This window comes from Leptodactylus fuscus, chromosome 5 (genome assembly GCF_031893055.1).
Source record: "Leptodactylus fuscus isolate aLepFus1 chromosome 5, aLepFus1.hap2, whole genome shotgun sequence".
NCBI classification, from domain to species: Eukaryota; Metazoa; Chordata; class Amphibia; order Anura; family Leptodactylidae; genus Leptodactylus; species Leptodactylus fuscus.
In genome coordinates this window covers 72,634,402-72,744,851 of record NC_134269.1, presented here as the reverse complement: position 1 = coordinate 72,744,851, position 110,450 = coordinate 72,634,402, and the positions used below count along the sequence as shown (strand labels likewise).

Here is a 110,450-nt window from a genome sequence, read left to right as displayed (position 1 = left end):
CCAGAGCCCTTGCTTTAGAGTAGACTCCTTGTAATCCCATTTTGTGTAATCTCTCCTTTCTTCCCATTGATATGCAGAACACTTCGTATCTGTATACATGCCTTTCAATGCACATACAAGTAAATTATATTTACCTTTCTGACTCATAATTGTATAATGTAATGCATGGGCAGCTTGCTATTTGTACCCTGCACTATTTGCAAACACCATCCCACTGCCAATACATAAATGGCACATTGTTCTAAATGCCAACTATTCTATTTGCACATTGTGAAGCAAGAGAATAATGGAGAGAAACTTAACCAGTAGGTTCATTTGTAACGTACTGAAAAGGACCGTCTCTCACGTTTTCTGATAAGGTTCTTTTCTATAGGAATGAAAGCCGGTTTACATGTAATGACTTATATACTTATAGATACTTTAAGTGACAAGTCTATATTCTCTGGTCAACTGAAATAGCTAATCATCCAATTTTTTTAATTTTTTTTGGGGGGAGGGGGGTCTATGACCATCTGCAATAGTAATGTATAGAATCTCCCATAAAATAGTGAAAAAAAAGAAGCTTTAAAAAAATATATAATAAAAAAAAAAAGTAAATAAAAGTTCTAGATCACTCCTTTCCCTAGAATACATATAAAAGTAGAAAATGACTGTGAAACACATACACATTAGGTATCCTGTGTCTGAAAGTGCCCGGTCTAGTGAATATAGGGGATCTGCAGTGCTCCTGTTCCATCGAGAAGGCGTTAATAGGAGCACTGCAGATACCCTATATTCAGCCAGGCTGAATTCCAAGTGGAGGGAAAAAACCCCAGTCCTCAAGCTCAGGGAAGGGGCAGACAGACAACCAAAACACCCCCTCCCCTTTCCCAGCACCCAGCAACTACTGCACCCAAAAACTCTGACCATTTTAATTTTTTAAATTTTCCAGTAGCTGCTGCATTTCCTCCATAGGCTTATACTCGAGTCAATAAGTTTTCCCAGTTTTTTGGGTAAAATTAGGGGCCTCGGCTTAGATTCGGGTCGGCTTATACTCGAGTATATACGGTACTTTTATTCTAGCTACACAACTGGAGAAAGATTGATGGTGGCAATTGGGTTCTAAGTATCTCCAGAAACTAAAGAACTTCCAAGGCTTTCCACATTACAGTCTAAGGCCCAATGTCGTGTAAATGCAGAGATTTTGTTGCAGATTTTGCTGCACTTTTTGAGTCAAAGTCAGGAGTGGATTTAACATAAGGGAAACGTCTAAGGGCCCCTTCACACGGAGGATACGCTGGCTGATTCTGAATGTGTAAACGTTCCAGATCAGCGGTGTTTAAAACATGTCTCATTGCTTTCTATGGGAGCCGGCATACGAGCGCTCCCCATAGAAATGAATGGAAAAAAGCCGCCCATTCATTTCTATGGGGAGCACACGTATGCCGGCTCCCATAGAAAGCAATGGGACCTGTTTTAAACGCCGCTGATTCGGAACATTTACACATTCAGAATCAGCCAGCGTATCCTCCGTGTGAAGGGGCCCTAAGAGCTTCCTTTATATTTTTCACTCCTTTTTAAGTCACTCCTGATTTTGGCTCCAAAAAGGCAGCAAAATCTGCAAAAAAAAAAAACCCGCTACATTTCCACAACATAGGAGCCTAAGCGCTTTTTTGCTGCGCCCACTACATGGGGCCTTAGCCTTGAGGTAGTGGCAATCTTTTGACTCCTGGAAAGCTATCATATGTACACGTGTTTTGTATACCCATCTGTTGGTATAAGGAAAATTATCTTTGTACCATGACCTTTGACACACTCCAAATGGGGTTAAACCAGTCACAGGGTTTTATGATGTTTTACAACAACTAGACACCACGTGACTGATCAAAGGAACCATAAACCCAGAGAACTTTCCTGTGAACTGATATATATGGTTTTTTGAACTGTCTATTTGCATATTCTGATTTCCATCTATTTTGTATGTAACACTCTATTTCTGTATAAATATGCCTGCCTTCAGATATTGTGTTATACCAGCCTAATGAAGGGACCATTCTAGTAGTTCCCAAAAGCTCGCAATATGTCATCATTTTTTTTAAGTTAGCCATTAATAAAGGTATCAACTACTGAAGACTTCTCCCAAAAATTTTTATTTCATCTGTTGGTAGTGACAACAAAACCTGCATGTGGTGTTGTAGATTATTGGGGTATAATTTATGCTAATTTTGCAACCTGAGTGAGTCAACCCTTGCAGGCATAGCTGACGATTTTTATGAACCCCTTCACATTCCAATGCCATCACGTCTACTAAAAGGGGTTACCAGGATTAGACCCCATGCACACAACTGAGTGCTGAGTGAGCTTCTGGTGTGAGGAGTTTTAGTGGAATGCAGTCGGATGATGCTCAGAATGACATCTTATGGGTGCATTCACACTACGTAACGCCGGGCGTGTATGAGAGCCGTACACGCCGGCATTACGGCAGACTGCCGAACACTTCCCATTCACTTCAATGGGAGCGCTTGTAACAGCGGCGTTTACGAGCGCTCCCATTGAAGTGAATGGGAAGTGTTCGGCAGTCTGCCGTAATGCCGGCGTGTACGGCTCTCATACACGCCCGGCGTTACGTAGTGTGCATGCACCCGATGATGAAGTCTTACCCTGCTCTGTGTCATTGGAACAGAACTTATTTGGAGTCACCAAAGACATGAATGCATCACAGAATGCACTTAGATGTCACTCCGAGTGTCATCCAACTACATTCCGCTGCAAACTCCTCACATCGGAAGCACACTCAGCACTCAGTTGTGTGCATGGGGTCTTTACAGTTAGATGAACACAAGAGACTGTAGCATGATAGGAAATCAAGGTCATCAGTCTTAAGAGCAAAGAAAATCCCTTTGAGTGTTAATCACTAAATCACCCTAGGATACTCTGAATACATACTACACCCTTTAAAACCCTCATCAACAGATATTTGATGCCACCAACTAAACTGCTATAGGACTCTATAACTGACAGTAATATAGTAACGACTAAACAAACACAGAGTCATAACAATCTGAGTCAGGATTCTCAGCTGGATATAGCCAGGGCTCCTCAGCACCATGACAGCAGTTGAGGAAAGCCTGATTCCCCAACTGCTATCTCTGCTATACACCTCCAGCAGTAGAGATAGGCTCTCATCTCTGCTGCCTATGGAAGTCACTGTACTGAGCTCTCCAGGCAGCAGAGGAGAGTGTCAGAAGTGTATTAGTATAGGAGACAGTAGTCATGTAATCAGGCTTTCCCAGCAGCTGTCATGAGGCTGGAGTGAGGACCTTTAAGTGGATAATCCTGCTAAAGGTTATTTAAGTTACTTGTAATTGATGACCCTCAGTATAGGTCAACAATAAGAGATCAGTAGGGGTCCAACCTCCGCACCTTTGCTGATCAGCTGTTTGAAGGGATCATGGCGCTTGTGCGAGTGTTGTGACTCTTTCACTATTTACATTGTATGCCATCTATTTTATAGCAACTACGCAATGTCATTTATTAGAACCCCACAGAATGGAGCTCCAGGAATTGGTTACATGAAAGACGGTGTACTGCTCATTCACCGTACTCCTGATAAGAGCAGTTGTGAGTACTATAGTTCTATAACTTTCAAGTCTGTGGGATACATCTACAGCACTCATAACCCATTAGGTGTGAGTAAACCATAAGCCTGGGTTCACACTGGGTTTTTTTGGCCTGGATTTTGACGTGGAATCCGTGTCAAAATCCAGCTCAAAATACCACCTCCCATTGAATTCAATGGGTTTCTTTTCCCGCAAGCGAAAAAAGAAGCCACATGCCCTTTCTTCAGACAGATTTCGTGGCTGATTCAGCCACGGACGTCCGCAGCATGACACTCCCTCCCAACTAGGCCCATTCATTTGGGCCTAATCCGGAGCAGAATGCCGCGACTGGATGCTGGTGCACTGTATGGACTGCACCGGCATCCAGTTGTGGCTAGCCGTTTTTTGGACCGGATTCTGAGATGGCCTCCACATCAAAATCCGGTCCAAAAAACCCACGTGTGAACCAGCCTTAGGGTTGAAATCAGTACAGTGACAAGCATGGGGAACACAGTGTTTGAGCGATTGCCGTGACCTGTGACTTTTTACAAGGTCACTTTTTAATACAGATGTAAGTTATATACCGTTGAAGTATAGACAATAAAAATAACTTAATAAGTTAGATTTATCCTAATATGATAACACTGAAAAGTACAACTCATCTTGCAAAAAAATAAACCCTCAAACTGCTACATCGACAGAAAATTTCAAAAGTTAAGTTTTTCAGAAAAAGACAAAGAAAGATAACAGTGTCATGATGGCCTAAACTGACTGCATTGTTATAGGATTAAATTACAGGTATATGCACAGGAGAGACTGCAGACTGATCGCTGTGCTCACGTCAACCACTGGTAGAGATGTTTGACATAACCTCACATCACCTACAGGAAGATACAGGCACAACAGCAGGGCATACAGGGCTTAGAAAATTAGTTGTTTCTTTGATTGTTGCCACACAAAGTCCATTGCAAATTTTCCTTGACATTTTATTCATATATGAGAAAAAGTGGGTAGTGATAGTTTTCCTTTAAGAGATCATCTCAGGTTCAGATAAGTGAGTTTGCAGTAAACCTATTTGTATATGATTAGGGAGAAGGAAGGGGGGGGGGGGTCTCTATACCTAAAATCATAAACTAATGTTTTGTTAGAATGAGCTTCTGATGGAACTAGAAATATTACTTGTTCCATTACTTCAGCTGTGTTTCAACATCTTCCCTGCAGAACAAGGAAGCACTTTCATTTAGTGAAGCACAATCCTGGTGATTGTTGAATTTCTTCCGGAGGCTGCAATAAAACTATTGTCTTTATCATAACTCACTTGTCTTGTACCAACCAGGATAGACTGGAATTTGTAGTTTAGGTATGAAAGATGTTCTCTTTTGTCTAGCAATTACATACTTGAATATCTCAGGGCCTAATTGAAACACAATGGAAGGTTATCCACGGCAGGCATGCGCAGTCGGCTGCCCGAGGCCTAGGAGTTTGAAGCCACCGCTGGAAGAAGACCCGTTCCTGAAGAAGATGGAGGTAGCGCTGGAGAGTTCTCTCGCAGCATTGGGGATGCCTCCAGTGCTGTTTGAGTGCTGGGGACCGTCCCCAGTGCTGCAAGAGAACTCATTTGCATACCGACGAAAACCGGATTATATACTGAACGTCGGTGCGGAGAAGACATCTAAAGGTAGGAGAAGAATAGCCTTTCTTTCTGTTCCTACGTGTTAGGCAGAAAAAAATGAGTTTTAATAATAGGATCCCTTTAAGAAGATTCCTGATTACTGAAGCTAAGCTCCCATTGAAGTAAACTTGGAACTGAGCTGCACTAACCTGGCATGGCCAGAACATGGTGGATGGAGCTGTCTGCTTACAGCTCTCTAAAATGTGTAGTTCTGGGGTGGTGGCTGCTGGTATCAGCTAAACTGTGTGGGTAATGGATAATAGGTCACAGATCTGATAGGTCTTCATATCTTTTGCTCAATAATTCCTTTTAATACAACGAGAATGACAGCTTCCTTTTAAAGTAGTTGTGCAGGACTCGAAAACATGGCTACTTTCATTTTCTCGGGAAGTGACATCATGCTCTTTGATCACATGGCAATGACACATCATTCCATTAAAATGAATGAGACTAAGCTGCAGCATGGCCATGTACCATGTCACTTCCTGAGAAGAAGAAGAGAAAATCCGGCACTCTCCCTTTATGGTCCTATTACATTGCTTAATTATTGGGTCAATCATCAAAAACTACCATTAGTAAAAACCATAGTTTCCCACATATAGTCTAATGATTGGACTGCGAGCAACCGCCAAACACTCATTTGTCTGGTGATCATACAGTATGTTTTATACAAATGGTGATGTTCTGCCAAATTCTTTCTTCATCTCCGCATAGTAATATGATGCTGCATGTAAATGCATCCAATAAGCAGGTAATCTTAGGACCTTTCATTCTCTATCATGTACGTGTTTACTGGCATATGTAAAAGGTGTAATAAGGCTTTAGAATACTAGAATGTTGCTTCATTAACAACTGTCAAAATACAACAAAGGTCAAACAAAGTTCTTATATAGCAATAATTCAATAAGATTGCGGATAACCAAGGGTATAGGTATATAGTGCAGAGGTCACAGTCACTACCAGGCCCTGGAGCCTGAGGGGACCCCAAAGGCCCCTCTGCCCCATAAAATATACCATCCTTCTAAACAGCACAAGGTAGGTAAGGTAGGTAGGGGCCTCATTACAGAATTTGCATTCTGGGCCCAGGAGCTTCTAGTTACATCTCTGTGGGTAATGGCTAGAAGCTGGAAGCAGAAGTGACTACTGACAATCCAGAAACACCAAAGTGTCAGGGCAATATACACTTGTTTCAGGGTTTATCTAAGGCTTCAGGGTACACAGGATACAGGCAGATTTGGAACCTGAGGAAAGAGGATCCACAAAGAGTAAAACAGCAAGGGGTGTCAAGGTCTCATATCAGGTCTCTGTACGACCTCTATTTGTCATTGCTACATTCTGGTACTTCACTCAACCACATCCTGCATCACCTAGCAGTCTTTAACCTTTTCAGCTCTGACTGCTGTATTTCACAACTTTTCCCATTGACTATTGCTGAATAAAGGAGGTGGTCCATACAATCAGCCATGAATCCAGCAGATTTGGGTCCTTTTTGGACACCTAAGCATCTAAGCATCGTGGCTTAGCTACTGATTGGCTGACAAGTTCATGTTCAGGTCAAAGGTCAGATTGACTGGGGACCCAAACTTACAAGATACCTTACCAAATGGATAGGTGACTATGCACAGTTTATTATTTTAAGCCTCCCTAGGGGTGCAACACCCCTTTAATCAACAATAATCTATGGGAAAATAGAAGTCAGACCTAGGAGTCAGAAAATTAAAGGTTAAGAACTTTTAGCTGATGCAAGAGATATGTTTGAGAAAAGTTAAGAGTACTTCTCATAACATAAGGAACTTACACCATGCAGTACCAAAAACTTAATTGGGCATGATAAACATTGTTCAAAAAGTAAGTCTACTTAAGGTTAAAGGGGTTGTCCCATCACAAGGATCCTATCTATACTGCTGGTTAATGTGGATGTAAGACTTTTCCTAAATACACTGCTTCAGCAAAACAGCTTTGTTTGTCCACTATCTTACTTTATTCAATTCTTTGTGGCCACAGCCCTGACTTAGCTGCTCATGAGTCAAGTGATGTATCTGCTGCTCTCAGGGGGGAGGAGGAGGGGCTAAGTGCACGGGAGCGAGCCTGTGTATCTAGCTAAATCCTGTGTCTACACCATGTGACCTAGCTTCCTGCACTCAGATAGAGGAGCTGCTTTCATTTCTTCTGTTCTCCCAGTTATCCGGCTAGCTAATTCAGCTGTGTTCATTATGGCAGAGACAGGCAGTCTCTGTATATAACACAGAATGGAGTTTCTGCTGCCTGTACTTCATAGTCCAATGTGGGTGGGCGGAGCTACATGCTAATTAGGGGGAGGAGCTAAACGGCAGGTTGCCTGTGAAACCCCGCCCACCAAATGATGCAAGAAACCAGGAAGAAAGAAGATTTTACAAGAGTGAAGACTGCTGAGTATGTGAGGTGGGAATACCCCTTTAAGGCTATGTTCACACCTGCACCTGCTCTCCGCTGGGGGATTCCATTCCCCCTCCACTTGAAAAATGTGGAGAGAAAAGTGCTGCAAGTAGCACTTTTCTCTCTGCATTTTTCACCCTTTTTGGGCAGAAACTGGGCGGAAACCCAGTGAACCCCATTATAGCCTATGGGGTCCAAGAGTTTCCATGGGCAGCTGTTTTTTTAACCAGATTAGGTTTCCGTTTGGAAGGTCCACAAGTGGATCCCCCAAACAGAAACCCAAACGCAGGTGTGAACCTAACGTAAGGTTCCACATTGCGCAATATGGGGCCTTAGCCTTCACACGGCGGATACGCTCACTGCTTTGGAGCGTGTAAACGTTCCGTAGCAGCGGCGTCTAAAGCAGTTCCCATTGTTTTCTATGGGAGCCGGCATACGTGCGCTCCCCATAGAAATGAATGGAAAAAGCAGCCCATTCATTTCTATGGCGAGCGCGCGTCTGCCGGCTCCCATAGAAAACAATGCGATCTGCTTTTAGACGCTGCTGCTACGGAACATTTACACGCTCCAAAGCAGTGAGCGTATCCGCCGTGTAAAGAGGCCCTAAGCTTAAAAGTTAAGGAAGGTCAATTGTAATAATAAGAGAACTGAAAAGGGTTAGTAAAGGAGAACCAAACAAAGTAACATAGGGAAAGAAAACACGAGGGAACAGCCAGAATTATTCAATGAATATAGGGAAGAACTGTACTTTTTTGGGCCTGTGTTTGCTTCCATAGTTACTGTAAAGGAATGTAGCTAAGAGAATTGGTGTTCCCAAGTTATAATCGTTTTGATGATATTAATTAACCAAAGATATTATTGATACGGTTTCTGTTTATTTTTTTTAACAAAAATCTATATTGGCGACACTTTCTTTATACTCTGCTGTCTTAATTACAATATTGTTTCCCATCAAGTAGAACTTCCTCACTTTCAACTTTAATATTGGTTACATCCTGCAGGATTTCATTGTCCTTGAAACAAGGGTCACAGAACAGAGACATAAAATGTAGAACTGGAGCACATCCTAAATAAACATGTGGCAATATAATTGCAGCGACTTTCCTATTGGCTCAGCACTATTATGTGTCTGATACAGGAAAAGGAAATGATTTTTCAGGGGGAATCACATCCTATCACTTACCTGGAACAGGATAGATGGTTGATAATATATATATATATATATATATATATATATATATATATATATGAGCAATTTACTGATGAATGAAATTAAGAAGTAGTTCAGTTTTTAACTATAATAATGCTGAACAAAGATAGTGACATCATATTGCAGTGCCTTTTATTATGAAGTCATACTTTATAGTTTAACCATACCTCTAGACACAGATGGAAGGTGATGTCAGCCCAGGCGTGAGTCACTTGATTTTCTTATGCATGTATCCAGCCACCTGGTCACATGTTTAATTATTGATGTAACTACTGCATCTAAAAGCCAAGAATAGAATAAACACTCAGAGGATTCACATAAATTCACTTCTTTATTGCATCCCTATAAAAGCAGCAAAGAACTACATAAAAAATAACTAGCTGGCCAAAATGAACACACGTTACTTGTATGTATCTACCGAATAAACATACCCCTGAGCAGAGCTGATCAAGTACATCAAAAACAATAATGACAGCTAAAAATGTTGACCATACTGTTATTCCATGTTTATTGTACACAACATGAAAAATAAACATATATAGATATACAATATCTCCCATTTGCATGCATTACAATGGTAATTGAAGAGTTAATACACTGACTTACAAAGTGTAGCACCATCTGGTGTTCAAAGTGTATAGCAATGTGAGCGTCCACCTACTGAGCTGACTGCTATAGGACACGTGCAATCATTCCTTCACTGCAGGATCCTCACTCCTATTCTTGGCATAGCCATCCTCTGTTCATTGAACAGTAGCCTGTACAAATTGCTTCTTCAGGAACAGAGCCTGTGTAGTAATATATAAGCAATATACAGTAAAGCTGAGAAGACTACTTCTGAGAATTGACTTGTAAGCACAACAGTAATATTTAATTCACTGCTCTAGACTCCATGGCACAGTTATTATCTATCTACATCTGGCTAATACTGTCGATTGACGCTCACTATGGACTGAAATTTTGTTCATTTCAAATTCCCTGTAAGGTGTGTTTTTATGTTTAGCTGCTGTTGTTAAAATCAAAACCAGGAGAGAGCTTTAAAGGGATCCTATCAGTCAGACACAATTTTTTTCTAGGTACCACGTCGGAATAGCCTTAAAGGGGTATTCCCACGTCACATACTCACCAGTCTTCACTGCTGTAAAATCTTTTTTTCTTCCTGGTTTCTTACATCATTTGGTGGGCGAGGTTTCACATGCAACATGCCGTTTAGCTCTGCCCCCAAATTAGTGTGTAGCTCCGCCCACTGCATAGCATGATCCTATGGGGCGGCTGAAGGGCCTGTGATGTCATCAAAGGTCCTTAAACACTATATGCACAATATTGGACTATGAAGTACAGGCAGGAGCAACTCCATTCTGTGTTATATACAGAGACTGCCTGTCTCTGCCATAATGAACACAATTGAATTAGCTAGCCTGATAACTGGGAGAACAGAAGAAATGAAAGCAGCTCCTCTCCCCTATCTGAGTGCAGGGAGCTAGGTCACGTGGTGTAGACACAGGAATATCTAGATACACAGGCTGGGTCCTGTGCACTTAGCCCCTCCTCCCTCCTCCTTAGAGCAGGCAGATACATCACTTGACTTTTGAGCAGATAAGCCCAAGGGCCGTGTCAACAATGAATTGAATAAAGTAAGATAGTGGACAAACAAAGCAGTTTTGCTGAAGCAGTGTATTTAGGAAAAGTCTTACATCCACATTAACAAGCAGTATAGATAGGATCCTTGTGATGGGACAACCCCTTTAAGAAAATCTATTTGTCTCGTACCTTTCGTCGTCTTCTCTGTGCCGCCATTTGCCTACAATCCTGATTCTTCTTGGTATGCAAATTAGAAAAAGAGGCTGAAGAGGATGCTGCTGACGAAGATGGAGGTGGCACTGGAGAGAGTTCTCTCGCAGCATTGGGGACACCCCAGTGCTGTCTGAGCACTGGGGCCCGCCCTCAGTGCTGCGAGAGAGCTAATTTGCATACCGAGAAGAACCGGGATTGTAGGCGAACGGCGGCGCAGAGAAGACGACGAAAGGTAGGAGACGAATAGCCTTTCTTTAGGTTATTCCGACATGGTACCTAGAAAAAATTGTGCCTGAGTGATAGGATCCCTTTAAAAAGGGCTTGTTCACACAGGGATTCTGTGTGTGCACTTTCCATCGCAGCTGCCATGATGGGATGCTGGTGCAGTGCACGGCATGCCGTTGCGGGTCTCCGCTCCGGATTAGGCCCAAATGAATGAGCCTAGTCCAGAGGGTGCTGTTGAGAGGTGGACGCCGCGGAATCCGCCTGAAGAAAGAGCAGCTCGCTTTTTTTTTCCGCTAGTGGGAACAAACCCCTAGAGGAAAAAAGAACCCTAGTGGTCTACATAGACCTCTATTGTGAGGGGGAGGATTTTCAGGAGGATTCCACGCCAAAATCCGCCCCCTCTTCCCTGTGTGAACTAGCCCTTATAGTAACATTTGTCCTCTGTACTTTCTCTCCCTTTATGGACCACACTTTTGTTTTGGATTCAAAAATTGCATCTAACAAAACCCCATGCTAACTTGTCTCCATTGCTACAATGTTCCCACCGTGGTCTGGTCCTGCTGCTACTGGGACTTGTTTCGGCAGAAGTCCTCACCTTATATGACTGAAAGTCCTCAGCAACTTAATGAAATGACATGGGACATCATAAGTGATGTATACAAGTGATGTCTTGTGTCCTTTCCTTAGGCTGTTGATTGGCCTCAGCAGTGCCGCGCTGTGAGTACTTCTGCCAAAACAAGACTCCTGAACAGCAAAACCAGACTGCGGTTGGAGACACCGGAGCACCAAGAACAGGTGAGTATATTTTTTTTTTTGTTTTTTTTTTACCTTCCATAGCCTCCTGGTAAAAAAAGTTATCCTGGACAACCCCTTTAAGTAAAACAAAAATTGTTTTCTCAAGTAAAAGTTCCAATCATTGTCCAGTGTAAACATGTGCAATGATAAGCAATAATAAGTAAATAATTAATAATAATAATAATAATAATAATAAATAATAATAATAAGCAAGAGTTGGAATAAAAATGAGCATTTGTTGGTGTTAATCAAATTTTATTAAACTTTTGCAAAGAAAACAAGACAATACAAAACGGAAGTAAAACTTGTACTAACAGATGATCAGCTGAGGCCCCCGGGGGAAGTGGGACATAAGGGGCCAGTCAAAATGTATCAGAGACTGGCAAACTAAGTAGAACAAAAGGTCCAAATGATGGAGGGACAAGGGGAAGGAAGGACCAGCCAAAAAGAAAAAGGAAAAACACAGGGGGGAGAACCGGACCATTTGTTGGTGTTATATCCCATTGTGTACACAGATACCTGCTAGTCATCAGGAAGAGAGAGGATGAAAGATACATGATATTAAAAGCAAGTATTTCAGATACTAAAACATACTTTATTGTTGAGTAGTTCTTGTTTAACAAATTAATCTTCATTTCTAAAAGGCCCCTTAGCTGTACTCTCACTGTCGTACAATAGAGGCAAATCTGGGTCAAAGCTCCATAAAAAAAACTCATGCTGGAAATCTAACTGGTAGGTCTCTCAAGATGTCCACAGTTACCCCTTTTGCTTCCTGGGATACTCAGATAGGGGTTGTATATGTACAACATTTACTAGATCTTCCTAACAAGCTAACTAAGTAAGGGTAGTGAAGGTTTCCCTGGGAAATAATTGCTTGTATTTGGAAACAGATGACCCTCTAGTTCTCAGCGGTTAAAAGGAGCAGGAAAATCCATATCAAACTAATGACAATACCTTGTAAGGCTGCTTCTACACTTTCCAAAGAGGCCTTTTTTATTCCACCTTGCAGGAGACGATCTGGCTTGAATTGTCTCGTTGATCTCAAAGACGTTTGATATGGTTGAGGTCAGGGTTCTAATTGGACCAGTCAAGTTCTTCCACATCAAACTTACCCAACCATAACTATATGGACTTTGCTCTGTGCAGTGAGGCACAGTCATGCTAGAACAAAAAAGGGCCTTCCCACCCTGTGTCTCACAAAGTTGTCCAAAATGTCCCAGTATGCTCAAGCATTAACAGGATCCAGTTTCTCTGATAAATGTTATTGTTTCTGAGATGAAAAGAGGAGTAAAAAAAGAAAAAAATGATATGGGGAACAGCCTTTTGCCCTTATAATTTGTGTCTTACTACAAATAGATCTATGAGAAAGTGTAAATCGCTTCTGCCTTTGTGCACGAGAGAGAGAGAGAGAGAGAGCCCCAAGACCTTGTTCCTATTATCTGATGTAATCCATGTCATTAACTTATAACTGATAGATAGACAAGGCTTGTTGTATTCTACATCCCCTATGACACACGTCCTTACTGACAGCCTACTGACTCACTGTTGCCTTAGACAACACCCTCTTATCTCTGAGAGCAAGATGACTGGTAACTAAATTGACTAAGGAGATGGGGCCCAGGAAGGAGGATATGTATGTAGTGCAGTGAGTATACTATGCTATAAAACACTATTGCATGGGTTGGAGGTATAGGTTCCCACTAAGCCCTCCTGGGTTAGGGGATTTACCTGATACCCTATGGGCCAGTCTGAGCCTGCATGTCATCAAATTTGGTCAGCTTTCTATTCAATATTCTCATAGGACCTACTGTAATCCCAAAAGGTAATATACCAACTGATTTGCTCTTACCCAAATCCCAGTGATGAAGGATCACATTATCTGTAGAATTTTCTCCTTTGTCATCCACTTCTGACCTGTCCTTAAAGTCTCGACCTCTGAAAATGGCATCATTCATCCTTTATGATGAAAATTGATAAAATGTTTATACAATTTTTCTGTATACTCTCTGTATCAATTCCTCATAGTTTTCTAGATCATTGTTTTCTTCCAGTAGATAAAAGATCAGTCCCTGGTCATCTGAAGAGGGGTTTACAGTGTGCATGTAACCTAAGTCTTATTGATTTAGTTCTACTTCCCTTCAAGGCTTTACCATATATCTGGTCCACATTCACCCCCTCCCTACCCCCCAGAAGCTATCCATCCCTTTAACCATTCCCTCAGTTTCCAGCACCCTACTTTTTCAACTGACTGCTTAACTGGTTAGGAACTTGTATGAAATATTGTATTTATTAGTAATGACCCTGTGCAGACCAATCTTTTATGGTGCTAGTTACTTTCTGATTCTTTTATGTCCTATACTTGAGATGTACTTCTCGATTCTTAATCTGCTTTGAGACTCTGTGATTCTCTTTGTACTATGTAAAAATTAAAAGGTAAAGTTTTGTTCTGGGCAGGATGCTCCAAAACATCTAGAGTGTATATTAAATGAAATAAAATACAGATTGTTAAACTATCAGAACATACAAGACAATAATTAAAGGATATTGGAATGTAGTCAAAAGCAACAGATTGATGTGTACTTTCCAAAATATTTGTAACCATAGAAACATTATTGTATTAAGTTGATTTTGAACATAATAATTCTGCAAATATATATAAGCCAGTAAAGCATACCGGATACAGGTAAGCAATATTTTACACATTAAAGGGGCTCTATCAGCAAAATCATGCTGATAGAGCCCCACATATGCGTGAATAGCCTTTAAAAAGGCTATTCAGGCACCGTAAATGTTATATTAAACTACCATTCCGTTTTAAAATAATAACCTAAAAAAGAATGTGCTCTACTTACGGATCGTGCACGCTGGGCGGGCATTCAGGGTGTGTCTTCATCTTCCTCCACGCCTCTTCTTCCTCCGATGTCCTCTGGTCCCGTCCTCCTCCGGCGCTCGCGAGCGGACACTGATATAAAAAAATAGCCTGGGCGCATGCGCAGTAGCATGCGGCTTCTACTACGGCTACTGCGCATGCGCCCAGGCTTTTTTTTTATATCAGTGTCCGCTCGCGAGCGCCGGAGGAGGACGGGACCGGAGGACATCGGAGGAAGAAGAGGCGTGGAGGAAGATGAAGACACACCCTGAATGCCCGCCCAGCGTGCACGTTCGGTAGGTAGAGCACATTCTTTTTTAGGTTATTATTTTAAAACGGGAGGGTAGTTGAAAGAGGACCTTTCACCATTTCGCCCATAGGCAGTTCTATATACTGCCGGAAAGCTGACAGTGCGCTGAGTTCAGCGCACTGTCGGCTTTCCCGATGTGGGCCCGGTGTGAAGAGCTTACGGTCCTGGTACCGTAGCTCTTCTATGGTCAGAAGGGCGTTTCTGACAGTTAGCCAGAGACGTCCTTCTTCACAGCACAGCCAATCGCGCTGTACTGTGGAGCGGGGAGGAACTCGTCTATGGACGAGTACTGCGAGCAGAGGGAGGGGGCGTTCCTCCCGGCTCTCACAGCACAGCGCGATTGGCTGTGCTGTGAAGAAGGACGTCTCTGGCTAACAGTCAGAAACGCCCTTCTGACCATAGAAGAGCTACGGTACCAGGACCGTAAGCTCTTCACACCGGGCCCACATCGGGAAAGCCGACAGTGCGCTGAACTCAGCGCACTGTCAGCTTTCCGGCAGTATATAGAACTGCCTATGGGCGAAATGGTGAAAGGTCCTCTTTAATATAACTTTTACGGTGCCTGAATAGCCTTTTTAAAGGCTGTTCACACATATGTGGGGCTCTAGCAGAATGATTTTGCTGATAGAGCCCCTTTATACTACCCCCCAGTTTTAAAATAAAACCGTAAAACAGAATGTGATAAACTTACCGAACGTGCACAGGGGGCGGGCATTCAGGGTGCGCCTTCTTCATCCACGTCTCCTCTTCCTGCGATGTCCTCGGGTCCCGTCTTCCTCCGGCGCTCGCGAACTGACATTTGCTAAAAAAATGGCCTGGGCGCATGAGCAGTAGCATGCTGCTTCTACTACGGCTACTGCGTATGCGCCCAGGCCATTTTTTTAAGCAAATGTCAGTTCGCGAGCGCCGGAAGAAGACGGGACCCGAGGACATCGCAGGAAGAGGAGGCGTGGATGAAGAAGAAGGCGCACCCTGAATGCCCGCCCCCCGTGCACGTTCAGTAAGTTTATCACATTCTGTTTTAGGGTTTTATGTTAACCCCTTAGCGACCCTTGACGTAACTGTACGTCATGGGTCGCATGGGGATGTATGGAGCGAGCTCACACGCTGAGCTCGCTCCATACACGGCAGATGCCGGCTGTATAATACAACCAGGACCTGCCAATAACAGCAGCGGTCGGTGCCCGAGCCGATCGCTGCTGTTAACCCTTTACACACTGCGGTCAAACGCGACCGCAGCGTGTAAACAGCGCAGGCGGCATGGGCGCCGCCATGTTTCCCCGATCGCCACCCTCCTGAACGTCACATGAGGGCGGTGATCGGTTGCTATGACAGCCGGAAGCCTATTAAAGGCTTCCAGGCTTGTCTCTGCCCGAGATCTATTAGACGATGCCAGAGGCATCGTCTAATAGAAGTGCTGGGATTCTGCTATTCACTGCAGTACTGTAGTATTGCAGTGAATAGTATGAGCGATCAGACTCCCTAGGTTTCAAGGTACCTAAGGGGTCTGATCATAAATGTAACAGAAGAAAAAAAAAAGTTTTTAAAAGTATTAAAAAAAAAAAAAAAATATAAAAGTTCAAATCACCCCCCTTTCCCTAGATTAGCTATAAAAGTAATTAAAGAACATTAAACATAAACATATTAGGTATCCCCGCGCTCCAAAATGCCCGAACTATTAGAATATTAAAACATTTATCCCGTACTGCGAACGGCGTAGCGGCAAAAAAAATAAAAACAGCCAAAAAGCGTTTTTTTCAACACTTTGCCTCCTATAAAAAATTGAATAAAAAGTGATCAAACCATCAGATCTTTCCCCAAATGGTATCAATAGAAACGTCATCTTGTCCCGCATAAAAAGACACCACAACCAGCTCCATACATGGAAATATGAAAAAGTTACAGGTGTTAGAACATGATGACACAAATTTTTTTTTCTATTTTGCAAAGTTTATCATTTTTTTAAAAGTATCAAAACATTTCAAATACTATATAAATTTGGTATCACCGCGTTCGTACTGACACGTAGAACACAGGTAACATGTCATTTGTACCAAACAGTGAACGCTGTAAAAATTAAACCCATAAGAAAATGGCGCAAATGCATTTTTTCTCCAATTGCACCTCATTCTGAATTTTTTTCCAGCTTCCCAGTACATTGCACAGCATATTGAATGATGCCATTACAAAGTACAATTTGTCCCGCAAACAATAAGCCATCATGTGACTCTGTGAACTGAAAAATGAAAAAGTTATGGCTCTTGAAATGTGAGGAGGGAAAAACGAAAATGCGAAACCAAAAAATGGCCTGGTCCTTAAGGGGTTAAAGGCTATTCACACATATGTGGGGCTCCATCAGCATGATTTTGCTGATAGAGCCCCTTTAAGGCCATGGCCCCACGTGGCGTAAACTCTACAGTTTGCATGCAACGGAAATGCCTTAGAAAAAAATGTGCTGTTTTACAGTCACTGTGTATTGGATGGGATTATATTGAGTTCCATCCACACATTGTGGGAAAATACGTAAACTGGACACGCCAATTATACCTATAGAAATGTTTCCCTATAGGTATAATTCAAGCAGAAAGTGCTGTAGGAAAAAACATGATGTGTTGCCATCGCAGTTTTTCCCGCTGCTCTTTCTTGCTGCGGAACAATACTGTATGTGATGCTTTACCCTAAGGCTGGGGACCCATGGGCCAGAAATGCCACGATTCGCCTGTGGTGTTTCCGCCATGGGAAAAATCTCAGCGTTGTATAGTAACAGCAAGGTGGATGGGATTCATGTGAATCCAATGCCCACTTTGCGTTAAAATCCACAGCGTGAACACACTGCGATTTCCAAAACCGGCGCAGTTTTGGAAATCGCAGCACATTATTTATATCTACCAAGTTCTGATTGTGCTCTAGAGCTTCTGCATCACACAGAGCACTGCTGAATTTTCCATGTAGCAGTCATCAGGTCTCATCCACATTAATGTAAGCCTGCATTATAAAAGCAAAAGCAAGGGGATGGCAAGTCCTTTGACTGGTGAGAGACTGTAAAACAAAAACCTAGATTAACCCCTTCCTAACAAGAGCCATACATGGAGCAGATGGGGAGAGGTTCAGAGAATCTGGGGAAAAGTTGCACCTTCCTTCCTGCAGCAACTGTGTTCGATGACAACGCAAATTGCGGATGTTTAACATTTAAGGGATATTTTGCTACTGTGGCAACCTCATCAGGTACCGCCATGAACAGGCATGATGATGTGTTTTTGTGGAGCGGTATTTGGCCACCATGTGGTCCCTATATGCAGTGTATTGGTGGCAGTGACATCTGTCCCTGGTCATGTGATTAGTTGTCTCACTTATGTTACACTTTTGTTTTAGTTTTTGTACTGATGTTGAGGTTTATATATTTAAAACATGACTAAACTTTTGGACAATGTTTTATTTTCTGACAGTATTTGTGTCATTATTAGATTATATAATATACTTCATTAACTTCACAGATGCAGGGAAGTTTATATGTTAATGCTCGGCATCTTTTTTCAGATTTTCCTGTCCCCATCTTCCAAAAAAATAAATAAATTACTTTTTTATTTTTCTGTGTGGGGGCTTATACTATGCATGACCAGTTGTACTTTCATTTTACTCCATTTTGGGATAAATATAATGTTTTGATTAGTTTTTATTAACGTTACATTTTCATCTTATGGTATTCAATCTGCATTAAAAATTCCATGGCGGTCACAACCAGGTCTGTCATTCCCTATCGCTGGAGGTCTGCTCCCCGCGCCCGTCCACAATGAATTGGCTACAAGAGATCTTGCATATCAGGGAGATAGAGGACCTAGTGGCGACGGCTCTCCAGAGAGATGACAGTACTCAGAGAGTGTGGTAGTTGTGGAATGTCTTCTTCTACTCTTCTGCTTACCAAACCTCATTTTATACCCCCCCCCCTGGAGTCTCTACCCTGCTTCCATGATCTGTCCTTATTTTTCTTTCATGCTCAATACTACAGTTCTATTGTTTTACTTTGAAAGATTCTTATACATTATGAACAGCCCTGCTGCGTCAGGAGAAAACCCTTCCCCCCCCCCCCCCGCATCTATCAAAACCATCCCCTTCCCCAGATTTTTTTTCCCCTCAGTGTATTTTGTTACTGTTTCTCTCCCTCCCCTTCCTTTTCATCTCCTCTCGTTTACCCTTCCTCCTTTTCTTTTTTTTCTTTTCTTTTTGGTAGAGTTGGAAGGGACCTCAAGGGCCATCGGGTCCAACCCCCTGCGAGTGCAGGTTTTCCTAAATCATCCCAGCTATATGTTTATCCAGATTCCGCTTGAAGATTTCCATTGATGGAGCGCCCACCACCTCCCGTGGCAGCCTATTCCACTCTCTCACTACCCTCACTGTCAGAAAGTTTTTCCTAATGTCTAATCTGCATCTCTTTCCCTTTAGTTTCATCCCATTGCTTCTTGTACTTCCTTGTGCTAATGAGAATAGGGTAGATCCCTCTGCACTGTGACTACCTTTCAGATATTTGTAGACTGCTATTAAATCTCCCCTCAGCCTTCTCTTCTGCAAACTAAACAATCCCAGTTCTTTTAGCCGCCCCTCATAGGACATGGTTTGCAGACCTTCTACCATTTTGGTTGCTCTTCTCTGGACTTGCTCCAATATATCGATGTCTTTCATGAATTGAGGCGCCCAGAACTGTACACAGTATTCCAGGTGTGGTCTGACCAGGGAAGAGTACAGCGGAATAATGACCTCTCTTGATCTAGATTCAATGCTTGTCTTAATACATCCCAGAATTTTATTAGCCTTTTTTGCAGCAGCACCGCACTGTTGGCTCATGTTGAATTTGTGATCTACTATTATGCCCAAGTCCTTTTCCCCTATGCTATCACTTAGTTCTGTTCCTCCAATACTATATATGTTTTTTACATTTCTGTTACCCAGATGTAGAACTTTGCATTTGTCCCTGTTAAATACTATTTTGTTCGCCTCCGCCCATTGTTCCAGTGTGTCTAAGTCCTTTTGAATACACTCTCTCTCCTCTCTAGTGTTGGCTATTCCTCCTATCTTCGTATCATCTGCAAATTTTATGAGTTCTCCAATAATTCCATCGTCCAGATCATTTATAAAGATGTTAAAAAGTACTGGGCCCAGAACAGAGCCCTGCGGCACCCCGCTTTTGACTTTCTTCCAGTTCGATGTGTATCCATTTAGTATTACTTGTTGTGCCCGATCATTAAGCCAGTTGTGAATCCACCTAACTGATTTTTTGTCAAAGCCATACTTAATCATTTTTTCAATAAGAAGGTTATGTGATACTTTATCAAATGCCTTACTGAAGTCAAGATATACTATGTCCACGGCATTCCCTTGGTCCAACCATTCAGTGATTTTGTTGTAGAAGGAAATCAGGTTAGTCTGACAAGATTTATTGGTCCTAAAGCCGTGCTGGCTCTGGTTAATTAATGACTTCCCATCCAGGTATCGAAGTAAATGTTCCTTGACAATTTGCTCAAAGATTTTTCCTGCTATCGAGGTCAGACTTACCGGCCTGTAATTTCCTGGATCGTCCCTTTTCCCCTTTTTGTAGATGGGGCCAACATTTGCCCTTTTCCAATCTAAAGGGACCACTCCTGTTTCCCATGACTTACTGAAGATTATAGAAAGGGGTTCTGTTATTTCCTCTGCTATCTCTTTCAGGACTCTAGGGTGTAAATCATCTGGTCCTGGGGACTTGGTTTCCTGTAACTTGGCTAAGTGCTCTCTTACCAGACTTTCGCTTATAGTCAGCTTGGAGTCCTCCTTCCCCTCATCTCCATCACCATTAATGTCGATATTTCCAGGCTGGTTATCTTTCTTCCATTGTTATATTGTGTTGTATTGTTTTCCGCTTTGTTGTTCAACCAAATAAAACTTTTACAAAAAAAAACATAACTTTTTGAAAATTAACGATTTCTTTGAGGTCACCATATTAAGACGCCTATTACTTTGTTTTTACTGTTTTGTTGACTGAGATGTGTCAGGGCTCTTTATTTGCTTGGCAAGTTGAAGTTTTTATTGGTACCAACTTTTATTGATATATTTGAGTGGAAGCGATGTGACCAAAATACGTTAATTTGCACATTGTGGTATTTTTTTTATTTTTGCCATTCACTGTACATGATGAATAAAGTTATTTTAGGATAGTGAATGAACATGGGGATACCTAAAATGTTTGTTTATTTTATGTGTTTTTTTAATTTATTTGCTTGTTTTCACACTTTATTTTTACAAGGAGACTTGAACCTGGGATCTCTGATCCCTGAAGCAATTTACTGCAATGGATTGTATTATAACACATTGCACATGTTCTGTTTTCCATCTATTTTGCATCTAACACTCCATTCCTGTATATATATGCCTACCTTCAGAAATTGTGTTATACAAACCTGATGAAGGGACCTTTATAGAGTTCCGAAAGCTCAAAATATGTCATCAAAATTTTTCTTTAAGTTAGCCATTGAAAAAGGTATCAACTACTGAGGACTTCTTTAAAAAAAAAAATTTCATTTCATATCCACTGGCTAACACGGTACAAGGATATTTTTTCTTATGCACATTGCACATAGGCTCCCTATGTCTCATAGGGAGCAGCAATCAGGAGTCCATTCAAGCCTTTTGGCTGCTATGACAAACCCTCAAACCTCTAGTTGAGGAACAGCAGGCAATTTTAACCCCAGATACCATGATCGCTAATTATCATGACAGCCGAGGAGTTAATCCGTTGGAGTTGGAATATTTTCCGTCTCTGATGGCTAGTCCTGTGCCTCGGCCGAGTGCTGGAAGTAATACAGTAGCATGAAAGTCTTGATTCTCCAACTGTTAGAACCATTTTCATAAAAAGTGGTGAGCTGGGTGCAGAAAGAGCAAAGTAGCGCGTCTCTAGTGTAAAAAGGGATGTGCCAAAGGTGTGCCACCTCTACACCAGTAAATTCCCCATTGTGTGCATGAATATTGTGATCCCACATCAACAGGCAGTATTACTATCATGTTGTCTCATTGAGTGCAATATTAACAAACGGTGACATCATTATGTATGCTGTGATGCGGCATCACGTGTAACATTATTACTGAGATGTGACATCATTATGTAACCTGTGATGACATCACTGTGTACATTATTACTGAGCTGTGACATCACTGTGTCCGTTATTAGTGAGCTGTGACATCACTATACATTATTAGTGAGCTGTGACATCACTGTACATTATTAGTGAGCTGTGACATCACTGTGTACATTATTACTGAGCTGTGACATCATTGTACATTATTACTGAGCTGTGACATCACTGTACGTCATTAGTGAGCTGTGACATCACTGTACATTATTAGTGAGCTGTGACATCACTGACAGTGATGTACGTTATTACTGAGCTGTGACATCACTGTACATCATTACTGAGCTGTGACATCACTGTGTACATTATTACTGAGCTGTGACATCACTGTACATTATTACTGAGCTGTGACATCACTGTACATTATTACTGAGCTGTGACATCACTGTACGTTATTACTGAGCTGTGACATCACTGTACGTCATTAGTGAGCTGTGACATCACTGTACATTATTAGTGAGCTGTGACATCACTGACAGTGATGTACGTTATTACTGAGCTGTGACATCACTGTACATCATTACTGAGCTGTGACATCACTGTGTACATTATTAGTGAGCTGTGACATCACTGTACATTATTACTGAGCTGTGACATCACTGTACATTATTAGTGAGCTGTGACATCACTGTGTACATTATTACTGAGCTGTGACATCATTGTACATTATTACTGAGCTGTGACATCACTGTACGTCATTAGTGAGCTGTGACATCACTGTACAATTATTAGTGAGCTGTGACATCACTGACAGTGATGTACGTTATTACTGAGCTGTGACATCACTGTACATCATTACTGAGCTGTGACATCACTGTGTACATTATTAGTGAGCTGTGACATCACTGTACATTATTACTGAGCTGTGACATCACTGTGTACATTATTAGTGAGCTGTGACATCACTGTACATTATTACTGAGCTGTGACATCACTGTACATTATTACTGAGCTGTGACATGACTGTACGTTATTACTGAGCTGTGACATCACTTTGTACGTTATTACTGAGCTGTGACATCACTGTACGTTATTACTGAGCTGTGACATCACTGTACATTATTACTGAGCTGTGACATCACTGTACATTATTACTGAGCTGTGACATCACTGTGTACATTATTAGTGAGCTGTGACATCACTGTACATTATTAGTGAGCTGTGACATCACTGTACATTATTACTGAGCTGTGACATCACTGTACATTATTACTGAGCTGTGACATCACTGTACATTATTAGTGAGCTGTGACATCACTGTACATTATTACTGAGCTGTGACATCACTGTACATTATTACTGAGCTGTGACATCACTGTGTACGTTATTAGTGAGCTGTAACATCACTGTGTACATTATTACTGAGCTGTGACATCACTGTGTACGTTATTACTGAGCTGTGACATGACTGTGCTCCTTGTCTTAGTGCACATACAACTATTTAGGCTCTCATCTTATCAGCTAAACACCCACATAAAGTTCACAGTTTGTCGTCTCTGAATTTCCCGCTCTCTTCTGGCCACGCCCACGCCCATCACGACTCCTCCTCTGGGGCGGGGCGACATTCCTCAGCGCTCGGCACCGCTCCTACTTTGTGATGTCCTCGCCGCACGCTGCGCGTTCCTTGGACGCCTGACGTCACGGTGACACGTGACTGATCTCCGAGAGCTCGCAGTCCTCCTCCTACTCCGTCAGTCCGGAGTGGTGGCTCCATTATGAAAGACTCATCCTCCGCTGGGTCCGGAGCGGAGACGGCTGCTGGGCGCACTCTTCGATCGGCTAAGGGAACCTTCCCCACACAAGACATCTCCGATAGATGGCTGAACGTCCCGGAGGAGGCCTGCCTGACACTTCACGGTGAAGAGAATGGTAGGCAGATGTGTGCAGGCCCCGGGGCCGGCCGGCGTGACACCGGTCTACAGTGTGGGACAGGGGAGGAGGGCGATGTGGCAGCCCTGCAATGAGGCAGCGGTGGGGAGACACGTTGTGTGCGGTGAGTTGCGCACAGTGCTGCGTTGTTCCCTGCCGGGACTGTTACTGCCTGTACTGATGGTGGTGATGCTCCGGGCATGTGCGCACTGATCGGCGTTAGGACTGGTACATTGTCACGGCACCTCCTCTGGACATGAGTGCAGGTGTTAGGGATGAAGGGCAGGCCTGTAGCGCTGACGGTCACCTGTCCCCACAGACACCACACCAGGTAGCACTGGGGGCTCAGCCTCTACTCCTGGGACTTGTGGTGCTTTACGTCTGAACTTGGAATTCACCTTTATAAAGGAGCTCTCGTGTCATGTCTGATGGAGGACGTGCTTCTGCTCCCCATAATATGGCAATTCTTATGATACATTGTTCCCTCCTGTTACTCCTCTGGGAAACGTGTGACTAAATTGACAAGTAGTTACCAGTTGGGTTGTGTCCATATACACTGACACTACCTAGTCAGTACTGAAGGTAACACCCAGTTGTCAATGCATTCATACATTCTTAGTAGTAATTATAGAGGTGCAGCACACAGTTATAAGGAATAATATATATGGGAATACTTTGTATGCTATTGCAGAAGACCCCTTTATTTGGCGTGGTCCATATAATATGTATTGTCCCACTAGGGACAAAGGACCTAAAGGGGACTGCCCACAGGTGCGATATGTTTGTGATGGTGTTCTCTACAAGACTGAGGGGTCGTGGCAGATATGTAGCGTTATACAGGCTAGTCCTTAGAACATGATTTACTGTGGTACACTTATGTGGTCTCCTGGTACTATTCGGATGCCCTTCAGTTATTGGCAAAGTCACAGCAGCTGATGTGTTGCTACATAGATGTAACCTGTTCCTGCACTTCGGCTGGTGGCATGTTAGATGGTGTAGTTCTGCAGCTGAAGACCACTGCTTGGACAGGATTGCATTCTAAGCAGTTTCCTAATACATGTCTTTGGCCTGATGCGCGCTCCTTGTACAAGCTGTCAGCATACAAGCCCTCTTTACTGTGCCTGTCAGTAAGGGGAGGAGGGGGCTGTCTATGGGCAGCACCTTGCAATCCTTCAGTTTCCATTCATAGTAGATGGCACCTATATTCTGCTGACGTGCCGTAAGATATTTGATGCCATACAGTGCCTCTCACTATGACCTGGTTGGCACCTGCTTTATTTAAAGGGGATGCTTGTCATATAAGACATTTGTAAGAAGTGTGAAGGAGCGTCTGTATAGTTGGAGCACCTTTTGTACAACCCATGGCACCACAGGTCACAGGCTCTGTACGCTCACTCAGTCCGGGGCTGTAGGAGTGGAGGAAATCCTGTCAGTCATCAGCTATTTTCCATTTGGTAGTGCTCTGGCCACAGGCTACAGCTCCCCCAAACTACCGACACTTCTATGTGTACTAATATAAGGAATACAAATTCTGAATTGCCTCTTCTATTTAGTGTTAAAAAAACAAAACAAAAACTTTCCCATATGATTCTTGGTTGCATCGACATCTGAATGAAAGCCAATATGGTTGCTATAATAGATCCTAATGGCCTCTCACATGCATCAGATCTGCTTAGTTATGCATGTACTGGAGCAGGCTAGGCAATCCTGAAGTACATGAGCCTGGGAAAGTTGGGTGATGACGGTTGTATTCAGATATAAAGGTAACATGACCAATTGATAACACATGACCTTATGTCGGTACCATACTGAGGTTGCTTTTCAGTGGCTTTTCTATTGTTTGTCCAGGTGATTTTGTCTATTTTCCAGAATATCTGTGTGGTCACTTAGTTCATTTAAAGTCCGCAGCAGTCTCCATATTTTTTTGCCACCACCTCATGTGACTCTACCCTAAGGCCTCTTGTACATAGCATTGTTGTGTGCTCAGATCCTGTATGCGTCTCAGGTAGGGTAGCCATGTTACATAGTATGCAGTACTAATCCTAAATACGTGTATGAGGCCTAGAGGACTGTCTTCTCTTACCGTTTGTATCTGCTGGATACTTTGAGAATTTGTGAATCACGCCGCAGCCTGTCACCGGTGAAGTGGCCTGGCTGCTTTGAAAGCAGTGGTTATATATAGAAGGTATGTGGTCCATTCAGAGTGGGGGTTAGCAATGCGTGCACCATGCAGTACCATACAAGAAGAGGCATGTTTGCCTACAGCAGGTCATTCCTGAAATCCTCCTGTGAACTCGGCTCTCTGTAACTGCAGACGGTTATGCTTGCAGTCTACTTGTCTACAAGGTATTGTTCATATGTGCTAGTCATGTTAGCTATAAAATAGTTTACTGCGGCAAGCGTAGGACATAAAGTCCACGAGTTTACAGCACATGTTCTCACGTTATTGGAAATTGCTTCCTGTAAGCAGCATTGCAACATCCACCACGGTATTATCTGGCGTGGCCAGTTGAATCTGCCTGACATTGTGAGCTAAGGGTTAAGGCACGTCACTTCACCTTTTGGGGTTGATGTTTTCCTTGGCAACTATAAAGCACCTGCGCTTAGAACAGGCTTTAGGGATTAAAAGTGACAAGTGCTTTATTGTCCTGTAATAGTCTTTGCTTCACATTACAAGGGCTCTTCTTTCTGTACAGACTAGGGGCACAGCGGAACATTAATACCAGGACTTGGGTCACTTATTTGCATTTAGATGAAATGCCCTCGACCTGTCATCTGGGAGGGATTGCCTTCTGGGTGTATTTCAGGTTGCTGGAGTATTGCTTAGATTGCAGTAAATGAAATGTATGTGTTGGCATGTTCTTATGTTTGCTATAGTCATGCTTGGATGTTAATGTTTTTCTGCTCTTCTGCTTAAGGTACCTAAAGGGTTTTTATAGTTTTGCTTGCTTCTGTCCTTGTCTCTAAAGTGATCTGATTTCCCTGGATTTGAGCTTCACAGGTGCTAGTCTTAAAAAAACAAGAACATTTCATTGCATTGGATAAGGACTGCTATAGTACATATTCTGTCATGGTATAGATGTATTGGTTATCTCTGGCTTTGACCAGCTATAAGCTGTAAAGTAAAGATGTGCCAAGTTGGTGGCCCCTTTAATGGCTGTAGCTGTCTCCTACACTGACACTAGAGCTTTCACTCAGAGGAGGAGTCGGGGAGTGTTCAATGCAGAGAGTTTAGGGTACTGCATGTAAAGGGGCTTTTTTGGTGACTGGTATTAAATTGTGCATCTCTTCTGTTGCATCTGCTTACACTGCACTCCCTATGCTCTATAATGCAATGTCAGCAGTTTCAAGGGTTAAAATTTCTGATAGACTCCCTGTAAGTTCACCTAACAATTTTACAATTAGCTTTAATAACATTACAATGACATTGTTGTAGACAACAGATTGTTGCCAGTGTGTTTTGCTTCCATAGAAAGCTGCAGTTTTCAGTTTGCTATGAACACTGTATCACAACAATGTAACATTGTCACACCGGCTTAAGGCTGGGACTAGACAATGTTAGGCGTGTGGTTCTTTGCTTAGGACAGTGCATGATAAATCCTTGGAGCCAGGTAGTCATCTGATATTTTAGTTTGAAGGTTTCAAAATGGACCACTAAAAAATAGAATTATCTTTGTAGTTGTCTAAATAGGTAACACTGTCTCTTTTGTTTCGTTCCATTGGATGATTCTCAGTTGGGCACTTGTATAAAGTGTCTTTTTGACAATAGTTTTTGTCTTGAATAATGGTGTAAATTTATTGGACATTTGTCAGATTCTGAAAATAATGTTCCTTTGTAATTTGCTTAAGGTTGGGTGCACATCTGCATCAGAGACCTTATTGGACACTCCATTGCACAGACCAACAGTAATCGGTGGATTAAAAAGTCCTACATGGAGGCCTTTCTCTCTCTGCCGTTTTTTCAGGAATGACTCAGCAGACTCCATTATAGTCAATGGGTCTACAAGTGGCCATGTGTAACCACTGTTGTTGCGGTCCTGCTCTCTGTCGTTCAGGTCCGTAGCGAGAGCCTGGCACTAGTGTAAACCTCTCTTTAGAGAAACCGTATAGCTTAGAGCTATGTGTTTTCCATAACTCCTATAGAAGTTAAAGTAGTCTCATTGTGGTCAGGGTAGTAGGGTCCGGAGGAGGGGGCTAAATTAAGAGGTAGGTCTCACAGTTGGAACCTACACCTATCAGACATTTGTCACATCCTGTGGTCATAAATTCACACGTTTTAGGGATACCCATACTGCCATCGTGAAAGTCCATTATTCTCATTATTTATGGGATGAGAGCAGTGGACACTTACAGGGATGGTGACGGCACAGACGGAGCCCCCTTCTGTGTCTGTTCCCAATGGCTGTAATATGAACGTGACGGAAGCTGTTATGTTTGCTTACTTCCGTTATTTAATATTGGAAGTGAATTCAGGCGCACACCAGATGGAGAGGGCATAGTCTGCATTCTATGATGTCTGTTGCTCTCATCCCATGACTGATGAGCGGAAGAAGAATAGTAATAATGGTAGTGTGAACCTACTCTTGGCTGCGGGTTTTTGAGCCAAAGCCAAGAGTATCTCCTATAGGAAATAAAGGAAGAGCTTATATTTTTCCCTTCTGCTAATTCCACTCCTTTAGGCTTTGGCTCAAAAAAACACAACTGCATTGGCACCAGCCTTTCTGCAGTGTGTGGCCTCACCCCTTAGGCTATGGCCCCATGTCACATAGCGAAATGCAGCAAAAACGCATGGTACTTTTTTCTGCATTGTTTTTCATTGAGTTTTTGCATCATTTAACTTTTCCCTATTAAATCTATAGGAAAGCACTTGTGATTCCACAGCTAAAATTGACATGCTGCGTTTTTCTGCTGATCCCTTTTTTTGTTAAAAAAAAAAAAAAAACAAAACAAAAAAACGAATCTTTCACTTTCCTGGTACTGTAAGGCTGGGGCCCTGAATGCTGCAATTTGCCTGCTGCGTTTTACAGTCAGGGCAATGTGCACGGTTTTGGAAATCGCAGCATATCAATTATACCTGTGGAAACCCTGGCTGTTTCCCCATAAGTATAATTGAAACAGCCCGCAGAGGAAACCTCCGCGAATTTTGTCTAAGGTGTTGTGGGAAGAACTGTGATACGTTGCCATCGCGGTTTTTCCCGCAGCGCTTTTTTGCTGCGGGACGCCACATGGGGTATAAGTTCAAAGCAGTGTGTTGTATATTTTTTCCCCAAAGTAGCAAATCCTATCCACACACAGCAGAAAAATCTGTGCAGTGGAAATGCTGTAGTTCCCACAACCATTGCGGTTTTGGAAATCACAGCATGTCAATTTCACCTACAGAAACTCTGGCGGTTTAGATATAGGAAAACTGCTGCCTGCTAAATGGGGCATTAGCCCAAAGGCCTTTTCTGGTCCCCAGGCCAGTTTTGATATTGATGACCTGTGCCTTGGATATCACCTATCCTTCCAGTGCTGGAGATTATACAAATACATAGGGCTGGAAGCAGAAGGCTGTGTCCCCTGTTGCACTTTATTACCCTCTCCCTGTTAAGAACCCATACTTGAGTTGAGCATGCGTGTACGATATGTAGAGGGTCAGGAGGGATATTTGTTCTACCCATGGCTATCTTAGGTACAAGGCTACCTTTACAGTGAAAGGTCTGCACCTGAGCTTTAAAGTAAAAGGCTCCACAAAGGTATTGTGCATGATAAATGGAAGTTTTTACTTTTCAATGTAGCTGTGCTATAAATCACACATAAAACTCATATTTAGGAGTCAGCACCCATTCTATGTGTGCAGTACCTGACATTTTACAAATTTACATGTTTTTTCACTCCTTAGGGGAAAAAAACTTAAAAATGTCACGGTGTCAACCGCTGGGGTAACATACTTTTCTAGTCTAATGACATGCCTTCCCTGGAGACTTTATATACTCAAGCAGCAATGTACTGGAGGGGTGATGAGCAGGTGGGTGGTGGAGAAAAATGATGAGAAACCAGTTTAGTAAATTTAATTTTTCCGGTTTTATATCTGAAACTCCCTGGAAAATGCCTTTAAGGCTGAGGCCCCACAATGCAGAAATGCTGCTTCTTTTGTTGCAGTTTTTGAGTTTTCTTAAGCCAAAGCCAGAAGTGAATTGTGCTAAAGGTAGCAGTATAAGAACTTCCTATATATTTCACTTTCCAGCTGTAGCTTATTGTCTTTGCCTCAAAAAAACGCAACAAAATCTGCAACAACAAAAAAAACTGTTTTCGCAACATGGGGTCTCCGCCTAATAATGCACACATGCCTTCTGATTTTATTCCAGTTAGATCATGTTCCGGTAATTTACTAATGCAAATATGAAGCGATAATGGTAGCATATGGGAAATAAATAACCCTCCTACTTATAAAGCCTCTGCATGGTGTTATTTCAGTATTGCCTGGCTGGAATAATTATAGGGATTTTACATTTATAATGTTCATATGCTATGTGGTGGTTTTCCTTCAGCAGTTTGTCTGCATGGTTTCAGGGTTTTTTTTTCCCCCCTCCTTTTAATGATTGTTTTTCTCCTTTACGCTTCTTGTTATGGTGTCTACATGTCTTCTAGTAACATTCAATTCGTGGGATCATTCACTTCTGACTTAAAGCTCCTCTGGTGTTGAACATTTGGGTTATTTACGAATGAAAACAAATCCGATTTCTTCTGGCGCGTTTTGCCCTAAAAAGTGTTGCATACACCTCACAATAGATTTATCAATAGTCTTACCCCTCGTTTACATCAGCATTTGGATTCCGTCTGGGGGAGTCGGCATGAGGTCCCTCCTCTTCCCCCTCATGGAATACCAAACACAAGCGCTGGTGCAGTAAAAGTACATGGACTATAGACTATAATCGGGTCTGTGTGCTTTCCGCCAGATCTCCACAGGGAACATCCGGATCGGAAAGTAGTTCACCATCTACTTTCTTGTCCACATGACTGGTGTGGACAGTGTGCGGCAAGCACACGGACTCCATTATAGTCTATTGGGTCCGTGTGCTTTTACTGCACCAGTGCTTGCAATTGTGTTTGTATTCCGTTAGGGGGGCCCCATGCGGACTCCCCTGGGGGGAATCCAAACGCTGAGGTGAACGAGGGCTTGGGCCACACTGTTTCAGTAAGCAGTTCTCCTATATCAGACCTGTTGCAAAATGTCTAAGGGTCAGTTCACACAGTTTTTTGGCAGGGATTTTGACAATAAGATCTGCTATTCTGTGCCCAAATTGCATAAACTAAGGCAAGAAATAGTCTGCATGAACTTCTAGAAGACAATCTCAAAAAAAACATGGCGATCTTATTGTCCAGTGTCAGCCACTGTGATAAACCTACTGCAGTTTTAACCTACTGTCTTATTTTAACTCTGTGCTGTCTAACTCTGCATTGGCAACCTGTAGCACTCCAGCTTTTGAGAAACTCCCAGGATCCATACTAACTCTGCTTTGTGCCATTTTATATATTTTTATGGCACATTTATATATTGTATCTAAACTCTATAAATCACAGACGCCAAAATAAAAGCACAATAGATTGACTTTGTAACCAACTGGTGCAATGGGATAAAGGGCTCTGCCCATAAGGACTTACAGGCTATAAGGAAAGGAGGATAGAAGCAATAGGTATTGGTAGAAGCTGTACGGATGGTGGTGTGGTGACAGCAGGCTTATTAAGGGTTGAAGGCTTTCTTGAAGAGTTGAGTCCTCTTGAAGATTGTGGGGGAAGAGTTCCACAATATGGAGGGTGCATGGGAGAAGTCTTGGATGAGGTTGTATGGTGGATAAAAGCAGGATGAAGAGAGGATTGGAGATTGTGTGGAGGTTGGAAATTAAGTCAGAGATGTATGGAGGAGATTATGGCAGCCTTGTATGTCAGAATTAACATTTTAAATTCTTTTCGCTGGGTGATGGCTAGCTAGTGAAGGAACTGGCAAAGGCGAGAGGCTGGTGCAGAATGAGGAAAGTGGAGGAGTAAATGACCAGCAGAGTTGAGGGTAAACTTGAGGGCAGTGAGAGCATTTGCTGGGAGGCCACAGAAAAGCATGTTGTAGTAATCCAAGTGGGAGATTGAGCATGGACTTTAGTAGTTTTAGGGGTGAGGAAAGAGTGTATATCAGTTGGAGGCGTTGAGGCCTTGGATGTGAGACTTGAAGGATGAGGCAGAATCAAAGGTTACCTCAAGAAAACAGGCTGGTTTTGCTATGAGTTAGCCTAGGCCAAGGGTTTTTGAACGGTATTGGCCCTCCTAAAGATAGAGGGGGAGGTGAGGAGTGTGCAGTGGGAGATGCTAAATGTACAGTTGATGAGGTATGGAGACAGTAAAGATCTAGGAGGTGAACTTCACCTCCATACCGGTTTTCTGACATGCATATATTAGTAAATTCCTGTGTGGTATTTTCCCATCATTTTTATTGCATTGTTTCATTGCTTACATGGATTTCATCTACAAGTTAAGAAAAAGTCCTCCAAACAATTGTATGAAAAATTGTTCTTTGGTTCGTTTGTAGGGCAATCCTGATTAATAAAAGACTGATATCTGTATTAATATCCTCTATACCTATCCCCAGTGTTCTTTAGTGACTGGTGGATATGTGAGGGATTTCTGTCTGGCTTTGTGTGTACATACATATATGTAGAAGCCATATGTTATCTTTATAGCGCATTCTGCTGTACTGTGATATCACATTCTTTGCAAACTGTTGTGTGGAGGAGAGATAATGGGTCTTGAGGCCTTATATGTGATGACTTGGACATGCTTAAACTGCTAGGTTTGTTGGAGCACATTCCTATTTCTTATCTCCCTTGGCTAGATCCCCTTCACAGTTGTAAATGTTGTGCCTTAAAGATGTTACTTGGAGGGCTTTGAAGAGGTTTGACTACACCTTGAAGGCACACATAATGAAGGGTAAAGCTGCCATGGTCCAGAGGTCATTCTGCCATACAAGCATTCTGACCGGTAAGGTTATGTTCACACAATGTTTTTGCAGGCAGATTTTTGACACGAAATCCACCTGCAAAAATGGCTCCCACTTCAATGGGAGCCGCTCATTTTGTTTATCTGGCAGCTAGTAGCAGAAAAAAAGAAGCGACATGACCCATCTTGCGACGGATTCCATGGCTGATTCAGCTGCAGCTCGACATGCGCTCCTGTTTAGGCCCATTCATTCGGACCTAATGAGGAGCGGGATGCCATGACGGAATGCCGATGCAGTGCATCGGCATCCCGTTGCAGCTAGCTGCACCAAAAAAACAGCACGGCAAAATTTTCCACCGTGTGAATTATCCCTAAAGGTCAAGAGGTTGTTTTGATGTAAAGATAAAGAATAAAAAAACAAAACAAATAAGTTTAAAAAAAAAAAAACCCTTTACATTAAAAAACACATAATGTAAATTAAAAAAAAAAAATGAATCAAGATGTTGGGCATCCCCTTGTGTGCATAATTCCCCACTATCCCAAAAATGGCGTTATTTCTCCCATACGGTGAATGCTATAAAATAAAGTATACTGCAATGTCCAAGTTAACGCATTTTGGTCGCCTCACTTTCACTAAAAAAAATAGCAATAAAAAGTAATGAAAGTCATGCATATCAAACATTGGTACCAATAAAAAGTACAACTTGCCCCGCAAATAGTCCATACATCTCATCAACAAAACTGAAAAAAAAAAAAAAGAAATAAAATAGTTATAGGCGCCAGAATATGGTGAACACAGGAAAAATGTTATTGAAGTTTTATTTGTAAAACAATTAAAACCAATATACCATATATACTCGAGCATAAGCTGAATTTTTCAGCACAGTTTTGGGCTGAAAAAGCTCCTCTCGACTTCTTATACTTGAGTCAGCAAAAAACAAAACAAAACACGTATCCCTGTGTCTGAAAGTGCGCAGTCTACTGAATATAGGATCTGCAGTGCTCCTCTTCCGTCAGGAAGGGGTTAATAGGAGCACTGCAGATACCCTATATTCAGCCAGGCTGAATTACAAGTGGGGGGAAAATTTTGGAAATTTTCCAGTAGCTGCTTTATTTCCCCCCCTAGGCTTATACTCGAGTCAATAAGTTTTCCCAGTTTTTTTTGTGGTAAAATTAGGGGCCTCGGCTTATATTTGGGTCGGCTTATACTCGAGTATATACGGTAAATATGGGTTTGCCGTAATTGTAAAGCACCCTGTCCGGAGATGACGTACTGCATTGGCTATAAGACCCAAAGGAACTTCAGTGCCAGATGTACAGTATATAAACTTAGACTGTGCTTCATGGTCAAAGTTCAGGTATTGATTGTAATGATGTGTGTGACATTTATGTGGTTATTACATAAGGTTTACTCATGTTTCAGTGTACTTGCCTTGTGAAAAATAGAGTATATGTTCTTGACAATTGAAAGGTTATTCAGATTATCCACTCAAACCTTATTTACTTGCAGACAGGACGAGAGAAGAAAATAGTGATCCTCATATACTGAATTCAAGGTTTTCAACTAATACTTGTCCTGGCTTAAGCTTGGTATGGCCTACCCCTGTTCTGTCACATCCCACTGACTTCAAAGGGAAGTGAGCTGCAGTGCCGGCATCTGGTAGGGCGTTCTGCTTCCAGCCCTGTCTAGTGTATAGGTACAGGACAGGTGCTGGAGCAGCTCTGTACAGATGGTCAGTGTGGGGGCCAGGTATTTATGGCATGTCCTCAGGCACTGTGGTTTCAGCAGACTTTGCATAACTGAATAGTACGCTTGATTTATAAGACGTATGGGAAAAATTGTCGGTACCCTTCTGTTAAAGAATAAAAAAACCTGAAATTGATAAAAGTTTAATAAAATGTTAATTTACTGAAAATCCACTAATGGAAATCATTCAGATGATAGGTCACCTCCTTAACTTTCCAGCATAGAGAGAGCAGAGCTATAAATGACAGGTTACACTGAACTCTTTCCCACGACAGATCCTCCTTTTCCTATTGCCTAGAGACTGCACAGCATTTTCCATGTGACAGGTTCCCTTTAAAGCTATATACATGCAGTTGTAACCTCCGTTTATGGAGCGTTCTGTACCGCTGCCCCAGACACCATCTAACCTCAATGTAGAGGTTAGATTATCAAACTAGTCTGAATCTCCCAACAGGCATCTAACCTCTGCCTCCAGCTTTATTGGCTTAGATTGTAGAGCCGCTGCTTTTGGCATGTTGATATAGCAGCATTTTCCATCGTGGGAGAAGTACCACTGAAATGGTCAGACAGTACCTGGCATAGTCAGTATAAATGTTCTTTTTATGGCTTTTCTGAATTTACAGTAAGTGGGACGCGGTATCGAGTTGTTGCAGTTGTGAGTCACAGAAAAAGCTGTGACTCATGGTCAGAAGAAATCTCTCCATGTTTTATAAATCCTTTTGGTGTGTCAGAAGATGATGCATATCTGTAGGTTCCTGGGTTTATATACTGATGCTGGAGAGGTCAGATTATTTTACGGAGTGCTGACAATTGTACCATCCTTGACTGTGTCATAATATTAGGCTGGCACCCCAAGCTCAGCCGTTAAGATGCCCATACATATCGGTGGTTTTTGGCCGACTGCTCATGCAGCTGACATCTGTCTTCCCAATAAACAAATGTGGCTTTCGTTTCTGTTCATGCCATGATTTTATCATAAATCCATCATATATTGTAAAAATACATTCTTTGGCTCTGCAGTGTATAGGAGGCTTTATGATGATATATAGTTGTCTACTTGTACGTTGCTTTCCTAAACTAGTGATCGGGCATTGCAGTAGAGCCTGTCAGATAGCACAGAACATGAACTGACGCCAAATGTAAATCTCTGCTGTCCCATATACGTGGGGGGGAATTCGGGCTAGAAAATCTCAACTCAAGCCCAGTCAGGTGGACAGGTCTTTGTATCATAGTGATCTCTACGGTCTGTAGTATATAAGATAAGATAATCCTTTAATAGTCCCACAGTGGGGAAATTTCAGTATGTTACAGCAGCATAGTAATACAGATACAGGATAAAACACAGTAATATATTACAGAAGTAGACACACACATGCTGAGAAGAGAAGATATACTAGGAGTCCATAGCAGCTAAGGAACAGAAGAGAAAGAAGGAAGACTTCATAGTCATGATCATTAGTTCTCTGTGCGGAGTGTCTTTGCTTGGTCGCGGTTGGAAGGAAGGACCTGTGATAGCGCTCCTTCTCACTCTTGGGGTGAAGCAGACGGTCACTTACAGTGCTGCCAAGTCCCATACACGGGGTGGGATTTGTTCTCCCGCATGGAGGTCACCACAGACAGTATCCTTCTCTCACCCACCACCTGTACTGGGTCCAGGGGGCTCCCCAGGACAGAGCTGGGCCTGATATACCTTAAATGATTTACGCCACATAGCTCTAAACCTGCTGTCTTGGTTACCAAAACGCTTCATATTTTCCAGATCCCTACTGCCAATAGATGGGATTTGTAAATGTTGGCTATGCACTCTTATTGACAATAAGAATGAAGATGGTAGTGGTTGTGTGAATAACTCTCTTGTCCTCTGGCTCAGTCCGCTTCTGGATAGCCACTGAGACATGGCAACAGCTGGGGAAGTGGAGATTTGGGTAAATCACATGACTCCATCTTTACAGGCATTGATCTTGGTGGTATTGTGTGTCTCTTTGTGTCTGTTATTAGTGTGGTTTTTTTTATACTTCCACACAGTATGTGACTAGCAACTGATAATATAGTCATGTGTCAACGCTCCTGCCCAAGCTGGCCTCTGCTGCCACCACTAGGGCACGCTGTATCCGACACTGAAGAACGTCCGGATGTAATGTAAACTCCTGACCATTCTTCAGCGTCATGACGCAATGTGCAGCGCTGACTAGAGGAGGCAGCGGAGACCGGCCTGGACAGGTATGCAAATTATTGGCCGCTATCTATTACAATAATGCAATACATAGCGGCCGATTTTTTTTTTTTTTTTTTTTTACAAAAAAAACAAAAACAAAACACCCCTAGTAAGTACAATGAAGCACCACCTGATGCTGTTGCTTCAGGTCGCCTCATTGCAGCCACGGTCCACAAAACACAAGGCTGTGGCCCAGATTTTGCCCACTGGATTTGTGTTTGACACTTGCGCTGTAGAACTTTACTTTTTATTTATTTATTTTTTGGGGTGGGGGGTAGGAAGCCATGAGATTCAGTTTGTCTGAATAATTTTTTATATAACATAAAAACTCTCAAACCAGTTTTAGAGTTTTTATGTTATATGCTGAGCAATGCTAAATCATATCTTGGACTCTTCTAGATGAACATTATTTTCAGTTAAGAAAGGCCGGCACATGAAACCTTGGCACAGGCCCACCGTGGCTAGATTGCAGAATTCAGAATGTTAATTCTGTAAATTCCTGAGGATAAAGATTATCTGCATATTGTTTTACTCCATCGCTCTTGGACTCCTGGGTTTTGTTTGATTTGCCTGCGGAAGCTGGCAGCTGAATTTGACAGTCTCATTCCGCGTGTTGCCTTAGTGATCCATGTAGTAGATATTTATGCTTTTTAATATCATTTTGTACAAATATTCTATATCCCGCTCATAGAATATCAATGCTGCTCCTTGTTTATAAGATTTCCAAAATGTGAAATACATGGTCATAGGAAGGCTATGAAATTAAAAAAAAACAAAACAAAAAAACAAAAAAAAAAAAAAACCTATACTAATTTGTCAAATTGCTTGCCACTCCACATGTCCTATGATCCTGTATCCTTGTGAACAATACCTAAGGCTTAAAGAGCGACTGTCATTTTAGAAAATGACCTGTGTGGATGCTGAGATCCCAACCAATTGTGGGATCAAAGACCAGTGCTGGGCCATCAATGGGCTTCTCAGTGATTCTGCGCCTTTGTTTCTGCAATCGGTAGGGATCTCCACACCCATACCTCCACGGATTAGAAGCACTGAGACAAGCCGTGTGTCCGTTTTGGCTCTGATCGGCTTACATTGACTTCTATAAGGTCATATATTTGCTGCGGCCCAAAGCTGATGAGATCCAAAGGGGCCGCGCACTTGTCTTTGTTTGTGCAATTGGAGGGGATCTTGGCACTTGCGTCCGTCTAAACTTTTGACATGTCACTATGAGATGTTAGAGATGATCTAAACGGAGTGCTAATGCTTAAGCCTTAGGTTTTGTTCAGGCAGTGTTACAGAAGCATAGTGCATGTGAAGTGGTGGGTAGTTTGACAGGTTCTTTCATCAAAACCTATGAAATGTCAGAGGTTTTCTATAAGAACATTTACTTTCTACAGTAAATATTTCCAGTATAGTATTGGTATGCACTTGGCATCCGGGAAACGTTAATGTCGGCACTTACATAGCGTTATGTTTTATCTGCTCATGAATGCTTCTTTGTCCTGCACGCTGGACCTCTGAAAACTAGGCACCTTGCACGGAAGAATGCCCAAAGTGTGCACGAGTTTCGCATATCAGGGGTATGAAGATGTAACCCCTCTAATGCCACAATCTCTAATCCCTAAAAAAACATTTTTTTTTTGTAATGACTTCTTCATGTAAATGTGATGCAAAAGGTTCCTTTTAGGTCATTGGAAAGCCAGTCTTGCACTACTGACAAATCTTTAGGAACAAGTCAAAAGAAAAAAAAAGAAATCTGCCTATGAATCTAGCTTAAAGGTCATATAAGCAGTAGTACGCCTTCAGCTATATTTTCAGAGTGGAGTTGTAATACTTTATTGCCACCAAGATAGATTAAGGCAGCGTGATACTCTACTACTAGTTATTACCAGTCCTGTCCTGTGGTGTGAGGGATGAGCATAACCTTGTCCTTATACTGTACTAGCTATGGACAATGACCAAGTTACTTGTGCTAACAATGTACTTCGTGACCACTAGAGCTACATTTTTTTTCATTTTAGGAAATCGCACAGATCTTCCTATAAGTGTACATACTCTTGAAAGTTTGGGTTTGTAATCTACGAGTTTGGCAGATTCATATTGAAAAGGGTACGTATCTTGCGTGTTTTTTACAGTGAAATGGCATGATTTTTCTATGCAGTTAATGACCACTTGGCTTTTCTCTCGTGAAACATATAAAATATTTTACCGCTCAAACCATGCGGTCAGGAATCACATTGCAAAATTGTGGCAATTCACTGTAAATTGTTAGACTTTCTTTGGCTCTTCAGAAACCCTTGACCTTTATTTCAGGTTGTACTTGGTTTGCTTCATACTGAAGCATTTGGAGAGCAAAGAAGCTCAATAATATCCAAATGCCATAATGCATATAGCCATGGGTTGCCTTCATGTTGAAAATGAAAAAATAGACTTCCTCCAGTAGAAACACAACTTTCCATCTTTGCATCGCCCTGCAATTCTTTTATTGTTTCCCAGAGCCCCTCCCCCTCTCTCGCTTTAAAAATATAACAGAAAACTCCATCTTGATATTTAGACCCCCCCTCCTTTCTCATTCTATGTTTTTTTTCAGTCCCTTTATATTTCAGCACAGCATCACATAGACAGCTAGAACCAGCATCATCTCTGCCTGCTGGGAAGACAGCGTCTTCCCATCTGTATGTTGCTAAATAAACCTGGACAGTAACACTCATATATACAGTCAGGGAAGCTGTGCTGTGTAACAGGAGCCTGTCTAACCATCAGCAGTAATAGTTATGGGAGTTTCTGCTCGCCTCTTACCTGCACTCCATATATTGCGGGTACAGTCATAAACATTGTTAGCATAATTTATTTTTAGTCCATGGCCTTATAAACTTTAAAGGGGTTATGTCACAAATAATATTTATTCTCTTTCCATAAGACTTAGGATAAAAGACTAATTGGTGGTGGTCTGACTGCTGAGACTTCCACTGATTCTAAGAAAGGGGTGGTTTTACTCCTATTGTAAATTCAGCCTGATTCAGCCACTCACTGAATGTAGGTGTGATTCTTTCTGGATGAGATGTACTCCGTTTCCATTCACTTCAATGGGAACAGCACTGATAGCTGAATGTGTTACGTCAACTATTTTCAATGCTCCCACTGAAGTGAATGGGGGCACTGCTGTGTCTCTTCCAGTAACAGGCAGGCTGAAATCATAAAGAAGGCAAAGCATCTCGTTGTCAGGGTTGTCAGCGGTCAGACACCACTGATCAGCTATTTATCCTCAATAAATATATTCTATTATTATAGCCACTTTTAAGACGTTTTTTTTCTCACAATATTGTTACTTTGTAGATATTATATTGAGTTCATAAGTTTCAAATTTGTTCCCAGAATTTGTCACTGCTCCATCTATTTGAAGACTAGTTTGGTTACAAATACATATTCTAACTTTTCATAAAACTGTATTTTATATCTATTTTTTTAATGATTTAATTACTTGTGTGGGCTATTTGTAGAATTTGTGAAAACTTTTTTTTTTTTACTTTTTATTCTACATTTTTAGTTTATTTGTAACCATTTTATAATACTACTAGCCTCTGCCCGCGACTTTGTCTGCATGTTGTTAGCATGTTGTTAGCGTCAATGATCCACCTATATTCAGCAAATTGCTGCCGTTGATGGTTCGCCTGCTCCGGCGGTTCGGCAGTTGTCAAGCTGACCTGCCACTGAACTCATTCCTCGCGCTGTGCCCGTGATTGTTTCGGCATCTCAGCAGCTCGCTGGGACGCCACATAATGAACGTGTTGTTGGCGTCGATAATCCGCCTGCTCTGGCGTTTCGACAGCTGTGAAGCTGACCTGCCGCTAAACTTGTGCCTTGCGCTGTGCCTGTGATTGTTCTGGCATCTCAGCAGCTTGCTGGGATGTGATATAATGAGTGTGTTGTTGGTGCCGATGATCCCCATCAGCTCCGCTTGAGGAGAACTCTGTTGACTTTTGGCTACCTTCATAGCTCTCGTTGTTTTAGAATTTTGCAACAAATTAGGTTTTCTTTTTCCCCGGCATGTTTAAAAGTAGCAAACTGGCAATTTGGATTAAAAGTGCTTTCCCATCCAGTGTTAGCACTGCTTGGAGACAATCAGATAATATGCAAATGTATGTACATAATGGACTGAGGGTTAGCTGAGTGTTTACACAGAGAGATAACAGACCTGGCTTTATTGGAAGCTGAGATAAGCTGCTGCAAGAGCAGTGTAATATAGTATGTGAACATGAATTCGTAACAGTCGTGAAGCCATGTCATTTACCGGGATAAAAAGTAGCTTATGTTTTAATCGAGGCTATCTGTGACAAATTTCATTCAAATCCGTTCAGCGGTTTTTGCGTGATTGAGGAACAAACATCCAAACACACAAACTTTCACATTTATAATATTTATAATAATAATAGATAAAACTTTCACATTAATATTTATTTTATATATATATATATATATATATATATATATTTATAATATTAGTAGGATAGGATTATAATATTAGTAGGATAATATTACTAGGATAGGATGGTTTTGTTATAGCTTGCTATGCTGGAAACTGAGTAGCCATTGGTTGTACTATATTTACTGGTAGTATGGGATATCTGTTCTATTCATTGTTTTAGAAGGCTAACAGAAACCTAACAAATCTGGCATCCGATCTCGGTGCTGTGCTTATGTGTGAATTTTCTTAACTCCCACTATTAGCAGCAGTGAATGGACGCCTGGAATGTGTGTTTTTCCTGGTTGGTTGTTGATTGATAAACTATTACAATTTCCACTGTGATGACTGTAAGATAAGACACTTGATAGCTTGGTATTTGTGCCTCTGAGCTATAGCAGTGCCGTGCTGATGCAGAGCACGAGCAGACCTGTGACTTGTCACATGTACTGCAAGTGGAAAAAATACAGGAACAGACTGGGACGCGTTCACACAGCAGGTGAAATTAACCCAGCCATTTATTTGCTTCACGTAATGGTAGCCATAAACACTGTGGGATTTATTTGTTACCTACTTGTGCACTGGGAGAGTTAGGGAGCCTTCACATGGAGTTTACGCTCCATTCATTCAGACACGTATACACGTGCCAAAGTGCCCGCTGTGAAACATAATCCCATAGACTTCAATGTGTGCCGGTCTTATGCGCGCTATACATTGAAATCAGTGGGAGGCTTTTAAACCCATTGATTTCAATGTGTAGCACGCGTAAGACCGGCACACATTGAAGTCTATGGGATTGTGTTGTACAGCGGGCACTTTGACACGTGTATACGTGTCTAAGCGGAGCGTAAACTCCGTGTGAAGGCTCCCGTAGGCTGAATTCAGAGTTGTTTTTTTGTTTTTTAACCAGGGTTTGATGCGGAGGCCACCTCAAAATCCGACTCCAAAAAATGCCTCCCGCGGCATTCCTCTTCGGACTAGGCCCAAATGAGTGTGTCTAGTTGAGAGGGAGTCTCACGCCGCGGTGGATTCAGCCGCTGCTTCTGCGTCAAGATAGGGCAGCTCGCTTCTTTTTTGTGCGAGTGGGGGAAAAAAAGCTAGCAGAAATAAGAAGTAAACGTCTCCCATTGAAATCAATGGGAGGCGTCTTTTGGAGCCGGATTCTGAGGTGGCCTCCGCGTCAAACTCCGGTACAAAAAAGTCAGTGTGAACTTAGCCATAGATGTGTGTGTGTACTGCACAGATCTAGTAGCAGAAGGATCCTTCTATGTAGTATTATGCTGATGAAAGGTTTTGCTGTAGGTTGGAGGTCACGTCTTTATTATACTTACATTTAAAACTTGTAATAAAGTTCATCTATGTATCTGCATGAAACCTAGACCATAAAGTAAATGGTTGGCCAGTGTTCAGCATGGTATAGGGACCCGTTATATAAAGCAGCAGCATGTGAGAAGAGCCGTTGATTTCCTGCACACGTGTGAACAGGTCCTGAGGTACCCCAAAAGGTGCTCTCATAGGTACACATTGTTTTTCTTACCTGGAGGTGCAGATGCTGGGGAAATGGTCCTGGTTGAGACCCACGTCCCTTTTTTTTTTTTTTTTTTTTTTTTTTTTTTTTTTTTTAATTCAGGGCAAGAGAAGCTTCTCCAGGCTGTCTGAACACCTGTCCTGCGGAGACTGGCAGGGAACAGACAAGTAGGCGTTCCAAGCAGGTTTGGGGTAGACTTCAGTAGTATGATGTCCATCGTACTACTCATCTGTCCATCATCTGGTTTCTGGCTGAAGGGTCAGAAGAGCCCTTTCCTCAGCAGATAATGGAGGGAATTAAAGTCGAGGAGCCGGTACCACCACTTTATATGCAAGTCTGCCTGCTGTTCAGGGACTTGTTGGGTTTGTGGTTCAACAACACAGATATTTTCCAGTCCATAATAATATTATATCTCTCATCAGAATGTAGTGGAATAAGCCAGACCACAAGGGGTTTATCCCCATGGAAGTCAAGCCCATTTGAGACTTTTGCTTCCTAAGGCTCTGTGACAAAAATTGTTGTGGTTATATCTAGAGCCTCAAAAAATAAACTAGCCACATCTCTTTGAAGATATGCCAAAACTTAAGAACCTGCTTGAAAAAAACCCCAAACAAACAAAAAAACCCATAACATAATGTCTCCCTGTACTGCCAGTACCCTTATGGCTTGGTTAGTTGAATTGGAGAATCCGTTAAGAGGTGGGCCCCTAGATAGCAAATTCTTTGAGCCCTCCATACCATCTGCAAAGCAGCTGATTTCCCAGTTAAAGGGGTATTCCCAGCTCGCATACTCACCAGTCTTCACGGCTGTAAAATCTTCTTTCTTCCTGGTTTCTGACATCATTTGGTGGGCGGGATTTCACATGCAACCTGCCATTTAGCTCCACCCCCAATTAGTGTGTAGCTCCGCCCACCCATATTGGACTATGAAGTACAGGCAGCAGCAACTCCATTCTGTGTTACATACAGAGACTGCCTGTCTCTGCCATAATGAACACAATTGAATTAGCTAGCCTGATAACTGGGAGAACAGAAGAAATGAAAGCAGCTCCTCTCCCCTATCTGAAAGCAGGGATCTAGGTCACATGGTGTAGACACAGGAATAGCTAGAAACACAGGCTCGTTCCCCTGCACTTAGCCTCTCCTCCCCCCTGAGAGCAGCAGATACATCACTTGACTTTTGAGCAGATAAGTCCAAGGGCTGTGTCAACATTGAATTGAATAAAGTAAGATGGTGGACAAACAAAGCAGTTTTGCTGAAGCAATGTATTTAGGAAAAGTCTTACATCCACATTAACCAGCAGTATAGATAGTGTTAGAGTTAACTACCATCTTGTGTCTTTAATCAGTTCTCCAGGCCTAAAAGAAAGATGGCTGCAGTCCATCTAGGCCTGTTAACTAATTATCTACTTAGGACCTCTACAACATACGGAGGGATCCCTATGTCCCTATAAATAGGATCCTTGTGATGGGACAACCCCTTTAACACATTAGTGAATGCTGTAAGACACTTAGCATTCTCCATGGCCTTGCTTAATTCTACCAGATGGGCCATGAGCAGGTGGATTCCCTAGTTCTTCCTCAGGCTGCCCACCTGGGTCCTTTAGGGCGATACAAAAGGGGGAAGGATTAGAGATCCAGAGAGAGGATAATTTGGTACAATGACTGCTACAGTCCACAATATTCTATGAAAGTCACTGGAAAAATGCATCAATCCTGTCCAAGATAAAAAGGAACCTATCATATGAAAATGTAGACTTCTCTGCAGGCAGCATGTCACAGAGCAGGCGAAGCGGAGTAGAGTGATATAATTATCCTCATCTGAAAAAGTGTCATTGCTTGTCCTGAGAAGTCAACCAAAAGCTTTCACAAGGGAAGGTACCTGGACATAAGCTATCCTTGCAGCTCATCATTGGGTAAAGTTGCTGACAGATAACAGGTCTGTGGTATTATCATTGTGGTGGTGGAGGGTGACGTGGTGCGCACATCATTGGTGCGGCCTTGTTGTAACCTGCATAGCACAAACTCTTATTATACCGTACTGTTCACAATATTTAGTGCACTTGTCTACACTCATGGACAGAAGAGACACTAAATATACAGCTACGGGTTATGCAGAGCAGGTAGGATATTTTTGTAAAATTTATTATACGGGTTTTGGGTGCAAAATATTTAGAACATTACATTATACTAGTGCCACCATATTTTGTAGTATTTTACAGATGATAAAGCTCCCTGCTGTCTTATTTGGGTTAGTCCTTTTCTGGGTTTATCAGTAACTGCTTGCATCTCCTTGCCTATTATATCTTCATCCGTGCTTGATCTATTTGAGACCGCAGTTTACAGGTTTTTCTTTTCCACAAGTGTCATCTAAGTGTAGGAAGCTTCCTAAGAAAGCACACAGGGAAATGTGTATACTCCTCTTCAAGTTGTCTCCCTTAGGTGTGTGTGTGTGTGTGTATATATATATATATATATATATATATATATATATATATATATATATATATATATATATATATATATATATATATATATATATATATATAATTTTTTTTTTAAATGTAGATTGTGAGCCCCACATAGAGCTCACAATGTACATTTTTCCCTATCAGTATGTCTTTTTGGAATATGGGATGGAAATCCACGCAAACACAGGGCGAACATACAAACTCCTTGCAGATGGTTTTTGCCTTTGGTGGGATTTGAACACCAGGACTTCTGCAGCCTTGCAGCGCTGAAGTCCTGGGTTTGAATCCCGCCAGGAACAACATCTGCAAGGAGTTTGTATGTTCTCCCCATGTTTGTTTGGATTTCCTCCCATTCTACAAAGACAGTGACAGGTAAAAAAAAAAAAAAATGTACGTGGGGCCACACGGTGGCTCAGTGGTTAGCACTGCAGCCTTGCAGCGCTGTGCTAAGTACGTGGGGCCACATGGTGGCTCAGTGTTTTGTTTTGTTTTTACCTGTCAGTATGTCTTTGTAGAATGGGAGGAAATCCAAACAAACATGGGGAGAACATACAAACTCCTTGCAGGTGTTGTTCCTGGTGGGATTCAAACCCAGGACTCCAGCGCTGCAAGGCTGCAGTGCTACCCACTGAGCCACCGTGTTGCCCCAGGTTTAGAGATGTTGCGCCTTACACAGCAGTCATCCAAACATTAGTGCAGCTGACAGCTATTCCTCATACATGTGCACACCATGTATACTGTTAGTAAGCTGCAGCCAGGCACCTCTTATCTCCTTTGAAGGGAATGTGCCACCAGAAAATAATTATATGTGTATGTATGTATTTTTTTTTTTTAAATTAAGTTTTATGTTTTTAAGAATTTTTGGTGATTTTTTTTTTCTTTTCCATGTGTTATCCATGATAGAAAAAATTCCTACAAATCCTGCAGTTTTGACGCTGGCCGCTAAGTCAAATAATATGCCGACACTTCCTTTTTTCTGTAGGAGATTTCTTTTGTAGCAGCCACCTTGCTTATCAGCGCACTGACAGCTATCATATATATGTGGAATCCGCCAGTCATAATAGGTGATGTCACATCTTATCTACTCTTCCTCTGTGTGATGACCTGTGCAGAGCTCAGAGAGCTTATCTAGAAAACTCTTCTATAGAAGCAATAGGGTCTGATGAGTTGTGTCTATGGTTCATCGTCCATCTCCAGGAAACAGAAAGTCACACATACTTTTTTTTTTTTTAAAGTTACATAAACGTTATTTAAACAATGTTATTTTGAGCCAAAGCCAAGAATGGCTTCAAGGGGAGTAAGTACATAGGATGCTCTTCTTCTTCTCAATCCACTCCTGACTAAAAAGAAAATGGCAAAATCTGCAACAAAAAGCAGTTTTTCTGAAAGATAGGTCCTCAGCCATATGATGGTTGGCCACTTTCAGACCAATATAGAGACAAATGTTAAAGGGGTTGTCCCATCACAAGGATCCTATCTATACTGCTTGTTAATGTGGATGTAAGACTTTTCCTAAATACACTGCTTCAGCAAAACTGCTTTGTTTGTCCACTATCTTACTTTATTCAATTCTTTGTGGCCACAGCCCTGACTTAGCTGCTCATGAGTCAAGTGATGTATCTGCTGCTCTCAGGGGGAGGGAGGAGGGGCTAAGTGCAGGGAGCCAGCCTGTGTATCTAGCTATTCCTGTGTCTACACCATGTGACCTAGGTTCCTGTTAGCAGATAGGGGAGAGGAGCTGCTTTCATTTCTTCTGTTCTCCCAGTTATCCGGCTAGCTAATTCAATTGTGTTCATTATGGCAGAGACAGGCAGTCTCTGTATGTAACACAGAATGGAGTTGCTGCTGCCTGTACTTCATAGTCCAATATGGGTGGGCGGAGCTACACATGAATTTGGGGCGGAGCTAAACGGCAGGTTGCATGTGAAATCCCGCCCACCAAATGATGCAAGAAACCAGGAAGAAAGAAGATTTTACAGCAGTAAAGACTGATGAGTATGTGAGGTGGGAATACCCCTTTAATGTTTATATAATAAAAGGTTGATACATAAAGCAAATTGGAAATTTGTCCAATTAATCGTCTTTTAAAGATCTCTGCTTGCTGTCATTCATTCTGCCTAGTTTTAGTGGATAAACTTTTGTCCAGGGTCGTGTGGTGTGCAGTCCAGGGTCGTGTGGTGTGCAGTCCAGGGTCGTGTGGTGTGCAGTCCAGTCCAGGGTCGTGTGGTGTGCAGTCCAGTCCAGGGTCGTGTGGTGTGCAGTCCAGTCCAGGGTCGTGTGGTGTGCAGTCCAGTCCAGGGTCGTGTGGTGTGCAGTCCAGTCCAGGGTCGTGTGGTGTGCAGTCCAGTCCAGGGTCGTGTGGTGTGCAGTCCAGTCCAGGGTCGTGTGGTGTGCAGTCCAGTCAAGGGTCGTGTGGTGTGCAGTCCAGTCCAGGGTCGTGTGGTGTGCAGTCCAGTCCAGGGTCGTGTGGTGTGCAGTCCAGTCCAGGGTCGTGTGGTGTGCAGTCCAGTCCAGGGTCGTGTGGTGTGCAGTCCAGTCCAGGGTCGTGTGGTGTGCAGTCCAGTCCAGGGTCGTGTGGTGTGCAGTCCAGTCCAGGGTCGTGTGGTGTGCAGTCCAGTCCAGGGTCGTGTGGTGTGCAGTCCAGTCCAGGGTCATGGTGCACTGCTCATTATAGTCACAGCACAGTAATCAGACATCTGCCTGGTAACTAGCAGCACCTGTATGTCCATCACATGACCACAGACCATAAATCACATGACCATGGACTGAGTTCTATCCACTAGAAGTAACATATTGAATGACAGCAAGCCGAGATCTAGAAAATAGAGTAGTCTTTTAAATCACTTTATTTCATAACCCTTTGTATTGATGATTGTGTGATCAGTGTTTGAGCGTGGTGGTGACCGTACAGCACAGGTAGATGTGTAGTATAGATAGAGACTATAGATAATGTCATCCTATTTACATCTTTAATGTCATGCTATTGGTGTCACATTCAGCGCTTTTCGTGAGGATTGCTGTTTAAGTACCCCGGCTCTTCCTAACACTTCATTTTCTTGTAAAGTACAGCCCTGTGGTGTAACATTAAGACATCGAACCTGTCATGAATGCTTAAACATTGTAATTTTCTGTAAATTCACAACAATTTTGTAATGATACAGATTTCCTAAAATTACACCTTATCGCTTATAGCCGCTTATTACTTAGCTAATGATTTCTGTTTGCAGGGATTTCTCTTTTCTTTTGCTGCCTCTGCATTCTTTCTGTATAACTCTATAGGGGATCATTTCCTAGGTCTTTACATGGCTGTATAGTTGAAATACCGTTTTTAAACCTGCAAATCACATACTGAAATAATAGGCATGCTATGTTAGTGGTCAGATAACATCCGTATAGTCCCTATGGATATTAATGGAGCTAAATGAAAAAATTAATATGCTACCTCGTTTTATAAGGCTGCATTTACACATTTTTATTTATTTTTTTCTTTTAAGGGACGAACTGCATGCAGTTGTTAATGGGTTTGCTATGCCAGTAAGGCTTGGTTCACACATCAGTATGCCATCTGTCCGTTTGAATTCAGTTTGAGACTTTAAAACGGACTGATGCACATACTGATTGTATACTGACACCTTTTTATGCTGATAGCAAACGCTGTCCGTCCCCTAGAGGACAGATAAGGGGATTAAAAGTAGAAAATTGTAAACTGAGTAGCGATAAGGACATTTATTATAATTGTATTGGACAGAAGGGAGAAGTATAAGGGATTCCTATATATTTGTATATGTGGTGTAGGCAGTCTAACCTAATACCACGTCCTACCACCAAGGACGTGGGAAGTGCAGTTTTCACTGCAGCTTTCATCTTTCCTTAGAAAAACCTCCTGATGAGCTAGAATATCAGCTAGTGAAATACGTATAGAGGGTATTAGGAAATAGTTTTCTCTCCATATAATAGTTCAGGGACTTACAATACATCTAAATTGAACCAGAGGATAGATAGGACTTCTGCTTAACCATTGTATACTGGCTATATCATTACCTGGTCAGACCTCTGAGCACTGTTGGGAGCTAATGCTGCATATTATCTCTTGCTCCTCCAAGTCCTGCTGAGCCAATGGAATACTTATCTATTTTTTCCTGCCGAATGGAAAGATAAAGGGGAGAGTTTCACTTTATCAAAGAGATAGAAGCCATATCTACCTAATCTCTTTATTGGTTAGTGAATCTCCCTATTGGAATATTTTATGCTATAATGGGCACAATTTTAATATATTAAAAAATGTTATGTTTTATTTCTACTCCCTCAGCTGTATATACAAAATATTTTGAGTAGAATACCAGTCAGTGAATTGAAAATGGATACCATGTGTGAACATTCTGCGCGGCTAGCTACGACGGAATGCCGATGTAGTGCACTCATCACTCATCACTCATCCTGTCTCAGCATACCGCTCTGGATTAGACCTGAAAGGGTCTGATAAGGAGGTAGTCTTGCTGAGTCAGCCACGGAATCCGCACCAAGATAGGTTACCTTGCTAATAGCTAGTGGAAAAAAGAATCGAGTGGCTCCCATTGAAGTCAATGGGAGCCATTTTGAGGCAGATTCCACATCAAAATCCGCTACCAAAATGAACATGCCCTAACCTTACTGCAGTTAAAGGGGCTCTATCACTAGGAAAAGTCATTTTTAACTAATCACATCCTTGCATAGCCTTTAGAAAGTCTATTCCACACCTACCTTTAGTATGTAGATTGCCTCAGTGGTTTCTGAATAAGTCAGTTTTTATTCATATGCTAATTAGACTGTTGCACGATGCATCGTGCACACCTCTCCTGTTGTTTTCTATGAGAGGCTGCTGATGATGATGATGATGACTCAGCTTCCTCTTTGCCTCACACACATAGAAGATGATAGAAGAGAGGAGGCTGCTGGGAACTTCCTGTGCCGGTTGGAAGCTCATTAGCATATGAATAAAAACGGACTTATTCAGAAACCACTGAGGCAATCTACATACTAAAGGTAGGTGTGGAATAGACTTTCTTTTTTTTTTTTTTAAATGTAGATTGTGAGCCCCACATAGAGCTCACAATGTACATTTTTCCCTATCTGTATGTCTTTGGAATATGGGATGGAAATCCATGCAAACACGGGGAGAACATACAAACTCCTTGCAGATGGTTTTCTGCCCTTGGCGGGATTTGAACACCAGGACTCCAGCGCTGCAAGGCTGCAGTGCTAACCACTGAGCCACCGTGTGGCCCCTGAAATAGACTTTCTAAAGGCTATGCAAGGTTGTGATTAGTTAAAAATGACTTTTCCCAGTGATAGAGCCCCTTTAAACACTGCATACAGGTCTTTAGTAACTAGAACTCTGTGTAAACACAGAGTATTCATAACCCTTGAACTTTTTCACATTTTGTCACCTGACAACCATAAACTTAAATGTGTATTGAGATTTTAGATGATAGACCAACACAAAGTAGCAAATAATTGTGAAGTGGAAGGTAAATGATTTTTTTTTTTTTTTTTTTTTTATATTCAAATAAAATCTGAACAGTGTGACCTGCAAAAGTATTCAGCCCTCTATATCAATACTTTGTAGAGCCACCTTTTGCCACATTTGCAGCTGCCAGTTTTTTGGGGTCTGTGTCTACCAGCTTTGCACATCTAAAGACTGAGATGTTTGCCCATTCTTCTTTGTAAAATATCTCAAGCTCAGTCATATTGGATGGAGAGCGTCTGTGATCAGCAATTGTCATGTCTTGCCACAGACGCCCAATGGGATTTAGGTCTGGACTTTGGGCCATTCTAACACATTAACCTAAACCTTTCCACTGCATACTGACTGTATATTTAGGGTCATTGTCTTGCTGGGCGGTGAATTTCTTTCCCAGTTTCAAGTCTTTTGCAGCCTACAACAGGTTTTCTTCCAGGATTGCGCTGTATTTAGCTCCATTCATTTTCCCATCAACTCTGACCAGCTTCCTTGTCCCTGCTGAATAAAAGTCTCCCCACAACCTGATTCTGCCACCACCATGTTTCACAGTGGTACTGTATGTCACAACGTGATTGCTCTATACAGAGCAGTTCCAAGTGTCCCACACAAGGAGAGGGACACTTGGTGTTGGGGTATTGCTAGATTACACCCTATAATAGGCATGGCTGTTCCTGAACTGGTGGTTCATTGCTATAAAAGGTTGCTGCCTTTGGTAATTCTGCAGTAAAGGTGCCGTATCTGAGGTGTTTTTTTTTTTTTGTTTTTTTTTTGTAAATGGTGCTGTAAATGGTTAAATCTAATTCCATGTCTTTTTATTCTGCATTTCAGTCCCAGAAATCTTGGATCGAAAATACTTTCACCAAGAGGGAATGTATCTATATAATTCCAAGTTCGAAGGACCCACACAGGTAATGGGTGACAGTTTTGTTCTTTTGTCTCCTTAATATTTTGTGGCCCTGACTTTTCAGGCATTCACCGTGTTATTTAACAATATTCAGACATACATGTATGAGATGTTTCAGTACAGCTCCTTGTGGCCCTAATAGAGTTAGTGTAGTATTCTGCACTGGGTGTGCCCAAACATTAAATACTGCACTAAACTTGTAAAGGTGGCCTTGCATGTTAGGGCTCCATTCAGATTACATTTCTTTTTACATCTGTTTTGCAGATCTGTTTAGCAAAGGCAGAAACTGATGACCATTCATTTACATAGAAATTAGTTTTTAAAAAAAATAAAAAATTTTTTTGGACAGACACAAAAATGCAGCATAGTATACTTTTGTATCCATGCAAAAAAATATTCAGAAACGGATGATTATGATTTTTTTTTTTTTAATAACAATGATCACTATGCAACTGCTTTTCTTTAGAAGCTCTTTTACACACTCTCACTTGACTTGTCTGGACCATGCATGTGCTCTGTGGGCAGAGGTGGCCAGCTTATCTTCTCTGAAGCCTGGTTCACATCTGCATTGGGCTTTTTGTTTGGGAAGTCTGATGGGGCTCCCCGAACGGAAACCTATACACATTAAAAAGCGGTTACCTAAAGAAACTACACGGACCCCATTGGCTATAATGGGGTTTGTGTGGTTTACACTTACCATATTTTTCGGACTATAAGATGCACTTTTTTCCCCCAAAATTTGGGGGGAAAAGAAGGGTGCGTCTTATAGTCCGAATGTGGCGCCTGGCATCTGCTGTAATAGAGAGGCGGATGTCGGCATGGGATAGACGCCGGGGCCTGAGACATCGCTGCGCTCCTCTGCCCTGCATGAAGCCAGCAGGGGCGATGCTATTCCGCTCCTCCGTCCCCCCCGCCGCTGGCTTCATGCAGGGCAGGGCAGCGATGTCTTGCCCCGGCACCTGTGCCAGCGTCTATCCCTCGCCGGCATCCGCCTCTCTAGTACAGCGGATGCCGGGTCTGTAGTCTGTATTGGCGGCCCCTTCTCCCCCGGGGCCGGTCCCCACCGGCCCCGTACCTGTGAAGTTGCAGGCCGGCTCCTGTGTGGCGATATCGCAAGAGCCGACCTGTTCGGGTGACAGCCGGGAGCCTAATGAGGCTTCCAGGCCTGTCACTGCTGTATTAGTATTGCGGCTGGGTCTATGACCAGCCGTAATACTAATATACAGAATGTTCCATAGACGGCAATACAGTTGTATTGCCGTCTATGGGACTTGCAATCAAGTGACCGTAGGTTCAAGCCCCCGGGGGGGGAATAAAATAGTTAAAAAAAAAAAGCTTTAAAAATATGAAATAAATAAAAGTTCTAAATCACCTCCTGTCCCTAGAATATATATAAAAGTAGAAAATCATATATCATAAACCACTGGGTTTTTTTTTTCAATACAAGGTGATCTAAGCAATAGATATTCCCCAAAATGGTATAACTAAAAAGTACATCTGGCCCCGCAAAAAAAAAAAACCACTATGCATTCCCGTACAGCTGCAGGGTCACCTGTCAATGTGGCCTTGCAGCTGTTGCAAAACTACAACTCCCATATATTAAATATTTTACCATTTTTTTGCTTCAAAATTTTTTTTCCCTATTTTCCTCCTCTAAAACCTAGGTGCGTCTTATAGTCCGAAAAATACGAGTTTCCGCACAAATCATGTGCAGAGAAAAGTGCTACTTGCAGGACTTTTCTCTCTGCATGTTTAATGCGGAAACCACACGGACCCCATTATAGTCAATGGGGTCTGCGGGTTTCCAGGTAACCGCTAGTGCATAGTTTTTCATTTGGGGGTCCGGAAAGCCGAACACAATGTGAACTGGGCCTGAGAACGAAGTGGAAGACATTTGTAAAAATGATGATTTTAGTTATATGCTTCACTTTGTGATGATTGCTAGTGGGCTAGTTAGAGGATAGTATAGTTGAAGAGCTGAGAAAATGCCACTGACTAGAACACACATCCCACAATTAGACCACTAAAAATCCAAAAATAAGCCTCTAATACCAATTAAGTATTTCCTGGGGCTCAGAATGTGTAGGGGTCAGGGTCACAAACTACACAGTGTGTACACACACACACACACACACACACACACACACACACACACACACACACACACACACACACACACACACTGGTCTACTGCAAATTCAGTATGTATGCATACATCATCGCTTCTCACACAATACATGTACATATACAGGCAGCCTGTAGTCCACACAATCAGCTCTGCTACTGCGTACACACAGCACTGCTCCACTTATTATATTTCTGCATCTTCATACAAACAGACTGCTCTACCATTCACACTGTAACATACACATTGTCTGCCATACATAAATACACAGCCTGCTATATGAAGGCTGTGTATTCACCACCCTATACATAAAAATTTGGTGATTCCCTCAAGGAGTCTGTCACATGAACAGCATAGTAACACAGCTGACTATATTGGGGTCACCTGAATGGGTTGGCTACTGATAACTTTACTTTCAGCTAGGCAGTCCTCTGCTGCACGGTGTCATGTCTGGCAGAGCACGACTGGCCACTTCACAGTACAGTAGCTGAAAGCATGGATATATTTGGAACCAGGCAAGCCACAGAAAAAATAACAGAAATGACTTCTGTACAGCTGAGCCAGTCTATGGGTGTACTTAAAAAGTCAGTGGACATGATGGATCCTCCCTGAGCCAGAACAGGATGTTTCTGTATTTTTGTCCCGGTCTGTGTTTAATGGAATAAATGCAGACATAGTGGGGGCTTTTTTTTTTTCAATGAGTGGTGAGAAAGGTGTGACGTTTTCTACAGAGAATTATTGAGTTGTAAAGTAGCTGTTTGGAAATTGTACAAAATATGAAAAGATCACTGATAAAATAGTCTTATTTTAAGACTTTAACTTGGAGACCCCTTTAAAAGTTCAGCTGCCTTAGTCTTGGCTTCCCTAGAAAAACACTGTTTCTTTCCCTAGGGTATGTAATGACCAGTTAGGCTTTTTCCTGGCAGCTGATGTTGCCGGATAAATGTAATGTTACATGAAGACCATTTATATGAACGTCTGTTCATGTAAGACAAGTGCAACTTGAGTCTGCCAGAAGCAAAGTCAATTGTTTAAAGGGGAAGTCTGATAGGGCATATGGGCAGGACTGTGTCGGAGCAGTGGGTTTACAATGAATAGGTCCTGGACTGTCACTATTTAAGCGGCAACCGTTTATTAAATCCAAATTTCTTTCTTTCCAGATGCCTTCCAGGATGCCAGATCTGCCAGCAGCTTGTGAGGTGTGTAGTACTGTCTGATGGGAGTTGCTTACACCAGCCTTTGAATTGTCTCTTGTGCATTTTGGTTAGGTATCTTCTGCATGTAGGAGACCTAGCTATTTAATATTCTCCTGATACAACACGTTGGCCAGTGATTTTGTAACATACAGGTATTTGTCAAACTGAAGTAATACGGAGACTTTGCAATTTGTTTGGAACTTTTTCAGGATTAGAAAATTGTTGCCCTCTGTACGGACAGCAGTGGTCTACGAATCAAGAGACTTTTCAGACTATATTCACACAGCTGATTTTATCATGTGTGAAAAAAAATATGCAGCTGATCCTCAGATTTGTCATGGATTTTTAGTCTGCTATACCATGAATCCACATGTGAATTAGTCCCATCCAGGGGCCTATATCGGTGTATGTGGCCGGGGCCTATATCGGTGTATGTGGCCGGGGCCTATATCGGTGTATGTGGCCGGGGCCTATATCGGTGTATGTGGCCGGGGCCTATATCGGTGTATGTGGCCGGGGCCTATATCGGTGTATGTGGCCGGGGCCTATATCGGTGTATGTGGCCGGGGCCTATATCGGTGTATGTGGCCGGGGCCTATATCGGTGTATGTGGCCGGGGCCTATATCGGTGTATGTGGCCGGGGCCTATATCAGTGTATGTGGCCGGGGCCTATATCGGTGTATGTGGCCAATTTGTAATGTAGAATACTTATGCCTTGTAGAGGTAAAACATTTTTTCACCCTCCCGTAGATGCTGCTGTGGCCGCCTGGTCAGACAACATGCTTGCTTCACCGCCAGTGTCGCTATGAAGTACTCCGATTTGAAACTAGGTGAAAATTTCACAGAGGAACTAGAAGAATGGGCTGTGGAAAAACACACAGAGGAGAGCCCAACAGATGCATATGGTGTTATCAATTTTCAAGGTGGATCACATTCCTACAGAGCAAAGGTACCCAGAATAAGTTACATTATAGTACACTCCATCACTATAACATGTTTGTCCTACCTTTAGAAACTTGAATGTACATACGTTGGTTTATTATAATATATATTAAAGGTACAGTACAAAATATTAAAATGTCCATAAATGTCTTAGTATGCCAGGTTGTCTTATGACACAAAGCCAGAAACCGTTCTGCAGCTGATGCTAAAAGAATGGCAGATGGAATTGCCAAAACTTGTCATCTCTGTGCATGGAGGGGTGCAGAAGTTTGAGCTTCATCCACGCATCAAACAACTAATTTGTAAAGGACTCATTAAAGCTGCTGTCACAACCGGAGCCTGGATTGTCACTGGGGGGGTAAATGCTGGTAAGTGGTGGCAGAGTATGTATGGCCAGTTTCCAAAGCTCCAATTCTTCATCTTCATTCTTTTCCTATTTCCTTTTATTCTACATCTTAATTCTTTTCCTTTTCCGACTTAGGTGTGGCAAAACATGTTGGGGATGCTCTTAAAGAGCACGCGTCAAGATCATCCCGGAAGATTTGCACTATTGGAATAGCACCATGGGGAGTCATTGAAAACCGTAACGATCTGGTTGGAAGAGATGTAAGTAATTTTGCCAGGAAAAAAACACGAGAATGTGGGTCTTGTGTACCCGTGAATGAAACGACATTTGTATGCTGCTATACTCTTAGTGGGACTGCTGAAGAGAAGTTATGTACAGAGATCAGCTGTTTTCTGCAGTCCAGTCACACATTCAAAGCAGCAGCGCACATTCAAACAGGGGGTACATGAGACCCATTTTGTCATTATTGGTGGGACCCTTAGCAATCACTTCTTTCCTATCATGTGGATTGATAGTAAGTTTTCTACATGAAAATGCACCTTTAATCCTAAATTGCTGCTTTATTTTACCTAGGTCATTGCACCATATCAAACTTTGCTGAATCCTCTGAGTAAACTCAATGTTCTCAACAATCTGCATTCTCATTTCATCTTGGTGGACGATGGTACTGTTGGAAAGCATGGTGCAGAAGTCAACTTACGGAGAGAGCTGGAGAAAACTATAAGCTTACAGCGCATTCATGCCCGTATGTTTTAGTTGACTTTTATAGTCGTCATTCTTTAGACAAATTTTATAGTTATTGGCAAGCACACTACATATTCCTCCATTCCGTTTATAGAATCCTCTTTGTAGTAGTGTAACTTTATGTTTCAGGCATTGGCCAAGGGGTTCCTGTAGTGGCCCTGATATTTGAAGGTGGTCCAAATGTGATCCTTACAGTGTTGGAATACCTGCAAGAAAACCCTCCTGTCCCAGTTGTTGTATGTGAAGGAACAGGCAGAGCTGCTGATGTATTGGCTTATGTGCACAAGCAAACTGAGGAAGGCGGGTATGACATTAATGATTCATGAGGGAGGTTAGAGATAAAAGTATTCGTTACACGGGAATAACTTTTTTGTTTTGTTTTTATCTTTTGTTTTTCTCTTTCTTAAAGGAATCTTCCTGAAGGAGCAGAGTCTGAAATCATTTCAACCATTAAAAAAACATTCAACTTCAGCCAGTCTGAGGCCGTCCATCTCTTCCAAATTGTTATGGAGTGTATGAAAAGCAAGGAACTTGTAAGTTGCAGGTTTTAATTTATACTTAAAGGGTTTGTCCAGTTGCAGACATATATTGAGGCAAATATTATTGTTTCTATAATAAAAAGTTACACAAATTTGCAATAAACTTCCTGTATCAATTTCTCAGGTTTCTAGATCTCTGCTTGCTGTCATTCATTCTGCTTACTGCCAGTGGATAAAAATCAGTTTTTGGTTGAGATGTACAGCCCATGGTCATGAGGAATTGATATAGAAAATGTATAACTTTATATTATACAAACCATAACACTTATCTCTCAATATTGGTCTGAAAGTGGCCAACCCATTACATTATCATGCATTTGGGTGTATGTATATAAAAAAAGTAGAAGGGAGAAAACAAAAGCTCTGGTCCATAGTAGGTCTGTTGCTGTTTTTGGAAGAAAGTAGGCATTCTAAGGGCTAGTTCACACGGGGCAAGAGGGGGCAGATTTTGGCACGGAATCCTCTTCAAAATCCGCCCCCTCACAATAGAGGTCTATGTAGACTGCTAGCGTTCTTTTTTCCACTAGTGGTTTGTTCCTGCTAGCGGAAAAAAGAAGCGAGCTGCCCTTTCTTCAGGCAGATTCCGCGGCTGACTCAGCCGCGGCGTCCGCCTCGTGACAGCACCGTCTGAACTAGGCCCATACATTTGGGCCTAATCCGGAGTGGAAAGCCGTGATGGGATGCCGTGCACTGCAACCCGTCGCGGCAGCCGTGACGTAATCTGCCCTTGCGAAATCACGGTGTGAACTAGCCCTTATTCTAGTGTATAAAATGACAGAAACCATTCACACCATCTAGAGACATTGCTGATGTAATTTTCCAATTTACATTGCAGAAATGAGAGCTTTAATCTGTAATCCGTTATTGTGGACATATTACATAATATGGGGTTATTCGGCCATCCCGAGGCTGTAAAACAATTTTCTGATTTGTTGCTTCAGTTAACAGTGCAAAGCTGTCATTTTCCTATATTATAGGAGGAGATGGAAAAATATATATATATAAATTTTTGGAAATATAAGAAAAAAAACAATGTTAGGTGGTTTCTGTGATTGGCAGCTTTTTTTTCCCCTCTGGTTAGCACTAAAGAGTAAAATTGCCTGCATCCTCCTCTATGGGAGCCTACTTTGTGCTGCCTCAGGTGGTAATTGCAGGTTGTTACAATTGCATAATATAACATGAGCTTATGCTCATCTGTCTGGATGTGGGAGACGAAGGTGGAATTTGCTGCTGTGTAGTTGTAAGATGGTATAGATATGTGTATCTCTATTGGTTCATTCAGATGTTTGGACTTTCCAAAGGCCAAGCTTTGAGGGGTGCTGAATGTTGGCGTCATGTAATGACTTGCGGCACTAAAGTGATTGTAATTCTCTCTTGAAACAGATTACTGTGTTTCACATGGGCTCAGATGAGCATCAGGACATTGACGTTGCAATACTTACAGCTCTATTAAAAGGTAATAAAGCTATTTTTTTTTTTTCTGATTTTCATTGAAAATGATAAAGTACCGGTATATAATAAAAGAAAAAAGAGGAATTATGTCCCAACAAGTGGCCCATTATATCAACAGTAGCTGAACAGATGTGGGAGTGCACATAAAAATTCAATAAGTAACACAGAGAATCTGGGGAAGTAATGAAGCTATTCTACAGATCACTGTAGTGTTCATTTTTATGAACTTAAATAATGTTATCTAAAAATAAAGAAAATTATGATTGTTTCCGGCCATATTTAAAGAGGGCCTTTCATTGTTTGGGGCACAGGCAGTTCTGTATACTGCTGGAAAGTCGACAGTGCGACACAACGCCCCCTCCCCTCCTGATAATACTAGTCTATGGACAAGTACTGTGAGCAGAGGGAGGGGGCGTTCCTCCCCGCTCACACAGTACAACGCTATTGGCGCTGCTTGTACAGAAGGACGGTCCTGACAGTGTGTCACACAAAATAAATAAGCTGCAGAATTTCCCTGCCTGAAATTCTTCAACATGTTCCTTTGCAAACATCATTGCAAGAACCATTCACTATTGTGTGGTTCTTGCAGCAGATTACCTACGCATATTTCTGTGGGTCCCCTGCACCTTGCCTAAATCCTTTACCTAGGACTGCTACTGTAGATTGCACTGGATTACCCACCAGCAAGTTCACGGCAGCTGTAATGGCTGTTTAACATGTGGTGTGTAGCCCTTGCCTTTAGTGGTTTGTTCCCCAAAATAAATCTATGCAGTATATAAGTGAATTTCTTGTGTGTTTATTTTATTTTTATTTTTTTAGTGGATTAATTCCTATCTTTTTCAGTAACCATATTTATCCACAGAGTAAGATTGTCTGTTTGATCTGACAGCAAGGGTTTCCAATGGTCATGAAAATGGGGGTCCCAAATTTACCTAGTGTGCACACTTAACTCCTGTTTTAGTCACTTAAGTAGGGCTGACCGTGATGGGTGAATATAGGGTTCTGTCAGTCTTGTAGACGTCTTACATACTCATTACATTGCATTGTTTTGTCCATTCTGATCAGTCATAAGACATTTTATTTGTTGGGAAAGAAATAAAAATAAAATAACACATTTTGATGGATGCAAATAGAAAGTAGTCAGTCTACATCTTTTATTCTGTCAACTTTTTGGTAGTTTCATCCTATGACTGATGAGAACAACAAACCGAAGAGCACCACTGTGAACATAGCTTAAATAGGAATTGCCCTTTAAGAAGAAATCCCTATGTAACTCTCAAGTCTGAGCACATGGCACACTTGCTTCAAGAATCTATTTGATAAGAATTTTTAAATGCTTACATACGAGAGCTTTAAACTGATCCATAGCTTGTCTGCTAGTTGTCTTACCAAAGTAGCCATAAAAATGTGTTCTAGATTCAGCTGATTGTGGGGCAAGAGAGACAAGTTCTTACCAGAAGTATCTAGTAACCGCCTATCAACTGGCAGAACATAGGAAAACCTAGCATGACTGATCTCAAGTCTCCTTTATCTTTTATCAGTTATGACTGTACATTGAATACAGTTGCTTAATCATATGTACTTTTTATACACAGGAACAAATGCGTCTGCGTTGGACCAACTGGTTTTAACACTGGCATGGGACAGAGTTGACATAGCCAAAAACCATGTATTTGTCTATGGACAGCAGTGGCTGGTAAGCAAGGAACATTCTGTTGGTCTCTTGTAAAACTATACATCAGGCAGAAAAGCAAAACTCGGAGAAGATTTTCACTAGTAAAATGTAGCGACCAGAGGCATCTAAACCTGAGTTACTAAAGGGGTTTTCTAGGACTTTATATTGATGGTGGGGACACACCCGGCTTCCCCGTCAGATTACAGTTCATAGAGCTGGATGAAGATGGCTCTGTACTGTGTAGTGATCGGGCTGAGGTACTGTCTCTCAGTTCTTACAAATGAATTTGGAGCGGAGCTACACGGAAACTACATAGTGTAAAGAGCATTCTTCTGATTCCTTACATGTGTTGAACCCTCAGTGATCTGATATGGTCTAAGGTAATTAATATTAAGTCTTGGTCAACTTTTTTGATTCTAATATTTGAGGGACAAGAGGTGGACATTTCCCTATTGCTCTCTGCATACGGTCCTACTTGATACCGTAGTTTACAGAATGATCACTGTCTGTGGCTTGCAGCTTCAGTGATGTCAGAGAAGGAGCGTGTAGACCAGTAATGTAGCTATTTTGTGTTATTCTTTGGTGTTAAATACTGATGGCATACAGTGCACCTTAGAGCCTTATTTGAGGAAACAATTGAAATAATTAATGGCCCTGGTACATTAAAGGGTTATACTACAATATTTATACTCCATCTATAGGATAGAACAGTGATGGCGAACCTTTTAGAGACAGAGTGCCCAAACTGCAACTCGAAACCCAATAATTTATCAAAAAGTGCCAACATGGCAATTTAATCTTAACACTGTGCGGATCCACAATTGTGGACAGTTACGGACAGTCTGTAATAATATCACTTGTTTGCTATAAAACAGATCCTATGTGATAAAAATAGTGAAGAGCCCCCACACAGTACAATCTGCTCCACAGTGGCCAATACACAATACAATTTGCTCCACAGTGAGCCCCACACACTGTAATCTGCTGCAAACTGACCCCACACAGTATAATCTGTTCTACAGTTGAGTGCCCACAGAGAGGGCTCTGAGTGCCACCACAGGCACCCGTGTCATAGGTTCGCCATCATGGGGATAGAAGGTATGTTGCTGATCTTTGGGGATTTTACCGCAGAAACACCCAGAAATCCTGCGTACCAGGTTTTTGGTGTGTGTGTTTTTGTTTACAACCGTTGTGAATTCAGCTATGGGAAAAGCTGTAGAACCCCTGGTTGTCACAGATGCACCCCCACCCCCTTTAGTGGGAATGCCAGAAATAGTCAAACTACTTTGCTTTCTCAGATTCTACCACTGAAGTGAATGGAGGTGGGGTTGTTTGCATCCAGAAGGGGTTTGGCTGCATTCACAATAGGGGTGAAACATACCACGTTCTCTGGATCGGTGGGGATTTCAGTGGTCCACAATTAGTTTGTGGTGTAAAGCCGTTTGAGTGTCCGTGTTATGTCCATTTTATAAATGATTAAAAAATGAACATTAAGTCTCTTTTAAAGATGTTCAATATGTAGCAATAGGTTTGTTTCCTTTTTTTTTCCCCTCTTATGCGAGTATATTAATTGTATTCAGATGATCTGTATCTCTCCATTATAATGAGTCCCTTTCTTCAGGTTGGTGCTCTGGAACAAGCCATGCTGGATGCACTTGTAATGGACAGGGTTGCGTTTGTAAAACTTCTTATAGAGAATGGAGTCAGCATGCATAAATTTCTAACAATCCCCAGGCTGGAAGAACTGTACAACACTGTAAGTTATGTTTTAGTGTGATGTGATTATGTGATGTCTCAACTAGTTGTGTGACTCTTAATTCTAATTTCCATCAATTGTGCTTTACCATGCCATCCATACATTTAAAGGGAAATGATCATACAAAGGTATCTATTTATTTTTACTTTTGTCTCTTTATTTTAAGTGTAAATGCAGACCCTGTTTTATAGATGTAGCAGAATGAAATTGTTATTGGAACTTTATTCTTGGTGGAATGTTTTAAGCCTTGCAGCTCATAGCTATGATGTAGTTGGAATGACATTTGTGTTGTATGTATAATTTTACCTTTTATTATTGATCAGTTCCCTTTTTATTCCACTTTCTGATTAGTGTTTTAGTTGGCACTTAAACTACTAGTTTTGTAATGTTCCATCTTAATTCCAGTTTATGATGTCAGTAAATATATGAACTATTGCCATATATTAACTGAAGTCATAATATTACTCACATGTATTTCTTTTCTCCGTTAAAGAAACAAGGTCCTACTAACCCAACTCTGTTTCATCTTGTCCGAGATGTTAAGCAGGTAAATCCCAGCATTGTCTCCTATTGTGTACTGTCATGTTCCAGTTCTTGTTCCATGTTAGGCACTAGTTAAAGCATGTTACCTTTTAAAATATTCCCATTTATCATGTTTCTTTTTTTACATTAATATTACACACAAATGTGTTAAACTTTGTTGTAGTACATCTTATTAAGGAGTCATCCTCGCCTTGCAGCGCCTTTTTCATAACCTGCATATTTTAAACCATCTTAGCCCTCCCCCCCAAACCCCCCCCAAAAAAAAAAAACAAAAAACATTATTTTTAGAATACTGTAAGAAAGTCAGTGGGCTGAAGGGATTGCAGATGAAGCTTTCCTGTCTGATATTAGATGCTGAGAGAGGGGAAGAAGTAGGAGTGAGGTGACACATGGTTGGCTCAGAACTTCAGGGAAAACAGTCAAATCTGTATGTAATAAGATGCTAATTTGTGTTGCATAACGTTTCTTTTTATTGTCCAAGACCTACAAGGTGGTACAGAGAATTGGTGAGCCATACGTTCAGATAGTCTGCTGCTGGTTCTTAAAATAGAACTGGTTAATAATCTTTTATAGACCAATAGACCACACATAGCAGATTGTGCTGCTTCTTTGAGGTGTTTTACCTTTATTAGGATTTATATACCTTTCAATGTACGACTAATAAGCTAGAATATCCAAGACAACTCTCTTCTTATTCAGACTAGTGAAAATAAGTATTTAGACACCGCTTTGAAATGGTGACTGGTGTCTTGTCTAGAAGATCTTGCCAAATGTTGCTTAGAAGTACAGCAGGCCTGTCCGTTGACTCTCTGGATCAGCGGTTCTCAACCTGTGGGTCGCGACCCCGGCGGGGGTTGAGCGACCACAACACTGGGGTCGCCTAAAGCATCCCTCCCAACCGTCCCGGTCGGTGGGAGGTATGACCCGGTTTCAACTCTTCGGCGCCCGGACTACTACGATGAGTTTAACAAACAAGCGATTAAAGCAGGAGGTGTCACAGCCAGCTCCTGCTTTAATGCTGCGCTGCGGCTCTTGCATGTGTAGCCGCGATGCGATGACGTCACATCGCGGCTACAACTATATGAGTGAGCAAGACTGCGGAGAGAGCGGCGGGGGAGCGTTGGAAGGTGAGTATAAGTGTTTTTTTGCTTTTACTTTTGGTTTAAACATTAAGGTGGAACATAATGAAGGGGCCCATGAAACTGGGGGCAGATGAAGGGGGGGAGTTGGGGGACGGCATGACACTGGGGCAGAAGAAACGGGGGGGGGACAGCATGACGCTGGGGACAGAGATGGAGGGACATGAAACTGGGGCAGATGAAGGGGGTGGTACGGCATGACACTGGCTGCAGAGATGGAGGGACGTGAAACTCTGGGCAGAGATGGGGGAACATGAAACTGGGGAATAGATGGGGGACATGAAACTGGGGGCAGAGATGGGGGAACATGAAACTGGGGGGCAGAGATGGAGGGGGGGACATGAAACTGGGGGCAGATGAAGGGGTTATATGAAACTGGGGGAGAGATGGCGTGGGGACATATAATTTACGGGTGACTGTAGGAGGACTATACTGTGTGGGGGCACATGAAAAATGAATGAGAATGGGTGGAGTTAACAGAGCGCGCCGCACATTGTCCCTCTTTCTGATCTTCAAAAGTTGGGAGGTATGCCTAAAGCCATCAGAAAATACATATTTCCGATGGCTTTAGCCACTGAGAAGCCGCGCTACTGTCTGCAGCAGCACTATTCAGCTGGAACGCACGCCATTATGGATGCGCGTTCCAAACTGAATGGGGTCACCGCAACATGAGGAACTGTATTGCGGGGTCACGGCATTAGAAAGGTTGAGAACCACTGCTCTGGATGCTAACAGGCACCAATTGTATGTATGTATGTATGTATGGATGTATGTATGGATGTATGTATGTATGGTGTTGGTGGGTTTTTCTATAAACCACTTTGTTTTTTACCGTTTTTTAAGCACTTGAGTTGAACTAGTTGCATTGATATTATTAATATGGTTTGTTCTAGGGTCATCTTCCACCTGGGTATAAAATCACCTTGATTGATGTTGGTCTGGTCATTGAGTATCTGATGGGTGGTACCTATAGATGCACATACACAAGGAAGCGCTTTCGAATAATTTACAACAATCTTCATGCTGGAAATCGGGTAGGTATAATATAGTATCTTTTGATATGAAATTGTTTTAGTCCAAAGTGGATTTCCAGTATTTGGGTATAGAAGAACTAGTGGGGATGACCTTAGGCTTTCACATCAGAGGTAGATTGTGTCAGAGATCTGAATCGCATAACCTTTTCTGCCCTGGCTCAAGACACATCTCCTTCATAGTACTGAGCCCAAATAACTTATCGGGCACCAAAACTAACTGCAGTGGTTTCTCATGAACTGTGAGTGCTAAAGAAGAAATTCCAACAGAACCAAAATCAGTGGAGCAGCTCTTATAGAACAAAATCCTATCACAGGCAACAAATGATGATTAGACAAATCCTGTGACAGATTTAACAAGATGACCTTGCAGCTTACCTGATTTGTATACTTATGGTCTCTTAAAGACTTATGGTCTCTATCAGCAGTAAACTGGTTATAAATAGAGATGAGCGAACACTAAAATGTTCGAGGTTCGAAATTCGAATCGAACAGCCGCTCACTGTTCGTGTGTTCGAACGGGTTTCGAACCCCATTATAGTCTATGGGGAACATATACTCGTTAAGGGGGAAACCCAAATCCGTGTCTGGAGGGTCACCAAGTCCACTATGACACCACAGGAAATGATGCCAACACCTCTGGAATGACACTGGGACAGCAGGGGAAGCATGTCTGGGGGCATCTAACACACCAAAGACCCTCTATTACCCCAACATCACAGCCTAACAACTACACACTTTACACACTCAATACCACCTCTCTGACAGTAGGAAAACACCTTGAAACATGTGTATTTGGCACTTGCAGTGAGGAGAGCTTGTCACCAGCAGTGAATTTGGCCCTTGTAGTAAATTGAGGTTGGCACCAACATTTGTTTTGAAAATCAGGGTGGATTGAGCCTCTAACCAGCAGAGTTTGGGCAAATTCATGGTGGAGGGAGCCTCTAAAAACCCCAGTTTGGACCAATTCATGGTGGAGGGAGCCTCTAAAAACCCCAGTTTGGACCAATTCATGGTGGAGGGAGCCTCTAAAAACCCCAGTTTGGACCAATTCATGGTGGAGGGAGCCTCTAAAAACCCCAGTTTGTACCAATTCATGGTGGAGGGAGCCTCTAAAAAACCCAGTTTGGACCAATTCATGGTGGAGGGAGCCTCTAAACAGCCCAGTTTGGACCAATTCATGGTGGAGGGAGCCTCTAAAAACCCCAATTTGGACCAATTCATGGTGGAGGGAGCCTCTAACCAGCCCAGTTTGGACCAATTCATGGTGGAGGGAGCCTCTAACCAGCCCAGTTTGGGCAAATTCATGGTGGAGGGAGCCTCTAAAAACCCCAATTTGGACCAATTCATGGTGGAGGGAGCCTCTAAAAACCCCAGTTTGGACCAATTCATGGTGGAGGGAGCCTCTAAACAGCCCAGTTTGGACCAATTCATGGTGGAGGGAGCCTCTAAAAACCCCAATTTGGACCAATTCATGGTGGAGGGAGCCTCTAACCAGCCCAGTTTGGACCAATTCATGGTGGAGGGAGCCTCTAACCAGCCCAGTTTTGGCAAATTCATGGTGGAGGGAGCCTCTAAAAACCCCAATTTGGACCAATTCATGGTGGAGGGAGCCTCTAAAAAACCCAGTTTGGACCAATTCATGGTGGAGGGAGCCTCTAACCAGCCCAGTTTGGACCAATTCATGGTGGAGGGAGCCTCTAAAAACCCCAGTTTGGACCAATTCATGGTGGAGGGAGCCTCTAAAAAACCCAGTTTGGGCAAATTCATGGTGGAGGGAGCCTCTAAAAACCCCAGTTTGGACCAATTCATGGTGGAGGGAGCCTCTAAAAAACCCAGTTTGGACCAATTCATGGTGGAGGGAGCCTCTAACCAGCCCGGTTTGGACCAATTCATGGTGGAGGGAGCCTCTAAAAACCCCAATTTGGACCAATTCATGGTGGAGGGAGCCTCTAACCAGCCCAGTTTGGACCAATTCATGGTGGAGGGAGCCTCTAACCAGCCCAGTTTTGGCAAATTCATGGTGGAGGGAGCCTCTAAAAACCCCAGTTTGGACCAATTCATGGTGGAGGGAGCCTCTAACCAGCCCAGTTTGGGCAAATTCATGGTGGAGGGAGCCTCTAACCAGCAGAGTTGGTGGAAATCAGGGTGGAGGGAGCCTCTAACCAGCAGAGTTGGTGGAAATCGGGGTGGAGGGAGCCTCTAACCAGCAGAGTTGGGGGAAATCATGTTGGAGGGAGCCTAGTATTAGCAGAATTGTGCAACGCTTATGGTGGATGAGTATGAGGATGCGGAGGAATTGGAGAGGTTGAGTACAGACATGGAGTTTCATGTTGGGGTGCTTTACACAGGTGGGCACAAAAATGAAGGCTCTATCCAGTGGTGGTTCATTTTTATCAAAGTGAGCCGGTCGGCACTCTCAGCTGACAGACGGGTGCGCTTGTCAGTGATGATGCCACCGGCTGCACTGAACACCCTCTCAGATAGGACGCTGGCGGCAGGACAGGACAGCACCTCCAAGGCATATAGGGCAAGTTCAAGCCACAGGTCCAACTTCGACACCCAATACGTGTAGGGTGCAGAGGGGTCGGAGAGGACAGGGCTGTGGTCGGAAAGGTATTCCCGCAACATGCGCCTATACTTCTCACGCCTGGTGACACTAGGACCCTCTGTGGCGGCACTTTGGCGAGGGGGTGCCATCAAGGTGTCCCAGACCTTAGACAGTGTGCCCCTCGTTTGTGTGGACCGGTGAGAACTTGGTCGCCTACTGGAGGAACTGTCCTCCCTGCCGCCAACGTCACATGCTGGAAACATCTCCATCATATTCTGCACCAATTGCCTGTGGCAAGCATTGATGCGATTGGCCCTCCCCTCTACCGGAATAAAAGACGAGATGTTGTTTTTATACCGGGGGTCAAGGATAGCAAAGATCCAGTACTGGTTCTCCTCCATGATTTTGACAATACGCTTGTCGGTTGTAAAGCACCCCAACATGAACTCAGCCATGTCTGCCACAGTGTTAGTTGGCATGACTCCTCTGGCCCCACCGGAAAGTTCAATCTCCATTTCCTCCTCATCCTCCATGTCTACCCATCTGCGCTGCAACAATGGGACGATTCGAAGTTGCCCGGAAGCCTCCTGTATCACCATCACATCATCGGACAACTCTTCTTCCTCCTCCTCCTCCTCCTCCTCCTCCTCCTCCTCCTCCATTAAACGCGATGAAGCGGACAGATGTGTGGGCCTACTCTCCAGCTGTGACGGATCGGATGCTATCCCTGACTCCTCTGTGTGATCTGAGTTATCCCTGATGTCAATCAGGGATTCTCTCAGAACACACAAGAGCGGGATTGTAAGGCTCACCATCGCATCCTCAGAGCTCACCCTCCTTGTGGACTCCTCAAACACCCGTAGGATGTCACAAAGGTCTCTCATCCATGGCCACTCATGGATGAGAAACTGAGGCAGCTGACTTTGTGGCACCCTAGGGTTTTGTAGCTGGTATTCCATCAAAGGTCTCTGCTGCTCAACCACTCTATTCAACATCTGAAACGTTGAGTTCCAGCGTGTGGGGACGTCGCACAAAAGCCGGTGTTGTGGCACATGCAGGCGTTGCTGGAGAGATTTTAAGCTAGCAGCGGCTACTGTCGACTTGCGAAAGTGGGCGCACATGCGCCGCACTTTCACCAGTAGCTCTGGAACATTGGGGTAGCTCTTTAGGAAACGTTGCACCACTAGGTTGAAGACGTGGGCCAGGCATGGAACATGTTGGAGTCCGGCAAGCTCCAGAGCTGCTACCAGGTTCCGGCCGTTATCACAAACGACCATGCCTGGGCCCAGGTGCAGCGGCTCAAACCATATTGCCGTCTCATCGAGGAGGGCATCCCTCACCTCGGAGGCAGTGTGCTGTCTGTCCCCCAAGCTGATCAGCTTCAGCACAGCCTGCTGACGTCTACCAACGCCAGTGCTGCAACGTTTCCAACTCGTAGCTGGGGTCAATCTAACAGCGGAGGAGGTGGCGGAGGAGGAGGCGGAGGAGGAGGCGGTAGAGGAGGAGGAGGAGGGGGGTGTTCTTCTCGTGTCCCTGCCAGGAATGTTAGGCGGGGAGACGAGGTACACCGGGCCAGTTTGGGAAGCAGTCCCAGCCTCAACTACATTCACCCAGTGTGCCGTCAGTGAAATGTAGCGTCCCTGTCCGCATGCACTTGTCCACGCGTCGGTGGTCAAGTGGACCTTTGTGCAAAGCGCGGAACTAAGGGCCCGCCTGATGTTGAGTGACACGTGCTGGTGCAAGGCGGGGACGGCACACCGGGAGAAGTAGTGACGGCTAGGGACGGCATAGCGAGGTGCCGCAGTTGCCATCAGGTCCAGGAAGGCGGGAGTTTCAACAAGCCGGAACGCCAACATCTCCTGGGCCAGCAGTTTAGCGATGTTGGCGTTCAAGGCTTGCGCGTGTGGGTGGTTAGCAGTGTATTTCTGCCGCCGCTCCAATGTCTGAGAGATGGTGGGTTGTTGTAAAGAAGCGCCTGATGGTGCCTTTGATGGTGCAGGAGAAGGAGATAAGACAGGAACAGGGGAGGATGAGGGAGAAGTCAACAAAGTGGCGGAGGCAGATGAAGTGGTGTCCTGGCTCGTCCTCTGGAGTGCATCGCCAGCACAGTCAGCAGTGGCAGAGGCAGTGGCAGTGGCGTGAACGGCAGGCGGCCTTTGTCCTGCCGTTGCTGCCTGCCACTGATTCCAGTGCTTGGATTCCAAATGACGGCGCATTGAAGTGGTGGACAGGTTGCTCTTCTCAGAGCCCCTAATCAATTTCGAGAGGCAAATTGTGCAGACAACACTATATCTGTCCTCGGCGCATTCCTTGAAAAAACTCCACACCTTCGAGAAACGTGCCCTCGAGGTGGGAGTTTTTCGGGGCTGGGTACGAACTGGAACATCTTGGGAGATTCCGGGTGTGGCCTGGCTTCGCCTAAGCTGCTGACCTCTGCCTCTGCCTCTAGCTACCCTTTTTGGTGCTGCACCTGCCTCAACATCCACACTACTTTCCCCGCTTGACATCCCCCCTGTCCAGGTCGGGTCAGTGTCCTCATCATCCACCACTTCCAACTCCTGTCTCATCTCCTCCTCCCGCACAATGCGCCGGTCAACTGGATGCCCTGACGGCAACTGCGTCACATCATCGTCGATGAGGATGGGTTGCTGGTCATCCACCACCAAATCGAACGGAGATGGAGGAGACTCTAGTGTTTGAGCATCTGGACACAGATGCTCCTCTGTTAGGTTCGTGGAATCGTGACGTGGAGAGGCAGGTTGAGGGACAATGAAAGGAGCGGAGAACAGCTCTGGGGAGCAGGAACAGTTGGGGTTATTGTTCTGTGAAGCTTGGGAATTTTGGGAGGAAGGAGGACAAGACTGTTGGGTAATAGGAGGAGAGGAGGCAGAGTCTGACTGGCTGCTGGACAATGTGCTGTAAGCGTTCTCTGACAGCCATTGCAAGACCTGTTCCTGGTTCTCGGGCCTACTAAGGTTTGTACCCTGCAGTTTAGTTAATGTGGCAAGCAACCCTGGCACTGTGGAGTGGCGCAATGCTTGCTGCCCCACAGGAGTAGGCACGGGACGCCCTGTGGCTTCACTGCTACCTTGCTCCCCAGAACCATTCCCCCGACCTTGCCCACGGCCTCGTCCACGTCCCTTTCCGGGAGCCTTGCGCATTTTGAATTCCCAGTTAGAAATTGGCACTATATACCAGTAGTAAAAATTGTGGGTGCACGTAACCCCAATATATTCTTTGAATTCCCAGTCAGACAATGGCACTATATACCAGTAGCAAGAAATGAGGGTATTTATAACCCCAATATATTCTTTGAATTCCCAGTCAGAAACTGGCACTGTATACCAGTAGTAAAAATTGTGGGTGCACGTAACCCCAATATATTCTTTGAATTCCCAGTCAGACAATGGCACTATATACCAGTAGCAAGAAATGAGGGTATTTATAACCCCAATATATTCTTTGAATTCCCAGTCAGACAATGGCACTGTATACCAGTAGTAAAAATTGTGGGTGCACGTAACCCCAATATATTCTTTGAATTACCAGTCAGAAACTGGCACTATATGGCAGTAGCAAGAAATGAGGGTATTTGTAACCCCAATATATTCTTTGAATTCCCAGTCAGAAACTGGCACTGTATACCAGTAGTAAAAATTGTGGGTGCACGTAACCCCAATATATTCTTTGAATTACCAGTCAGAAACTGGCACTATATGGCAGTAGCAAGAAATGAGGGTATTTGTAACCCCAATATATTCTTTGAATTCCCAGTCAGAAACTGGCACTGTATACCAGTAGTAAAAATTGTGGGTGCACGTAACCCCAATATATTCTTTGAATTCCCAGTCAGACAATGGCACTATATGGCAGTAGCAAAAATAGTGGGTGTATATAGCCCCAATTCTATTGCTAGGGGACTTGCAGGGTATTTCTGGGGTGAAGGTGGGGGGGCACACCGTTGGAACGGGTATCGGGGGTATATATCGGGTATACGGGAATACACTGACAGTGTATTCCATTCAGGATCCTGGGAAAGCTGGGTTGCGGCGATTGAGCCCGTCAGTGCCACGTTACACTGACAAGCTTCTCCCTGGAATTTAGCTCTTACAAGAGCTGTTGTGGTTGTCTTCTCCTTCCTATCCTAGCCTGTCCCTGCCTACCCAGAATCTAAGCCCTAGCTAGCTGGACGGAAACCTCCGTCCTCGGTGAATTGCAAGCTCAGAATGACGCGAACCTGGGCGGCGCTGTTCTTTTAAATTAGAGGTCACATGTTTTCGGCAGCCAATGGGTTTTGCCTACTTTTCTCAACGTCACCGGTGTCGTAGTTCCTGTCCCACCTACCCTGCGCTGTTATTGGAGCAAAAAAGGCGCCAGGGAAGGTGGGAGGGGAATCGAGTAATGGCGCACTTTACCACGCGGTGTTCGATTCGATTCGAACATGCCGAACAGCCTAATATCCGATCGAACATGAGTTCGATAGAACACTGTTCGCTCATCTCTAGTTATAAACCTACAGTCTGCGCTTTAGTCTTAGCGCTAGATTCCTGGACAAAGCCCTTTTCCCTTCATTTCCTGTAAAATGATGATTTACACGAAAATGAGGCTCCAAAAACTGAATAACGGAAGCATACTCGGAAACTGAAGAATTACCTCTACAAGGTACCGTGATTATGACAACTGATTTACTGCTGACAGACTCCTGGACCACAGCAGAGCAGAGGTGCACGGACCTCAGCAGTATAGAAAAGCAATTTATTCCAAAATGCCGCAGTTGCACGGACTTTATAGCTCTGAGTTGGTACCACCTATGGCTGCTCATGTGATTCTGTTCTGAGGAAAAATGGGATCTATTATAACGCAATAGAGAAATAAAAAATTAAAAAAACATGGTGCTTTATCAGAGTAGTAGAATAGCTGGTTTGCAGTTTTTTTTTTTTTTTGTTCAATTGCTGCTTTATTCATTTGGCCCTCTTTAAAGCTTAATCCACATGCTGGATATTTTATGTAGGTTTTGCCATGAACCTGCTGCATCAGTGTGGGTTCAACCCTTGGGTAAGATCACCATGAAGTGCTACAATAGCTTCTATGTCTTAATCAAGATATGTTCATAAGTATCAGCAGACCCTGAATTCCGAACAGATTGTGTTTGCTGCATGCGAATGCAGTTTTTAACCACTTCCCAACATCAATAGTAGTATGGTGGATATTGGGTTTCTTTACTGATTGCAGGCATTAACCCTCAAAGATGACTGAGACGGCACATGGACATTGCTGTTTGGTGGATCGCCTGCCCCTGGAATGAGATCTGGGGGTGGCAATCCATTACCATGATGGCCTATTGATCCGCTAGTTGGCCTGTAATAGAACTATAGCAACTTTACAATGAACAGCTATTCTGCAAATGTGTTAACAATTCATAAAACATAACTTTTAATAATTATGGTTTAAAACATATTTAAAAAAATCTGTGAATATACATATGATGCCCAAAAGTTGGTCAAGACTTCATATTTGGGAAGATTCTTTAACATCCATTCTCATTCACCAACCCCCCCCCCCCCCTTATTTTCCACTGCTCACTATAGCCAGACGTAAAGTATAGGGTGTTGAAAGAGGCTCTGAAATCAGGACAATCTTACCCAGATGCTTGGAAATAAGTGAGGTGTGGGTTTTGTCATAGAAAGGGTGAGGAACTAATGTTCTCTAACCGCACTGTAGAAACCTACATAACTCCCACCCTAATAAGGCCAGTCGTCAACAAAATCCTATTAAACACCTCCCTAAAGCAGTGCATTATGACTCCTGACAGGTTCCGTCCTTATAGTATAGGACCCCTACTGGGATAAATTAATTGGTCAATATATCCCTTTGGATGATATTATTTATATCAGTTTGTCTTTGGAGTGTGAGGAAACCAGAGTTCGTGGAGGAAACCCATGCAAACATGGGATAACATAGATGTCATTATTATTAATAATAATAATAATAATAATATTATTTTGTTAAGAGTGCTCCTCTATATATAACCTAAAATAAACTGGGGTTTTCAATTGACTAAATGATACAGTAAATCTTATATTGTATTAGACATCCTTAGAGACACAGTTCTGGACAATCTAGAAAGACCTATTTATATGGAAATGTATTTACAGCGTTCTGGCAGAAACACGTCAAGCAATACCCCTCAACTGCGCAAGACCCATGAGTCATTTGGAAGCAGAGCTGATAAAAAGGAGAAGATGAGGCACAATCACTTCATAAAAACTGCACAGCCTTATAAACCAAAGGTAAGGTTGATTCTTTATTCTGCTCTCCAGTATCTACCTATGTTCTTCCATTCCATTGAAAATCACATACGGGAGCTATTGCATGCAGAGTGAGATTTTTGTTTTCTGTGTGTTAAAGGGCATGTTTCAGCAGGATAATTGTGGGAGATGTCATTCAAGCAATTTGGGAGGGGGATGAGAGTCTGGGTGATTAGAGCAGAAGATGAAACACCTCCTAAAGCCCTTTAGCTAGTTTGTAAAGAACATATTTTCATGAAAATGGAGCTGCAATGCAGAATAAGAAAGGCATCTACGAAAAATGGTATCATACGAATAACCGTAATTTGTAGGGAAGCTTCTGTACTTGCTGACAGACTCTCTTCAATTTGGAACGCAGATACTAATATAGCATGGCTTAAAGGGGTTGTCCCATCTCAAAGATCCTATGTAGTTTATGTAAATTGAAGCCTTTTCCTAAATATATTGCTTTAGAAATTCTGTTTTGTTTTCCTGGTATGTGAATTTATTCCTCCCATTGTTTACACAGCGTTGCTATAAACAGGGAGTTTTATTGAATCTACTATGTCAGCTCTGCTTCATTAGTTGCTATGCTTGTTATATTTATTACTTCTATCATAGTTTTTTTTTATATTACATATGTATTACTAATGATTAGGACTTTATTGGGGCAGATTAGTAAATTGTCTAAAAGCAAATCTGTCTTTGCTGCCCATAGAAACCAGTCACAATGCAACTTTCATTTCGTATTCTGCTCCTGCCATTTTGCATGTTTTCTTCTTCCTGATTCCATATCTACTACTTACAGAAAATGCCTGCTTAACCCTTCACCGGCTGGGGCATCTCCCCACTGTGGCCAATGATTGACAACTAGGCATTGGTAGTAGAAACTAACAGGGATTTGGTACACATTGAAATGGCAGTATCAGGGAATGTACGAGGTTAGCAATGCTGTGTTTTTTGTGTTGTGTTTTTTTTTTTTTTAATCCACTTCACCCCTTTTATATTGCTTTAAACCTTTTCATGCACTTTAACTAAACTTTTTTTTTAATTTTCTATTGTGCAGCAAGATGCTTCCGCCGATGATGGGAAAAAGAAAAGGGTCAAAGATGAGATTGTGGACATTGATGATCCTGAGATGAAGCGTTTCCCTTACCCATTTAATGAGCTACTGGTTTGGGCAGTGCTTATGAAGAGACAGAAAATGGCTCTTTTCTTCTGGCAGCACGGTGAGGAGTCTATGGCCAAAGCTTTAGTTGCCTGCAAATTGTGCCGTTCTATGGCTTATGAAGCAAAACAGAGTGATGTTGTAGATGACACATCAGAAGAACTAAAGGAACATTCAAGGTATTTCTTAGCAGTACATGCTACAAACTAATATTTTTTTTTTCCATACTGTAGAGCCCTTTTGGAAATTTTTTGGCATTCAGACTGAGACTTCCGTTATTGGAATGAAGCTGCTAATGCAGATAGTCTATATCAGGGGTCTCAAACTCGCGGCCCTCGGGACAATAGTTTGCGGCCCCCACCTCAATACATAGCTCCCAACCGTCCCGCATGTAGCGGGAAAGTCCCACTTTTATACTCCTGTCTTGTGCAGCTCCCTGCATGTCCTGCTATGTCCCTTTAGTGTTGTACTTAACAAACTTCCTCCGTGATCGGTGGAAAGCTTGTACTACTGTAAACTGAAGGACCTGTGTGTGACGTCAGACATCACGTGACTAGGGAGGCATGTCTTAGTGTGCTGGCCGGAAGATGAAGGGATGTGCTGTCTAAAGGTACTGAGAGGGGAGGGGAATGTGAGATGCAGGGTGGAGTGTGTGTGTGTGTGTGTGTGTGTGTGTGTGTGTGTGTGTGTGTGTGTGTGTGTGTGTGTGTCTCTCAGTAACCTAGGGACGGAGTTGGAAGGGGAACATAAAACTGGGGGCAGAGATGGAGGGGGGGGCATGAAAATGGGGACAGATGGAGGGACGGCATAAAACTGGGGGTAGATGGAGGGACGACATGAAACTGGGGGCAGATAGAGGGGGACATGAAACTGGGGGCAGATGGAGGGACGGCATGAAACTGGGGGTAGATGGAGGGACGACATGAAACTGGGGGCAGATGGAGATATGAAAATAAAATGGGGCAGATGAAGGGGGAGATGAAACTGGGTGAGAAATGGTGGGGGGAGATGAACTGGGGGTATATGAAGGGGGCACTTAAATTGGGGGCAACTGGAGAGGGCATTAAACCATGGGAATAGCTGTAGGGGGACCCGTCTGCCTTTAGTTGCCCCCAGTTTAAGGTCACTGTCCAGCTACCCCTACGGTTTAATGTCTGCTTCTAGTTGCCCCAATTTAATATCCTCCTCTAGTTGCCCCCAGTTTAACGTCCCACTTCAACTGCCATTAATTTATTGCCCATCTCCAACTACCCCCACTGTTTAATGTCCCCCTCCAGCTGCCCCAGTTTCATGTCCCCTCTAGTTTCCCCCAGTTTAAACTGGAGCACCAGGAGAGGGACTTAATACTGTCGGGCAGTTGAACGGGAACATTATAATGTGGGGACATATAATATACGGGTGACTGTAGGAGGATTATACTTTGTGGGGGCTCATGAAAAATGAATGGGAATGGGCCGAGTCAACAAGTGCGTGGAGCAAAATTTGCTGCGGTGCGCATAGCTTGTGGAAAACCTGATGCGGCCCAGACTCTACCTCCAGCTCCCCTCCCCTGGGGTAAATTGAGTTTGAGACTCCTGCTCTATATACTGACTGTGGCAGCTTTGGCGCCTCACAGCGACTGTCAGCAGGCTACGATCAAGTCTTTTGGTGGGAAACAATCAGAAGCCTAAGCTGTTAGGGGGTCTGGCTAGTATCTTGGCTAAATGATGTAACCTCAGAACCCAACTCCACCACCATAGCTGAAAATTGTCCAATATATCCTATATTTTAGTTATTCATTTATTTTGTTAATGGTAAACCCTTTAAATATTATGTTCACATACTTTGGCTGTGTAACCTTGTTGCAGTTTTATAACCTGCCCTCCCACTGCCCTTCATAGTAACCTTATATTAAAACTGCTTTGCAGTGAATTTGGACAATTGGCGGTGGACATGCTAGATCAGTCTTTTAAACAAGATGAAACCATGGCAATGAAGCTTCTCACATATGAACTAAAAAATTGGAGCAATTCTACCTGCCTAAAGCTCGCTGTATCTTCACGACTTCGCAATTTTGTCGCACATACTTGTACTCAGATGTTGCTTTCTGACATGTGGATGGGAAGATTAAACATGAGAAAGAACTCCTGGTATAAGGTATGTTTTTCGCAATTATTTCCAGTTTTTGAGATGTTTGCCAATCATCCCATTAATATTTGTGCACGGCCTTCAGGGTCATCATTTTGAGGAAAATTTTGGCAATGGGCTATGTATTACGGAATACTGATTTGTTTTGATTTTTGTCCTGTAATTTTCTCCTTAATCATGTCCACCTGCTGTTCCTGTTAAGGTTTTACCTGTTTTTTTTTTGTTTTTTTTTGCTTTTATTTTTTGTTAGTGCTTTTCTAATGACTTGTATATTGATGACTTTTGTAAAGGACTTTCTAAAGGATATGGAGGTCTGAAGGTTTCTGCAAATACACCTTGTGTATTATGTGGTGGTGTGCATGCGTGCATAACTTGAGATATATATATTCTCACATACATGTATTTAAAAAAATTTTATGTAATGTTTTAGGTCATTTTGAGTATCTTAATCCCTCCTGCTATCCTCATGCTTGAATATAAAACAAAGGCTGAAATGTCCCATATACCACAATCCCAGGATGCCCATCAAATGGCAATGGATGACAGCGAAAATAACTTTCAGAATCCAGCAGAAAGCATTCCTATGGTATGTATGCAAGTATTGGGGTATGTTCACACATTCTGGATTGTCTGTGGATTGTGCTCTGCAGAATTGCATATGCAAAATGTGCATCTTATTGCAGTACCAGCAAAATTTCATCCGAATGCTATGGGTGAAAAAAAATCTGCATCCTAATAGTATGTTCACACTGTGGTCAAAGGATCACAATAACGAATTGAAAAGCCGACACATGTAGACGGGGCACCCTCCATCTTTATTCACTGTCATCTTTAACCCCTTCCCGACATGCGCCGTAATAGTACGGCGCGTGTCGGGTCTGTAACTATGGCGACCGCCCGGGAGCCGGGCGGCCGTCATAGCCGCCGGGTGTCTACTGCTTTAAGCAGTAGACAACCGGCTCTGATGCCTCCGATCGGTCCCCATGCTCCAGGGCCGACCCCCCCCCCCCCGTTGCCATGACAGCCGGGAGCCTTGTTAAAGGCTCCCAGCCGGTCTGCAAATTCTCTTTTGCAGGCTGGTGTATACAGCCTGCAAAAGAGATGATGATTTTGTGCAATGCAATGCATTAGCATTGTAATGCATTGCATTAGTGATCAGACCCCCTGGGGTTCAACACCCCTAGGGGGTCTAATAAATGCAAAAAAAAAAAAAAAAAAAAGTTAAAAAAAATATTAAAAAATATAAAAAGAATTAAAAGTTCAAATCACCCCCCCTTTCCCTAGAACACATATAAAAGTAGTTAAAAACTGTGAAACATATACATGTTAGGTATCCTCGCGTCCGAAATCGCCCGCTCTACAAATCTATAAAAATATTTTTCCTGTTTGGTAAACGCCGTAGCAGGAAAAATAGTCAAAAGTGCCAAACCGCCATTTTTTCACTGTTTTAATTCTGATAAAAATTTGAATAAAAAGTTATCAAAGCAATAACATTTCCCGAAAATGGTAGAACTAAAAAGTACACCCGGCCCCGCAAAAAAATACGCCCTATACATCCCCGTACACGCACGTATAAAAAAGTTACGGCCGTCGGAATATGGCGACTTTTAGAAAAAAATTTTTTTAACACCGTTTTGGAATTTTTTTTAGGGGTCAAAATGTAAATAAAACCATATAAATTTGGTATCCCTGGAACCGTACCGAAACACAGAATATAGGGGACATGTCATTTTGGCTGCACAGTGAACGCCGTAAAACCAAAGCCCGTAAGAAAGTCGCAGAAATGCATTTTTTCTTCAAATCCACCCCATTCTGAATTTTTTTCCTGCTTCCCAGTACATTATATAGAATAAATAATGGCGGCATCATGAAGAAAAAATTGTCCCGCAAAAATTAAGACCTCATATGACTCTGGGAAGAGAAAAAAAAAAGTTATGGGGTTTAGAAGGAGGGGAGTCAAAAACGAAAAACGAAAATCAAAAAATGCCATCGGCGGGAAGGGGTTAAAAACATTACAAAATTTCTTTTGTCAGTGTGTTTCTTTCATTGAGGGGAAAAAAAAGCTTCTACAGAACACAATGCAGAGATTAAAAAAAACATACCTTTATGTGCCTCTTTTGTAGATTTTGAGAAAAACTTTTCAAGTCTTATACAAATTAGGCAGTTGGTGCACTGGGGGCGGCCTTCAGATCCCTGGAGCACTCCTGGCTGTACCACCATGTGTAGTGGGAGTTGCTCCTCTTGTTGCTATGACTTCACCTGCCCTTCTTGGGCAGCAAAAGCAATGCTCCCTGGAGGCCTATCCCAAATGTGCCAACAGGCTCATTTGCTTAAGACTTGAAAAGTAGATTTTTTGAGATGTATAACAAAGATTTGATGCCTATCCCTGTAATATGCTCTATAGGTAGCTGTTGAACATGCTTGGGGGTGCTGGTAGACTCTCTAAGCTATTGCACATCTAAAATCACACTATTGAATCTTATGTTGCCACTGAAGATTTTTCTGCAGAAAATCCTCTTCTTCTAAGCTCAATCTTGACATACCCTTAAAGTGAGTTTTGATTTCTTTAGTAAGTTCACACTGTCTTGTCTGGGGACAGCATCAGCTAATGATATGGCTTTGCAGCTGAGTTGCTGCCAGTATACTATGCCACACAACTCCAGTCTCAGTACACATCTAGGGGAAAAATTAAACCTAAGTGAAACCATGAGATGACAATTGTTACAAGAAATTTTTTAAAAAATAAAACATTTTTAAATGCCCAAATAGCATTTAAAAAGTCACAATCCCATTTTTTTTTTTTCTTTTTTTATAAACATTGGGGAAATTTTTTTTTTATCTCCCTTTTATGAGAAAAAAGGGACATAGCAGCTTTGTTAACGTACTGAACTGTATTTTTTTTTTTTTTTTTTTAATCCTCAGCAGGTGTTTAAGGAGGTTCAGGATTTTGACAACACTGAAGTTAAGACTGAAATTGAAACTCAAACCAAAACCCGTCGGCTTCCCATTACCCAGAAGTTCTATGCTTTTTATCATGCTCCAATCGTGAAATTTTGGTTTAACACTGTGAGTAGGGACGTCATTTCTAAACGTATGGGCTTTGTCTGAATGTGAACTTTTACTGTTGTACATAAAGCCAGATACTAACTTTTGTTGTTCTGTGTATTTATAGATAGACTTAGTTCTAGTTGTGCATAGTAGTAGCCTGTAGTTCAGAGCTTTTAGTCGAGCTCTGTGTTAATGCAGACACGTGTCACGGGTATGATAAAATTATGGCACAGATATGAAAAATATACATTAAAAATGTTAACCTTTTTAAAAAGTGATATTAACAATGGGTTGTTTTTTTTTACTATATAGGTTTCCTTTAAAAAGGAATTCTCATAGCCTCTGAAATAGGAAATGTTATATACAGTTAAATTGAGTGTGCTGAATTCAGCGCACTGTCTGCTTTGCAACAGTGTATGACATGCCCTAGCTTCAAGGTAGTTTGTATAGTTACGCTAGGTGCACACCACCGTTCAACCTGGCGTTCCTTGAGTCTGCCTTTGGGATCCAAGAAACTAAACCTAATTTGCTTAAAAAGCGGTTACGCGTAGAAACCACAAACCCGCCGGGTTTCCGTTTGAAAAATGTGAAGAGAAAAGCCCTGCTTGCAGGATTTTTCTGTCTTCGTTTTTAAAGTGGAATAGTAAACAGAATCACCAAGTGCTCACAGAGTGCAGATGTGAACATACCCTTACATGTTACCCAATGGCAAAAGCAAGTAAATGCATAATAAAAACCCATAAATAAAACACAAACATAGCACCCCACGAGAGTTGAATGTAATAAACCTATATATAACAACTCTCAAGTAATAAGGCCCTCACTAACAAAAGCGTGTCCTACCATATAACAACAACAATACATAAGTCTGGAGAAAACAGGAAGGTAGTGCACTAAATATGGATAATATAAAGACAACATGAATGTCAATAAAAAATGCATAATTTTATTAAGTTACAAATTATTTAAAACATCCACAAAACACATAGGATAACCCATACTACTGTATACAGCGAGCAATGAGCTCAGAGATCCATACAGTAAGTACCACAGCAAACAGTCGTAAATCAAGGGTAAGTAAACAACTGATGTTAATAGACATATATATATATATATATATATATATATATATATATATATATATATATATTCGTATATTACATGTCTATTGACATAATCAGTTTACTTACCATTGATTTATGACTGTTTGCTGTGGTACTTACTGTATGGATCTCTGTTTGAGCGGATTGCTCGTTGTATACAGTAATATGGTTTATCTTATGTGTTTTGTGGGTGTTTTTAATAATTTGTAACTTAATAAAATTATGCATTTTTTATTGATATTCATGCTGTCTTTTTATATTACCCATGTTGAGTGCACTACCTTCCTGGTTTCTCCAGACTTGTGTATTATAATAAAAACCCGGTTGTGCACTGTTCCTGTTGACTTGAAAATTATGTCCAGTATACAGGCAACATGTTTTAGGGCAGAAGGAGCTGAGCAGATGTATCAGTTTGAGGGAAGAGATTCAGTACAACTTCTTTGAAAGTTTTTACCTTTCTATTATAAGAAATCAGGAGGTGGCCCTATCGGTGACGCTCTGCATGCAGGGTAATAGAGAGGGAGCTGTCAGTCACTCATAGGGACCCACTCCCTGATTCCGTGACATAGAAAGAGTAGCGATGTCAATGAAACTATGTAACAATCTGCTTAGCTACTCCTCTATGAACAAAGGGCTAGGGCTTATTTTCCAGGAAAGTCCTATTGTTCAGGCTTAAGAGCGAATTAGAATCTTTTCTAATTTACTCTGAACGAATCCTGTAAAATGGCTAGGGTTATGGTGATGCCATGTTACGTAACCTGTTGCTGACTGTAACACGGGTTTATTTTTGGAGTAGGGCTTATATTTCAAGTCTACTCCAAAAACCCTGCAAAATCAAGCTAGGGCTTATTTTGGAGAAGCGGGGTAATACTACTTCCATGTGACAAGTGCCCTTTAAACTTGTTCTATTGATGATGGGGACATTATTGGTCATTGCCATCTTTAACACTATTTATAAATTATGATAAGATAATCCTTTAATAGTCCCACAATGGGGAAATTTCAGTGATACAGTTTCATAGATGGTACAGTAGTATGTAACAAGAGAGAAAAACACATACAAGCTCATGGCAGATAGAGAAATCCTAGGCATCATAGCAACTAAAAAGAAAGAAACACAGATACACTGCAGGATCATTTAGTTCTCTGTGTGAAGTGATGTTAATAATACAGCCCGACCGTGGTTGGAGGACATGAGGAGGGGGGAGGGTTATTTATAAGTATTACAGGATACCCATGCTAGGATCTATTGTCTTTAAAAACTTTGGACAGGTACTATACCTTAAAGAGGCCATCATTTTGTTTTCATTGAGAGGCTTTAGTAACCCTCTTGAGATTATCTACAAATTTTAAAGTGGTTTTCCAAGCTGGGCAAAAAATATCCAATTATGAAAATGTAATTGATTAAAAGAACAATTATTTGCCCATTTATTCTCCCTACTGGTCTCTGCTTGACTGTAATGGCGACAGAGCTGTATACCCATGAGGTTGTGTCAGCCACACGCTAGCCTCCGCGATCTTATGCTGTGTACTGATGAAAACAGACTGTACAGTCATGTGAGAATATAGGCATGGCCCCGCAGCAGCCAAGTTAACAGAGACCAGTAAGTAAAACTGCAGCATTCTGTTTTTATCACATTGTTTTCACCTCCTGGAAGCCCATTTTTAAATAGCTGATATCCAGTCTCCTTTTATGGTTTTCCTCTTTACTTCCATTTCCTCGACTTTTTTGCTCTTTCCATAAATAATGTACTCCGATTTATCTCATGTATGAAAGGTTCCTAGTCTCCACTTACTGTAAAATCTCAAGTAGAGACATGACATTGCTGCTTTATAAAAGGATAATATTGTTGCACTATTTAGACAGTGTTTTGCATGTTATTTTCTCTGTTCACTGCAATGCTTGCATTCCTAGGAGGATGAGATTTCTTCTACACAACCTGGTATTGTTTATAAAGGGGGCTCTCTAGTCTCGTATGCATCTTATTGTACCAGTAACAAAATACTGGAACAGGTTTTTCTTCAGAATAAAGAGCAACTTATTGTGCTCATAAATAGATGATCTGAACTCCAGAATATGTGTCTCTTCACAGCCGTTCACTGAAGTAGGTTTGTAGGATACCTTACAAACCTGATAATGCAAGTGAGTTTAGTGTGAGGATTATTTTACCATTAGAACCTGTATTGTGGCTACAAATGCTCCATGTGTACACACTCTTACCAGAGCGCTTCTAAATATTGCCCTATTAGTGTACCCCTTATGTTTAGGGAGGGCACACTCTGAAGTATCAGATGCTTTGTTAACCCCTTCCCGCCAATGGCATTTCTTGATTTTCGTTTTTGACTCCCCTCCTTCTAAACCCCATAACTTTTTTTATTTCTCCGCTCCCAGAGCCATATGAGGTCTTAATCTTTGCGGGACAAATTTTTCTTCATGATGCCCCCATTAATTATTCTGTATAATGTACTGGGAAGCTGGAAAAAATTCAGAATGGGGTGGATTTGAAGAAAAAATGCATTTCTGCAACTTTCTTACGGGCTTCGGTTTTACGGCGTTCACTGTGCAGCCAAAATGACATGTCCTCTGTATTCTGTGATTCGGTATGATTCTGGGGATACCAAATTCTGACAGCCGTAACTTTTTTTTTTATACGTCCGTGTATGGGGGTTGCATAGGGCGTCTTTTTTTTGCGGCGGATGTCGGGAAAGGGTTAATGGCCAGAATTTGAGTGTCATCAGTTTGTTTTTGTTGTCTGTTTTGTAATTTTATTTAATGATATAGATGACTAACAAAATTATTGCATTTTATCTTCCAAGAAAAGTTGCCACAATTTCTAACTTTTTTTTATTATTATCTCTTATATTTCAGCTGTTCTATTTGGCATTTCTCATGCTCTTTACTTTTGTGGTTCTTGTGAAGATGGATCCATTGCCCTCTGCCCAAGAGTGGATTGTCATTGCCTACATTTTTACCTCTGCAATTGAGAAAATTCGAGAGGTTGGTTTACAAGTATTACAGAAATATCACTTAGACATTAGTTTAGGAATATTACAAGCTACTACCAAAAGAGCTAGTAATAGTCAAAATCTAAAGGGGCTGTGAAATAAATAGAACCAAAAATAATTCAAATAAAATGCATTTTTAATTTACTGTGTATACTCGAGTATAAGCCGAGGCCCCAAATTTTACCACAAACTGGAAAAACTTATTGACTCAAGTATAAGCCTAGGGAGGAAATCCACCATTGCAGATGAAAAGCCTGGTCATGTACATTACAGCTTAGTAACTCCATGGGGATCATAGTAATAGCAGTTAACCCCATCATTTCCCTCACATTAATCCCCTGTGTGCCTCACATAACAGTTACTGATATGTGGGGCATATGGAGGTAATAATTAGGTATTAGTACCCCCATGTGTCTCACATATTAGTAACCCTTATTTGGGGCACACAGGGGTTAATATGAGGGACATGATGGGGTTAACTGCTATTAATGTGAGGCACACGGAGTTACTGAAACTAAATTAATAACCCCAAATGCCTGACATTAATAAGCATAGTAATAGGCACAGCAGGTACCTTCACTTTACTGTAGCCTCCTCTCCTCGATACGACAGACATCTTCTATAAGACACAATGAATCCTGCACATAATGGCCACTGACTTATCTGCAGATGTTACATTCTAGTGGCTGCAGGACCTTTGATGACATCACAGTCACATACCTACGTGACAAGCCAATCAGTAGAACTAAAGGACCTCCCCTTTGTTTAATTTATGCAGGTCCTTGCAGGTCTCTGTGCTCCGTGGACCCTGACTCGAGTATAAGCAGAGGGGGGCTTTTTCAGCATAAAAATGGTGCTGAAAAATTTGGCTTATACGCTAGTATATACGGTAAATAAAATCTGAATTTTTGTTATTAATAAGGATGCATTTTATTTATGATTTATTATAGATTAGGTAGTAAACCAGCTTGTTAACAATCCATCTTGCCCGACGCAGTAGTTGACAAATGCAAGTTTTCTGCCTTTTTCTATAGTATGTTTTACCACTCTGTAATTGGCTGGAAAGAAACTATCCAAGGGCCCATTCACCATAATCAAATCCACTAACCTTCCAAACACCGTGCAAGTGAATGGGTTACTTTGTACCCTAGTCTAATGGTTGAAGCAAAAGAAAAAAAAATGCAGTTGTGTTTTTTTTTTTTTTTGTTGACAGCTGGAGGAAATCCTCATCAGTAGAAAAATATTCATGTTTATCTGTCTCTCTGATTCGGCATAGAAAAGGTGTGACCAGGCCCACACATATAAGCTCTATTTTATTAGGGCTATTCCTCATGTAGATTCTCCAGCACAGCAGCCATGCATCTGTGGCACAAGTGATCCGTGTGGACAACAACCGTAGTGGCAACCACCGTTATTGACACCCAGATTTTTCTATAAACAGATTTATCCAATTTTGAAACAAATAACTTCTTTATCTTAAGTTTAATGTCGAGATTTTTTATTTCAGATTTTTATGTCTGAAGCTGGGAAAATTAATCAGAAGATAAAGGTGTGGTTTGGCGACTATTTTAATATCACAGATACAATCGCTATCATTACTTTCTTCATCGGATGTGGACTGAGACTTGGGGCCTATAACTATACCTTAGAGACCCCGTTTGATGGTGATGATGATGAAGATGCTCCAAATTCTGTTTTTATTGCTGGAAGACTGACATACTGCCTCAATATCATTTTCTGGTATGTCCGATTATTGGATTTTTTGGCCGTCAATCAACAAGCTGGACCATATGTAATGATGATTGGCAAAATGGTACGTCATAAAGCTAGACACTCTAATTATGATGTGTTATGACCTTCAGTATGGTAAAATTTAACATTTTTTAATTTTTATTTTTTTTTAATTTTTTTTTTAATCCACAGGTTGCGAATATGTTTTATATTGTGGTCATTATGGCTATTGTACTCTTTAGTTTTGGTGTTCCAAGACAAGCAATTCTTTATCCATATGAAGGACCAAGCTGGACCCTTGCTAGGAATATTGTTTTCCAGCCTTATTGGATGATGTTTGGTGAAGTGTATGCTTATGAAATAGATGGTAATTATTATTATTTTTTTTTTTCAGTTATTGAGCGGAAATATAATAGACATTTAATGAAGAAAACGCTAGAGCAAACAGTTACTACTTGAATTTAATTTTTTAGAGGCCCTCTGTGTATAAAAATCATTGTGAGGATGAATTACTCCACTCTTACATAAAGTTTTAATGAAGCTCCCTTATGTTGCTTTATTTTATTTATTTTTTTTAGGCCAAGTAAATGCTAAGAAAAAATATGTTGCCATTTTAGTCCAACCACATGTCAGAACTTGGAAAGTTTGGCACCAACCCCTATCCGATCTGAGCTGTAGTTACAACTCTCCGCCACTACATGCAGAATGGAGCTGTGCTTTTGGGTCTATTCTCTGTTTTGGAGCCAATGGCCAGCAGATATTGATGGCTTGTTCCAAAGGAAATGTTAGCAATATTAACCGGGAAATCTATTTTAGTCTAAGGCCCCACGGGCCGTAATCGCAACGCTGCAGAAAGAACCGCAGCGTGAGCACACTGCGGTTCTTTCCGCAGCGCTTTCAACAGAAAGTTTGCAGAGTTTTCCTCTGCAGACTTTCTGGTACAATTATATCTATGGGAAAGCCGCCGGCGTTTCCGTAGATATAATTGACATGCTGCGATTTGCAAAGCCGCAACAGCTTTGCAAATCGCAGCATGTCCGCGCTACATTTTTTTCCACAAAGTGGGCATGGGATTCGCATGAATCCCATCCCCTTTGCTTGCACTGTAAAATGCCGCAATTTTACCCGCAGCGTCTCCGCTGCGGGCAAATTGCTGCGTTTAGGTCCCGTGGGGCCCTGGACTTAAGGCTGAGGCCTCATGTTGTGGAAACACAACTTTGTTTTTGTTGCAGATTTTGCTGTTTTTTTGTTTTTGGTTTTTTTTTTTGAGCCCACCAACTTGTAGATTACATAAAGTGAGAAAAAGACATCAGGCATAAGCTGCTGAGAGGAGGAGATAAGAATACACATTTAGGTTAAAGCCCCACATTGTGGAAACCTTTCTTTGTTTTTTGTTTTTTTGTTTTTTTTCTGTAGATTTTGCTGTGTTTTTTTGAGCCAAATCCAGCAATATACTGAGCAGAAGAATTCGTACTACTTATATATTTTCCATTCCTTTTGTAGTGTGCTTTGGCTCAAGAAACTGCAGAAAAATCTACAAAAAAAAACAACACAAAAAACTTAGTTTCTGCAATGTGGGGTCTTAGCCTTAAATGAATGGGAGCTGATATGGAGTAAAATGACTACACGGAATGGAGATGTCTGCTGCTTGCTTCATTCTGTGTGTCAACTGCTAAGAAATGCTGATGGGTTGGATACCCAACACCAACAAAATTTTTAGGCAAAAGCCTCTAAAACCCCTTGAAGCTAACCCCCCATTGTGAGTGCATTTTAAAAATATTGCTTTACATGAAATGTATAGTGTGTGTGTGTGTGTGTGTGTGTGTGTATAAATAATATGTATGTTCTTGTTTTTCTAGTTTGTGCCAATAACTCTGAGGTGAAAGATTTGTGTGCTGTTGGTACATGGCTGACTCCGTTTCTTCAAGCTGTCTACCTCTTTGTGCAATATATCATTATGGTGAATCTTCTCATAGCATTTTTCAAGTAAGTTTTTATTGCTTCTGTTTTAAAGCGAGTCTGTCACCAGAACCCAGCACATCAGCCCAACCCTGCATCTGAAATGAAAATTGCATTAACCCAAAAATCTTATACATAGCATAATATTTTATGATCTCTTTGGTGGAAAAAGGTTGTTGCTGCTTGAAGCAATGCCAACGCCCTCATTGCTCCCAAAGAGCATTTGTATACTGACGAAAAACTGCAATATCTTGGCAAAGATGGCACAGATATCACAAGGGCAAAACACAGCTTAATTTGGGTGACCCTAAGCCATCTGTCTCCAGGACTGTGGTTATAGGATGAGTTCTGGTAACGCCTCCCCTGGAGCGGAGTCTCCCACCAGGTGAAACATATTAAACCAGCAACAAAGATGGGTCAAGCATACCTTAATGTATTCCCCTTTTGCTATGAACATTTGTGCTTCTTGCCGACAAACCTCATTATAGTCAATGGTCCGCCTGTCTCCATATGTAACTGATAGTTTAGCGATCCCCCAACTGACCAGAACAATGGACAGTCAATGACCGTGTGAACTTGGTGTCATATTGTCAATGGATCCTGTGTTATCTGCCCAAGATTTATAATAAATGTGTTATGTTTCATTATAATATTGCCTCTGATAATAATGTGAATAATGAAGTGTTTTCTACAAGCCAAAAGTGTATATTGTGATGTGGTTCAGAATTTCAGTTTCTTCACAGCATTATCAATGTAAAACAATACCACCTTTCATATATATACACACATTATATATATATATATATATATATATATATATATATATATATATATATATATACTCTTGCAAATAATACATTTTGCTTTCTCTGTGTGTTCTTCATTTTAGCAATGTGTACATCCAAGTGAAGGCCATTTCAAACATAGTGTGGAAGTACCAGCGCTACCATTTCATTATGGCTTATCATGAGAGGCCTTTCTTGCCACCACCTCTGGTAATATTCAGTCATTTGTCTTCCCTTTTCTGCTTTGTATGCAAACAACGAAAGAAAGACAAACATTCGCATGGACCAAGTAAGTTTTTGCAAATCATTTCCTCGTATTTTATGCAGAAAATGCGCTCTTGCTGGTTGTATGCAAACTTGGTCTTGTATGTTACATGTGATCTGTAATGATACTCTTCCTCCTTCCCTTCTAGTACCAAAGTTGTTCATTCTCCCCATAAAAAAGTCTCTCTAAATTGGGGATGTTCAAGCCAAAACTGGCTGATTTATGTCATTTCTCTTATTTTTGTCTGACTGCTGGGATGAACTGTTGTTTTTTTTTTTTTTTTTATTTATAATGTAGATTGTGAGCCCCACATGGGGGGAAAAAATGTACATTGTGAGCCCTATCAGTATGTCTTTTTTGGAATATGGGATGGAAATCCATGCAAACAAGGGGAGAACATACAAACTCCTTGCAGATGGTTTTTTGCCCTTGGCGGGATTTGAACACCAGGACCCCAGTGCTGCAAGGCTGCAGTGCTAACCACTGAGCCACCGTGTGGCCCCAAACCGCTTGGTTTTCTACAAGTGCATGAAGAAAATATGAAACGTATTTCTAGCTAGCAGAAATCAGGGAAGCAAAAAGAAAGTACTTCAGCCCTATCCTGTAGATCAGTTCCCCAAGGAAGCCTCCTTCATTTAGGGCTAAACACAAAAGTTGCACAAGTACTCTTTGCAGATTTAGGGTTAGTTCACACAGGGCAAGAGGGGGCGGATTTTGAAGCAGAATCAGCCTCAAAACCCGCCCCCTCACAATGGTGGTATATGTAGACCGCTAATGTTCTTTTTTTCAGCGAGTGGTTTGTTCCTGCTTGCGGAAAAAAGCGAGCTGCCCTTTCTTCAGGCAGATTCCGAGGCTCATTCAGCTGTGGCATCTGCCTCACGACAGTACCCTCCAGGTTAGGCCCATTCATTTGGGCCTAATCTGGAGCAGAAAGCCCTGACTGAATTGGTTCACGCAGAACCCTGTGTGAACTAGCCCATACATTGAGTCTCTACAGCTAAACAGTTTACAGCTTGTGTGGTTCTGTGTTTTTGTTTTGTTTTTTTTTCTCTTTTTGTTCACCTTTTTTTAGACTTTGGTGTGCAGCATGTAGGTCAGTTTTTGGCACAAATAAAAGCCATAATTCTGGCACCTCAAGAGTAGTAAATCTGCCTCATTGACTTCAATTTTTATGGAGTAATAATTTTGGTAGTCCCTCTCTTTTATCACATTAAACTCTACATTTTTCTTTTTTAGAATTATTTCTAACTGAGGAAGACCAGAAGAAGCTTCATGACTTTGAGGAGCTGTGTGTCGAGATTTATTTCAATGAAAAAGATGATAAATTTCATTTGGGAAGTGAAGAGAGGATTCGTGTCACATCTGAAAGGTACATGTCATACCTTTTTTATAATAATAATAATAATAATAATAATTTATTATTATTTATTATATATATATATATTTTTTTTTTAAACCGTGTTAGCTATATTATTTCTAGAGATATCACTGGTTGTAAACCGTCGTTATTGAGATATTTATTTGATGTTTATTATGCAGCTGCACAATTTCACATTTCATATGACGCCAAAAGTAAATTTCTGTTTAATAACGCCAGAGATATAATTGTTCTGAAGTGAGCCCTCCCCTCATGTTCTCTACGTATTACACAGCCGGTACTCTAAACACAGTAACATTCAGTAAGAGACAAGTACAGATCTTAATACAGAAGCAAGGAAAGAATAAAGATATGCATAATTTCATAGAAAGAAGACAACATTTGTTAAGAGTATAAGCTAGAGAGCTATTTCCAGCTGTGCTGAAATTAGGGAAGGTAGGGCAAGTCCCAAACTCATGGGGACTTCTCCTGTTATCTTTGTGGCTAGCACATGGGTGGTGGTCAGTGGGTTGCCCTGCAACATTTCTTTGTATGCCAAAAAACCTTTAAAATTAATGTATCGCTGGATTGGCTGTATTAAATAATCATATTGTTTATGGTCACGACTGTTGGCAAACCATGGTACAGCTCAGTTAATTACTTTGTTTCTTGCGATGACTTGGCTCATGACCCTTTATTTGGAATCCCTATTATTGAGCCGTGCATGTATCTAAATTGCGTAGGCAGTTTATATGCAGTTTTGTTGGTCTTAATTTGTCCTTTTGGTTTTCTAGGGTTGAACAGATGTGTATACAAATCAAAGAAGTTGGAGATCGAGTTAACTATATAAAGCGTTCTTTACACTCTTTGGATTCACAGATTGGACACTTGCAGGACCTCTCTGCCCTTACTGTGGATACATTGAAAACTCTTACTGCACAAAAAGCATCTGAGGCCAACAAGGTTCACAATGAAATCACCCGTGAGCTTAGCATTTCAAAGCACTTGGGGCAGAATCTGGTTGACGATGGTCCTCTACGCTCCTCTATGAGGAAAAAGCATAGTGTTAATAACTTTTTTGGCTCATCATTTCCACAAGGAAGTCCCGAGGCCAACAGTAACTTTCTATTTAACATTTCTTTGAGAGATGAAAGAAATACTGTAGGAAAAAAGGTGGGTGACTTATTTCCACCACAGAGAGAAAAACTAAATATTCCAGGTGCTGGTCCATCTGGAAGTGCCTTAGTTTCTACTGATGATTGTCCTACAGAACTGCCAAACAGTGCACAGGTTGCTGTATCGCTCACTGAGAAACCGAATCCTGGCATCTCCACCAGTAGTATGCCAAGCTGTGCTTCACCTTCAGCTACCTTTTTTGTAAGCACGCCAAACCAGCCAAGCTTGAAAAATCAAATGGAAATGGCATCAAAGCTGGAAATGTCTCTCCAACCAAGACCCTCAAGGGCAGATAACACTGTGGAATTTGGTGCATTTGTTGGTATGTAGATTACTTACTTTTAGTTTCCTTTTGTGTGTCCTAATTTTGATTGGGGATTTTTTTTTTTTTTTTATAGCTTCTCGGTAACCATTATTGACCTATAAAGTAATTTATAGTACTTCCTTTTTCCTGAATTCCATAGGACAGAGACAGCAGAATGTCACATAAATTGTTCTCTAGAAAGCTGGCAGAGGAAATTGTTATGTAGATTCTTGACTGTGGGGTCTTGCGTTAAAACTGTTGTAGATGGGAGGTGTAGGTTAAAATGTCTTTCTCCTCAGTACTATTCCACTTCTAATCTCTAGATTGATTATAGTATAGTATATAAAAAAACAATTATTCCCTGTAACCAGGATAAGGGATCAAGGTCACGGTACTGGGGTTCTGACCACTAGGTTCCCAGCAATGAGGAGAGTGGGTCCAGTTTGAGATTGCAGTCCTGCAGACCCTGTGATCAACAGTCACATGGAGGAGGTATGGGGGATTTTTTTTTTAGTTCCCTTCCTCCTCTTCACTGGAAGACTTGAAGGTTGGAGCACCAGCAGTATGATGATTATCCTCTCTCCACAGGAGATAGGATAAATCTCTCCTATTAGGTTTAGTTCACACGGGCACCGAATAGCATATTTTGGTCCTGATTTTGACGCAGGAAGCCGCGTCAAAATCGGGACCAAAATACACCTGCCACAACTGTTAGTTGCGGCTTTCTGCTCTGGAGTAGGTCCAAAATGAATGGGCCCAGTGTGGAGGGTGCTGCCGCAAGGCAGATGCCGCAGCTCAATGAGCATCAGAATCCGCCAGAAGAAAGGGCAGCTCACTTCTTTTTTTCCCGTGAGTGGCAACATGCCGCTCACGGAAAGATCACTAGCGGTCTTTATAGACCGCCATTGTGAGGGAGCAGATTATGACATGGATTCCGCGTTGTAATCCGTCCCCTCTGTGCCCATCTCAACGAGCCCTTAATGGGAAAGCCCTTTTTAATCATTTTATTTTGCTGTTAGCTTTAACTTTTTTCCAATTCATCCAAAACAGGCCTTGATTCACTGACTTCACTGTCCTGGTTTTCAGGGCTAAAAATTTTGATGACCTATATCCTTAGAATGGAGTAGACGGCAGACAGTTCTTTACTTGGTTTATGCTTGGGATAGGTGATCAATGTTTTTAGCATGGAAACCCCCTTTAAACTCTGGGTAATAATATGGTCTGAAAGTTGTTTGTCAGTGAAAGGTTGCTATGACCCCTTCAAGTAAAACCAACATGGCAGGGGTACCCGGGAGCTTCACATTCACTTGCATTGCAGGTTCATTTTTGTTCCCCAGTTATGGTTCTCCTTATAAAGCTTAGATAACATTATACTGTGTAGTCCAGCAGTCAGACTTGGTCACTCATCTTTGATACAGGTACTAAAATGCGACTGTAATACTTTAGTTTGAAATGGCCCAAGTCAGACTTTCAGTCCCTTTCCATAAGATATGAGGTAATGTATAATTCTAATAAAATGACCTTTAATAATACAGTATTAGGATAATAATTTAGCATGATGCGGCTTACCACTAAGGGTACATTCACACATAGGAATCCATGTCACATTCCACTCCAAATCTGAAATTGAAAGTAATGGGAGGCAGCAATAGCAGCAGGACATTGACAAAAAAAATAAGCATCCCACTCAATCATGCAGGAATTCCTCTTCATTTCCGCCATGTGAACTTAGCCTAACATGCTCTAAATGCTCGTCTCGTCTTTGTTTTCTGTTTATAAGGTCACAGAGACACTATGGTTCTGCAGAAACATCTTAAAACTCCTGAGAACGAAGCTGAAGAAGACGTAAACCCTGAAGATTTGGTAAGAATTCAGTACATTTCTAATAAATTGGCTCCACACGTGGCAAAATCCACGCCTAATATCCTGAAATTGTAATTGTGTGTTCTGAAGAATGGGCATGTTTCCAATAGTCTAAGCAGATTAGAGTTTTTTTGTACTATATATGTACAGTAACCTTTATTGTTGTTAATGGGTTATACACTGTAATTTGCTTTACTTCTAATATCTCCAACATTTGACAAGACAATAGAAGTCTTTTTAATAAACAGCTTTTCTTTTCTTATAGATGGAATTACATCCTCATTCCACCTTGAAGCAAGTGAAGTCCTGTGCTGGGATTACAGAGTTCAGTAAAATCTCCCAGTCTTTGCGGCTAGATCAAAGTGAGTCAGGCCAATATATTGACACATCAGTACTTTACCATGTCATACAGACAAATATTTGAGATTTTTTAATAATGAAATAGTCAGTTGCCAGTATGACTAGAAAAATAAAATATAGGGTTTTTTTTTGTTTGTTTTTTTTTTCTTTTTACGCCACAACAGTGGAGTAATCCAGGGCAACTGAAGTCCTGGGTTCAAATCCCGCCAGGAACAACATCTGCAAGGAGTTTATATGTTCTCCCCGTGTTTGCATGGATTTCCTCCCATGCTACAAAGACATACGGATAGGGAGAAATGTACATTGTGAGCTGTATGTGGGGCTCACAATCTACATTTAACCCCTTCCCGCCGATGGCATTTTTGATTTTCGTTTTTGACTCCCCTCCTTCTAAACCTCATAACTTTTTTTTATTTCTCCGCTCCCAGAGCCATATGAGGTCTTAATCTTTGTGGAACAAATTTTTCTTCATGATGCCACCATTAATTATTCTGTATAATGCACTGGGAAGCTGGAAAAAAATTCAGAATGGGGTGGATTTGAAGAAAAAAATGCATTTCTGCGACTTTCTTACGGGCTTCGTGTTTGTTTGTTGTTTTTTGGGGGGTTTTTTTGCGTTTATTAGACCCCCTAGGGGTCTTGGACCCCAGGGGTTCTGATCACTAATGCTAATGCATTGCAATGCATTGCAAAATACCGGCACTTCTATTGGAAGCTATGTAGCATAGCCTGCAATAGAAGTAATGTAATGACAAGCCGGGGAGCCTTCACAAGGCTCCCGGCTGTCATAGTAACGCGACACTGGCCTCGGAGCTTACTCTGGGTGCCAGTGATCACCGGGAAAATGGCGCCTCGGTCAGCTTTGACCGAGGTGCCGGAAGAGTTAATGCCTCCGATCGGTCCGGGGACTGATCGGAGGCATTAGCGCCAGTTGTCTACTGCGTAAAAAAAAAAAACAAAACTGTGGAGTAAGCCAATAATAAAACTTACAAACCCAGGGCTTCTACCTATTTAAGTTGCAGTTGCAGAAAAAATAGCATCTAACATTTTTACAAAGAAATCTCCACATCCTGGAAAACGGCGCGTGGTGTGTAGGGTTTGGATCATTGGCTTTGCCAGATTTATCATTTGGTGTAAATGATGTCTGAGGTCTGTGCCAGGTATGAACTGGTCATTTCAATGCTGATTTAGGAGGAGATGATCGCCTTGTAATGAAGCTGTAGTCAAGACAAAGGGACATGAAATGCTGAAAAATGAGTTATCCTATTTAGTTATTAGTATGATATATATATATATATATATATATATATATATATATATATATATATATATATATATATATATATATTGGCATATGTTTTTGCGAAACTGAAAAAGCTTATCACAAGCTCTTTATTTTGTTTAGTGCATGCCAGTAGCCGACGAGCCTCACTAACAGAGGAGACAAATGTAGATGACGCCAAAGAAACCTTTCTAGCGGTTTGTACTTTTTCCTCTTTTGTTGTAGCGTTGTAATATGCAGTTGCCCTGGAGTATGGTCAGATAGCTGAGTGATAGCCTTGAGTGAATGTGTTGGTGCTTTATTTAACAGAGGCAGATCTTTGGAAGCTTGCGGGAAATAATCAGAATCAAGGGCAGTGTGTTACATGAGCAGTGTGAGAAAAGGTCATGACTGTGGACTGCGTAACAGAGTGCCCTAGTTTTGCTAACCCTTTTGTTGTCATAGTGCCCTCAAGTTGGCAGCCTTGCTCAGTTTAGCAATGCAAAGTCTATAGTGTGTGCAAACATTCACGTGTATTAGTATAGTACATATTAAACAATATCTGTTAGCAGAATATGCTGTCCTATGTAAGGGCAGCATATAACAAATAGCATATTGTATCTTTTAATATTCGGAACAAAACAATGGTAGAATACAGAAGTTGCCTATTTAAGAGCAGAACACTGCCCTGCCCCCATATGCACTGATTGACATATTTCTCAGTATATATGTATAGAAGGGAGAGTGGTGGAAATTCTGTCCATATGAACTTTGTGCACCCTTAACTAAGATTGTGCTGTATTATTTCATCATGCCGTTTTGACTCATATGGCCACAGCTTGTATCTGTAATATGCTGCCCTTTCGGGGAACAGTATATTCTGCTGATAGACCCACTTGCAGTAGCACCTTTCAGGCTGTTAAGTCCATTCTAGTCCCACACCTTTGCTTGCAAAGGAGAAACGGCTGCACCTAGAGGGTGCAATGACTACTTTACAGATACCTGGAAAGACATCTTACACACACTTTGAGTTCCGTCTCAGAAGTTTTTGTACCCATAAGACTGAGCTCACTTTCCACTTCAGACAAGAGGCTATTGGTGTGTCTGTACTAAAGTAAGGAGAAAAATTCTCAAAACCTATTTTTTGTGTACTTATTTTAGCTGTTTGGTGTGCTCTCACCTGTTTTTACCACCACTGGTACTTTGACAGACATCTTTTTTCCTCCCCATATAGCAACAGTGCTCCTATATTTACTAATGCGTACAAAAATAAAATACAAGGCATCCTGTTTCATGTCCCTCTTTCATAATTTACACCTCCAACTTACCCCATGACTTGTGTTGTCAGCATCTAGAGGGGTCCCAATACATAGATTAGTATCATTTAAATATATTTGGCAATCCATATCAATGTCATGAATGTGTAGTGAATAGTGAAAACTCTTTTTAGTGCTAAATTCCTAAGCCAAGAAAAAATGGATTTATGGCTGACTGTGTAATGTATGGATGACTTAGGCCTAACAGATATGCAGCTGCACATATGTACTGGTTTTGTTCTGGTTCATATTGAAGCCCCAAAAAGGGAATTTCCCTCTATGATGATGATGATGCGCCACAATAGGATAGAACAGATGTAGTATTCTGGGGTTTCCACATCTATGTGATAGCCATGCTACCTTACACACACTGTTCCGTGTCACATAGAACAGTACATGACCATACAAAACAGCAGTTTGTATGTAGTGAACACACAGAGCTTTGAACTCTATACAACACAGAATAAAGACAGCCACCTATTTTAGAAAAACTTGTATGCTATACTTTCCCTCTCCACGTTGTAACATTGCATGTATATTTCTTTTACAGGATTGGTTGCAGTCTCATTCATCATCTGCAAGTAAACCAAAGTAAGGCTCGACCCCTTCCCAGTCACATAGAATGAAATTATATAGAAATCTGTCTTAAGCTGTGTGCATTACTTACCTTACCATAAGGCTTCAGACATGTCATTTTTGATAGCTTTGTATGGCATATCATAAAAGACTTGTATCGCATAAATGAGTATGTGCTGCCTTTCAGAAAATACAAAACTATTCATGGCATGGCCATACTTTGTTGTCTTTTATCTTTTCTTACACATGAATTTTTATGCTTATGTCTTCTCCATACAGACCCCCAGCAGAGGAGGACGCCTTGAATGGTAAGTGTCTCCTGACAATACACAGAAGAATTCATATAATATAATAATTCTTTGTTACTAAACCTTAAACCTTTCTGTTGTAGGTATTGGCTCACCCTTCAAACCAATAGTGGACATCAATTATTGCTATTCAGGTTAGTTCCTTGTTGTAAGTACACACTATCAATGGTTCAAAGGATTTTTCTGAATTTACGTAATGATGATCCTATCCTCAAGATAAGTTATCAATATCTGATTGCTGGTGGGTCCAGTACCTGGGACCCTCACAGATCAGCTGTTCGGAGTGGCAGTGGGGCTCATGTGAGTGCTCTTCTGCTTCTCGGGCCAGTGATCATTTGGCGCTTGTTTGCAGCTCATTCCCCTTCACACAAATGGGCTGTAATACCAAGCACAGCATCTTCTTAATGTGCAGAGCTGTACCCGGTATTCAGTGAAAAGGCCACAGTGTTCACGCTGATCAGTCAGAGCCCCAGGTGTTAAACCCCGCAGTCTGTAAGGATGGATAATCAATACTTGTATCCCAGAAAACCTTCTCAATGTGAAATACTGATTTCCTAACAAATGTCATCTTACACAGCTGTTGAACGAAACAACCTAATGCGATTGGCCCAAAGTATTCCTTTCACCCCTGTTCCTCTCAAAGGTAAGATTTCATTGTTTGTTACTGCGACTTGTAAGGGCAACATATTTGCACATTTTGGTATCTTCTGACTAATGGACGGATTCGGAGATAGCAGTGGGCTTATAGTTATAAGCATAGCAGAGGGTTATTAGGAGAGTAGACTTGTACTTGTTAATAATAGTGGCCTTGCATAATAGACCTGCTTTACTCCTCATAGTGCAGACTGGGGTAGTTTTATCCAGTTTTACTTGCCACACTGCCATCTTGTGGCAGAATCCTGTTATAGAAATGTAGAAAAGTTTGAAGAGAAGTAAGCCAGACATGATGATGATTTTCTTAGTTTTGCATTACAACCTCTAACTTGTATATACACCACTACAATCTACATACACAAATAATGGTGATTTCAGACCTATAGAATTGCTATTGAATGTCTGTTACTTGAACCACTGCTGCTATTTTATGTCTTCCTGGAAATTATGTATTCTCTTATATGTAAATATTACAGGAGAGCTGGTCACGGTGTATCGCCTGGAGGAGAGTTCTCCTAGCATCCTAAATAACAGCATGTCCTCCTGGTCACAGAGGGGTCTGTGCGCCAAGATCGAGTTTCTGAGTAAGGAAGAAATGGGAGGAGGATTAAGAAGGGCTGTGAAAGTGGCATGTACTTGGTCAGAGAATGACATCCTGAAGGCTGGACATCTCTACATCATCAAGTCCTTCCTTCCTGAGGTGGTGAATACCTGGTCAGGGGTGTACAAGGAAGATACTGTTCTGCACCTCTGTCTTAAAGTAAGTACCGTATTTTTCGGACTATAAGACGCACCGGACCATAGGTTTTAGAGGAGGAAAATAGGGGAAAAAAAATTTTAAGCAAAAAAAATTGGTAAAATATTTAATAACCTAATATAATATTTCACCAATGTAAATAGAATCGGGGGTTTTCGGACACAGGGATACCAAATGTGTATGTGTTTCAACAGTAATGTTTTTGTTTTATATGTATTCTAGGGATATGGGGTGATTTGAACATATATATGTGTGTGTGTGTGTGTGTGTGTATAATATATCATGCACTTTGTGCACAGGTTTGGCATCCATGGTTGGAAAGAGACACCCTGCAGTGAAGCTATGCAAGAAGAGAAAAAGGGGCGGGCCAGACGGGTGAAGGAGGTGTGGTTTTCTAAGCAAACTTGAAAACACGCCTCTTTCACCCGTCTGGCTCGTCCCTCCTTCACTGCCTCTCAGATCTTGCTCCTACAATGAAGCCACACAGGCAGGGAAGTAGGGGCGGGCCAGACGGGTGAAGGAGGCGTGGTTTCAAGCTTGCCGAGAACCACGCCTCCTCCCGTTTGGCCCGCCCCTCCTTCCCTGTCTGTGTGGCTTCATTGCAGGAGCCAGATCTGAGAGGCAGTGAAGGAGGGGCGGGCCAGACGGGAGAAGGAGGCGGGGTTTTCTCGGCAAGCTTGAAACCACGCTTCCTTCACCTGTTGCGGCCCGCCCCTACTTCCCTGCCTCTCAGATCTCGCTCCTGCAATGATGCGACACAGACAGGGAAGGAGGGGCAGACCAGGCAGGCACCGTGCTGCTCTCCTTTTGATTTGCACAGGCGGGACACAGACGCTGCACACGCTGCATTCGGACTATAAGACGCACACACATTTTGCTCCCATATTGGGAGGAAAAAAAGTGCGTCTTATAGTCCGAAAAATACGGTATTTGAGTTCTAAAGTGGATTTTTGCTATTAATGACGCATTATTATGAATATCAGACCTGCAGGGGTCCAATGCCTGCACCTCCACCTATTAGCTTTTTTTCTGCTGCAGAACTCTAGGAAGTCCACAGCACAGCATACAGAGCCTTCTGCTTCCAGCTCTGTACACTGTATTCAGACTGTATACTGCCTACTGGTTCATTTTATTTAGACCATCTTTTGGCACATCCTAAGTATTCAGTTGGTCAAGGAAGGCACAAAAAAGTCTAAAATGCTCTTAAAGGGAGTCTGTCAATAGAATCCAGGATGTAGGTTAGGGTCACCTGAATCAGTGTTTTCCCATTGCCTCCACTGCCAAGATATTGCTGTTATTGTCTGTATGAAAATCTGCTTCTTCTATTTGGATGCACCGAGTTGAAGTTGTCAACTTTCGCTAATGCATGCTCTCTTTTAGGAAATACAACAGCAAAGGGCAGCACAGAAAATGACATTTGCCTTCAATGCAATGAAACCCAAGTCCATCCCATACTCTCCAAGGTACAGGGTCTCATCCCATTATAGTTGTCTCCACGTTACTGGGAAAGAAAGTCTTTCACTTTGACATCTGAATATAAAACTAAACTTCAAATCTTTGTATGCCGGTTACAGTAATTTTGAGATAAGTATCATTAGATTAGAATCTTATAATATGATTGATGACTGTTTAGTCCCATTTGTACAATAATGCGCAGTACGAAGTATAAGCCATCTGTATTAACACAGGGAAAGCCTGGCTTAATCTTCAGCTGTGGAATCCTGTTTCAGGGTCTGAGCTAAAGGGGTTTTCTGGTCTAAAAATATTGCTGAGCTATCCCAAGAGTATTTCAATTTGAGCTTTTTGTATGTTTTCCATCTGCAGGTTTTTGGAAGTGTTTTTGTTATATTGTCATTCGGCCGGGCAGTGGTTTGCAATCGAGGAGTGTATGAATGGAGAGTTCCGAAAATATAACAACAACAATGGAGATGAGCGTGTTCCAACCAATATGTTGGAGGAAACCATGTTGTCTTTCAGTCATTGGACCTTTGAATACACAAGAGGAGAACTTTTGGTTCTGGATTTGCAAGGTAAGACTAAGAATTTTTTTTTTTTTTTTTTTTTTTTTTAAATCTAGTATGGATTCATTTTTTTTTTTTTTTTTTTTTTTTTTTTTTTTTTTAAATTATGGATATCATAGTATGCACTTCAGAGTTGAATACATCAGATGTTCGATACAAATTTAGTAACTTTTTATCTATTTACAGGTGTTGGAGAAAACCTTACTGATCCTTCAGTTATAAAGTCTGGAGAGAAAAGGCAAGTTATTGACTAAAATATAACGTAGATTTACTATTATTTTGGAAACCTCTGGAATGTCTAGGTGTAAGGGATGTCATAGAAACATTCAGCACTAACATGGGTATATTTCTATAGGTCATCAGACATGATATTTGGACCAGCCAATTTAGGAGATGATGCCATTAAAAATTTCCGTGCTAAACACCATTGCAATTCCATCTGCAGAAAGCTTAAGCTTCCAGGTAAACTACATGTTACATTACTCACTAACTTATTTTGGAGACAGAAGGACAAATGTGGTACAAATGTGGTTGTAGTACTAGTCAATTCAGTGACATCTGCAGTATATCGTTTCTATATACACATTTCTAATACTAATAAATGTCCCGAAATTCTTGCAGTCTGATCTGTGTATAAGGCCTGTACAACTGCTATACACACGTCAGTTTACCCCCATATGACTAACTTGTCTGATATTCCTTATTGTTAGGAATTTGGTCAATAAAATTGAGTAAATTGCAAAATATCTATTGCATACTCAATCCTTGTGAAAAAATCTTTCCGAGATCTTCATTCAGTCTGCTAAGATTGGTGAAATAACTTTCTCTAACCAACTAGAACTAATGTTGGATCCGTACAAATGTAGTTATTGTAGTAATGATTCATTTGTTTCTTCAGGGCTCGTCTCCCATTTCCCACTCAGGTTTCTTCATAAATAAGCAATGAAGCTCCTGTAATTCTGATAGTCAGGGAATTTCAATTGAAGTAGATGTGTAACAAGCTCTTCATCTAATTAACTGTATAATTAAAAATTAATCTTAATCTTATTTTGAAGGTGGAGTTGGTAAATTTCTTTTCATTTTTTTTTATTTTTTTTTTTACTTCGCCCAAAACTGTCCTCAACTGTGACTTATAGTAATTTTGAGTTCTCATGCAAAGTGCGTTGCCAGCATAGCATTGGGAATTTAATTCCTTAATTGTGCTTATTAAAAATGTGGCAAGAATTTGCTCCAAAGTGTAAATCGCCTCTTTCAAAATGCACCATGTAAAATAAATGGTGAGAGGTTTTCAATCCCCTCACACCTCTGAAGTTACTGTGACTGGATACATTTCGCCAGTTTCGAGAATAGTGCCCTTTCTTAAATTGTCAAATTCATCAAGGACTTGAGACCATTTGATGAATCTGAGCCATCTAATTGCTAGTCAAAGAAATGTCAAGTTAATTTTAGATGGTTTTGATGAATAACATTTATTGCATGTGGTGAAAATTTTACTACTATTGTATCTAATATTGTGGAGCAGTATGATAAAATATGGACTCGCATGATGTCCAATATTTTTTTTTTTTTTTTATAAATTCTTTATTTTTAAACAAATTATCAATAAACAAACAATGGTATAACGTGGCAGTGACAGTAAATCATACAGAATAACATGTCCAAACGGACGAAACAAAAACATAGCGCGAGACTCAAAAGCAAACAAGAGACAGACAACCAAGATAGTACAAGGGGGGGTAGGGTTGGACTAGTGAACAGCGCCAAGCTCCAACCATCAACCATGTCAGCCCACCAGGCCTCTCGTGCGTCCCGGAGTGACGTGGTGAGGTCCCCCAGGACCCCGATGTCCTCAACCTTGTGAAGCCAGTGGCAGAGCGAGGGGGGATTGGGGGACTTCCAGAGCGCCGGGACGCAGGCCCAAGCCACATTAATTACATTACGGAGGGAAGACTTGCGATAAGTATGAAGAGGGAGGTCCGAGAGGTGGAGCAGGAAAAGGGCAGGTGGGAGAGGGAACTGAAGTGATGTTCAGTATCTTATGTCACTCTGAATCATGTGGGCCCCCAAATTCCTTTGTTGACGTTTAATGGTGTATTGACTCTCTACTTTGTCGCCATATGTGTAAACTGTTGTGTCGATGATGTCCCCCTGGTACTAAAACATTGCTTATCTGTCGTCTTTTTCTTTAAAGACTTGAAGAGGAATGACTACACACCAGACAAAATTATATTCCCTCAGGATGAACATCCAGATTCGACTGATACTGATGGTTCCACCAAAGAGTCAAAGAATTCTATCCGTTTAATGCTGTAACTGAGATCCCAGATATGGCTGAGCATTCTCAAGCCCTCAGAATAAGTTGGGTATTGCACATATGTGCATGCTGCTAGGAGTCTTGATGTTTTTCTGTTATGTCTACTTATTTTGTAAAGTAGATGACCTTACATGATGGGTCCTACCTTGGGCCTAGGCCTGAGTTTTAGCAGTCAGTTTATCCAGGTTTTGGGTAAACTACCATTTTGGAATGCCTTGTTAAATAGCTGGAGAAGTACATGAGGTTTCCTTTGGGGTTTTCAAACATGGCAACTTCCTATGGATACATCATAAGGCAGTGCATTGGTAATAAACATAAAATGGTGACTTGAGTTTTAACTGTGTATAGCGGCTATATTTTCTATATTTCAATTTTACCAGTTCTTTAGTAAAGCCATGATCAGCAGATGATTATTGTATTCTAGAACAAATGGGGAAAAATGTCCCTTCAAGTTGCCTTGTAAAGATAAGTGCTTTTCTAGTATATCATGTCTGCTTCAGAAGTTATCTTCCAAAGACCTCAAACTGTACAACCTGTATATCAAAAAAGAATGTATAAAATCTCTTAATTTTTTTTCAATGTATTTAAATGTCTGTACAAAGATCTTTATTGTTATGTGGTACCTGTTTTAATGAATTACTAAAGTGGTTGTAAATTATGAGACAATGCAATGCAACATGGCCAATGAATTGTAATCTAATTATTCCCAATGTTGAGAGTTTATGTCAAGAGACTTTTTTTTTTTTTTTTTTTTTGTTAAAGGTACTATATGCAGGTTTTAACTAAAGAACGAATAATTAAGTTCTATACATTTTTACTCTGTAGTGTATCTTATAGATACAATACTTATAAAGGCACGAACAAATTAGCTGTTAAAATTGTTTTATGTGGCTGGGGAAAAATGAAATATACTGTATACATTTTATATATCATTTAAATCTTTTAAAAAATCTAAAATAAATTTATTCTTCACACAAACTTATGTTTCTAAATAGTTTGCTGTAAATTTTGTCTTTACTGTTTAACAGGATGAATCAACTTAGGTATTGTATGAAAGGGATTATATCATTACCCCTTTTTTGAGGTAATGCCACGTCGGAATAGCCTTAAGACTATTCGTCCTCTACCTTTATAATACTGCTCTGCACTGCTGTTCCTTTGATATTCAGTTTTTTCCTTGTATGCAAATGAGTCTCCATATAGCACAGGGGGCGTCCCCTGTGCTGCCTGAAGACTCTCCAGCAACTCCTCCATCTTCTTCAGCCTCACCTCTCCGCTGTGTCCTGTGTGTCTTCACCACCAGGCCGAGTGTGCTTTCGGGATGGAAATCAGTTCTGCCATCAGGCTTTGGGCTAAGCCGACTGCACAACTATTCGGCCATTTTACCATGGCCACTTACACGAGCATACTGTTCCTGTAAGTGGCCACAGTAAAATAGCTGAACAGACATGCAGTCGGCTCTGCCTAAAGCCTGATGGCAGAGCTGACTGAGCATGCGCAGGATATCCATCTGGGCACTTTTTCCACTGAATGAGTGTTTTTATGACATTTGAATGCGGGAGGAGTATTTCAGTAATTTTTATTTATTTTAAATGTGTGGAATAGTAACCCTGGAAAATATATGCCACTGTGTACATATACAGTGTTATATGTCAGGAGATTTTTGAGTTTCAGTATATGCCACTACTTAAACACCTAGATACCTCCAATAATATGGGTAAGCATAGACTATATTGGAAAAATCCCAGGAAGCTTGTTGTTGCAGTTGCTTCTGGTGAAAATGTTGGTCTTGAACTTCAAAAGTGTTCAGGGAAATAAGTGCAGCGCAGCCTCGTTCCCATGATGGGCCATATTGGAAAAGGAAGAAGCAAGAGGAGTTATGCGCATGCTCAGTGAGAAAATCTCGCAAGATTTTAGAGGCAATTTAAACATCGGCAATGTTTAAGCAATATTTGCTGAAAGAAGCAAAATCCTCAGACCACAAATGGTGAGTAAAGCAGCAAGGCTATACTAGTGACATTGTGATTGGTGTCTAGCATGATTAAAGGGGTATTCCCATAACTCTTGTTCTGCAGCCTGCAGTGCTCTGTGCTCTCTTCACTTCCTGGATTTCTTGGCACATTGGTGGGCGGGGTTTCACTTGCTCTGCTATCTGCTATGTTTGCAGTAAGTAATGAGGGATTAGTTGTAAATGCATTACCACAGTATGAAGCTGAAGTAGAAGCTGATGTAGCAGAGCTGGATTTGAGTCAGCTTGCATTACATGCATAAGGACTCCTCATCTCAGCCCTTATCAGCCAAATTTAATTAAATCTGCTCATAAGTGGAAAAGCTGAAGTACAGCACAGTAATCCTGGAGCTCTCACCTCCCCTATCTGAGGAGCTCTGTTGCTTGTCAGCCCCCCCCCCCCCCCCCCCCTTAAACAAAGCAGTTTTGATAAAGTAGTATACTTAGGAAAAGGCTTAAATCTACATAAACTAACAGTATAGATAGGATGCTTTTCATGGGACAACCCCTTTAAGTGTATATAGGCTCAGCTGTGTTGTATTTGGCTAATTTATCGCTATTGTACGGTTGACTACTGGCACAGTTTTATCATTTGTCTTCCAGATTAAAATGAATATTACCCGTAAAAAAGGTTTGTATAAAAGGGTTGAAATATATTTTATTTCAATTAATACAGAGTGCTCCATTAAGAAGTTATGCTATCCTATTGTATGTTAGTGATTTATCAAAAAATATACATGTTGCTGATGTAGTTTGAAAATAATACACTTGTCATGTTGTAATGTCAATCCAAAACATTTATGGGGCATAGTCCTAAAGGGTTGTGCACTCTCTTCAGCACTAGATGTCCTCACCTTGTCAGGAGAGTGGTAAGAAGAAGAAAGTCCAAGCATAGAATTGTGAAAAATGTAATTAACCAATCTCAGACCAAAACCCTTTGAATATATGTTTTGTGTGTGTGGAGATCCAGAAGAGAAAGACACATGTGGTGGAAGCCCAATCTTTATTAGCATGGTTTAAGGAGCAACTATCCACAACATTGGTAAAATAAAACAAAGATAAAGGATTCCCAGACCATTCTGAATGTTTAAAGAAAGAATGATCTAAACCTGGCAAAACATCTGTATATAAAATTGATCAACGATTTGCTAACCAGTGGGCTTCAGTTCCTAAAGTGGACCTCACTATATATATATATATATATATATATATATATATATATATATATATATATATATATTTATTTCTTTCTTTGGAATCCTCTCTCCTTGCAGACTAGGTATCAAATAAAAAAATGAGGGTATAGACTGCGCCAAGGTGCTCCTTCTAACTTCTGAAAAAGGTAGATCGACACAAAATCTAAGTCGACACAAAGTCTCAATCACCACCAGTGGGAGGAAAACGAATTCTCTCTTTCTCGGCATGGTTACAAACTTCCTCAGACGAATAGGTATCTTCCACAATAAGAAGAGGATATTCTTTAGGGTTCCATTTGTTTCCAGCAGACAGATTTCTTACCATTCAAGTCGACTCGTTTCTCCTTCAACTAGTTTACGAATTTGTAGAAAAAAACACATTAGAATCCGTCCCATGCAGTCAACAAGGAGATATTAGTGCATTCCAGAGTTAGCTGGTACCAAAACCAGACAACAAATGGTGCCTTGTCATAGATTTAACATATCTCAACGGATTCCTGTTTAAAGAAAATGTTTAGAAAGGAGACCAATCCGGTCAGTGCTGGCCATTATCCAGAAGGGAGACTTCCTGGTCTCAATCAACCTTTCAGATGCATACCGGCATATCCACCTTGTGCAAGCTCATCACAGCTTTCTGAGAATTGCCATACAGATAGAAATAAGAATATTACATTACCAGTTCAGATGTTTTCCATTTGGGATCTTCTCAAGTGTTTATGAGGGTCATCATAAGCTTTACATCTTCAGGGAATTACAGTAATACCATACCTGAACGACTGGCTGCTTGTATCTCCTTCAAGGGAATTGTGTTTTATTCATCTTCAGATGGCTATGGAGAAGCATAGATTTCTTGCAAACAAGAAAAAATCCCAACTCTGTCCATTACAGGAAATCAAGTTTGTGGGGTTTTTGGTCAGCTCACACTCCATGACAGTGAAACTCTCTCCAGTAAGGAGTCAGAAGGTTACAAAAGTGTCACACTAAATCACTGCTTGTAAATTTTCAAAACTACCATGAGTGTTGGGTCTATTGACCTCTTCAATAGATGCAGTCCACTGGGCAAAATCCCACTTAAGATCCCTGTAAGCAAACAATAGATAAGTATGGGACAAGAATCCGGCTCACTTGGACAAGTTTTTATATTTGCTTTATGGAAACTAGATTTGAAGTGATAGCTGAACCTTTGCAGACTCTAAAAATGATGCACAACAAAGCCCTCAAACAGTTTGCTGAAGACAAGCAGACTAAGGACATGGATTACTGGAACCATGTCCTGTGGTCTGATGAGCCCAAGATAAACTTGTTTGGTTCAGATGGCGTAATTCGTGTATGGCGGCAACCAGGTGAGGAGTACAGAGACAAGTGTTTCTGGCCTGCAGTCAAGCATGGTGATAGTTGTGTCATGGTTTGAGGCTGCATGAGTTCTTCCAACTGTGGGGAGGGAACCGTGAATGCCAACATGTAGTGTAGCATACTGAAGCAGAGCATGATCCCCTCCCTTTGGAAACTAGGCCGCAGGGCAGTATTCCAAAATAACCCCAAACGCACCTCCAAGACCTCCATTATCCCTTAGGTGTTGTACTCTCTTTTGTTGCCAGGGGATTAGACATTAATGGCTGTGTGTTGAGTGATTTTGTTGACACACCAAATTTACATTGTTATACAAGCTGTACCCTGACTACTTTTACATTGTATCAGTGTCATATCTTCAGTGTTGTCCCATGAAAATATATAATGAAATAATCACAAAAATGTGAAGGGTGTACTCACTTTTGTCAGATACCAGTTAATGAATGCTGCAATGGAAAAGTAAATCTCTGCTTTTTTTTTTTTTTTTTGGCCAGTTAAAAAAAAAAAGTGATGAAAGCATCAGACATTCTCCAAAACACTACCCATAAAAACTACATGACACAGTTTTGTACACCGAACTATAAAAAAAAAAAAAAAAAAAAATAATTTGGTCACATGTCAATATATTGTCATATTTTTAAATGTAACATTATTAAAATAAACAAAAACGATATAAATTTGGTATTGCCATGCAATGTGTCATTTTTACCAAACAGTGAACACCAATGAAACGAAACCAGAAAGAAAATCGGTCATGGTGCCAATAGGAAGTACAATTTGTCCCTTAAAAAAATACATACAACTTTGTAAATAGAAAATAAAATAAATCTATGGGCTTGGAAGGAAGTAGAAGAAAAAAACACAATGAAAAATTTCACAGGCATGAAGCAGTTAATTAGTAAATAAATTTGCAACACTTTTACAACATTCCCTTTAAACATTTTACAAACCCTTCAAGCAGCAAGGGGAGGGATTCTTTGTGGCTAGTGAATGAAAACTCGAGAACAATAGGTCATTGTGATCATCTGTCTTGAGTACAGCTCTGTAGACAACCCCCCAGTGCTATACTTACACATCAGTCAATCCAGAAAATTGATACCATCATAATGGAAATGAATAGAGAATTGAATAGCTCCAAGGAGTTCAACAAAACCCAACCCTTATGTAAAAATGTCAGTTTCTTTTCCACAATTTTGCACATTTGGTAAATAACTCATTTTTATAGACATATGTTGCTTCAAAGTTACCTACATAAATCAATTGGCTTATGGTAGGGTGACATTGGATGCTGGTGTCCTGCTTCTGATAAGTCATCTTGAAGCATAAATAAATTTTCATGAAGTACCAGATTAAATAAATCCATAAAAAAGGAAATCACCTTTTCATTACACCCTAAGGATAGCATGTTATGGACAGTATCCCTTTTTATGCACAGTTATACAGTATATAATATATTCGTGTGTTAAGATTCGGTGTGTTTGCAATAAAGCGTGTGTTTTCACAAGTTGGACTTAGTGCAGTACTTTTTGGGTCAACAAATCCGGTCACGTATTAAGTTTTTGCTGTGGCCGCCATTATCAACAAAAGATTTGGGCAATTGAAATCCATCTGCCCAGTCCTTAGTTTATCCAATATCTACTGTCAGATGTGGTTCGCAGGCTACTTGCACATTAGATTTTGGGTAAAATTGAATATGTTGACACCACAATTGGTTTATGGGCCATTGGTAATACACAGAGCACTAGATGTAAGATTAGATGTAAGTTACATGTAAGTTAAATAAAACATCCATCACATTTTCTTAATAGTATTTGGTGCCAGTGGAAGGCTAGTATTCTAATTTTGTTGGACACAGGATTATGAGTCAGTTCAGGATAAACCTTAGTGCCACACAGTTACTGCAAAATTGTTACATCTGTCCATTACAACTAGAACCTCCCCCCCCCCCCATCTGCAGGTTTCACAATCAAATCTCCATCCCACCCTACAGAAGTAGGGGCCTGTCTGCCCACATTACTCAAATTAGACTGACAAACAAAGGAGCCTTTTTCTAGCTCAGAGCGGAGTCCAATAACATCCTGCATAACTATGACTGTGTCTGAGAATGGCGTTACTAGACCTGGTATTCCTGGTAGAAGATTGAAAAATAAAAGTTAGTTACAATATTTGTCTCAGTAAAATAAAACTGCATGGAAGTAAACCCTTCATCTTAAGCCTTACTCAAGAACCTTTGGAGATCTATGTCCAACTGATATAAGGGACAACAAGGCAGTCATTCCAATAACTACACTCATTGCTAGCAAATTCTCCGTGAGATCTGGTGTTCTGGATTATTACTGTAAAAAAAACACTATCAGTAATGTGACAATCAACAAACAGGAAAAATAACATCTAAGGAGACAAACTGTTCAATAAAGCTATGT

General features: G+C 41.6%; 1 protein-coding gene across 2 annotated transcripts; it reads left to right on the top strand.

Annotated features, from left to right (window-relative positions):
* Positions 1 to 23,717: 23,717 nt before the first annotated feature.
* On the top strand, positions 23,718 to 104,436 carry TRPM7 (transient receptor potential cation channel subfamily M member 7). Of its 2 annotated transcripts, XM_075273358.1 has the most exons (40): positions 23,718 to 23,894; positions 51,612 to 51,691; positions 54,973 to 55,011; positions 55,760 to 55,958; positions 56,106 to 56,319; positions 56,433 to 56,557; positions 56,871 to 57,042; positions 57,171 to 57,345; positions 57,451 to 57,574; positions 58,964 to 59,036; positions 60,628 to 60,728; positions 62,329 to 62,463; positions 62,574 to 62,591; positions 62,957 to 63,010; positions 65,039 to 65,179; positions 73,883 to 74,017; positions 75,081 to 75,361; positions 77,090 to 77,318; positions 77,740 to 77,895; positions 80,232 to 80,375; positions 84,330 to 84,458; positions 85,974 to 86,279; positions 86,390 to 86,564; positions 88,057 to 88,183; positions 89,046 to 89,230; positions 90,443 to 90,575; positions 91,358 to 92,061; positions 93,824 to 93,906; positions 94,172 to 94,268; positions 95,672 to 95,745; positions 97,394 to 97,434; positions 97,699 to 97,727; positions 97,811 to 97,861; positions 98,305 to 98,370; positions 98,858 to 99,141; positions 100,519 to 100,601; positions 100,963 to 101,168; positions 101,346 to 101,397; positions 101,515 to 101,621; positions 103,351 to 104,436. In XM_075273358.1, exons 1-40 carry the CDS (start codon positions 23,892 to 23,894, stop codon positions 103,470 to 103,472), a joined length of 5,652 nt encoding a protein of 1,883 aa, XP_075129459.1. In that variant the 5' UTR covers positions 23,718 to 23,891; the 3' UTR covers positions 103,473 to 104,436. The 2 variants fall into 2 exon arrangements, with proteins under 2 accessions (XP_075129459.1, XP_075129460.1); XM_075273359.1 differs by lacking the exon at positions 62,574 to 62,591.
* Positions 104,437 to 110,450: the final 6,014 nt, after the last annotated feature.

Coding starts and splice junctions, on each gene's coding strand:
- TRPM7 (XM_075273358.1), top strand. Junction 77,319..77,739: donor GAAAGAACTCCTGGTATAAG/GTATGTTTTTCG, acceptor GTAATGTTTTAG/GTCATTTTGAGTATCTTAAT. Junction 90,576..91,357: donor ATTCGTGTCACATCTGAAAG/GTACATGTCATA, acceptor TTGGTTTTCTAG/GGTTGAACAGATGTGTATAC.